This window comes from Drosophila innubila (assembly GCF_004354385.1).
Source record: "Drosophila innubila isolate TH190305 chromosome 3R unlocalized genomic scaffold, UK_Dinn_1.0 2_E_3R, whole genome shotgun sequence".
Taxonomy (NCBI): Eukaryota; Metazoa; Arthropoda; class Insecta; order Diptera; family Drosophilidae; genus Drosophila; species Drosophila innubila.
This window is the reverse complement of record NW_022995380.1, coordinates 13,397,445-13,533,044: the sequence shown is the minus strand read 5'-3', so window position 1 is coordinate 13,533,044 and position 135,600 is coordinate 13,397,445. Positions and strand designations below refer to the sequence as shown.

The window sequence follows — 135,600 nt, the reverse complement described above, 5'->3', positions numbered from 1 at the left end:
TAAATTGGAGTTTACAGTTTTTATAATAATTTTCTAGATTTAATCTGCATAAATGTTACGTATACGCACTGTGTGTCTTTCTGGGAAAAATAAATGCAGCTTTCCATCCTTGTGGAATATTCTTTAAATAAACTGACATGAGGTGCTCTTATGTACAAGTAATTCAATTAAATTTACATGAATGTAAAAATAAGTTATGCCAAGATGCATGCATTCTATTAAATCATTTTGAAAGGGACAGATAATATGTGTGGAGTCCACAGACCATTTTTTTTTCATATGCTAATTATATAAGTTATCAAGTTATCAAGTTTCTCTGGCTTTGACGCTGTGTCTGAATGGGAACAGAAAACTTAATGCATACATAATGAATGAAGGCGTATCTCAGATGCCACTGATGCCGACGGGACTCAGCTCAGCTCAGCTCAGCTAATTAAATGTGATGTTTTATCCGGTCAGCTCTAAGTGAAACTGATATGCAGCAAAAAAGTGTGCCAACCAACTAATGGTTGGTTTATCTCAAGTACACTCGATGAGCTGGCCAAAAGAGAATTATACTGTGCTCAACCTAGCACAACTAAATTCGCCTCGAGTCGAGACTGGACTACACTCGAATTTCGTTAATTCAACAAGTTGAAATCTGTTCAAAGCACATCAGCAATGAACATAAAACCAAATTAGAAGTGAAAAGTATAAAATAAGCTCATAAAATTACACACACGTAACATGTGGGCGAAGGGAGAGAAGAGAGTCAAGGCGCTTCTAAAGCGAATGCCAGCTGAGAAACAAAGTCGCATCTCTTACCCATTTGCAGCAGGTGCAGCAATACTTCCAGCTATAAGATATATCCCCCTTAACCAGCCCCTAAAGTAAGCATACATACAGACCAAGGACTGGCAGACAGATAGTGGATAAACTGGGGGTTTGTTTCGGAACTGAGAGAGAGAGACTGCAGCACTGGGCACAGAAAAGTGCGGAACTTTAATTAAGTTTTGGTTCTCCCAGTTGACTGACATCTTGAATTACAAATGAAAAACTTGTGTGCAGCTACAGTAAAAGTTAAAAAGAAACCCCAAAAGTAGGAAAAACGAGAAACTGGAACCATAATAACACACAGAGCTGTAAAGGTGGGACAAGCATGCGAATGACTTGCATTTGGACTGACAAACAGACAAAAGGACAGACAGAGAACTGGACAGTTAGATAGACAGACAGACCGAGCACAAGAATCACTGAGCCGAGCACAAACCTAAGTACGCCAAAATACATAGTAGCCGGAGCTAGTTAGCTATTATAAAAGCAGCTGAAAGGAACTCAAAGACATCCAAGTACACTGTGACAAAATCTCAGTAGGTACTAGCTACCCATTCAAACAAATTGTTAAAGCAAGCCATGAATTGAACAACGGGCAACAAAAGGCAGCCAACTAAATAGATAATTTGGTATTCATGCCATTCTAAGGAAGTTATAAAGTCGACTGAGATAATACACTGAGATGTTCTCTATAAGGAAGAGCGGTACAATTTTAAGAAATGAATAAAACCAAATTTATGATCTATATCAATAATAACTTGTCTTTTGTTTTTGCATAAACTTTTTGTTATTTAGAAATTGTAATTGAAAACTTAATTCTCATTCATGGCTTAAATTATTGTGTAGCTAAGTTTTTTATGCTTTCAGATATTAAGATTATTTATAGATGTAAGCAATATAATTAAGTGCAATATTAACTCACAGTTTAAGGGTGTATTGCTGGGCGTTGAAGAGACCGCGTTGCAAGCTCACCTGTCGTTGCATTTGGTTCCCGTTCCTCAAAGCTGAATATCGGAGGAGCTGCAGCTGTGGCAGGGGCACTGGAAGGGTGTTACCGTTGCAGGAAGGCAACCAGGAAACAGATGTTTGCAAATATCTTGAGAAAACTTTTGGCTAAGGTATTTAAATAAAGGTTCGCTTCAACAACTTTTTCGTCAGCCGCAAAATAAAAAAGAGAAACACAAATGGAAGAAAATCGAAAAAGAAGAATAGAATGACTAAAAAATGAAAAAATGAAAATAGAGTTACCACTGAAAGAGTATAGGAAAAGGAAACCGTAACCAAAGCTATTCAATTGCATCATTGGATTGGCAGATTATTTCAAGGGAAGCTTGTCTGTAATGGAAATTCAAACGATATGCCATGGCTTCTTTGTGTCTGGTTAAAAATACGGCACAGTTGCATTCACAAATTTAGTTCTTAACTAGATAAGTAATGAAAAAAGGTAATCGAAATCTGTAGATATATAGTAAGTAATATAAGCGATAAAGTATATATAATATTAAGTAACTAGTCGTAACTAATTGAAAAAGGTAAATAAAATGTTTCAGAATTAAACTCTTCTGTTCTTCAAATTTATGGTAACGTTTATGCATTATTCTCGGCGTAGCATAAATAATTTGTATAATTTGTATTCGGGCCAAACAATTGTGACGCGACTTTTGATTAACGACCCACATTCCTTTTGGATATATAAAAATGTGTGTATATATAGTATGTAGAATGACATAAATCATATTGTATTATTTGTATGTGTTTATTTATGGCTAAACACTTTCAAGTTCATATGTGCACAGATACAATTCGTCTCCTGGTAAACAGAAATTGGCATTTTGCGTCAATAAACCAAAGAAGTGCTGAAATGGGGAAAGCGCCACATTCGAGTATCTTTCGAGTGGGAAGGACTCTCTAGAGAGTGTGAACGATGGGGATAAAAACATTTTATTTAGTCATAAAAAACGTACGCGTTTAATTCAACAACTGGTAGGAATTCTGACACATGTTAAGGTGGCTCCATTTTTAGTAGGGGTTGGAAATCACATTAAATCACGGGGCGTCACAAAAGGCGCTTCTCACGAAATTAAAGGTAAATAAAATGTTTATGAGTGGAACGCAATCGTTCATATGATTTCACATTTGATTGAATAACATTTACACACGCAATCGCAGCAGCCGAGTGCCCTCTGAATCCATATCTGATTCGAGAGGAGGAGCAAGAGTGTATCCCGTTTTGGGCATCCCAATGCCAAGCCAATGACGGCAGCAATAAATTCAAACATGTGCACATAAATTTTTATTTCGATTTGCTGAGCCGTCGCCTCTTTCGATCCACCGTCTCCCGCCCAGTGGCTAAATTTTATGAACTGTGAATATGAACGATACGGAAGGACCTTTGTATGGAACAGGAGGATGTGGCTCTGTATCTCTGTATCTGTGTGTGTGCGTGTGTGTGTGTGTATAGCATACAGCAGATGCTTGTCTGCCTTGGGGCAGTGCTTGGTTATTGAGCGGTGCAGTGGAGCAGCCAAGCCAATGTCACTGGAATTCGGCATCACAAATTATTGCATCCACTCAATGCTTTGCCCAAAGCGCATTTCCAACTGCTTTTACGACAGCAAATTGTTGCTCTCTATGTCAATTGACTTGTCGTGTCTAACCAAAGGCATTCGCCCCCCTTCTCTTAAGTACTGAATTCCCAAAACTCCACTTAAAGTCAAGCATTACTTGCTGGCTTATTAAAATGAAGTGACTTTGCCAAGTGATCTTGTTAATAGAATTATTGCATTTCAACAAAAAATATATTAAATTTGCCTCTTGAGAGGATTGAACTCAAGACCTCATATTTACAAGACCACTGAGCTAAAAAGGCTGACATTTAATTAAAAATATTTGCAGTAAAAAGTGTCGACTATTAACTAACTATGTTTTGAAAAAATATAAAAGTATGCAATAGATAAGAAATTATCTGTCAACCCGTGAGCAGAAGAGGAGTCTGCTAATTTCTTTAGTTGTCAGTGGGCACGTTTACAAGATTGCTGTGTACTTATTGAAGAATTTTATAGATATTTTTATCACAATTTCTGAGCAGGCTACATCAAAATTGAATGCCTTTGAGTTTTATAATGTAGATATGATAATGTGATTATGTATCGAAAACGATCAACATAGCCTCTACATTATATTCTATTGAAGAACACCTGAATTGCAGAAGAAAAGTTTGAAAATGTTTTGTATTTATGTATGAGTCTACCTTAATAAATTACAAATTACTTATCTCTTCAATTACATTTCAATTGAAAACTTGTCTCTGTTCTTGAGTTAATTTTACACTTGCGGTAATTAATGTGACTACTATTCTTGTCTATGTTTTGGTATAGTTAAAATACATTATTAATTCTATTGTTGCCAAGATGCAACATGTCTGTTTGTCTTTCAGTCACTCCATCTTGGGATTATTCTTGTATTGCCCATCTCAACTATTGCGTAATTGCGTGAAGTAGTCTGGCTAATGTTTGTTTGGTAAATTGGCAAATCAATTGGTTGTAGGGAATATCCTGCTAATGTTGGCACCTGATGCACACAGAACCACGAGCAAAAACCAACATTTTGCCTGTTGCATGGGAATATCTTTGGAAGGAAGAGAAGGAGAGGAGGGATCCAGGGAATGCACATACAAATTGACAAATGTGCTGATGATTTCGCCTCGTTACTGCGAAAGTAATTGAGAAGTGAGTTCAATTAATGTAATGAAATTGTGTGATATTGGTAAATACAAATGCGGTGACGACAGCCCAGGATGCATTTCTAAGCACCACTTAAGTACTCTTAGTTCGAACTCTTACCTCTCTCTCTCGTATCATACCTTAAAATGCAATTGCAGAAGTTGACATTCAATAAGGCAAATTCTGTGCGGTAAATTGAAAATTGTTGTACTCCGCTAGTGAAATAAATTGCAGTTGATTTTGATTGAAAAGTACTTAATTTAATTATTGCTATAGATGCTGAAATTAATGTCGAGCTGAATGCCATTTCGAAGTTGATAAACAATTTAAAGCCAACATGACGTACATTAATATTTATATGTATTTATTTTACTCATTGTATACAGGTAAATTCATCCAGTTTTCTATATTTAATGCTTCAGCTAACGTTCCTGATAATCGTTGTGCGTGCACGTTTTGTTCTTAAACAGTTTGCAGAAATGTCTATTAATCCCCTGATCAAAATTAAGTTAAGAGACTTTTCGAACATAAAAATCAATTTGAAGAAGTTACGCAGTGTTTAGCTTGGACATTAAGTAATTGCTGTGTATTAAGCTAATGAAATACATAAAAAATTTACTTTGCACAGTAAACTATTGAAGTTGAGTGCCAATTTGAAGTTAAAAACAATTTGGGGGCAATGAAAAGAATGGCAACATCACGTATACGCAGCGTTAAGCGCTGGCAAAGCGACGATTTCTCTGGACACCTTTCTGGAGTTGCTCAACTGTGGCGGATAATCAGGAGCAGCAGTGGAGGAGCATTGCCAGCAGCCAGAACTTAACAAGTATTTATCGAGTTTTTCAATATTTTTAATGTCAGTTTAAATACTTGATGCGATTATTTTCCAGCGATTTTGTTTTGCATACCTCGAGTTTTTTCCCCGCGCTCAGCGAAACGGAACTCGCGGGCGCTCCAAACTTTTCAAGTGCCAAACACACGCAAAGTTTTTCGAACATGCAACGGGAGACATAAAACTTTTATGCAAGTTATTAAAAGTGCAATGTTCGTGGGCAACGAAGGCGGGGTAGCGATAGGGGCGGGAGGGGCGGGTGGAGCGGCAGCTCAGCTACTGCGCATCATGTTTCAACACTGTTAAAGAGTTGGCCAGAGAGTACAGAAAAAAGAAGGGGAGGATATAAAAATGATTCATCTGGCATTCAATAAATCTTAACGGTTTTTACTGGCAGATGGCCGCCAGTGGCAATGGGTTCCTGTAGACTTTAAGTTCTGTTTCGGACGCCTCCTAAATAATGACCCCGCGACAGCTCCAGTTTGTACATTGTTATCTGCTAAGGATTGAGCTCCGGAATGCTGTGTTCTCGACAAGGTGCACACGCCGGGCGGCTGCATTCATTATTCAAACGCATTAACTAAAGTTGAAGTTGTCCGGCAACTGTACGACAATCTTGTGATATCCTTGACTTGGCATAACTTTTGCACAAGTCGTAGCCAAAGGCGTGGCAAGCCCTTCCCGTCTCCCATCGACCCGCCCTCCCCCTCTAAGTGGTGGCAAAGTTTCCGTGCTGCACACGAACAATAACAGAGCCAAGTATTTAAATGCAAATTAGCCCCAAATGATGCAATCATAATGCAAGCTTCTCCAGGCTGTTGGCTACAGGACTGCGGGGTTGTTCGACTGCAGAACTCCACAACTCTACAACTCTACAGCTCCACAACTCTAGGACTCTAGGACTCTAGGACTCCCATTGTAGATGCCGCGCCGTTTAGGTGCATGTCTTTGTGCCCATTTCGTTTTTAATTTTCAACTGGCGCTCGTTGCGCTCATTTAGCACAATTTGGCAGGTTTTCCTAGTCATAATTCCTGACCCACTCCACTTAAGAATTAATTTCCACCTTTTTTTTGCTTTGCAGTTGTGCAGTTGTTAAGCGAAGTTTCAGTATTTTGCTGTCCAGCGGGAAGTCGTTATGAGAGTCCGGAAGATAAATGCATTTCAACACATGTTGTTGAAAGTTAATTTCCAAAACGCAGCTCATTTCTGCTAAATGCGCATTTGCTTTTCTTTGCTCATTCCCATTCCACTTCACTCTTCCTCTAACCATGCCAAACCATTTTCTTTACCATCATCCACAATTTACGTAATGTGCGCAAATGTATTTTTGATACCTACAACTGGAACTCAGTCTCAGTCTCAGTCTGCCATCGGGGTCTGCCGACTCATTGGATTGTGGACTCGACATCTTGATGGAGTTTAAATGGGCTACCGCTTGAGTGCGAATTATATTATAACCTGTAGTAAGGATATATTAAATCTGTGTAAAGTTATGTAAGAAACGAAAGAAGGACGCTATAAAAAAAGTTAGACAAAAATTGTGTTTACAAATTCCTAAATATGATACAAGTATTCCATTTTGAACGTACTATATAAAAAGAGTAATTAATACTATTTTTAAATACCAATATAGGGTATCATACTGTCCTGTGATCTCGAACTCAGTCTTTTTAAATTGCAGTTTTCAAGTGTTCTCAGCCGAGGGATTCTTAAAGCCGAGCTAAAGTATGAAAGAGTTCGGTTAAGTCCCCGAATAATGCTAAGATTATTATTTTGATTACATTTCATCATGCTCTTCATTGGGCTTTCTTTATTCATGTTCCAGTTCCAAACTCTGTTAATTTCTTTCATTCATCTGAATCTTAAAGGTCAGTTTCGAGTAGAACAGAATTTTCCGCCGGCAGAAAGTTTTCTATGAAATAGTTGTAAAATTCTTCTTCCTCTCTTTACGTCACCGAAATTTTTATATGGAATCCCTGAGGACGGCAGTCCGCGCTAGTAAAAAGCAATTATTATGTACTAGGAATGCTCACCCTTTTTGTGCACAGTGCAGACTTTAAATTTTCGTGTTTTTTTTTTTTAATTTATATATTTTTATTTAATTTTTATATTAAACTTAATTTTGTTCGTCACACAATTGAATATCAGAAATTTTGGGGCTAGAATATGTTTTCGTCACTAGACTTTTACCTCGTATACGAGTTTTTTTTTCGCGTTTTAGAGCTGCCAGAACGTTTAAATACTCATTGTAATTAACTGAACGCCGCTTTAAGATATAAAATTTAGATGTTGAAGTAATTAATTAATCAAATTTGTGTGTGATTAAATTCAACTCTGTTTCTCAAATAGTGAGCTATGCTTGAATTTAAATAGTCTTGTAATTTGCGCCTTGATTGGGGGAATAAGCTGACTTCCTGACGCAAAGAAACTTTAGTGCTATAATCGGCACGAGCTAAATATTGTAGCTGGTATTCCTCATTATCACACACATACAAAAATACACAAAGTCACACATGGAGGACTAATTTGGTAAATTAGAAAAAGAATGCGCAAGTTGACCATGTTCAAGAAGAGATTGCTTGGACAGTTTATTATCTGTCTGTTGTCTGTTGAGATAATCATTTCGTAGATTTGTTTTGTTGCTTCGCCTTCTGTTCAGATTTTATATGACTGTCCGCGGAGTTTGCCAGCTGACTGCAAAACGGGGCGTATGTGTAATATGTGACAACAATACATTGAGCACTTTAAACTCACAAAACTGTCGCAACAACAAAGCGCTTGAGAACACACTTTAAAGTCCATTAGCGTCAAGTGGCTCGATAACAACAAGGAAGCAATTGAAAGCAACGAGCAATCCTTGTAAGAGTGAAACAAGAGGCGAATGCGCAATCTGCAATCTTGCAATGTGAAATCTACATCAAACAGTTGAACCGAGTTTTAGTCATGTCCAATTTTGTGTTTGTGTCTCAAATTTGCTGCAGCTTTGCCAATACTTTTAGTATATAGTTATTTGTATATTTAGCACATTTTATTCCTTATCGAAAGGACATTTCAAGTCATTGACATTTTCTTGGAGGGCATTGAAGCGTTTTTTCTTAAGAAAAAGATTTTATTTTGTATTTTATGCTTTGTGTCAATCTCCTTTCCATTTTGGATGGCCCTCTTTTCCATTTTCGTTCCTGACATCCAAATATAAACAAAATAAAGTTGCAAAAACTTGTCAAAAATCGCACTTACCGTAGCGTAACATTTTCTTATTTTTATTGCTGCAAGTTTTTCCCCGCTTTTTATTGGAGTTGACAAGAAGAAAATGCAAAGATATCCGAGTAAATGTATTATATTTCTTCAAATTATCGCACTACATTGCTTGTAGAAAACTTTTTCTTTGACGAAACTTCATACGAATAAAGTACTTAAATGCGATGAGAGAACTAAAAAATGCTATGCCGGAATTTTATTTTAAACTATCTTAAAGAACGCTTTAGTTCATATTTATATCAAACAGATATAGAAATTTAGAAACATATTTTAAATAAATAATTTAATTTTTGCTTTCAATCGCAAATTTATTGATATTTAAATCAATATAAAAATAGTTCTTAACCAGTCAAAAATATATAAATTAAATTGATTTGTTATTGTTTGTGAATAAAGTTGTATAGCTGTTTTTTTTTAAATACATTTCGACATAATTCTTATGTGATTAACGATAATTTCAGTTTGAAATTTTAAACTCCTACACAAATGAGTTAATTAAGATTATCTAATCAGATTATTGAATTTCCGTTTGGCTTATGTCTAATGCACAATTGTATCAATGTAATAAGATTAGCAATCAAATTTTCTTTAATTCACTTACATAAATTTATTCATCACTTTTCAGCACAGCAAATAAATTATCTGAAGTCAATTTTATAGTGTCTGTTGTCGTCGTCTGATATATTTACGAATCCTCGGTGTCATCAGTGTCGAGTCACTAACAAATTTCAGGCAATGAAAAAACAATGGAAACACGATTTGCCATTATGCCGGAAATCTTCGATAATTTCAAATAATCCCCACACACAAAAACTGACACATACATGGAGACAGCCTGAATCGATGTGCTGATTCAATGTTAGCCCCTGGCAATGTCCCAGACAATCAGCACTTAAGACAAACAACAACAATAACAACATGCTGAGACATAAGCGGAAACCAAGGAAAAGCAGCGTCTGTGGGTTTGCGGCTGCCTGAACCGCCAGAGCAGCCAGGACCATCAGGACAGCAAGGAGGACTTGAGTGAATAAGCGACTGTATAAGCGACTGACTGGCTGGCTGTCTGGCTGTCTGCCTGGCTGCCTGGCTGCATTGGGTTAATGGCAGTCGACATCAGACGCCAAATGAGGCAATGGGGCACAAGGAGTTGTCTCAGCATTGGCATTGCCTGCCAGAGCTGCTTACAAAGTAAGTATAAAAGTTTTGCCATTTCCAGCAGAAACACACTCACCCACAAAAGCAGTCGCACATACGCTTACAACTTTTAACATTTACTTTTGACTGTTGTTATTGTTGTTGTGGTTGTTAGTGGAACAAAGTTACAAGCAGCATTCGAAACTTGTCGTTCTCAAAGTCAAAGTCGCTGACGGGCTACAGTGCGTATGAGTAATTTTTATGAGCAGTTTCTGTGCAACTGTCTGACTTGGGTTTCCTTTCCTCTGATTGCCACGTGCTCCACTCATGTTACCATTGACCGAAAGCCCGATGCCTGTTTCACTTGGCCTCAACTTCAATTTTTTACATCCACTTTGCCTTTCAATTTTCTTTGTTCTCTTGTGCTTATTATTGGCAATCGGACAAAGTACACGTTAATTTGCCTGTTGCCAGTACGTTTGACTTTGCCTTCGGCCTGCTGTTGCTTATCAGGTCTTTTTGTCGAAGAACTTAATCGAATTAGCCCACTTAATGGCAAAAATTAAACCAAAGGACATTTTTCCTGGCCTGGAATAAGTCTAACTTCAAGAATTTTTTTCATTAATTGCATTCAAGTGGTTCACTTCAAGCGGAAATACCAGATATCCGGAGCTGCTGGAGAATCTTAAAATATGCCTTAGGCTATTTGGCGTTCCTGCGAAATCACACACAGACTCTGGCTTAAAATTATTTTAATAAAGAATTTAAGAAAAATAACAAATTTTGTAAGCCAAATTTACTTACAGAAAATTCTTGGAAAATTGTAAAATAAAGGTAGAATTAGATACGAATCTATAATCAATTGTATTTGTATTTAAAAGTATTGTAATAAATATAATAATGTTTTGGAACAACAAACAATTAAAAGCAGCTGTTATATATCACTTAGTATATTTATAATTATAAGTATTAAAAGAATTTATTTTGCATAACTTTGTGGCGAAGCTAAGCGAAAACACAAATCGTTAATAGCTCAAATAAATAATCACTGACGCCTTCAATTTGTGCCTGCAATAACTGAATACGGCTTTTTGGATTTCCACTATTAATAACATAAGATGCGAAGATATGCACAAGACAAATCTGAAAACTTTGTTGAAATAAAAATTTTATTTAAATTTGTTTTCACCAAAACTTTTAGTGCAATGTGCAGAGGTTTGTGTGTGTATGTGTGTGTGTATGAGTGCGAATGGAGAAACTTTAAAGCCAAACGCGTTAAGGTGCTGAGAGTTTTTCGAGGAGCCAAATATGAACTATGACTTTCCGCTGCATTGTTTGATTGTGGCTTAGTCATTTCTTTGTGCGTCTGCTCATTTTTCCGGCTAATTGTGTGTCCTGTTGCCAAGCTGAAGGATGTGGCAAGTATGCAGTAAGAAATGCTAAGCCATTGAGTATACAACGCTGGGAGTGGCAGAGCGCGCATGATGCCATAAATCTCAATGGATGTATGCATAAATTATAGCCGGGAGCTCTCTGATGCCTGACTGCAGGCTACAAAGTGGAAAAACCAAGTCAAACATGAGAGAATGGGAAAGAGAGAGAGAGAGAGAGAGGAGAGAAAAGATGGTGTATAAACAGGCTGGCAAATGTTAAAAAACAAAAGGCACGATAAACGAAGCGACGTTTAAGGATTTAACGAAAAAAAATCGCTGTCACGAGGACGCAGGACGCATCGTTTTAATCAGTGGGCGACAGCCACAAGAGCAGCTTCAACTCTGTCTCTCTCTCTATCTCTCTCTGTGTCTTCCCTCTCTATCTTGACTCTGAAAATGGCTGCAATATTTTGTCCTGACCAAAGTCAACAGCCTGCACTTCTTGGCTGAAAAAAGACAAAGTCCGTCGCTAAGGAGTATGGGTGGATATTTACTTTGGCGCTGCAAAGTATGCAATGCATATTTTTACTTCACTTCTGTTTGTTCCTCTCTGTTCAGCTCAGTGGACCAAACATGCCCACATCCCGCGTCCACTGCAACTCGGTATCCGCTTTCACTTCGCTTTGCATTTACACTTGTTACGCAACGCAACGCAATTGCAAAGCTGCCACTGAGAAAAGGAAGCCGGAAAATCAAAGGACTCAGCGGCTCTCATTTTTATTGTTGAAACTAAATGATATTATGTTTAGCACTAAGTTTGATTATTCGGAAAGTAACAAAGCTGAGCCATGATGTAAATATATATTTCAAAGTGAGCAGAGCTGGGAACTTCGAGAAGATGAAAAGATGTTTTTATGACAGATATAAGTTATCTTTTCAGTTATTTACATATGCTTTGATACCAAATATAGAAAGCGTGAATATATAATATTTGTATGTCCCATTAAATAATTACCCGTCTGTGTTAGAAACGGAAATCCTCGTTTGTCGCTCGTATTGCCCATTTAAATTTGTTCCGCAGCGTCGAATTAAAGACCTTCTCAATGGGAACATTATTCCGCTTGCACCAGGCGACCGTGATGCGAGGATCTAGATAGTTGACCTTCGATGTGGTTAGGGCTACATTGCTTCGCACCGAGTCTTTTTCCAGCTTCGCCTTCAGAGTGGATAGTTCGCTTTGAAGCTTGCATAGTTTTTTCTTATTATTGCTAGCTGAATGAAAATGACGTTTGATTCTGCAGCGTTTCTTGAAGTGTACAATCTGAGATTGCTTGACTTTGATGAGTTTCTGCCAGTTGAGCAGCTTAAGGGAGTTGGCCTTTGTCATCGCACGTCGATGATTGCAGAATTGGGCTGCCATGGCGTTGGCCTTGGTATAGACATGGAGTTTCTCATTGAGAGCCAGACAGGGATGCGTGAGATCATCGAGGCGTTTTTGCAGCAGCTTGCTGGCATTGTAGGTGCGAAAAACCTTGGCTGTAAGTCCCTCCATAAGCATTTTCAGATGTCTGTTTAGATACTTTGCCAAAAGCAAATCGAACACCAAATCTACGCTCTGTTTGCCCTTCAGAAAACAACGCAAATTCGCAAAGACTGTCGAGTTGACGGCAACTTTGCGATAGAACTTAATTGAATCCTTGCCGAGAAAGTTAAACACGACCACATGAGGGACTCCTTGCAATCGATTGCATAGCTTCAAGTGCTCAACTCGCAGTGTGCAACAGCCTTCAGTGTCCGCTGTATTCTCCTGCTTCTCGTTGCCCACTCGGAGCATCAGCCTGTCAATCAGATAGAGGGCCACGCCTCGTTGTCGTAGCCTCAAATCCTCCGAGTGCCAATCATTCCGATATGACAGACGTATCATGCGAATATGAAGCGACAAACGTCGTGCCGTCTCAAACTTGTTGAGATCCCGAATGCCTTCCAGCCGTGATGCTGAGCTCAGCCAGATATACCTTTGCTTACCCAGCATCGAGTCCCTCCAGCGTGCCAGCCAGCTGACCTTATTGTTGTGTAACGTCTTCTTCCAACTGTGCCCCTCGGGTGCTGCTGGCGTCCAGCCGTCACTGCAATTGATGGTAATGTCTTCGGGTTGGACTCGTGGCTTAAGCAGCCCGATCAGGGGATGATTGCCACGACCCCGGAATATGCCTGGAGGCTCGATGCGATAGTTGGCGATCTTTTCCAGCTGACCATCGATCTCACAGTAGCCAAACCGATCCATCTCCTCCTGACGCTGTTGCTTCAACTGATCCTTGCTGCAACGGGACTTCAGCTCTGCCGCACGCTGACAATGCTCATGGATCTGCTTAAAGTTGCATAGCGATAACTTTTTGATAAACTCACGTTGATGCGGATGAAGTAATCGAACAAAGCACTTGAAAAAGTTTGATTGCAATATTGGATTTTTTGCTATGTCCGTCTTAAGAATCTTTGCGTAGAGAGTGGCTGCCTCTTCGGCTGCTTCCGATAATTCGACAGGTCTAGACTTGTAGTAGAACTTTACATGCGGAGGCAATCGAATATAAGGTGGTGCAAAGACGGGTCCATTGTGTTTCAGAGTGCGCCATTTGATTGTCTGCTGCTGTCCGGAAACGCCAAGTTCCTGATGCCAGCTGGATTCCGACGATGCTTGTTCCACTGACATTGCTAAGGGAATTTCATCATCTCCATATGGCAAATCAGCAATTACAATGCTATCTTCAGGGGGTACATCTAAGTCTACACTTGAAAGACGACGGCGATTTCTCGATACAAACTTATAGGGATGTGAACTCCTTGCGCGTTTGTTTCTCGTATTTCGGTTGGATTTAACCATTCTCATGAGTACTACTTGTGTTCGATGTGAGTGTGATAATTAACATTACTGGAATAAGTTTAAGCTTGGCAATAAACTGACAAGTGATGCTCGGCTAAAGAGATGACAAGTCTTATAATCAGGAATGGCAAATGTTGGTCTACGTTGTAACGATTCGACTTTCCCTTATAATTAATCAGATAAAAAGTCAGTGGTATTATACTTATAATATTAAGAATGAAAACTTTTCTAATTTGAATTTGATTTAAATTTTATTTCCATCGTCTATTCAAATGCAACATTCTTTGAACCTAGGCAGCTTATTGATTTGCACACCGACAATGCGCAGTACCTGCTGGGAGGCAAAGATTCCCGTTCGGATGCAGTAGTCGAGGGGCATATGCTGTACTAATTGGGAGAGAAAGCCACCGACAAAAGCATCCCCACAGCCATTGGTGTCCACGATGACACTCTTATCGATCTTGGGCACCGGATACTCCAGTATCTTATCGTTGTCTTGAAAACATAGCACCGGACAGACAGCGTCCGTGATCATGACAATGCGAGGACGTACATTATCCTTGGGCAGGGCTTGAAGTCGTTTACCGATCTCAAATATATCGGTGGTATTCCAATCATGAGTGTCGGCAAATGCCAAGGCCTCTTGTTTATTACCAATTATCATATCTGTGTAGGGCAAAATCTCGTCCAGTTGTGGTTTGTGCGTTTGCAGTACAAAAACGGCGCTGAAATTGAGCACAAATGTTTGGTTATTCTCAGAGGACATTTTTGCCACACTCAGAACGGTCGAAGCGTTCACTGCTATAAAAAATCCCGTTGCATATATATATTGTGCACGCTCCACAAGGCACAGATTTGCATCGTCGAAGAGCCAATCGTCTGAGAAATAAGCTGCTGCACCCAAGTTGGCTACCAGCGAACGATGTTTACCTCTCAATATGATGGCACAAGTGCCCGTCGGAGCTTCTTCTCTTTGCTGGTAGAGAGTTTGAACCCCATCGGCCATTGCTCTTTTGCCAATGGTCTCTCCAAACTTATCCTTGCCAACGGCCCCAACGAAATACGCACAATATGGCTTTTCCACAATCCACTGAAAAATTCGCATGGAGTTTTGACAAGCACCACCAGCTGAGTATGTCACATTCTCCATGTTGGTCAGCTCCTCGAAGAGCTGAAGGTGCCTCTCCTCCGCAATAATCGCTGCATTTTCGGGCAAATCGTACTTCTCCAGTAAAACAGTTTCCTCAATGGTCGTGGTTATATCCAGCAATGGATTGCCAAAGCCAATAAGTACACCCTCCGGAATATCCATGACTTGTGTTTGAAATTGACCTGATCTTAGTTAAACTCTCACCCAATTCGAGGTTTGCTATAAAGGTCTAACGAGAGATTTCTTTGGACTGCGTATCATATCAATTGGTGCAAGCCAATCGCAGTGTTTTTTTTAGATTTTAATAAACCATTTTATGTAGACTTTGGAAATATTAATTTTGAACTTGACAACACACAATTTACAGATGGAATGAATAGAAACGCTCTGTACACTTTGTATCTTTGAACCAAAAACATTTTTAACATACAAAATATTTGAAAAAAAAATTTATTTATTAAATAGTACAAAGTTTATTCAAGAAGTATGTAAGTTCCATTTTATTTAATAAAAATAAATAGAATCAGTGTGGACTAAAAATATTTTAGAATAAAAAAAATAAAATTAAGAAAATAGTTAATATGCGAGTCACATTAAAAAACCATTTTATTAGACAAAAATTAATTAAAATTAAATATAATAAAATTGTGTTTTGTATATTGATAACATATATATATGTACAGCTATGACTTTTTATTGTTACAAAATTTTGATTAATAAATTAAAATTTAGAAGCAAATCTCTTTGAATTTAGGAAGTTTATCGATTTGAACACCCACAATTCGTAGTACCTGCTGGGAGGCAAAGATTCCCGTTCGGATGCAGTAATCGAGGGGCATATCCTGTACTAATTGGGAGAGAAAGCCACCGACAAAAGCATCTCCACAGCCATTGGTGTCCACGATGACGCTCTTATCAACCTTAGGCACAGGATACGCCAGTATCTCTCCGTTCTTCTGGAAGCATAACACGGGACATTCAGAGTCAGTGATCATAACAATGCGGGGTCGCTTATTATCCTTGGGCAGACACTGTAGTCTTTTACCGATCTCAAATGTGTCAGAGGTTTTCCAATCGTGAGTATCGGCAAATGCTAGGACTTCCTCTTTATTTCCAATAATGATGTCTGTGTAGGGCAAAATCTCGTCCAGCTGCGCTTTTTGCGTGGTCAGCACAAAAACGGCACTAAAATTAAGTACAAAAGTGCGATAGCTGCTAGAAGATATCTTGGCAACCTTGAGGACAGTTCCAGAGCTGACTGCCACAAAGAAACCCGTCGTGTAAAAATACTTGGCGCGATTCACGACGCACATAAGATACTTGTCGTTCAACCAGGTCTCTGAGAAAAAGGCTGATGCACCCAAGTTGGCCACCAGAGAGCGGTTCAAGCCATTGACGATGACCGCACAGGTGCCGGTCGGAGCTTTGTCATTTGTTTGATAAATGGCTTGAACCCCATCGGAGATGGCTCTCTTTGCCATGGTCTCTCCGAACTTATCCTTGCCAACGGCCCCAATGAAATACGCACAAAACGGTTTGGTCACGATCCACTGAAAGACCCGAATAGAATTCTGACAAGACCCGCCCGCCGAGTATGTTACATCCTTCATTTTGGACAACTCGTCAAAGAGCGGAATGTGTCTTTCCTGGGCAATAATTGCGGCATTTTCGGCCAAACCATATTTCTGCAATATGACATTATCCCGCACGGTCGTGGTTATATCCAGCAGAGGATTGCCGAAGCCTATAAGCACACCTTCCGGAATATCCGAGTCTTTCCTTGAATTTGCTCTACAAGATTTTGGACGTTGACATATTCGTGGTATTCTTAGGATGTGCTTCATGGTGGTTCGCTAAAAATAAACATAGAAATTTTAATTGGACATTGTAATCATAAATTGATAAATTTTGTTGTTGCTATTTTCTATAGTACATATTATGTTCAGAATAAATGATGTTTCATGAAATTAAATGCTATGTATCATTTTCTATCAGGTGGGTTTGCCTATTCATTTATAATGATGTCTAGCGCTACAAAACAAAGCTCTTTAATACATATAATTTATTGCTTAAAATCATATTAGTATTCTTTAAGTAACTATAGAATGAACTAAATTAAGTTTAACATTGTTATAATAAATAATTTAGTATGAGTCTTATTTTTAATTCTTATTATTTTTATTTTCTGTGTATATCTTTAATATTTTTTTGTATTTTTGAGGAGAGAAAGTGTGTTATTTAACCCATTCTTTTTTTTTTTTGTCAATATTTGACCAATTTGGTGTTTTCTGTTCCTTCGGACATTACTGCAAACAGTATAATTGGAGTTTTTATATATATTGTATACGTATATACGTTCTACAGTTGCGTAGGGGGCATGTGGCAGTCGTGCAGTCGTAGCCTATAATTTGAGCTTTAATTACCCGCATAAATCAATCATGAAATATTAATGTTCGGTCCATTTAATATGCTATTAATTGCGATTGCATCTTGTTGTGAATTTTTATGTTTACGAACTGCAATTACTACATACATAATGGTATGATGTTGTGGAAATGAGGTAGTGCCTTGGTTTGGGTTGGCTTGCGTATAAATGACAGACTTTTACTCATTGCCAGTATGCAGTAGATGGGAGAACACTTTTATTTTCAATGGATTTCACGTTCTGGGAAAGGGAATTGAATATTTTTCGCAATAATAAAACATCTTGTCAGCTTGCATCGCGTTGCGCTTGACGAGCAGAGGATGCAATTCCGGCCACCCTGAACGTCCTTGTAATGACAGCAGCAGCGGCAGGCGTAGGACCTGGAGAAGAAGATGCAGCATGGCTGGGAGGTGGGAGGTGGGAAGTGGAGAATGAGCTGGCTGTTCGCTGGTGGATGGAAACAATGGCATGCACAGCTTTGCACAAGTTTTCTTGCATAAATATTAATTTTTATACAACAAAAGCAGCCGCAGCGGCAACAGAAACAGCCGTTGCACAGCCACCGAATGTGGCAACAATACCAGCAACAACAACACTAGGAATAACAATAGCAACATGCGTCGCTTATCGCCTGCATGCGCCGCAAAGTATGCAAGCGGTTTTTCACTCAGTTTCTGTTCCTGTTATGAATACTCTGTGCAAGGCGAAGCCGGGTATACTCGTGTTCGATAATAACTAAATTAAATAAAGCTTGTTTATATTTTTATTATTTTATAATATTTTTTATAACCCAGATGAATGAATACAATGCAATCATAAGTTTTTAACTAAACTATGTATGTTATTATATATAAAATTTAAAAAAACTTCAGTTAAAATCACATCGGTTTTTATATCTGCTACTCATAAAGCAAGGTTTTATTTTGATACTATTGATAAGCATCAACAGCCATTCGATTAAGTCATATTGATATATATAGCCAATCTGTCCGTCTATATAAACACCTAAATCTTAGAGACTATAAGAATAAGATTAACCGAATTGAACCATGTCGTCAACCTGTTTTTATTTGCAGGATATTTGATAGATTGCGATTGCTTTTCTTATATGATACGCGCATATCTCTGGCTAAGTACTTAGTTATGTGTGAACATTATTCTTCGTCGTGTTGCTTGAGTAAACCGCAACAGAGATGAGGAGCCAGAATATAGTTTTTGCTTGAAGTGTGCGGAATGGAGATGTAGCTGGATGCTCGACCGCAGCGGCAGCGTGGCAATGCAGCTGCATAATGTGGCATGTGGTTAGCATTAAAAATGATATGCAACAAGAGCTGAGCTGCATCTGTGTGCAGCGCAAAGCGGGAAGCATGCATTTTGAGGTGCAGGCAGGCAGGCACTGACAGCCGCATGGCAATTATAATCCACACACGACCAGACGCGTACGAGTAGCCACCCAATCAGCACCAGCACCACCCAGCGCACCACTCACCCACCAAAACTTTCACACGCACGCCCAACCGAGCGTATGTGGCTTAAGTGTGTTAACTGTAGCTTGAGGATGCCACGGCGATTGGTGGTTGGGGTTGAGTGCGAGTGACGCTCCTGGTGGTGGTGGTTGGAGTGGTTGGGGTGGTTGGAGTGGTTGGGATGGTTGGGGTGGTTGGGGTGGTTGGGATGGTTGGGGTGTCAAGCAGCAGCTGCCACTGACACACAATGAACACATCAACATGACACTGTCGGCCTGACAAAAGCTTAGCAGCAACAACAGCTAGCTGAGTGGCAACCACAGACACAACCCACAGACGCCCCTCTCCCCCCACCCCCAATGTCCATTCGTTCCACAATCCAAGGATAGACATTCACACGCTCAACGCTTTTTTTGATATCCGCTTCCACTTCCGCTTTCATTGTCGGCACTCTCACATTGTTAGGTAACAAGCTTTTTATGTGATTACCTTTACCTTCTGTTAGTTTTACTATAATTTGGCCTTTACTTTTAACGAGACTGTTGTCAGATTTTTCAGCTTGAGAGCAGCCAACATCCATGAAACTGAAACGTGGCCCCAGTCGAGCATAAAATGCAGGATGCTTCAACATTCATGAGTACTACGTACTACGCATTAGCGTATGCGAGTATGTGTGACTATGAGTACGAGTGTGAGTTCAAAGGTGAGTCTATTGTACTGCATTTTGTTGCTCATTTCCTGATGTTTCCCCAAAACATCCATTTTATTTTAATAATCAGGTATTGAGTTTAATGTTTCCGTTGACAAAACGATAAATAATTATTGGATTTATTCACAACATGGACAACAATTTCAGAAACAAAGTCAGAAACAACTAAATAGAAGTAATTCGGTGCAAATCAAGGACAAAGTTATTTAAATGGCATTCAATCTTCAATTTTACAATTTAATTTTACATTTGTCACCTTTCAAAGATACGAATATATAGATTAATATATTTGAATCGAAAGTATTTACTTACCATAGTTTTATATCTATGATGCGTAATATAATGAACATTGTGGATAGCAAAAAAATGATTGTATTAATAAACCAGCGATATATAGTTATATTATCCATTATAATATTCCACATGCAACGAAGTTCTATTTGATTTTTATCTTTTTTAAAACGTTGCTGACCTGAACGGATATAAACCTTTTGTTATTAAGCTTAGCCAGCAGAGAAATAAAGATCCAAAAATAAAAACAACATTTCTCTTTACATTTGAGAACATTTACAAAATTTTCAAATCACATTGCCAATTCTCTTTAATCAGATGTAACATTTCTGTACTTTAGCTATTTACAATTTAAGCACTTTCTGAAAAATCAACATTTGTAGTATAGAGTTCGAAATCGAGTAATTTTAAGTGAGGAAGAATCAGAAGACATAATGTCGCAGTACGCGCCCTTTATAAAGCCCTACATTGAGTACAATCAGGATGGCTGGGGACCGTGTGAGGTACCCGAGCTGGAGGTGCCCTATCAGCCGTTCTGCAAAAGCGATCGTCTGGGCAAGATCAGTGACTGGATGGTGCCGGTTCAGGAAAAGAAATACGCTAACAAATATGCCTCGACCTTTGGTAGCAATAATAGCCACTATGCGTATTTTCATGACGACGATGATGCCACCTTTCATCTGGTGGATGGCTCCAATTTGCGTGACCTAAAGCCCTATCAACGCAATCGTTATCGTCCCAATCAGCGCAACAATTTGCGTGCACATGGGCGTAATGCACGTGGCAATGCTGCAGCTGGAGGCAGTGCTGGTGGGATTGGCGGTGCCGGACTTGGGGCCAGCAACAAGTATGGAAAGGGACGGGACCTGCGACGGGGTCACATGGCACGTCGTTTTATGCGCAATGCCCCGGTGCGTCTCCGGGAGAGCTCGGTGCTTGTCCGCTCCGATTGGGTGTCTGTCGAGGAGATCGATTTTCCACGTCTGCTCAAGCTGTCGCTGCCACATGTCAAGGAGGGCTTGGATGTGGTGACCTGTGGCACACTGGAGTACTACGACAAGCAATGCGATCGCATCAACGTGAAGAAGGAGCGAACGCTGCAGAAGATCGATCGCATCATCAATGTGCCCAGCACCATCGATGATCCCATCATTCGTCGTCTGTCCAAGACAATGGGCAATGTGTTTGCCACTGATGATATTATTGCCACACTCATGTGCTGCACTCGCTCCGTGTACTCCTGGGACATTGTCATTGAGAAACTGGGCACCAAGATATTTCTGGACAAACGCGACAATGCGCAGTTCGATCTGCTGACTGTGAATGAGACGTCGCTGGAGCCGCCACAGGATGAAGATGGATTCATTAATTCGCCGCAGAGTCTGTCCCTGGAGGCCACATTAATCAATCATAACTTCAGCCAACAGGTGCTCAAAATTGGCGATCAGGAGCCGAAGCACAAGTTCGAAGAGCCAAATCCCTTCGAGACTCCTGGCGTCGAGTTGGCCTCAGTCGCGTATCGCTATAAGCAATGGCAGCTGGGCGAAGATGTGGTGCTCATTGTTCGCTGCAAGCACAACGGAGTCATTAAGACACCAAATGGTGAGCTGCAGTTCCTGTCCATCAAGGCGCTCAACGAGTGGGACTCGAAGGTGGCCAACAGCGTCGAGTGGCGCCAGAAGCTTGACAGCCAGCGTGGTGCAGTACTTGCCTCGGAGCTACGGAACAATGCCTGCAAGCTGGCCAAGTGGACCGTGGAGGCGGTACTCGCCGGCTCCGATCAGCTCAAGCTGGGCTATGTCTCACGAGTCAATCGTAATTATTCATTAACTTTAATCCACAGCTCACTTTACGGTTTCTTTTGTCACAGGCAAAGATCATTTGCGTCATGTGATTTTGGGCATGCAACAGTTTAAGCCACAGGAGTTTGCCACACAAATCAATCTCAATATGGACAATGCCTGGGGCGTACTACGTTGCCTCATCGATATTGTAATGAAGCAGCCGGATGGCAAGTATCTGATCATGAAGGATCCCAACAAGCCGATGATCCGTCTCTATGAAATACCTGAGAATGCCTTCGATTCCGATGGCAACGATGACGAGGAGACCAGCGATGACAAGCCATTTGCCAAGTAAATGTTTAATTAAATGTACATTTTTCTTACACTTGTTTCTTTAAGGTTATATAGAACATATATAATTTATTGTATTTAAATAAAACATTTGTTGCGCAAGAGCTTTGAGTGAACTTGAAAAAATATGAAGTTTGCATATTGTTATTGCCTTGTTGAAGAAGAAAGTTACAAAACGGACTCGATTGGAATTGAAAAGTTGTCAAAAATAAAGACATTAAAGTGCTTTTCTTATCGCTTGTCTTAGTACGCTACTCAAGTAGAGAGAGAGAAAAGAACAAAAAATCGATTTGTATGTTTCAGAATATTAGTATACAATGTCGAATGAATTCTCAGTGTCACTTGACTAATAGTTACCCTCGAGCTGTGAATCCAGATAAATGAGCTTCTGACAGGTCAGACAGGGGAGACAGCTGCGCTTGACTGGCGCTAAACAATGGAAATAAATACAATTTAAATTGAGTTTTTGACCAAGCAGCATACAGATACGTTACATATATGTACGCATGCATGTGTGTGAACGCATATTCCCTCCAACTAAACATTTCCCCTCGCCGGACTCCCTCGAGAGAGTCACAGTTATTTGATGACAACATGTCCGCATCAATCATTGCGGTTCTGCATACAAAGAAATACAAAATAAAACCAAGTTAAATAAATGTTCATTGTCTGCGTGTGTAGTACAAGATGACATTTGACATTTCCACTCACAACAGACACACATGAACAGAGAGTGAGGGAGAGAGTGAGGGAGAGAGTAATTGAACTCTGGACCATCGCCTGTTGTTTAGCTGGAGATGCCTCAGGTTCAATAAATCACAAACTGTAATCAATCAATGCAAATTTCGAGGCAATTTCATCGACAGTGCCACAAAAATATTGTGTAACAGTAACAGAGCCAGAAAGACAAAGCGAGTAAAAGAGAGAGAAAATTCAATTAAATTGTTAAATTGTTGCGGCTGCCATACGATTTAAGTTCAATACAAATTCAATCACAATCTAATTACGTGCCTAATTGCTTGCCTGCCAGCTACTAAGCCCTTGGGATTCAAATCACAAACAAAACTAAACTACAAAAATATTTATATGTATTTATTAACACAAATATGCAAAAGCAAAACCCTTTAATTGTGGCTGCTAAATTAAGTTTTGTTTATGAATAAAAACAATTTAATAGACCATTTAACTCAAATATTTTAATTGCTTCAAATACTCAACTTGTTGCTCATTTGCATATTTCAAACAAAATATTTACACCTGGGACATATTGCACTTTTATTTTGACATTTTCCATAAACACACTAACATGTTTATTTTACATACCATGTGAATTTCTAAACTTTAATACCTTGAGTTCATATCACATAACATTTTAGATACATCAAGTGCAGAGTTTATAATTTAGATAATATTCAATATAGAAATTATAATTATTTGTGCATTAAAATAAAATAATAAAACCAATAATTTGTTGATCAAAATAAAAAAGTATGAGTAATGAATTTGATTAAAATTTTCATTTTAAAATCAAAAAATAACTTTTTTTTTACATTTTTATAATCATAATTGAATTAAAAAATACCAAAAATACTGGAAAAAATGTATTCATATTTGATTTATTTAAAAATAAAACTTAAATATGCGATCCTTGATTAAAGCTTTACATAAATTTGTGTATATGCTCGACAATAGCAAGTAGAGATTTATTGAAATGAGTCTAATAGCAAGTACCCTGTTGTCAAATATTAAATACTAACCAGCTCAGTTCTCAATTTTAAAAGAATATAGTTAGGCCACCTTTATTAAAAAAAAAACATTTTTACTGAATATTTTTTTAATATACTATTGTAAGGTATTATGTTAATTTTAATCTCATACAATTTATTCTTTTCATAGAACTTATTTGAAATAATTGTTATTGTAATTAATATTTTATCAAACCAACTTTTAATATATACTAGAGAGCTAGGGCTTCGCTAACAGGGCATAAACACTTAAGGATTATTCAATTAAAACATTTTGTTTGCTAAATCAACATATCCGTTGAAACTACAAGATGACTTTTGATGATGGTTTAAAGCGGTTGCCACAGCAAAGTTATTGCGCCTGGTTAGCTGCCTCAGTGACTGTTGGCCCTCGACCTCTGCATGTAACACATGTATGGACCGACTGGGCTGCCCTGTGCATTGGGCATTTCAAGGTCTGCGCTTGGCTAACCACGCCGTTGAAAGGCGTTTAACAAACTGCGCAGCAGCAACTTCAAAACCAACTCAAGTGACGCCTCAATGCAAAACTTTTGTGCATTTCATTCTGCATATGCAGGAGTAGAGTTGTGGTGGATTTTAAGGGCTACGAAGCCGTTGGCACTCAGCCGAAGGCATTTGCATATATGCAACCGCAACCGCTGCAGCCTCGTGCCGCTCTCCCTCTTCCTCTCCCTCTCCAGGCAACTGAAACCGAATGAAAAATGAAAAGTTAAGCGTTGAATGAGGGCGACAAATTGCAAATTAAACTCTTTTGCATTTTACACACATGAAAATAGTTGTAAATAAAAATGCAACTTATTTCCACAACTGTAAATTGAATTTAGTTTCAGTTTAGTGCAAATACTCAACTCTCCCCTTCCACGACTCCAAATGCTGTAAGTCACTACAGCATCGTTTATATCTTATATTCCTTAGAAATTTTAATATGGTAGCTAGCGGCCTTTTAACCGTTTAAGCAACAAATCTGCCAAATGCCAAGCTTAACCTCCTGCTAGCCACTTGTCCTTAACCGTCCCCCTTCCACACAGATTTGTAAAAGGACGTCAAGGATAAAAGTCCCCGTAGCGTTTTCATTTTACTGCGAAATTTGAAAAAGAGTTAAGAATTGACTTGAAGTATAAACTTTTTGGATTTCTCGAATTTGCGTTGCCTTTTGGCATATTTAATTTGGCGACTTCTGTCAGTTGCGTTGGCCCAAATGACATCGGCCATGTCCATTTTTTTTGACTGTTTGCAAAAGTACTGTTAACTTTTTAAATGCAGCTCATTTTAATATCATTTGTCAAACCAACTTTTTTCCTAACAATCCAGCAATAAAATTGCGACTTCACCTTTATGAAAATGTACAAAAGTGATTGTGGGGATATGTTTATAATGTTCATTGATTTTACATGATAGAGAGGGCTCACTTTACACATTATACTGAAATGTATGACAATATATTTGCTAGAAACCTCGATTTTCTTGTTCTTTATTGTAAATATTTTAAATTAAACCAAAATGTATTTTGATTTTATATTATACATATAAACTATAATAAAATATTTGGCGCAAAAAACAAAAGTTATTACTAAACTGCCTCCTGTGAGGATTGAACTCACGACCCCTGGTTTACAAGACCAGTGCTCTGCCACTGAGCTAAAGAGGCTACTTGAATCATGCCAAGAAATGTACTCAGAAATGAAACAGATACGTCGGTGATCGAGAACTTTTAATAATAACCTACGATATCAGTGATAACAGCTGAAAAAACAACTGTTTGCTCAGCAGTGCGCAAAGAGCAGTTGACAATCGCAATACAAGCATTTGTCGTTAAGTAAATTAAAAGAATAGAATCGGTATTCGGGCCAATCAATAGATCTGCCGTCTTCGATTTCAGAACTCCTGAACTTGAAATAGAACACAAAAGAATATGCTTACTTTGAAGATTCAAAGATTTCACACTCACAATTCCGTTAGGGGGTTAAAAGACAAAATAAACTTTAGTTTTGTAAATCACCAAGGGGAAACTGCAAGCCGCAGACCGAAAAACAAAAAAGTCAAGAAGAAACGCAAAATTTCACCGTCAATTTGCAAATCTGTAACAATAGTGATAATTTTTCTTAACCGCTGAACAAAACCATAAAACTTTTCCAAACATTTTGACAAAGTTTTTGGGCATCCAATTTGATGTTCCTTGCCCTGTTCGGAACGAAGCGCAGCGCAAAAGTTTTGAAAAATGTTGAAAAATATTATTTATGCACAGCTGAAGAAAAAAGAGCCAGAGTAAAAAAATGTGAATATAATTCGACGGGCTTATGTAAACCCTAGGCCAAGAGCATAGGCGGTGGCAAGGGGAACATAGCTGCAGTCTGCCGCTTCGGTATGTTTAAATCATTCATATTCAGTCAGAGCCACAGTTTGAGGGTTTTGCTTTGGGTTAAGAAAGGAAAAGGGAGAGGAGAATGGAAGAAAATCATTGCATTGACACTCTGCACAATGACTGTAAAAAGTTTTCGAACAGCCGTCCGTCCGCCTGCATTTCATGATGGGTAAAGAATTATCGCCCTCCAGGCCGGAAATCATTCCTGCTTTCCGGCTGCAACTCACACAGATTTCAGCTCCCTGTTGCCAGCTTCTTACAGCCACAGAACATTTTTCATAGCTCCAGCTGGGACTTCCAGCTGGCAATTGAGTAACTTCTGTTCTACACATTTCTAATTCGTATCCTCGCCATAGACATTCGCATACCCCCATATCCCGGAGCCCTCTTCCTTTCAAATCCTGCGAAGGCAGTGGGCGCATTTGGGAAACTCGATGCCAGTGCCATTGGCATTCATCCGGCTGCCGTTGTCTGCATCTGTCCATTGACTGAGCTGATCTGTGGATAGCGGGTCGAAAGGTTAGGTTCAGCCCCATTTGGGCATGCCTAGCGGGCAGGGGGGAGGGTCAAATGGAGCGAGCTGTGGGGCTGTGTCAGAGTGTTAGCCAGCTGGTTGACTCAAATTAAATTCATTGAATAGTTGTCAAAATATTCGAACGGTCGTAATTGGATTTTTGCTCGTGTCACATGTGCACATTGCACTTTTGAATAATTTTATGTAAGTTTAGGACACTTTTGTTATCAATTGAAAAATCTTCTCTTCTCAGAGGTGACAAATTGTATCCGAAAGCTTTACAAATTGATTGAAGTTTGACAATATTATGTAGGTGTCTGATTCATTTCGATATGCATATACGATACATACTGGTCTGATCAAAAGAGAGCATCAATTTATTTGTGTTGGCTGAAATTTATTGTTTATAGATGAAAATTCAAACGTATTGATTTTATCTTGTTTATATTATTTACATAATACTTTATGATTGTGCTTCTTAGTATGCTCGCTTTTTTTTTATTATTTTTCTGAGTAATATTCTTTTTGAGTGAAAGATATCAAAAGCAAGACTCTCATTCCACATGATCTGATATTTGTGATTATTCTAATCAGGTTTTTTTTGTGGAAAACTCTGACTACAGAGCACGAAGATACGGGAGTCACAGGAGAGGTAGTGTTACAAAGTGTGGAAAAAGTAAATCAACAAGTTGCTGAAGCTCAACGCACACCGTCAGAATATTTTAAGCTCGACGAGCTCTTAACTGCTTAAAGTTTTCAACATAAATATTAAGTATACGCATGGCGATACACGCACAGCAATATGCACAAAGCATAAGAATAAGGCAGACGAACAAAAACCAAACCAAATTCAAGAGAGGTAAAAGAGGAAAACAGGTGAACAACAAAGTTGATTTACGTTTTTGTTTCTTTCGTTTTCAGTTTCTTTTGTGCATTTTGCCAAAAGCATGAAAATCGATTACCTGTGCGAAATGGAATACATCCAAGTATACAAATTTGTTTGTATGTGTGAATGGGGGAGTTTCGCAAGAAATGTGTGGCTTATTGGGGAAAGAAAGCTGATTGTTTTCAGTAAGCAGACTTTGCATAAACGAATGTGAATACATTTGAACAAAATAACATTCAAATTACGAATAATACGAGTATTCCCTAAGGTGTCTGAATCAAATGCAAATGCGAGACAATACAGCTTAAATGTTTTTTGATTTCTTTTAATTTCACATTTTCTACAATCGACAGGACACTAAGATATATTGGCACTCCAAGCCAGTCAGACAGCCAACCAAGCAGACAACAATCCGTCAGATACAACTCGTTGATTTCGATTTGGATTTAAGTGCAACTATCTAAAGTTTTGCAGAGGATGAGGGACAATTTGCAATGATTTTGTTCAATTGGTTGCCATCGTCTTGGCACTTTGTCTTGGCAGCTCTAGGACTTATATTGTACTGCATACTCTAACAAAGAGTATTACGCCCAGCATCAATGGGAACATGACGAAACTAGATATTTCTTATACCAAAGGAATGTGATTAATTTCCAAGCCAGTCTCAAAAAGTATATGATTAAATTATGTTTAGTTTGCGACGTAATTTTAATTGATAACATTAGACAAGAGTATGCAAACTGCGGCATAGACAGACTATCTTATCTTTTACATTTTTTATTTTATTTAGAACAAATTAGGTTTTATCTATCTATGTCCTTGGAGTGTGCAGGCCGTGCCCAGCAGCTGATGCGTTGACAAAGCTCCGGATGATGCTGTTCTTGGCCAGTCGTCGTATCGGTCACAATGTTAGCACAACACAGCACACAGATACATTTGCAGCTAGAGCTGCAGGCACTCCTTGTACTATATGTGTACACTGCTGTGTGTTTGCACAGAGTTTCGCACAAAATTAAATTCCAGTCCACCCAGTGTTCAATCTTTACCTCACTACAATCTGCGGTGAGTTGCAAGTATGTTGGCTCTGCAAAATTTCCAGCATTGCAACAAAAATGTAAAAAGAAAACTTGCAGCACATTTCCACTTCAGCAAAATTGACCCAGAGTCGGTTAAAAGGGTCGCTGGCAACCAACGTGTGTGCATACGCTCTATTCTCAGGCTCATGTCCAGACACTCAATCTCGTTGTCATTCGCCAGTGGAAGTGTCCAGTGGAAGTGTCAAGAAAAAGATCAAGTGCAACACTTGTTGGCGTCACAAAAATGCATCTCAAGTTGATTTTGATAAAGTTACGCGAACTATGTGAACAGCTCTTGGCATCTGCACAGATTTCTAATATTTTCCCCTTTTTTGGCTCTTATTTGAATTGGAAAAGCATGACATGCAGAAGGTTCGGGTAGAAAATGCTCAACAAATACTTAGCACATTTTTGTGTGAAATATGAATACAAAATTTCGTATATTTGACCAGAGATTGTTTAGTCAGCCTCGCAAAATAGATTGAGCTACTTGTATCTTAATTTCTTATTTGTTTTTATCCAATTTCTCAGTGATACCTCTAGAAAAAATAAAGAAAAACTGTAGATGGAAGATAAGAACACTCTATTATGTTTTATATTCTAAGGCATCGTTAAAAGCATATTATCATATATTTATAATCTCAATGTAAGCTTTGCATAAAACATTTCCTTTAAGATTTGTTTAAATAAATATTCATTTGATTTATTTATTCAAATATTTTAATCAGAAATAATTCACATGAACATAAATCAACCGGAAACGTAATCAAATGCATAACAGCAGTGTTGTCTGAAATATGTATTTTCCTATCAAAATCAGCACTCCATTAAAGTTTCGAGTATTTTAGTATTTAATAAAACTTATCTTGCTCATGGCGTAATTTTGATAGCATTTTGCAACGTTTATATTCTGTTAAATAATATTATTATAGTAAGTCATGATTGTAATTAGTCAATGTAATTTTTTTATGTCGAGTAAATTTAAATTCCATGCAGAACATGTTCTTGGTGCTTGCCTCCATGCTGTCATATATTTTGGCCACCCCAGCCATATAACTTATCTCGTGTCCTGGCTGCCGTCTTGCTAATACATATATCATATTTAATGTGTCTGAAATTCTTGTTGTCGTTCGTCCTGTCTCTCTTTTTTCACCATTTTTAGTTTTTTTCTCTCTATTTTCCTCTCCCTTATTGCCCTTTTTGCACTTACTTCCGCGCTTTAATGTCCACCATAAACTCTGTTTAACGGTTGTCTTTGCCAAAACAAAATTCAAGTGATACCTCATCCTCTACCTCCTGTTCCCTTTGCCGCTCATTTATGTCTCAGTCGACGCATGAATGAGTGTGTCAAGTGCCAGGCGTTTAATGAGCTGATTTGAATTAAATTTTATGTGCACAAGCGCATTAAAAGCGAAACTGGTTCCAAGTTCTCCAACGTACATATGTATTCGCATCTAGGAGACACATATACGTACATACATACGTGTCCCAGCAAGAGTTTTGGGTCACAACTTGACTGACTAATTAGTTTGCCATTAACTTTAATATGCTTAAATAAACTCTTTCTGACACTTTCCATGCGATGAATTAAGTTAACTCATTGCACTCTTTAATAAATCTAGGAACGAAGCAATAATTTATTTGGCATTTTTAATGAGAATTTACATTTTCTATATTTATGAGACTTAACGGTTCAGGTAATCAGAAAGAAGCAATTATTTAGCATATCGTACATATTTTGTTATTTATTTGTAAATTTACATAAACGATGAATTTAATATTCACACTGCTTGTGTCGCAAAATCTACAAACAGTGAGTCTCATTAAATAATTTACGCTAATCAGCAAAAATGAAACCTACACTTACACACCTACATACATTTCAGCTGGTTGTTCTAGAGGGGAATGAAGGAAGCTGGTGGTGGCGACGCCTGTCAACTGAATTTAACATGACATTTGCTTAATTTGAATTTAAATACCTTCTTCTTGTGCCCAGAAATTCTAGCGGCAAAAACAACAGCAGCAAGAGCGCAAAGTAGATAAATCTGACACACAAAAATGTGGCAATGAGAAAGGTAAGCAGGAGTAGGGGGGCGAGGGGCGTGGTAAGGGAAATGTTGCTGACAAAAAAAAAAAAGGAAAATCTAGCAAAAATAAGCGAAAAACATGTTGGACGAGTTCTGAATTGACGTAGCGCAAAGGAAACACCAGTGTTGTGAGTGTGTGTGTGAGTGCTGGTCACATCACCTGGTTGCTCTCTGGCCGCTTACTAAATAAGAAATTATTATGAGCATGCAGAGCAATGTTGCCGTGCCACAGAAACCAGCAGGGCCATGTTGAGCATCCGCTGACACACACAGACACAAGCACAGACAGGAAATGCCACACATACAAAGGCACAAAAGCACACACATGTGTGGGTGTGTTAGGGTGTGTGTGTGTGCTGACCAACTTTCATAAACGACAAAACAGACAGACAAACAACAACATTTTCCAAAAAAAAAAAAAAACAACACTGGCGTGCCAAAACAAGCGCATAGACACGAAAAGGGAAGTTGACCGCTCGCCGCCTCCATTTGTCTGCATGAGTATTGGAGTGTGTGTGTGTGTGTGTGTGTGTGTGTGTGTGTGTGTGAGTATCTGTGTGTTATTTAATGTATCCTGGATTTATTGCGCTGTTTCCTTGTTGTCGCTGGCCGCTACAGCGCATTAAATGTATACAAACATCTTCTCTTTCTTTCATGCCAGTTTCTCTTTTACTTATTTTGGCTTTGTGTGCGTGTGTTCATGTTGCATGCCGCTTGTCAGTGTTTCGCTAGCTTCCGCTTGGTCTTGAAACCTGCAAAAAAAAGCACACATGTCCTTATGCAGATGTCTGTCCGTGTGTGTGTGTGTTTTCCTGCCCCTGGCTGCATTTTTGCAATTTTCAGCATGGAAAAGACGTCGCCTGTCTGACATTATTATGCTGCAACGGCGACTTGCGCCCTAAGGCCCGTCGTGGGTACTTCCGGCCAGGCCCTCTGCGTCTAACAGCCGATACATAGACAATGCAACAACCCAGTATTAAATGTAGCTATTTCGGAAAATATCTTATTATTATTAAATAAGCTCAAGTGTCGAAATGATTAATTAGTTAGCAATCAAATATTATAACAAAGCGATCCAAACTGTGTGTTTAATGAGATTAAATAAATTTTGAGTTAACTTTCTATAAGAGACATCCTTAAAGTCTTCACAGAACTCTGGAGCACCTTTAAATAAGCTATGTAGTGCTTTTGTTATTCTACACTCCAAAGACTTGATATCTGCTGGTTTATATGACTTTTTCTTTTTGTAGTTGTCGCATTGCGAGGCAAAGTGACAGAAAGAGTCTTAAACTTTGTGCTCTGCTTGTGTCGGCCTGCCCCAAAGTGCATCTGGGTCTGATTGTGTTTTGCAATACAAAACTTTTTTTGCCAGCCAAACGCTACCAAAGGCACAATGTAGCAAACAAAGAGAGATAGAGAGAGACAGAGTAAGAGACAAAGAGAGAATGCATGCGACACATAGTTAAACATAAACAAATGACACTGACACTGTCACACGGGGCGTATGATTTCTCTTGTTAGCTCGCCCTTGTCTCGTATTTAGGAAGCCATAAACAAACCAACTGACATGCATGGATGAATTGTGCCAAGGGGTGAGGAGATGGGTGAAAAGTGCAAGTCAAAATATCTAATCTCAGTCAAACCATTGTCTGAAAGGTCTGTGACGGTGCGTTGTCTACATCTGATGATACAAGCTCACCTTTTGCGGTCACTATTTGTTGTGTGTGTTGTGTGCAAGTGTGTCACACAGTTATGTAATTTGACACACTGCTTCTTATTGAAAGTTTGGCAGCACATAAGTTTTCCTTTCATTTGTTTTTGGGTTAAGCTCATTATATGAGTTTTTAAAGACGACTCAATTTTAAATCTTTTTCTTTTCTTAAATTTGTTTAAAAGTTTTAGAGCAACTTTAAAAATTATTTATAATATTACTTAAGAATTATTTACCTTAGAAATTCAATTTCGATATAAAGAATTTATCTGACTTTAACTATTTAAATGCAAGAGAAGACTTTTAACGTGTAAATTAAAGCTAAAAGCTAAACTTAGCTTAGATATATGCAAGTGTTTAGCTGATATAAACTTTTCAGTAAAGCCAAAAGTTCTTCACAAATTCGAATGAAATCAGAAAATTCGATGGAAGACACTAAATGCAGAAATCAGGGCACTCAGTGAACGCGTTTAATTTCAAATGCCATTTAATGTGTGAGCAACTCATTCTCTTTCCCACTCCCACTGTGCGTGTGTGTGTGTGTGAACGTATGTGCAAGAAAAGTGGAAAGGAGTGAGGGGGGTGTCTGTGAAAGCATTTTATCCCATAAGCGACCGCATTACACGCTGCATTGAGGAAAAGCTAAATGACCGCAAGTAACACACCTACCAGAGCCGCAACCCGGTAGTTCCCGTACCCCGTACCCCTGCCCCCGGCCCCTGTCTGTCTACACACAACTACTTGACGGCCGCTATACTCATGCTCCCAACAGACCCCTGCTCCAATGACATGCATGCCTGCCAACATTCTGTGGCATGAAGACCAAAGCAGCAAAGCAAAGTTTACTTTCGCTTTAAGTAGTCAGTCATCAGGCAGCTAGGCACAGCGGGTGTGGCACGTCGTCAGCAGCATTCTATGGCATCCGTATAAAGGCAACCAAACACATACACACGCACACATACCCACACACATGCATAGCTCATGGCAGTGAAGCGACCAAGTGCAAGTGCATCCTACCCCCCGCCAGTCAGCCGGAAATAGCTTGCTCGGCACTCGAACTGTTTGCATTATGATGCTCCCCACTCCCACTCCTACTCCTATTGCTACAACTACGCCTCATTCGAACTGAACTGTGTTTTCTTTGGTGAAACAGCTATGGAGTAGCTCGATCAGCAGCTGCCCATTGGTAAATTGACATCCCTTCGGACCACTTCCACCACAACAGTCGATACTGGCAATGAGCAAAATGGAATTTGTCTTGCCTGCCACTGACTTCGTCTGACGTACAGCAATTTGCTGCACACAGCACGCAGTCAGGTCTTGGCCTACTCAGACCAACTCCCAACCCTTTGAGCGGTAATAATTTCAAATGAGATACTGAGATACTGAGAAGCCCAAAAAGCCATCTTCAACTGGGCTAATGAGTTGATGCAACAGCCTCTGATATTTGAATTTTCAGCTTGATGTGTTCTTTAATCTGTCAGTTATTTCTTTTGATCGTCATTTTTTAAGGGTTTACCTTGCCGACAGGTATTTTAATCATACCAAGCATAATTATACTAAGCTAATTTGATAGTTCCTTTATTTTTCAACACACATTTCTGTGTGCTTCTAGTGGCATATTTGTGGTTGGCTTTTTAAATTTATGCAACCTTTGAATAAAATTATGTTAAATTTTGCAAGAGTATGTGTGGAGTGTTTGCGAGTGTTGCGGTTGTAACCTTTACAGGTAATTATGCTTATAGACTTATTTAAAACATACTTTTTTTTGTCAGAGTTTAACCAAAATTTTCAACTGCTAAATATTACTTGTAAATATGTAAAGCAATGTGTTCATCAGATCAACTTAAATCAATCCGATATCGAGGTTAAGAGTATTCTTAAAATAAGGGAAAATTCAAATCCATTCATATTTAAGATCTGTAAAAAAAAATACATTTACCCGATCTCACTGAGATTTAATAGCATAATTTTATTCTAACAGGTTCAATATTCTATTTATTTTAAAAACATTTTTTAAGCCTTTGACTTTTTATGCCTTAAAAGGAATTAAAAAAAAAAGGACTTTCCAAAGCAAAAATCGTTCGTAATAAATGATGTCAATTAGCACTATATTGAAATTAAAACAGCAAAAATAAAAACTATAACGGTTTAATTTTCTTTTTTTATTAACGATATAAAAATGCGTTTATTTTTAATTGTTACACTCAATATATATTCTTTGTATAAATGCCTTCCTGTTTCTATCAAATATTTTCGATCAAATTTAAATATTCAATTAGGTATTTCCCACATTTCTAGTGACGTTTTTCCTGCGAATACATATTTTGCACTGCCAAGAATGTTGAATGAATGAATCGAATGAAATGATAACATGCTTCAAAGTATGTTTATATTTTCATATAAAAAATGTTCAATTCACAAAATTTCAAATTGTGTGAAATACTTTCTGGTACATTTTTGTATTTTTTTGATAAATGCAGTTTGATGACGAAATATTGAATATGCAATTTGATGCGACAAATGGTTCCAAAATGTCCAATGCTCGAAAATATTTTATTTCTATTTGCCGTATTTGCTCCCTGTTCCCCTCAGTGCGAAGGCACTTGACATTGATGCGAACATAGTATCAGAGAAATGAAAATGTAAACAAAAAGCGGCAAACGCAACTTTTCATCAATTCATTTGCATTTATTACAGTTTGTTACCATCGCCGAAACTGTTACGAAATGCGGCCAAGAGCGAAATCGTATGCTGAATTATTCATATTTCTACCAATGTCCAGCGACCTTAGATACGAATAAAAAAATTTGCAAATCAGCTTAGCACATGAAAAATCGGATGTGAAGCACATCAATAAGTTAAGCCGAAGGGCAGAACTGTTGCTGAGAGAAATAGAGCTTGAACCTAAAAAAAAGTTGCACTCATTTGTAACAATTTATTTGATTTCTACAAATTCTTGGCCGACTCTTCTCCATTTCTGAGTTGGCTCTTACCGTTTTTGCCTATTTGACTTCTACTTCTTCTTCAGCTCTTTCTACTTCATCTTATTTTTACGTTCTATGCAAAAACGCTTTTTATTCAATTTTCTGCTCACGTAATATTGACAAATTATTAGCGGGGATTTTTGATAGCATTTGGGGCATGTTTCCTTTTTACACACAGACAAACTTACAAACACAGAACGGAAAACTCAGTTGGCGCTTCAAATTTGTACATATACCAAGTACAAATACTACAAAGAGCATAATATACTTTTACAGTACATTGTAACGAAATGAAATAGTACCACATTTTTTATTGTTATAAATCATCAATATTTTTGGTGCTATTTGTGCTCTAGTTGTTACAGTTACATTTAAATTTGCTATATAATTATATCAATCATATTTCTCTATAGAAATTTTATTGTCTACAGGGTATGTTCACGTTGAGCATTACCCAGTTGCGCTTATTGTAAATGTTGTTGTACATTTATAATAGTCTAGCCATAGGTGCACCTGACTTGAAATTGGCGTTTGTGGGCTTTGTTTTAAATGTTGTATTGGCGCGTGTGGCACTCTACCTTTTCAGGCTACATTTTGGTGTTTGAGAAACATATTTAAATTGATTATTGCCCCGCCCTAGCAGCAGCTTGGCTAGCATGCGCCCCAAGTAAACAAATTTTTGTGCAAATATTTGCTATTAATTTCTATAGGCAACATTTTTGTGTGCGACGCTTAGGCAGAAATTAATAAAATACTCGAACAGACGCAAATACTTCTCAGCTCTCTCTCTGTCTTCTGTCTCCCCATTGGCTGTACAAAGCCAAGGACAATAAAATTTTAATGTATCAATTAATTGACATAAATTAGCCGTGCGTTTATTACCATTGCCAGGCAATTTCACAATTTGCCACCTTTTTATCTGCTTCATTCAAATGTTCGAACACCTTGTTATATTGCCATTCAGACAGACAGTCCGCTGTCAAGCATTTAACAGTCCATTAACAGCGACCATGAGAGTGCCTCCATTGCGCCTGCGTTCGCCTTGCTGTTAAAACGATGTTAATGTTGTTGCTGCGTCAAATCGCAGAGAGCTCAAAACTTCGGCACTTAAGCAACACGAATGAGTATGGCATCTCTTATTGGCCCGTTGACACATATTTTCTAATTGGAATTTCCGTTGCAATGCACACGCAGCATACCACAACTCCAACAATTTTGTCATTAGAGTTAGAAACGGAAATCCGTTTGAAGATATTCTCATAATTTGTGATTGTATTTACCACCAAATAATCAAATAGCTTCATCAGCACAGCATGACTTTACTATAACGAACATCCTTATCGTTATAACATATATTTGTATTTTATTAAGATCTTTTTGTATTGAAAGTAGGACTCGTTGAGCCATTTTCAAATTAAATGCAACTCGCATTTCTATTTAACAAGTATCTGTGTTATTCTCAAGAAATTAATAAATCTCTCAATTATTTAAATTTGCTTATATTTCCAAATGATTTCATCAACTACCAAACGTAACATATTTTTTGCTTAAAAGCCAACCTTTAAGTCGTTCAAGCATGAAAATCAACCCACAAAAATGTTTAATTGAATTTGAAATCTTTTGAATGCCACAAAACTAAAGGAAATGAGCAAAATTAGCAGGCAACTTGAGACATGCCTCGTGGCAAGTTTTGTTATGCTAAATAGCACACACAACACACAACACACACACATACACACAATCATACCGCGCTCAGAAGTATGCAAACCATTTCAGCTACGATTCAATGCACACAGACAGTAGCCAGCATATGTCGGCCTAATGCACTCACACACACATGTATAAACACATACATACATATGTATGTCTACACACACAAAGTAAGTGGGTATATAGCTGTGCTCTCATAAATCTTCATGCATTACAACAAAAGGGACGAATCCGCTGGAAAGGTTAACGCCAATATTCTAATTAACTCATGCATAAACGAATAATAACAAACAAAGGTACTATAAATTTCCACTTGACTTGATTGATAGCCTCTTAATTTTATATATATTTATACAATGTATATGTATACATACCATATATATGTACATATATATGCTTGATCTTCAGCAAAACCATTTGACATCTTGGCCAATTGGCTTTGCAGTTTGACCCATTCGCATTTGTAACCGGATTTACTTTTATATTTATGTTCAATTTAACTATTCTTCACAAATTTAAGTTTCTTATTGTAATTGGTACTTTGTAGAGCAACTGAAGCATTCAACTGTGGCACACAAATTATACGACACAATTTTAAGTTAACTTGTTTACGTACTTTGGTCAACACATCTAAATGGCGCGTTGTGCGTTCTGTTTGTGACCTCATTCCATAATCAATACGTTGCCTAGCCTCAATTACCGGGTATGAAATTGTTGTTGAAACGCTGTAAGCAACTCAATACACAAAGGAACCCTTTCGCTGCCAGGCGAAAGGACAAATTGTATTAAGTTGATACCATTTTGGCCAACAGCTTTGTTGAATTTGCAAAGTGATGAAGACCTTTCAATAGCTCTTGTTATGATAAGGATCAGCTATCATGGCTATAGCAAGACTATAAATATATTAACATTATTATTAATTTTATGATATAGAAGCTGCTGCTTTTTTTTTAATAGAGATTGCTGAAAAATCAGCTTCAACTCTGCAACATGTTTAAGATAAACTTCAGTTTGAACCGCACAATCCAGTTCCAAGAAATGTTAAATCGCTTTCCCTTTAAGAAAACCTTTAAGCGTAACTCAGCTCAAGTAGGACTATAATCTCATCATCTACTTGACTTGTCTAAGTTCAGCGGTTTGCGGCCTTAAGATTTATTTACTCCCGCTGAGCTTGTATTGCCTCATTTTGTTGATATTTAAAATTCCTTATATTTATTTTCAGCTTTCCTACTTAATCTTTAGAGATTAAGAGTTGAGAACAATTGTTTGCCGAATTTGAAGACCACTTATGTATGTTTGTTTCTCGCTCACAAATATGTGAACAAATTCAAAAGCTCTTTGCTTGATATTTGACCAAAAGATGCCAATTGTTTGTTTATTTTTATTTTTGTGTGGAATTTGTTCCTTGGAAACGTGTCGTGGTTATACGAGTATAATATTTTCACACATTTTCATTGTGTTTTGTTTGTTGTGAGTTGTTGTTTTTGTTGCTGAAGCTGTGTTTGCTTTGCATTAACTTTATGGACCTTAACACGTCGCAAAAAACGCCCTGTTGTGTGTGTGTGTGTGTGTGTGTATCTGTGTGAATAGATCCTTTAGGTTGTTGTATTATGTCCTCGTCTCGTCGACACTCTCGCCTTGGTCGTTTGTGATTGTCCTACATTTGATCAAATAATCGTAAATAAAATGTCATGGTGATAATTTTTTGATGTCACTCTAATGAGCTGTACGTGAGAACAACGTAAATTGTGATTTAGTGCCTGTGAATAGAATTCCTCATCCATATCCTGGCACTCACCTGTGCAAAACTGCTATTCTCTCAAGCGCTTTACTTATCTTCTTTAAGTTTATATAATCTTTAAGGCTTATTCTTATTAGAAAATATAAATTTCGATTCTTATTTTTGAGCTATAAGGAAGTACTTGCTCTACTTAAAGCCATTATTGTTCAACTTGAAGGTGTGATTGCTGGAAAGACTTAACCTTATAAAATTGTCAACTCTATGGATACAATTGAAACTAAAAATAAAACTAATATTGAACAGAATAAGCTAGACAAATTATCTAAATTAAAGACTCTACCGAAAAAGGATAATGGACTCAAATCTAGCTATTGAACGCGTTTTTCTGAAAAGAATTTAATTTGTGGTTAAAATGCTCTATTTGCCTTAATAATATTTATTAACTTATGTGCTTTATTGACATTAAAACCAAAATGAAATGGAATGTACAATCGTTTGAGCATTTGGTTTGTTTATTTAAATGCATAAAGCGACCGCAATTTGTGTCATCTTCGAGCATCAATCGATGTGGTCGACACTTGTGGCTGAAAGTGTCGAACATACATAATTTGCTGGTAGTCTGAGCTTCAACCAGTTAAGCAAACACATTTTAATTAAAATTACAATTGCCAGAGGGAGGCTAACACAGATACAGACAGTCAGACATTCACTCAGTCAGCATCGGTATCATAAGTTGGCCAAGCTAGACAACCCGGTCTGGAGTTAAATGTATTTGTTTTAGAGCAGTTTCTCGGACAGGGGCAACGACAACGGCAATGAGAAGGACGCAAATACGAGTAATAGCCAAATAGTTTTGGTTTCTATGCCATACGTTGCAGACAGGTTAACTGAAGCGCACAGGACACAGCTGGTCATACAGGACACTGGCAACTGAGTATGTATGTATGAGTGTGTGTGCTTTTGCAGGAAACAAGCCAGTTATGTGTAAACGAACAGGCTTTAAGCCGAGTCCTCTGAAAACAGATGTACAGCGACTGCGGCTAATGAATGATGACAGTCATTTAGCGTCAGTACAGCTCCCACTCTTCCGCCTACCTACATATCTCTACCTGTCTGTGCCTGTGTGTTTTTCTGTATCTATGCTATACTCCATCATTAACAATATCGCAACACAAACAGTAGCAGCTCTACCTTCATCAGCAAAATCAAATTAAAGCCAAAAATTGTAAAACAAATTGTCAATAGTATTGAAGAGACTATCCAATATGTATATCGACTCTTTCGCTCTCGTCGGCAATGATGATACCAAATTGAAGCACAGGCAAAATGAAGGGCCAAAAATGTTAGCCCGCTTTTGGCCACAGCACATTAAAAATTAACTTTTTCTGCATATATATTTCCGGCAACATTGGTTCCTGTTCATGTTGCTGGTTATGCTCCTAGTGCTGCAATAATTTCCCTTGTCCCCCTCAAAAGCGTATGCGAATCTTCTATACTACGTATAAGCCCTGCGTTGGCTATACACGTATAATTACTCTTGACTGGGCTGTTGGATGGTCGCAATAGGCGGGTATTGGATTTTCCACAGCAAATTAATGATGCTAAAAAGCGTCAGTGCTTGTATGAGTATGTGGTTGTGTGTGTACTACCACAGTTGACTGCATTACTCATACGCACTGTAGCGCATTTAATTCAGTTATCTAAAAATGCAAAAATTCAGCAAAAACAAGTAAGAACGCGACAGCCGATGTGCTCGACTGTTAAGGGCCCAGTACCCGAATTTTTGCAGACATTCGATTCTATCATCTTAAATGAAATACAATTCAAAAGAATTCAAAAATAAGTACGAATAAGAAAAACGGTCTGTGCCTGTAAACAACGAATAAACATGTAAGACTTTCACACATAAAATTCAAACAAAAACACACGACAAAAATCTAAATGTTTCCCAATATTCTTTTCTATTTTCTATACAAAAGAAAATGCTACGCCAAAAAAACTAACGCGCACAATCACAATGCACATATACTAAATTATAATTTATTTTTCACTGAAACTATTTAGCATTATCATTATGCATTCGCAATGAAAATGATGTTTTAAAATTATTTAAACAGTAGATAACGCCTCAGAAAATTAAAAAAAATAAAAATTATTTACCAGTTTGTTCTCTCGAAACGTTCACAACGAATTGATAAATAAAATCAAATGAATGCGTAAGAAAATTGACTAATCAGCAATAATCAGCAAGCGAATATTTGTCTTTATCACCATTTGAAATACCCCTAATGTGCATTAGTCCATTAATATGAAAAACTTGAGCCTCGTTTCCTCTAAAGCATTACAGATTGGTGATAGTTTTTATGTTTACCCTTTCGAATATGAAATATATGAGTATAAATAAGTATCGCATGGACAGACATTGTCATAAACCCAATAGCCAGTGTACCCTTTGGATGCTGGGCTAATCATGCTTGAAATATTGCATCCATTATTGAAAAATGCGAGTTGCTTCAAAATGTGTATATTTTGAGGGATTTGTTGCAGAGGCAATAACCAATTTTATGCAACGCCATATCGTATGTATTTTCAACAACAATTTTGCATATTTAAGTAGCATATACTGTAGTTTATTTAGTTCTGCTAGTTACTGTAACTGTGCACACTTGTGGTCACTTACAAAACTGAATGCCTTTTTAGACCCCGTACATAAAAAAAGTGCATGGGTCTATTAAGTTTGTTTTAAAGAAGGAGGCGTGGCAGACCCTATAAAGTATATATATTCCTAATCAGCATATAGTAATGTCCGACAGTCGATTATTAATACTGTGCTCACTAGGAATCCTTATTAGTTGACATCCCTTAAAACTATAAACAATTCATATCACTCTTTAACTAAGCCGCACTGACATTTAACAAGGTTGAGACTGAAACGGTGCCAACTATTCTGACACTTGACATATTTACAATTCCGTTTGAGCGTAAATGTGCAATTTTTAATTAAATTCATGTCTACAATTTCGATGTGAAATTGTTTGCCCTCATTACAGGCCCTTTACCACATTTAATTATGCATTTGGTTGGCGGTTGGGCTAGGAGCAGGGTGGGGGTATCCGATTATGCTATTGCTATCGCTGCCTTTTGGTCATTTCTGTTTTCAGTGCAAACATGATGCAACAACAACTAAAATACATAAAAATTTAATTTTAATATTTTATAATTTGCCGTTTAAATGAATTTGCAATTGTTTTTTTGCTGACATTGGCGCCATTTACATCTCGAAAGCTTCAGCTTAATGCACACGGTCATGACCCAGAAAGTGGCAAAAGAAAACAAAATAGTCCAAAAAAAGACTATATACCTGATTGCGAATATTAAATACCCTTTTGTTAATTAAAATCACATTCTATATTCTTACGGTTTTGAATAATTGCTGACAACAACAATTACCCTTTGGAAGAGTATAGAAAGGTGGTAGAATCTCGACGCTGAACTGCTCTCGAAGTTTGATGTGTGAAAAGGCTGCTCAATGCGTTTGCTTGGCCTTAGCTTTTGGCTTAAATGTTGGTCGAGGCTAAAAGCAGAGCAGTTAAAGCCAAATGCAAACAGTGCTTAAACTCACAAAACCAATGCCAAACCAAACAAAATTTTCTGTGCTTTACAATTTTCGGTTTTCGTTATGGACACTGCCGTGCAGGAAGTCGGTGGTGGAGGCTGGCAAAATGGGTTTGAGTGAGAACCAAATATAATTGGTAACTGTTTGTGGCAAATTGTTGGCCATTTTCATATTATAGCTCTTGTTCTTTGTTTCAAATTGGTTTTATTGTTGTCATTTTGCAGTTATAGTGCTGCCACATGCCAAGTTGCATATTTAGTAATTTCCAGACCAAAATGAATATGCGGGTGCTTACCAAATTTGTTGCGTATACGCAACGTTCGCCACGCTATAACGAATTATGCTCGAATATTTCATATACGCATAAAATTTTTAACATATGCAAATACTAGGGATGTTAAACATCGATGAATCGAAGAAGTTTTTAAAATTCAATGTATTGATCATACACATTTTATACTTATAATGCGTACCGATGTTTTTATTTTTAGGTACTCGCAGCACATTCGTAGAATAAATAAAGAAATTAAAGATACTGTTTTTTATCTTGGTTTAATTAAAAGATTAGTAAGACCTACTGGGTAGCTGCGTGATCTAACAACTATTACAATTGTTTAAATTATTATTATAATTATTATAAATATTAATTTATTATTATAATTATAATTTTAAGATTATGTTAAAGTTCAATCAGTTGCATAATTTAACTAAACAAAAATATATAAAATCTAAATAATATTATATTCTTGAATTGCAGAGCTAGAATTGGGTATGCCCTTACTTACTGTAGGGAATACCTTACCATGCCGTTGTAAATTTTGGTACTTTTCGTCATTGATTCGTTACGCTGTTTCTATGGTATCGAATTGATTTTTTGGCTTTAAGATTAAGGGACAGACGACGTCGACAACGAGCTGGAAACGCGAAATATATGCTATAAAAATGGGAAAGCCGTAACTCTGCGATTTTTCTTTATGGCACACTTCGCTGATTTTCACAGCGCATTCGATTTTTCGCGGCTTATTGACTTTATTGTGGGAAATCATTGAACAGTTTGCCGATTTAAGGGTATGTTGAATGTAAAATGTATACCGGAAGTATCCATAAGTATATACATTTTTAAAGCTGTATTTAAAATATAAATGATTGGTCAGCAACAATAAATGTTGTGGACAAGATATTGGATATTGCAGATGCAGTTTTATTGCAAAATCGCCAGAGATTATAATAAAGCTCTTGTTTGCAGCTTGATAGCTTCTTCAACTATTACATTATGATGTACTCTTAAGTCTACCACCTTATTATACGAGTATCGACATAAACCCCAAGCCCAATGCCATCCATTTAAGGCAATCTAGGCAATCTGTTCAGGTAACTTCTTATAGGCTATGCTGATTCAATAAATTTTTAAGAGCTGCCCACTAAAATTGGATTGAATGGGCATAGGAAAAGCTATTGCATCGCGTAAATCAATCAGATCAATATTTTTTCTCATTTTGATTGATAAAATCGTAAAATCACGCCATGCATGAAGTGCACACACACAGACACACACACATACATCTCTGTATGCAATTTGTTTGGCAGTGTACGCTTAGACGTGATTGTAGGTTTTCCCTTTTAATATTTTTTTTTTTTATGTAACCAGCCAAACATTGCCAAACAACTGTACATGCAAGGCCAGAGAATGGCAACTATGAGGTATGGAGAAATTTCGAGAGAAGAGAGACATAGATATGAGAGTGTGAGAGCAAGTGGTAGTGAACCTTAGCACTTACATTGGCCAAAAGTTTCACGTAACACTTTCAAATGAAATATGCACCACTGCAGCGATTTCCGACATTTGCCATAAAAATCATAAATAACAAATATTTTGACATTAAATACGAATACTTTACCGTTTTTGATTCCTAGCACTTCACTGGAAAATCGGGCTGCCAAATGGTTATTTAAAAGCCAAATGCTTTTAATACAAAAGTTTGAAATGTTTAAAAATAAATTTCATAGAACTATGAAATACCTGTACCATGAGCAAATTTTTTTTAAATTCGATCCCTTGACAAGTCAAAATTTTGTTCCAGTTCGTCAGGAATTTGGCATATACTTATTAGCAGATATGTTCAAATGTATGCAAAGTTTTTAAATACATATAAAGTAAAATTATATTCAAAAAGAAAATAAACAATAATTGTTGGAAAAATTCAGCGATACCGTACCTGTACAAAAGTTTCAGATATCGGTTCTAAAAAATATTTTATTTTTAAACTATTAAAAAAAATAAATCAAAAGTATGTTGCTTAAGCTTAAACATTAAAAAACAAATCTGAACTTATATTTTATTTGTATCTCATTCACATTAAAAGATAAATTTATTTAAAATTTGTATTATGTAAGAGTTGTAAGTCAAATACGTGTAAGTTAAGAGCCACTGTATATTTGCTATGTGTAAGGTATTTATATATATCTATATATTGCCAGTTTGCTTCACGTTATCCATAGCTTACCAATTAAATTATTTTAATTAATTGTAATTTACTGTCGATCAGTTTTTCCCAACCAATTTCCCTATCAATTCCGTGTGGATTTTTCTACCTAACGCTCTATTTTTTTCATTTTAGGCTTTTTTGTTTCAAAATGTATCTTTCAATTGGACTTTAAAGTAGGTTTTTGCTGCCTATTTCAACTACCGTGGATGCAAATCAGGAGATTTATAGTTGTAATACGGAAACAAAGCAACCAACTTGTAACCATAGAGACCACAGTGTCCCTTGCAATTGGGCCAGGTTGAAAATGCATATGATGGCTGACGCGAACCTCGAAAAGCCGTGGAGATGGAGAAGGGAGAGGGGAAACACTAAATATGCAAATCTAGCCAAGCTCCAACGGATTGTAGGAGTGACGGGACGTTGACGGCTAACTGCAATAGTTAGCATGCTGGCAAGGGAAGTATCAAGAGGTGGGGAGGCCAAAACCTCGCAAAGCGGCATAATCAGCGTAGCCAATGCAAAATTGCTCACAAAATGAAAACTAATCGATGGCAACGTGGGCAAAAACCTCTGCGCGAATCACGCAAATGATGGCGGACGTACCTTGTAGGTTATGGACGCAAGACGCAAGGAAGGGCAGACAGGCAAAAAGACGAGCAAAGAAATACAAAGAGATATACATAGGCAGGAAGGCAGGGAGCTGGTCCACGATGGCACGACGGCACGCTGGCATTTTAGCTGTTTTACACACTGGACGTGCATAAAATGTGTGCTTTGCGTTGCGTACGTGGTGGAGCGATGCGGGCACGGAGATTCTGCGGGGAATTGTTGGCAGTGTTTCGGATTGGATGGTGGGTGGCTGATGGGCGTGGCGGGGCAGTCGACTTTTGCTAGTTGCGTGGCTTTTTTGCATTCAGATCACGTATCAAAATTTAAATTAACACTTTTTTGTTAACGTGCCGTGGTTTTCCGGGGGAGGCGAAATCATTTTTCAGTTGTTTGACTCAGTCGACAAGGGTCTGAAGTGGCAATAGCTTGGGTTATACCCCGATGCCTCATTAGCCAGCATTAGATATACATATGTTTATACAGTAGAACAGTTTTGAGTACAACATTTTGTTTTAATTAGCCATCGTTTCAATATGGACAACATTTATTCATACAAATTCCGACTAGTATTCATGCACTCACTATGCCATTTATCGAACATGGACATGCCTAATTTAAATTTTTTTGTATTGAGATCAAATTGTTTTTGATTGTCTTGTTATTGTTTTGTTTATACTCCTATTGTTGTCCATTTTATATTGTCAACTAAACTTTTGTCATTCAGTTCACTGAATGCGGCAAAACTAAAACGATTAGCTGAGTTTTCTGAATTAGCATATATTTTAATTGTTTTTAACTATTTACTGACTTTCCATTTAGTTTGGAAGTTGAAATATGAATTTATAAACAACATCAAATCCATATATAATACATTGTCCTCATTCCTGACTGGTGACTGGGAATCAACGTACAGCATAAACGGTAGCAGCGAAATGTCTGAAATTTATTTCAAATTTAATTTAATTAAATTTTAATTACATATTGACTTTTATAAAAAAATTGTAGAATAAACTTTTTTTTTTTGATAAAAAAAAGTTATGAAATAATAACTAAATATCAATTCTTATTTTAAGATCATGGTATAACTATTATTTTTAACTTTTATTTGTAATTTGTGTTATGAACATGTAAAAAATTCAAATTTATATATAACCTCATAATTTTTTTAAAATTTATAAGAGACTATAAGAGCTAGACACACCACACTTGCTGTATATCTTCAACAGATTTCATCAATAGAAATGCCTTTTGACACACATTTTAGGTATCCCACTTATCATGTGGTCCGCGAATTTAATCACTATCCATTAAAAAACTCGGAAATATGAGTGTTTTATAGTAAAAAGTACAGGGTCTCCCACAGTTCATTTCATTCAACTAGATTTTAAATAAAAACGAGCAAAAGTCACAAATCTAATAAAATTTTTTATTTGTTTGTCTAGCACATAACGAAAGACGTTCAAAGAGATTTCCATGATGATTGCATTTCTCCCAGTCAATCTCACTCCTTCCCTGCCTTTGTTCTCTATGGCTTACACAGACTAAAGGGAAATATGTTTTTCATTATGATGTGCAAGTGCATTTTATAGTGTTTCGTCGAGTGTTCTTGTCTGTCTCAAGCGCACTTCATTTTCTCCCCCTTTTAGTCAATTGCATAGTAGTGGCTTTCCCCCTCCATCGTCGACACGACAGTTTTCATAACGCCATGACAAGGCGCCGAGATGCTCTTCACAAATGAAGCGCAATTAAAATGTAATTTTTATGCAAATTTCGTGCATAAGTGAACTTTTAATTAATTCAGCTCGAAAATAAATGAGAACCTCGCCCGTAATTATGCATTTTTCTACCAAGAAAACCTTCAACTTGTACCTTTTTGCTTAACCATCGTGTTCCTTATCTGCTGCAATGCAAACAATTGTGTAACTAGTTTGTCGTGCTATGTTTTAGTTCCTTGTCATTTTCTTTAGTTTCGTTTGCATAAAAAGACAAGCAGGAAAGGCTATAGTCAAGACCTTGACTATACGAATACCCCTTACATACTTTTAAGAGTTTGTATTGCTTTAAAAATTAAACAGCTCTCTTTGTCTCTCACTTATATGTTCGTCTCTGAGACCCAGCTGCTGATACGTTCCCTGTTACATACATTTCAACCAAAACAATATACCCGTTCACTCATTTTTTGTAAGTAACAGGAAATTGAAATAAAATCTCATTGTAAAATGTAATTTTGCAGACTTAGTCTGCAAATGGTTGACAGACATTTGACACAGTATTTTACTTGGAAGCTCTGTTAAACTATATTTCTTCAGATCATACATACCAATATTCATAAGTAGACTTTTTGAGTTATGACTTTAAATAGACTGAATCGAAAGTGCATGATTGTTAAGTATACATTTAATTAAGACACAAAGTAGAACAGAAATTACCTGGCCAAAGTGTTAATAGAAAGCAGAGCGCTCAAATTGATTTAAGTTATTTTTTAGCGATATCAGTTTAGTTACCGATTAAGATCTTAGTATGCTTTATGATTTTACATGACAGGTGAATAACATTAAACATTAACAATCCGAGTGGCGTAAACATGAACCACAAAGCTGCCAACTTGTTTGAGGCCAGGCTAAAGTGTGCATAGATGCTCTCTTGAGAATAGTGTGCGAAATCTAAACGAAGGCTCATTCATGGTAAATTCTATGGCAGTTTTTCCATTTCATTCAATTCGATTCAAAGCCATCTGCGAACTGTGAAATGAGAGAGCGAATGGCCCTTTGAGGGCTAACTCAATGGCAATGGGAATGGAGGAAATAAACGAAAGAAAAGGTAAGTGCTGAAAAGGGGAAGTAAAAGGGGAGTAACAGCCGCCATAATAAGCTCTATTTCCGCACACGAACACTAAATTGCCCACACTTACACACCTTGGTTGGCAGACAGAGCCGCAGGTGCGAATAAAATGCTGAATTTGTGTGCATTTTGTAGGACGCGTTTAGCTTGGTGAATTTCCTCGAAAGAAATTGAAAAACATTTACCACAAACATACGTGAGAGTCGAACGGGAATTGGCCAAAAAAAAATGAAGCGAAAATGGCAAGCGGATGAAAAACTAACCCTGGGAAAGCAACAGCCCAACCAAAGGTGGAAAAAGCATACGGCTGCTGGCTAAGCACCTAAGTGCCAAGCATATGTCTTCTCCCAACAAAAAATCAGAGAAAAAAAAAACAAAAAAAAAACAGAATAGACACAAGAAGCTATTTGGACGCACTGCACCCCCACCACTCGCCTCTAGCACCCTCTGGTCACACAATAGCGCTTTAAACTTTTTTCGCCATGCAATAGGCATATAGAGCCGCTTCTTGCAGTCCCTGCCATATATAATGCTCTGCAGAGGTGTATCCATTGTCCGCAGGACTCCACCCAGGTACAGTTCACATCATTTTATTTGCTGAGAACGTTTCGGGAATTTATCTTTTTGGCTAAAATTTAAGAAATGTCTACAGATGGAACAATATGGACACAACAAGATTTTCGTCTCCTACCAAAAACTGGACGAGAATTTTTAACGTTGAAATTTTTGTTATGCATGAGGGAATGTTTGTAAAATGGTGTTTGGATAGTCATGACAACAACTGAGAATGTGGCTTGTAAAAACTGTTACAGATGAATTCTTTAATTCCACTAAGGACTGTAATTGGTTTATAATAACGACGAGCTAAACTTTCGATAGAGTGGCATTTTATTATAAAATCTTTGGCTTACATGTAAAATTAATGTATTAAAAAGTCAAAAAGATATTTTGAAGATAACATGACAACAGTAAATTCTTTAGAAAAGTAAAAATCTTATCAAGAAATAAAAATGTAATAAAAATGGGCATAGAGTTATCCAATAGAATTAAAGTGTAGTTTTCCCTATAAATACATTAAGCTAAGGATAGTTTTTTACTAAGTTATGCAATATATAATAACTTTATTACAACAATTTTCTGTAGAGTGTCATCATTGCCACCGAAGCCATTTACTTGGCATACGATCTATGGACTACTCAGATAACGACCTTAAGCATCATTTGTGGCTGTGGCGACTATGGCCATTTATTACCTCCGAAGACTAAGTAAGCCATCATCCTTGTGTTTACAGTTGTTTTTGCACCGTGCTATTTTTTATCACGTGCTGCTTGTGAGCTGCACGTGCCACCGAGCTACCATCCCACCAGTCCATGTTGAAAACAGACTGAAGGAACGGCGAAAAAAGATTGAAAATAAGCTCAGGTCCGTTGGGTCTTGAAAGCGCAGATTCCTGTCGGATTCTTTCAGCATCCGTGCAGACAACATAAACAGTGTGACGTGGGCAGGTTAAAAAAACAACAACAGAAAAAGAAAATACAAGCCAACGAGTTTTCTCTGAGCTGAAATGTTCACCAAAAGTAACATTCGAGAATACCAAAGTTTTAAAGTTAATTGTTTTAAAAGCCCAGCACGTGCAAGCTTAACTCAAAAGTGAAACAATTGCATGAAGCAATTAATCGGACTCAGTAAAATTTATTCAGTCAACGATTGGTTGACTTTAATAAAACACAACTTATTAAAGTATCTGAATATCAGCTCATATTAAGTATACGACCCCCATACGAGAGACAATCACATAAACTAGCATTTGCCGCTGAGGGGCACAAATTAAATTACACCAAAGCTGCTTTTATGTTTTGGACAGTCAAACAGTAAGTCAGCCAGTGTGCTTCTGGCTCCTGATGTCGTCCAGGACATCGAAATAAATTGTAATTCAAATAAAGCAAAGTAATTTGTACACCGAAACATCGCCACAGCACGATGCCTCTTCATATATGTACACGTAAGTGTCGAATATGTCCGATAACAATACAAAATCCGAAAATGATGCCGTGCTCGAAAGTAAATACACAAATACACGTAAACACATACATGTACGTACTGTATTTGTTCACTTGGTCTTCGTAGATTTTGTTTGTTCTTTCTATTGAAATTTGATTGAAATATAATAGAAATTTTTTAAGTGCATCTCAATTTTTAAAAAAATTAAACAAATGTCAAGTAATAAATTAAATAAATTCAAACGACTTTTGTAGTTATTGTTTAAAATCAACAGAGATTAAAGAATTCGAATGATATAGTGATATTTAAATATACCCGCCGAAGTATTATCCAAATTATTATAAATTACAAGATGAAAATTAGCTTGATAAAATTGGATTAACTTCTACTTATAACTCTTTAGAAATTGTTATTATCGAAATAGAAATTAAATTATATTTTAATTGGTTATGATGATTAAATGATGTGCATTCATTTCATGAAAGTGGGGGGATTAGTGTAATCAGATAATCAAAATGAGTGAACGAGAAACCATAATAATAACAAGGCGAATACACTGACTGAATATAACTTATCGTATTATACGTTATACATGCATATGGCTTTGGTCGGAAAGTAGTTGCCTGCAACTCGTGGATACAAGTACTTATATAGTCGGTAATTTTAGGAACACGCCCACACAGACAGACAGAATCACATATGGAATTTATGGTAAAACAGATGTACTTGGCTTTATTTATTTGGGCTGTGGTCCCACCCTCTCGCATTCGTTGTGCGTTTGGCTCACATAATCTCAGTGGAGCTCACACACGGCGACCAGCAACAACAATATAGCGGCAAAGGAAGGCAGATACAGATACTGAGATACTTTAGCACACAGAGGGACAAAAGCCGAAATCATATCAGACAAAACATAAACACACAAATACGCGCTGAACACAACAAAACACAACACAGCCATGAAAACAAATCCCTTTGCACATTTTCTGAAAATGAGAAAATGCAAAAGTTTTGCTTTCGCAAACGATGAAAGACAATGGATGGCAACTCCATAGAAAAGCGGCAAATTAAAACAAACCTCAGGTTGCCCGTATTTGGAAATAAGCAAAAGACGTACTAGGACCAGCAGTCACAACAACTCCAACAACAACACTCATGAAGGCGCGGGGGAGTTTCTCCTCTTTTTTTTCTCTACTCTCTTGTTTTGTGCTTGAACCAAGTTGATGAAATACTTTGAGTTGGGGCAAAAGGTCCATGTTTGGGGGAATTTTGTCGGAACGTCGCCGCGGGGGTGCCCCTATTTCCATGTATGTTAGAGAGTGTGTGTGTGTGTGTGTGTGTGTGTGTGTGTGTGGTGCGGGCAAGAGCGTTAATGTGCGTTCATGTTTACGCACGAGAATTAACTTATTTGTCAGGTACTTGTTAACCTAATAGGGGCTCATTTAATACGATGAAGTGAAAATTAATGTAACAGAACATTTCTTTTCCGACAATCAAATTTTTTTAAATCCATTTTCTTCGTTAAGTCAATCGAATTATAGAGTAATGGCTTAGACAACAATAAGACCATGATAATCCATTAGTGCCTAATTTTAGTAAACTCCATATAAGCTTAAAATTCTATTAGTTCCGTTGATTTTTTAATAACAATTTGGAGAAATGGTTAAATCATACTTTTAAAAGCATTTAATGATGTAATAAATGTAAATGTTCAAATGTGATTTAATAACAGATCGGTTAATCTATAAATAAAGACAAATTTCAACATATTTTTGAGCACTTTATTCTTAACCATAACAGAGACAAGTTTTACATACAAGTTTTTGTATATAACGTTTGTTGTTAATATCCATTGAAATTTTGTTAATAAAACAGCTCTAAGGCTGCCAGTAAAGTAAACTTAGTACTTTAATCATTTCTTATGCATATTTACCCTTGAAATCAATTTCTTCTTGCGACATTCGCTCCAAGTGCATTCGAAATGTAAGCAAGAACTTTGTATGGAAAACTAATAATAATTGATTTAAACGCTTGAGTTATATCGAATGGACTGACTGGCAAGGAGCGTTAGCGTTAACCTGCAATGCAACTTAACATTCAGTTGAATAGGTTTTCAATAGTCGACATAGTCGAATACCAGATACTCTGTGTGCATTTGCAATGCAAAACATGCAGCTTCAATTTCATTTTTCGTTTTCAAATGAATATACCCTTATTAAGCTAGAGTAAAAAGTATAAACTGTGAGAGTAGAGAACAAAATAAAAAGAAATGGTAAATAAATTGTGAACGCATCGGTGCATTCAATAAAATAAATTGCGACTGCTAAACGGAATTGAAGCAGCTGCCAAAGTGGGTTGAATGCAAGAAAGAAGAGCAAGCAAATATCAAGCTCCAATTGAATCTAACTGAAATGCTCACATAGGTAAGAAGCTAAAAAGCTGCTGGTATGCATTTAACATACATGACGAAGCGAATGCCTCATTGTTGCGTGGCAGGACTTCAGGTAATTTTTAAATATGTTTTTTACTTATGATTATTGAGTAGATTCTCAATTCCTTAGATTTTTTGAGAATTAATTAAATTTATATTTTGTTTTAAGCACTGAAAATGGTCGTCAACTGTTTGGGCACAGCTGGCAATGTAGTGTGTAAATTTGTTCAGCAGAAAATCAGTTTGACACTTGGAAAAGTGCCACAAATCACAGTTAACATTTGTTGCACGATTCTAAACGCCAGACAGAATGTGCCGAGAAAATCAAAATCGAATCAGCAGCGCATGTGTGTGTCACACACCAACGGAAATGTTAGTATATTTGAGAGAACTTCTTTATCTTGAGGATTTTAAGGCATTCCATAAACGATTATTCAGAACATAGAAATTTGTTTATTATAATGTTGCTAAGAAAGTTATTTAAATTTACAAAAATGCAATAAACAACTTAAACTCACACAACATAGTCTCAAGATCATAAAGAACAATTGTTGATTGAGTTCAAAAGTTTATTCGTTTGTTTGACTCAAAAAAATATAATAGCATTATTTTCTAATTTTTAACCTCCAAACTCTGTATGCCGAACTTTTGTCGCCAAAGTAACTAGTAACAAGAACGTGAATAATTCTTAGACCAAATTCGAATGGAAACAAATATGAAACGTACAATCAACAAATGGTGGTTTGAATGGGTCGAATGGACAATATGTGTATGTGTCCATCGTTTCTTCGGGCTCAGTGTGTTGCATTGGAGATGACATCAAATGGTATTTGAAATTTTTGCCACATTGACAAATGTAACTGACGTTTCTTAGGGCATTTACAGCCCATCCCAACCAAATCCAACACGTTGTCTCAACTTAAAACCAAAGACAAAACTTTTCGATATGTTTGTGCATGAGGATGTGTTTGAGTGTGTGCGTATGTGTGTGTGAACATGAGCTCTAGCAATATTGTAACACGCTGTAGAGTAAAAATACGTCTTTGGCTTTGTGCAAGTGTGTGCTTGAATGTACGTGTCGGCTCAAAATGTGGTGGTGCTTAATGACAAGTATCGTCGTACAAACACCATTGATAGCTGATATTCAGTTTGGTAAATATACGTTTGGGACATGCAAGGAAATGAAGACATCTGGGTAATCATCATGTCATTGTATACAGATATAACAAATTCTCAGCTTAAAAGCAACTAAAGTAGAAAAATAATTTCATCTTCTTGCTACCTTTAGCATGAAAGTTTAAATCGCGAATTTCATGGTCAAATCTGGTATTTGATCAAAGCATAGCCAAGAAATTCAAATTATATTAATTGATCTTGAATCGTTTAAAAATACGAGCGGTTTTCCTAATGTTTTTTTTTTTTTTGTATAGAAAAACATTTTTACGACAGCAATTCATAAAAAGAGAGGAAGAAAAATTAAATCGAAAAAGTTTTAGGCTTCGTATTAAAAACTTGGCAACTTGTTACATTTATAGAATGAGGGATAATTTTCAGAGTTTGTTGAATAGCAGAAGAAGCGATCCCAAAACTAAATTAAATTCAAACTCTACACAAAATGCAATAAAATAAATTGCAACAATATCCGCTGTGGAGCAACAGAAAAAAATATGTAATAGTGTTTTTACCTTCCAAAGCAGCAACTTAACAACAACAGAAGCAAAGAATCAAAACAAAAAAAGTTCAAGTAAACGATGGAGCTAACCTTTTTTCTTGTTTATTTTTTGATTGTTTGGCCTGTTATTATTTCTATTTTCGTCTCTGACTCTGACAAAAAAAGAGCATCAAATAAATATTCAGTTTATACGGTTTTTGGGATTGAACTTGCCCAAACGAGAGGAGCGGAGGACCGACTCACTGCACTTGATGCCGGTCACAGTATGTTAAAGGTGACAGCAGCCGCAGCCCAGAAATATGGCTGCAACAACGGCAAAACTAACGCGAAATTGGAGGAAAAATGTGGCGAAACAATAGTGCTGGAAAATAAGTTGAAAGCGAGTGAAGAGCTTAAGTGCCCGTTAAATTTCCCAGCGGACTAATGATAAAAGTTACGCGAATTGCCCCGTTCCAAGGGAGGGGAGAGCCGACGGGACTCCATAGGCGGCAGGACATTGCGGCCCCGTCTTGGTAGTATATGTATGTACATACGTGTGTATGTAGACAAAGAAGCTCGTTTTCAGCAAAAATGTTTAACCCTTTTTTTTTGTGTTTTCTTCGGCTTGACTAGCGTTAAATACATTGCGGCATTCAAGTTAATTTACCACAAACAGCTGCCCGAAAGGAAATAAAGTAAGAAAGTAAGAAAAACCGAAGAGTAGGGGAAAAGAATACATTTCCCTCTAAGTAGAATTTTAAATTAACTAGTTTATTAACATTTAACTTTCGCCATTAGTTGCAATTACCTTATAAATACTCTTAAATTATAACGCAATCATTTTTTATTTTCACTATAAAGAAATTTTATTTTTGCCACGATTTGCCTGCTATAGAAGCAAATAAAGAAATATGTTGTTTGAAATAAAATTATAAAATTTACAATTCTAATTAATTTCAATGATTAATAAATGTTGTTTTCTCTATAATTGTTATTTGTTTTGGTAAACTCATCTGCTGTTTTGAATAAAACTAGTCGGAAAGGCTATAGTCGAGATCCCGACCATAGAATACCCGCTACTTATTTCAATATATATAAAAGAACTTTAAAGAAATTATTTGTATTGATTTTGAAAACATTAATTCGCCATTACTGCCGTTCTACTTGTCAGATCTTGCTGCGATTAACTGGGATAATAGATACTAATAATAGATAACTTTAATTACCACAAGAAACGTATTATCTTAAGAACTGTGGTGTGGTGGTTTTTTGCGATTTGCGGGGGCGGAACAGGGCGTGGTGGAAATTTGAAATAAACTTTACCTGCTCCAACGCAATTGGAGTCTGTGTGCCAAATTTGGTTGCTCTATCTGTTATCTGAGATCTAGGCGCTCACACAGACGGACGGACGAACGGACAGACAGACGGACGGACGGACGGACGGACGGACGGACAGACGGACAGACGGACAGACAGACAGACACACAAGGCTAAATCGACCCGGCTGTTGATGCCGATGAAGAATATATATACTTTATAGGGACGGAGGTGCCTCCTTCTTCCTGTTAGATACATTCCAACGAACACAATATACCCTTTAATTTATTTTTTAAGAAACGGGTATAATTATTTAGAAACATTTTTATGAATATTCCCCTTGCTTTAAATTTGCAACAAATTCTATAATTGATTTTATTCATGTTGTTGGTTGTTTGTTGTTTAAGTGTGCTTGTATTTATTTGTATTTGTGATATGCATAATTTATCACTGACTTTGGAAAAACAATCATGTTGCCAAGTGTCAAAACTATGAATGCGAGTACCCTCAGTTGCCGCCCTTTGGCAGCTTCGCACTCGCCCTTTGCCCCCTTTCCCCAGCCGCTTTCCCGGTTGAAATGTGAATGCAAATAAAAATGCGTGAAATATGCAGTAAATATACCTGTTCATGTATACAGCATGTGGTAAGTGGTAAAAGGTGTGGTAGTGTGTGTGCTTGTGTATATATATTTATATTTGTCAAAATGATTCCTTTTTTCAGCAGTGTGTAAAGTTCATATTTTCTCATGTGTTTTTTGCTGGTCGAATGGTCCTGACCGCAAACTGTTGGCTGGCAGTGTCCATTAGCATGCACACCCGAACCAGAACTGACCCACAATACTGACAGCCAGACTGATGAGTGTTAATTTGAATAATTTATTAAAGCCCGTGATGAGAGCGACCTTTCAACCGCTGCTTCCCCGACTTATAATTTGCCTTTGCTCCCACCGTACCGACCATTGACTGCAATTAAGTGGGGGTGTGGGGTTAAAAAAATTAAACCAATGAGACCAAATAAAAATGCAGCACAGTTTCGGAACGCCACTATGAAGCGTTGCCATATGGAATAAAATTGCAGAAACAGCACAGATAAATTGGCGGCACATCAAGGTTTTTCAGTCATTTTCAATGGTTTTCGTTAAATATACCCTGTACACATAGCAAGGGTAAGGCAGGATATTTTTTTTGTATTATATTTAATTAACACGCACAATAAACAATAAATAATAAAGCTTAAGAATCTGAAACACAAAAATATAGACTAGAAATATTAAAAAAAAAAAAAAAAACAATTTTCAATTAATTTTTCCTTTAGATCCAATTCATTTTTGCTTATGCTTATTTAAAAATACTAAAAATAAATAACAAACATTTTTAAAAACATTCATTTACGAAGCGTCTCTTGGTCTAGCAATCTAGCATAATTTTTTTTTGAATTGTGCCCGCTGGGCAAAATTGTTTGCGTTCCGCGCTGCTGATGCATGCGAATTGGAAAATATTTGCAATTTAGCAAAATGCGCCCGGAAGCGTTCAATGGCAATGGCTCACAGATAGATAGATTCCCGCTGGCAAAGGAATCTGCAGATACGGATATGGTTTCCGATTTGTATTTGTGTTTACAATCAGCACCCGCAGTGCATGCAGAATGACACCAATTAGGTTAAAATGTTCTGCCTGCTTTTGTTTTCCCCTTAAATTTCATTGTTTAAGTTTATTTGAATTAATATTATATTTAAGAAAATGTAGTGATTCCAAACACACACACTTGTTACGAATCAAAATATATAGTTCCTTTGGATCGTATTTGTTTATTTAGCTGTTTTTAATACCCTCTTCTTCTGCTCTGTTCGCACTTCACTTGATTGATTTATAGTATGATATAATAGGCAGCCAATAACTGCAATTGTCTGAACGAAAGCTGGGTTCCAGTTTATATGCAATGCTCCTTCTTAATGTCAATAATACGTGAAATTGAACTGCCAACTCTATATCCAGCAGCTCCTTTGGCTGAGTTGGTGTTTGTGTATGTGGTCTCAGCTCTGAAAGTCTGAGAGTATGAGAATGATTTCCATATACGCATTCTGCATTTCACATTTGTGCGGATGAATTCCATACTGCTTTATTTATACGTTATTTCCTTTTATTTTTTATTTTTTTTGTACACTTTATCGCGATTCCATTCTCGTTTATATTGAAAAACTATTTGCAAGAGTCTCAATTCTCAAGTGTGCTGGGATTTAAACGACGGCTGCAAATTGTACGCAGATCACATTACGTTTCCAACGGCTCCAGCGGCTCCATCTTCCATGTCATGTGCGACTCGAATCCATTGACTGCATTTGCCGACTGAGTGTGGGTGTGTCCGGAATGTTTGCAACTGAAAATTGCTTCACATTTGGTTGAATTTATTCTTTTATTCATTCGAAAAATTGAAAGATTTATTTCTTAGTTATCTGCGACTACATCTTTCCAGCTAATGTGTTCCGATGGAGCGCCTTCATTCTGGTATTTTGTCAAGCTGCCAACTCATGAAAGCCTAAAGTGACTTAACAAGAGGGGATCTGCCCAATTCCAAAAAAGTAATCAACATTGTTAAAATATCCAGGTAAATAATAATAATCTTGAAATGTAATGTTATTCTTGACATATCCAACGTATTTATTATTAGCTGTTGATTGGTCATTCCAAACACATCTTATAGAGTACCTAATACTATTCTTGTATGCATTGTATAGAACTAGTTTTGTTTTGTATTTATCAATGGACATTTGTTGGGCTTCTCGGCGACGGAAAACTACCGAAAAGAGGTATGGAAAATTAGAAAATTGTGCAAATTGGTCAGTTAAATGTGCTTTCTCATACTGTGCGGGTCTCAGACAAATATTTTTGGCTTCAGTTCATAATTCTCAAGTTCAGATATAATATATCTGCAAATCAAATAATTTGATTCAGCAACCAAGTCATTGGTAATTCTGTAAAAAAAAAATTGTGTAAAGTACTCAATTTTTAACATTCATCAATTAAAAAATAACTCAATGAATACGTACAAATCGGAATTAGTCAAAATTTTCCTACGACTTTTTTTTGGTTAAAAATAAGCAACTTTCACTTTCACGAACGTTCATGTTAATTAACAAATATTTTGCTTCATTTCGTAATTTTTCTTGCGCGTTGAAGCTTTTTTTCACGACAACTGCCAAAGTGGCGCCAATGACAAAATAAATCAATTTAATATATCGATTGAGAAACACAAAGAAAGAAAATGCGAAAATGGCGACAAGCTCGTTAAAATTTCACGTGCGCTTGATAATTTTACTGTTTTATTATTTCCTACCTTGAATTTAATGCTGAAAGTTATGTAAGTTACTTTCAGCATTTATTCAGAACAATGACAATTTCAAAGGACAAGGCTAGGCACCAAATCACATTTTCAGTTTTACTTATTAAAATATAATTTTGATAAGTACTAAGGAAAGAAATTAACATTTAACTGGTCGGAAAATATTTCACCTTAAAATATCATATTCAATTTATTTGCAATGAGAATCAAAAAACTCGGTAGATACACTATGTAGTACTCTACAATAAATTTTTATCTAACGTTCGTTCAAGGAAGAAGACATTTGCGAAACAATTTGAGGTATGGCAACTTCATCTGTAAAATTAGACTCGTCTGCACCGTCAACAGTTGCAGCTGTAGCCATCGTTAGTACTCCGAAAACTCTTGTTGCTGTCAATGATCCCATAAACGAGGAAGTCGTCGCCACTCCTGTAGTCGAACTGAGTTCTCCAATGGATATACCCGAACCTGCCGCATTACCTGATCCAGTCACACCTCTACCACCTGCAGCGGAGACTCCAGTGACGGTTACAGAAGCTGCCGTGAAGGTGGAAATATCAAAAACTGTCGTGAAGCCTACAGTAGAGTCACCAGAAGTGAAAAACTCTACTCTAACTGCCGATCTACCGGCATGTGTTGAGAAAGTCGCAATTTTAGTTGATGCTGTCGATACTCAAGCAGCCCAACTTCCAGATAAAACACCCGAACCTGCCGTTGAACAGGTTTCAGAAGCTTCGGTTCCAGACAAAGTAGTCTCAGTTCCAGCAGCAGAAGCTTACGTGGAGACTTCAATTGCCGAACCAAAACTGGAAGCACCATTATCTGTCGTCGTACCGACTCCAGTTGACGTCGTAGCACCACATATCGTGGAGACTTTACCGGAAATACCTCCAGCTCATAAAGTTGCACCACCAAATCTTGTCGAGCCTCCAGCCGTACCACCACTAGTGGAAACACCCGACCCAGCCGCCGTGAAGACTCCTGTAGCACAACCTTCAGTGGAAACAGTGGTACCGGCTGTTGCATCGGTTCCTGTTCAGATAGTCGCACCTCCAGTAGCTGCTGCCGAGACTCCAGCAGTACCACCACCAGTGGAAACACCCGTACCATCCGCCGCAGAGGTTACACTAGTTGTCGTGGAGACTCCAGTGGCACAACTTCCAGTGGCACAACTTCCAGAAACTGTGGTATATGCTAACGCATCACCTCCAGTTGAGAAAGTAGTAGTTCCAATAGCTGCTGTTCCAGCTGTACCACCACCAGTAAACACACTCTTACCTGCCGACACAGAGGCTCCCGTAGCTCTCGTGGAGACTCCTGTAGCACAACCTTCAGTGGAAACAGTTATACCGGCTGTTTCATCGGTTAATGTTCAAATAGTCGCACCTCCAGTAGCTGCTTCCGAGACTCCAGGTGTACCACCACTAGTGGAAACACCCGTAAAAGCCGCTGCAGTGGTTACAGAAGTTGCCGTGGAGACTCCAGTGGCACAACTTCCAGTAGAAACTGTGGTATCTACCGACTCATCGATTCTAGATGAGAAAGTAGTAGTTTCAGTCGCTGCTGCCGAGATTACAGCTGTACCACCATCAGTGGAAGCAGCCTTACCTGCCGCTGCAGAGACTCCATTAGCTCTCGTGGAGACTCCTGTGCCGCAACCTTCAGTGGAAACAGTGGTACCGGATGTTGCTTCAGATCCTGTTCAGATCGTCGCACCTCCAGTAGCTGCTGCCGAGACTACAGATGTACCACCACCAGTAAACACACTCTTACCTGCCGACGCAAAGGTTTCAGTAGCACAACCTTCAGTGGAAACAGTGGTACCGGTTGTCGCATCGGTTCCTGTGCAGATAGTCGTACCTCCAGTAGCTGCTGCCGAACTTCCAGCCGTACCACCATCGGTGGAAGCAGCCCTACCTGCTGCTATCGAGACTCCAGCAGTACCACCACCAGTGGAAACACCCGTACCAGCCGCCGAAGAGGTTGCAGTAGATTCCGTGGGGACTTCTGTGGCACAACTTCCAGTGGAAACAGTGGTACCTGCTGTCCCATCGGTTCCAGATGAGAAAGTAGTAGTTGTAGTCGCTGCTGCCGAGACTCCAGCTGTACCACCATCAGTGGAAGCAGCCCTACCTGCCGCTGCAGAGAATCCAGTAGGTCTCGTGGAGCTTCCTTTGACGCAACCATTAGTGGAAACAGTTGTACCGGATGTTGCTTCGGATCCTGTTCAGATCGTCGCACCTCCACTAGTTGCTGCCGAACCTTCAGCAGCATCACAGCCAGTGGAAACACCTGTAACAGCTGCCGCAGAAGTTACAGCAGTTGCCGTGGAGACTCCAGTGGAAACAGTGGTATCTGCTGACGCATCGGTTCCAGTTGAGACAGTCGCACCTCCATTAGCTGATACCGAGACTCCAGCAGTACCACCACCAGTGGAAACACCCGTAAAAGCCGCCGCAGAGGTTACAGTAGATTCCGTGGGGACTCCTGTGGCACAACTTCCAGTGGAAACAGTGGTACCTGCTGTCCCATCGGTTCCAGATGAGAAAGGAGTAGCTCCAAACGATGTTATCGACACTCCAGCTGTATTACCAACAGTGGAAGCTGCCGTACCCGCCGCTGCAGAGACTCCAGTAGCTCTCGTGGAGACTCCTGTGCCGCAACCTCCAGTGGAAACAGTGGCACCGGCTGTTGCCTTGGTTCCTGTTCAGATAGTCGCACCTCCAGTAGCTGCTGTCGAACTTCCAGCCGTACCACCACCAGTGGAAGCACCCGTACCAGCCGCCGCAGAAGTTTCTGTAGTTGCCGTGGAGACTCCAGTAGAATCAGAGGTATCTGCTGCTGCATCTATTCGTGTTCAGTTAGTCGAGCCTCCAGTAGCTGCTGTCGAGATTCCAGCTGAACCACCACTAGTGGAAACACCCGTACCAGACGCGGCAGAGCTTACAGTACAATCCGTGGAGACTCCAGTGGCACAACCTTCAGTGGAAACAGTGGTTCCAGCTGTTGCATCGGTTCCTGATCAGATAGTTGCACCTCCACTAGCTGCTGCCGAACTTCCAACCGTACCACCCCCAGTGGAAGCAGCCGTACCTGAGGCTGCAGAGACTCCAGTAGGTGTCGTTGAGACTCTTGTGCCGCAACCTTCCGTGGAAACAGTGGTACCGGCTGTCGACTCGGTTCCTGTTCAGATAGTCGCACCTCCAGTAGCTGCTGCCGAACCTTCAGCCGCATCACAGCCAGTGGAAACACCTGTAACAGCTGCCGCAGAAGTTACAGCAGTTGCCGTGGAGACTCCAGTGGAAACAGTGGTACCTGCTGCCGCATCGGTTTCAGCCAAACCACCACCGGTGGAAGCACACACACCTGCCGCCGCAGAGGTTCCAGTAGGTGTTGGGGAGTCTCCAGTGGCACAACCTATAGTGCCAACTGTAGAGGACCCAATATCTCCCCCGGAGACTCAAGGAGCACCAGCAACAGAAGAAAACCCAGCTCTAGTAGCTGCCGTGAAGACTTCAGTAGCGGCACCAGCAGTGGAGATTCCCGTAACTAAAAATACTCCTGTTTCTGTTGAGACTGCTGTCGTGGAGGTTCCAGTAGCATCACCAGTGGGGGACACAATCGTAAATTCTGTCCAATCTTCAGGAACTGATTTGGATATTGTCGTACCGTTTGAGAGTCCAAAAAGCGCTATTGATCAGATTTCAGGTAAAGCAGTGACAAATCTAATAATTGTTCACAGTTAAGATCTATTTGTCTGTGCTCGTACGTACAACAAAATTCGTTTTAAATATCAAACTCATCTCGACCTAAAATTGTTTAAATTTATTTTAGGTTCCAATGCAGAAGCAGTACCAGTAGCAAAGATATATTCAACCCGTAGGGATCTGAATACAACTGATGTGTCACTATTGGCGATTGCGGCAACTTTGGATGCAATTGCAGATAAGCTTAAGGATCAAAGAGCTAGGAATCAAGAAGTCATTGATCGGATTTGCGAAATAGAGAAGATTTTGGGTATGCCAAAGCAATAACAGTTTTAATAATCGAATACAATACTTAAAACTATCCTATCGTTTAATTATGAGAAACTTAATAAATAAAGAACTATTTAATTTAAACTTTAAACAGTTATTATTTTATATATTATATTAGCAAACATTGTATATTACTTGGAGTTTGAACCATTTTACATATTGCTAGTAGGGACACATATCTTCTCAAAACAATTTGCCAACAACACATAATTTTCGAGTTCGCGTTTATCAATGTTAACTGAATAAATTTATACAAATGCGGTGGCATTTTCTTTGCAAGCAATAAGCTCGTAAACACTTTCTCTCCCTGCGAAATTCACACGAGTCTTGACAAAAAACTTGGTAAAATTTGGAAACTAATTATAATTTCCGCCATCTTTGTGAACTCCCTTTTGTCGCACATTTTTTCAACCCCCAATTGACACACACAACTAATTAGCAATTACCAAAAATTTGCTGAGATATTGAATTTGGGCACACTTTTTTTTTGCTGTTTAGCCAATTATTAATTACTTTTAGATAATTGTATTTGGTTAAAAGTATTCCGCCTTAAATGTTGTATATGTAATATGTACATTAGAGTGGGTCAATTTGTATGGAGTCAAAAAAAAACACAAGGCGGTTATGAAATTCGTAATCTACGGCTAGAAGCACCAAATGAATACGTTTATATTCACTGTATTTTAAGCCCAAAGCGACCCTTCAGACAAAAGCGCCGGCAATAAAATTCATTTTGAACCGAATAGAGCCTTAAGCCAAACCCAATTGAGAGCAATAAAATTTTTAAAGACTAACAAACTAAAAAAAAAACACCAAACTGACAATTGAAGGGTTGTTGCGAGTTCTGAATGTGCAGTTCTTATGGGTATTATGGGTGTTATTGAGTAAGATGAGCAAGACAAACACCTACGGCGATTATTCTAATCATTTGAATTGGGTCAACATATCGACTGTACTGCTTCCTCATCCTCTTCCCTACATACATGATACTCGTAAGCCTGCAATCTCTGGGCCTGTGTCTAAGTTTTGGGTTTTTATTCCGGTTCAATCCCCAATAACATGTTTGACAGCTCAATCTAAATCTATAGGCAAATCGAAGCGCTAACAAATAGAGAGAGTAATACAGAGAAATAGAGAGAGAGAGAGAGAGAGAGAGAGAGATAAACAAATGCTAAAAACCAATTCCCATTTGACCATTTTGACTGGAAACAACAAAATGACCTTCCATAAAAACACATACATATACACTCATAGCACACACCATAAATGTTTTAAATGGAGCAACAGAGTGAAGTTGTCATGCGTTCTTGTTCTCTTGTTGTTGTTCTTCTTCTTGTTGCTATTATTTTTTTTTTTACTGTGGCAAATTCTCTTCTTGTCATTTGCATTTCACTTTTTGGCGGTATGTGGACTACCTAAAAACGATAAAAAGCAAAATTAAAATAAAAATGAAAAATTAAAGCAGAAATGTATGTCAGACTTTTTACACTTTTAACATGACTGCTTTTCATGTCCCCCAAAAGGGCCAGACATATAGAAAGAAGTACGCTTTAGTTAATAGTGCTGCACGAAAAGATTAGCTGTATATCCCTAAGATTTAATTAATCACAGATTCCTGTCTTTCTTTTCTGTGAATCGCCAAAAAATTGCAAACAGAAATTGTATACAGTTAGTCGCATAATTGCTTTAATGATTGTAAAATTATGTATTAATTTGCATTTACATCAATATTTTTTTAAATTTTTAGGAAATATGCTACAGGGCAATAGACTAATGAAAATTATGAATATATTTCAAGAACTCATGCTTGGGTCTTCTACAGAGTTTGCATGGATAATTTTCGACTCTTGACTTTATGCAGTTTAACGTCAAGTCGGAAGACCTCTTAGCTGACAAATCAATCAGTCAGTATGCATAGATGACAGCTGGAGATGACGACAATCTGTTGGGTCTCATAGTTTCAGAGTGAATGGCTTTCCGGTAATATTGCTGTCACCCGACTCGTTATTGCTGTCACATTGCACTCGAAGCTAATGCAGTCTGTTGCAGTCATTGAAGCAATGTCTAATGCGCAACAGCACATGCAACATATACATACAAATGTTAAGGACAAAAAGGGACAACAGAAACCTATAATGTATGTCCAGCTGTAGCTGAGTCTACTTGTTTCCTAGTTGGTATCGAATAAATTTGGAATTAATTGGGCTTATCTCACAGCTAAAATTCTTGACAGTTTTACCACATATCCTGACCCTTACCCTGACCAGTTTCACAAAATTTATTTACAGCATTTACAATCTCTTGCACTTCTGCCTGTCTGTCTTCCTCCTCGGCTATAGCCGATGTCACAACAAATGGACGAATTGGGAGTCCAGACCTGCCTTTGGCAGTTATTAGCCCATGTTGTCCAGAAAATTGTTGCACACTGTTCTCAGTTCTCAGTTTTCAATTTCTTGCTTAGCGAGCTGCCTGCCGCCTGTCTGCGACCATTTGTTTGCCCCCGTAATCGTAATCTATGTTATGTAGTTGTCGTCATGTCGCTCACCGCTGTGGCTGTGGTTGAGGTCGAGGTTGAGTTTTGTTTCACCATCTGAACTAGCTACAATTAATTGACATGAACTGTTTGCGTTGGTCCGAAACCAAAATGCAGCTTTTACTCGTACATAAAACTAATATCGTAGTGCTATTGCTCCTGAAGCTGACTTTGTTCGATAAGCCGAAACTTAATTAAAGTGCAGAGTATGTCCAATGCTCTTTTTTCAGCTTTTTGTTTAATTGCTGGTTTATTTTTCTCCTTTTTCGTCGAGTTTTTTTCTGCTGGCCTTTGGATATTGCAAAGTCTGTTTTCGAACTTCATTTGATTATCACTGTAATCACAAAAGCGTTTGACCAATTTAATTGCATTAACTCAGCTGACCCATTCGAGCGGACATTCTTTTATCTTTCACGTGTCTTTACGCGTTTTTAATTCCATTTTTTTTTTCGTTCCACCTTGATTTCTGTGATTAATGACCTGTAAAAGTGAAAGGTGTGCAAAAGTTCTTACGGCAAATTAAGGAGGAAAAAAATACAGTTTCCCAAATGCCTCACACTTAAGTGCTCTTTAATTGTGTGCTATTGAATAAATGCCAGATTGCAATCGATTTCTGCAATTTGATTGGTAGAGGGCGCGAATGGCATTATATAAATGTATTTTCTTAAATTTGTTGATTCATTTATAACTTTACAACATTGCTTTAACTTTATATTATAATATTTAGCTTAGACCTTCAGCCTTTGATATACACGCTTTTTAGGGCAGTAAAAAACCAGTTAAAACTTTAAATGAAAAAAAACCCTGTACTCTTATTATCTTTAAGTTGGAGCTACGAAATGGCTCATTCAGTTTTGGCAAGGGAAAACGTTAAATAGTCTCGATGATTATTAACAAAGAAACAAACAATGTGTGAAATTGTTCTTAACTGGCGTGCTTGTATATTTGTGTGTGTGTGTGTGTTTTGGTGTGTAAAAGTGTTGCTTAATAACTGCGTGTGTCTTATGCAGCCATTGTCTTACAAGCCTTCATTCTGGCAACAGCAGCGAACGAACCAGAACCAGTTCCAGGATGCTGTCAGTGACAGAACCTCTCGTAAGTAATTTCGCGCATATGTTACTACAATAACAACAGCAATAGCGACTGCAACAACAACATCAATTGCAATATAACGTAGAGTCAGAGAGGGACAGTTCAAGTGCCAGAGAGAGAGGGGAGGAGCAGTCAAAGTGAGAGACAGCGAAATGTGGCTGCAGTTTCAGCTGGAGCTTAAGCTCGGTTGTTCGGCATATTCATGGCTGCTGCACACGACAAATTGAATTTTATGGAAAGGCTTCGCACTCTATTCCCCCTTCGCCTTCTAATGCATTGCACTCTCTCTCTCTCTCCCTTTCACTCTGTTGTGTTTAACAGCGACATCTATGGCCTGAATAATAATTTGGTCTTTTGTTTTCTTTTAAGTTGACTTTTTGTTCTTATGTACATATGTATTGGTGTGTGTGTGTGCGTTGCTCTTTGCGCCGTACCCAGCACTGGAATATTATGTTTATCCTTGTGCTTTGCACTTGCCAGTCGTCCTGCGACTCACAATTTCAATGTTCCTTTTGTTGTGATTGTTGCTGCCTGCGTGTCCCAGTTTCAGTGAATGTGCCCGTCTGTTGTTGCCTTTTGCCCATTTTCATTCTTTTTATTTAGGGATCCCTGGCAGTGCCTCCAACGACTCTATTGTGTGTCGCCCAATTTGCCGGCTTGACGTTAATGAGAAATTATGTTATCGCTCTGTTAAGCGGCTGTAAGTGTTTGTGTGTGCAACAATTCGCGTGTAAATTGCCAAGCAGTCAGCGGGGATTAACTGCGATTATGATTATGATACGGTCATTTGCCGGTTTATAGATATCTCTGTTTTATTAATACTGCTTAAATCTTAATGAGTAATTTCGCTTTTATGCAAAATGCACTTAAAAATAATTTTATCACAAATACATTAAAAAATAATAACTGCAATTGCATTTGCTTAAATAAAGCCCGCTCCACGACGCTTTCTTATTCTCTTACAGACCGCTGTAAATATAAGTTAAGATAACAATGTTAGAGCCTGTAATGTTAAATCTCTTTCGGCCTCGCTCTTATTTGTCGACGCTCTCTTAGCTATCGGCTGTTATTGCCCGTTAACAGAGCAGCATCCCTAGCAGCACTGTGGAAATTTCGCTTCGTTTAGTTTCCTTTTAGCCGGTGTCGCGCGTGCATCGTTCGGCGCAAAACCAAAACCGAAGGTGAAACACAAGTCGAGTGGTAAAATCGGTGGACTCAAAATGTGAATTTCTTATCAAAAGCGATTATACAAATAATAATATTTACATGCATTATTAGTTGCAAATAAATAAATTATGAGATGACATTTTCTTAGTATGTGAACAGTAATAATTAAGTGAAGTAGTTTGATCTCGACTTGAACTAATATTTTAATAAAAACTATGATTGATTAATTAAATAACTTGCTTAAAATATAAATAATAATTATCTGGAATTTGAAACCCAATTCAATTGAAATAATTTTATTATAAATAACTTTAATTAAAAATGGCAGAAATAAATTTTGAAATTCAACACAATCCGCAAATAATTAATTATATAAATTATTAAAAATTTTAGCATATTTAAAAACTAATTAATTATAACCTATCATTATAATTAACCCAAAATTTTTATTTGCATTAATTTCATAAATTTTAGTAACATTAAAATAATTGTATAACTAATTTAAAAATACTACTTTCATCTTTATAAGACTACTTACATTTTCTCACGCAAACTGTGGATTTAATTTTAAAGAGTTGCTGATCGTTCTTTTGATAATCATTATTTATTTATTTGTGTAATAAGTAAAATACATAAATGTCACATATTTGATATCAATAATATTAATAGAAACATAAGGACGAAATAATAAAATAAATAAACAAATAAATTGTATACACAATAAACTGAATTACAAGAAGCAAAAATACTGTTTCCGGTTCGTCGGCGAACAAATTTTGTTTTCCGTTCTGAGTTGTTTGCTTTGCCGCAGTAGCAACAACATCAACATCAATATCAACAACAACAACCGCAGCATCATGAGCAAAAACAACTATACCGCCATAGAAAGCAAAGAACAGAAAACAGAAACCACGTTGAAGGCGTAGAGGAAAGACAGAAACGGCAATTGTGTTAAATCATTTACACTTCCGCTGTTGTTTTGTTTGTGCAATCAATTTAGTATTATTTACGTTATCATCTGCAACAACAACAGGATGTAGCATCGTTGGGAGCTCCTTAATGCATACAATTCATTCGTCCAGAACATTACATTTGTTTAACATTTGCATTAACGCTTCATTGACCCAGCTATCCCGGCATCAACCTACCCGTTTGCCATTACTTATGTATGCCTGGTATTTCTCAAACCGATTTGCCCATTTCTATTACCTTTTCACATTTGGCTACGGCCAAAAACAAAAGGCAAAAACCGAACAGCATTTAAATCATTATTCCCTGCACAACTTAAAAGCAAAACAAAGCCTAACCGTCCTGACTCGTCTTTCGCATATCCAAGACAGACTCCGATGAAAAGAACAAGCATATGCCAGCTATAAGTCAGCTATACCTACATACATATACCTATCCCAACAAAGCACCCAAAATCCTTTCAATTCGTAAGCGCGTGTCGGGAATTTCAAAGTTCTGCACTGACAAAAAATATGTTCTATTATGTTCTTGTTCTTGTATCAAAAACTTTGATTTTTTAGATTAATATTCTTAGTATTAGTAATATGGTCTTAAAATGTTCTTATTTTAAGAACAAAATATTTTAGATGAATGTTTTGGATTTTAGAAGTTGGTTTTTTCTTTCAGTGTGGTCTCACTGTCTCTTTGCGTGTGAGTGTGTATGTGTGTGAGTGTGTGTGTGTGCATGGGCGTGTTGGCTGGCCATATGTACACCTTTTACGCCCGACTAAACACCCGCATAAATAAATTTCGTTAATGCCAAATAGTCTCGAGCGTAAAAGAAAGATGAGGTAACAACAGAAGCAACGGCAGCCGGCCAAATGGAACATACACAAATACACACATACACACAAAAACACACAAACACTCACACACACACAGCTGTTTGCATTCAAACATTTATGTAGTATATTTTATGTGGTTTTAAAATCGTTTTCTTTTCACTTTAGCCAATGTTATGCAGTTTACTTTGCAGGAGATTATATTAGAACTTAAATATTGCAGTATTATTTTTTTTAAAGATAATGAGATTCATTTTTCAGTTCTTAATCAAGCCTAAGCATTATCTTATTTGGTCAGGAAACTACTTTCTCTCAATTTTGTTTTAAAACTTACACCCCAAACTGATTTCTGATTTCTGTTTTATTACTCTACTGATAATTTAGCTTCAAAATTCTGTAGCTACTTTATTTCTATTTATTTTTTAACTGCTTATCAGATACATATCTACCATTACAAAACATTAGCTGTACTTCGTTAGGCAATAACATTTAGTGCCCTTTTTATTATACTCCTACTGATAAACAGGGAAAATCACTTATTTTTTCGTTACCTTAAAATTAAAATATTTAATTATATGCAAAGTGAATATTTTGTCAGCATCGAGAACATTAAGTATCTCACATAATTCACTCATAATACAGATCAGCTATACCTTACACCAACTATTACAACTGCTTACAGTATTTCAGTAAAACTAAAATGTTTGTGTTAGGCAGGAGATTTGGATTTGTGGAATGCAGTTGTAACTAATGCTACTGCCCACATAACTTAACCTAAACTCACACACACATATCAAAATAGGATTTGCGCATAACGTAGCCATAAAATAACTCGGCTGCTTGCAAAGGCCAAAAGAAAGAAGCTTTGGCTCTGGCGCATTGTGGGAATATTTTAAAACTGGCCAAATGTTGGTCTTGTTCTTTTGCATGTTGTTGTTGTTGTTGTTGTTGTTGATTTGGCATCTGGAAAGTGCAACATACTGAAATACATATCATAAGCTTTGCTAAGAAACCAATTACACAGCAAGATAAATCCAACATAGAGGAGCACAGTTCTTTTCGTCTCTCATATTAGCATAAGCAATCACTGGCGAGTCATAGAGCTTATGGCCTACAACCAAAAACCATATTCGGTGTTATCAATATAATCTTTAAGTTGAGGCAACATTGCGCATTGCCGACAGCTGCATGCGGAAGAGTCAAGCTTCTGGCACTCGCTAAATTCTGGCCACATACATAGCACATGTGACCCAGTTAAACGGATTTGCTGGACGACAAAGGACGACGCTCACGAAGCGCAAAGCAAGGATTATTAATTTGCCTGGCATTTTTAATAGAGCCTTGGCAACATGTGCCCTCAGCCAGGATTGATCAGTCTTCTGCTCATCTCGCTTCTTTTTGGTTTGCCGGGTAAGTTTCTCGTCTTGCAACATTTTTATTTGCATAATATTAAATCTGATTTTGGCTAAATTTTATACATTGTTCCCATTTTGTAAATTAAATTTTTTGAAATAAAAATAATTTGATATGCGGATATATGTTGGCGCATGGGCTTCAAATAATGTTATGATCTAAACAGTTTGTGTAGAAGGTAATTTTTGCATATTTTAGCAGAAATATTTGGCTGAGCGCATACATTATTTAGCTATTTTTACAATTTTCTTTTTTATTTACTATTTTTCATCATCTCTTGAATTTTCTATCTACCTGTGCAAAATATTACAGAAAGTGCACAAATTATCTGTTTTTAAATTACAAGTATATATGCGCAGGAATTATTTCCAAATTTAAATTATCCTGAGAATACTTTAAATCTAAAGGGCTAACAAATAAATACTAAATTCTAACAGAATTAGGATAGATTGAATGGATATTATTTTTGTCTGTTTTATATAGAAAGTAATTCGGTTCATGTTAAGCTATGGGAAAGATTGAGTCAAAAATATGTGTTCCTAACAGGTAACATTTAAATGGAGGAATCGAGAAATTATGATTCAAGTTATTTTATAAATTCTTAACTATTATTTGTCATCCCTCACTGATAACATTATAGTTATGAGAGCATGTGTTACTTGTAAGGTAGTATGATCTGTGTTCAGGCATCCAATTAAAATAAAAACATGCATAAAGCTATAATCTTAGTAAAAAACTTTGTCCTAAGCCTGGCATGTTTTCAACAGTGTGCAGTCTTGGCAACAGGTCAAAGAAATCAAGCTAAGAGTATTGAAAAGCTACATGTTCTCAAATGAATCAAATGAAATGCAGTACTCTAATTGTAGTTTGCATTGTTTTTATGAAATGTTCAAGTAAATGGGGTGAAAGTTCAATTTCCATTTGAAAAGCTTCTAGCAAATGGCATCCGAAAGTTGTACATTGCAATTAAATCAAGTTTGAACAAAGCTCGAAAAAGTATAGAATACTCCAAATGTATAGTCAAAAAAAAAAAATGAATGGAGAGAGGGGAAAATGCAAAGGGTGGTAATTACAATTAAAATGGAAATATGAAAGAGGACAAATTGAAAAACTATGTACCAAATAGTGACTCTCCAAAATTCGACAACAATGAGGAAAATTTGATCAAAGGAACGGGCCCTTTTCATCGGAACCAAAAAAAGTTGATGCATTGAAAAACTGCTGTAATATGTTTTCAATTCGAGGGCTGTCCAGGGTCAATGTGTGTGGGCGTGATGACTAGGAGACTTGCTGGTAAACTGTGTTAAAAGCTGGAAAATTGACTTTTGGCCAAGCCAAATGTGTATTGCCCTCGGTCTTTCTTTCTATTATTGTATTTTATTTTATATTTCGATCGTTGGCCATGAAAGTGGTGGACGAAGCGCTTCAGAAGCTACAGTTCCAACTACAAATGAACAACAAGAACTTCTAAAAAAAATAATAATGCTACCAAGTCGAACAATCAAAACAATAAAATACAACAGCATAAAGTGGCTGCTGCTCGGCGCTCAAGTTGAAAACTTTTACTTTTGTTTAATCAAATTCTGCAGCAAGTCGAGCACCATTGAATTCTTGTAACAAACTGACTTATGCCAACCGCTCCTCTGGGTAAGCTGGGGGGTGAAGGGCCACAACTTTTAGTCCCAGGGCTGAAGCGACGACCCAGGCATTTTCCCAATAACTAACTCATTCACTTTCCCACGGCCACAGGCATTTGGCCGCCATTTCTCATTGTTGTATTGTTTGGCTTTTTGATCGCCTTGCCCTCTCTACTCGTGTCCCTGCCCCTTCCGGCCTGTCAGGTCTTGCTTCAGCTTCAGTTCCCACGAGATACCACTGGTTAGCCACCCAACTGGCATGCTCGACTTAAACGCTTAGGCACAATTATTACACAAATTACGGTCTGGTGCTGGTTCAACAGACGGCAGGCCGGAACGGGAGCTGGTCGCGTCGTCATTATTAGCACCATCACGACAGCCATTTGATGAGAGTGTCCGGCTCTGTGGTGTTCAGTTGAGATTACATGACCATCGACCATGCTCTCGACAAGACCGTTGGGCTGGGCCTGGTAGCGTTAGCCAATTTTCATCATCATCTCAACAACATGCCCATCATAATTAGGAAAAGTGTCGAATTGTTGTCAGCGGGACAGACATAACGATAACGAGACAACATCATACCGTCTCCATGGGGGAGTTACAGATAAAGAAAACAATGTGCAGTCAATGAATTCAAGTGGAAATTGAGTTGAAAAAAGGAAAAGAATAAAAACTGAAAAGTTTTAGTTGTTCAGGCTAGCTCTCAATTTTTAAGGTACTTAGAGCCACTGAAGTTAAAATCTACGATAAATAAATACTGCTCAAAAAGGATTGAAGGCAAAAAAAGGGATTATTTCTACTCGAGTCATTTGCATTCAATATTTACTTTTAATAAATTCATCCAATAAATGATAATAAATCACACATTAATTTTCAAATATTAAAAGTAAATTGTAAAGTTAATTTTGTAAGCAATTTTCATAGATTAATTCTCATTTTGATCAACTCCATCGACTACGAAATTGAGAACACCACATTTTAATAAGTTTTGTTAAACTACAAAATATATTGTTGTATTTATCAAAAGTTTTCCATACACCAGCCTATATTTTAAATTAACTTTTCTTGACTTTGACAGTTCCCCTATGGAAATTTTCCCGCCAATCTAAAGTTTTGCCCTTCTGGCGTAACTGATAAACTTTTTGCCAAGTGTAAGCTAATGAAATATGTATGTATGTACTTGAGTTTTTGTACTACTTATGAGTCTGTCTGTTAGACGGTTTTTGTGGTATACTTGCTACTAAAATGCCCACAGGGTTTAGCTGGTTAATTTTAGTGTTCACTTTAATGCTTGAATGGATGGGCGGGAGAGTTGACTCCGCGTGTGTGTCTGTGTAGCATTTATAAAATGCTTTCTGTAGTAAACTCGATGAAATGCTGCATGATGAGACTAAAACTCATTTTATGCCCCAATCCCAGTCTCAATTCCAAGTCCCCGCCGCAGTCAGCCAAGGAGTCATCGAGTCGCCTTTGCCACTTGGTCGAGCCTCATTACGTAAGTTTGCGCCAAGTGCTGACTCCAAGGAGGAGAGTGCAAAAGACAGGGATAGAGACAGATAAAAAGAGGGAGTGAGAGAGATAAGCGGTTCCTTCAGCATTCAGCAACTGGGGCCGTCATTTTATCTTTTTATATTTTACTTTGTGCACAATTTGCGTGTGCTTCGGGTGTATGGGTGTATTGGTGTATGTGTGTCTGTATGAGTCTGTGCTTTTTTTTTTACAACTTTTTAGTTTGTTACTTGCTTCTGTTTTGGTGCGCAGAGATTAAGCAAATTTTCGTAGCATACTTTAAGGCTGCGGCTGCTGTCGCCGTCTAAACTGAAATATTTCTTAATATTCCGCTTCTTTATTATGCTGTTTTCTTTTTGCGCTTTGTGCGTTGCGCGTCTCTTTCAAGTAATTTGCTTGTTTTATTGCACTTTTCGTTTTACGCTGTTTTGATTTGTTCTGTCCTCTTTTCGCTTTCCGCTTTCCGCTTTTCCTTCCATGCCTAGCGCATTTTCATGTTTCGCTTTTATATGCACTGAACTCAGAGTCAAAGTCGGCAGCTGTTTGGTCCTTCACTTGTTTGCGGTTAATGAGTTGAAGCATCTATCGCACAATGGGACAAAGTCGCAATCAAATCAACTTACATTCAATAGAATATCGAAATTCTTTGTACACTAATTAGCAAAAATGCTTTTTCCATTTATTTAAATTTCATCATTTTTAAAGATGCTAAGCAAATTTAATAAAATAGAAAATTGAGTGATTTATGTTAATCGAAAAATTGAAATAAACGAAATGCTTTCATTTATTATATTGACACTTCAATAAAATAAAATTGTTTTAAGTACAAGCTTAACTTAAAATAATAAAAAATATTTAAGTTCGTTTACTTTATCAGGACTGTTCCGGTTTTCACTATCGTCAAGATTTATTGGAAGTTAAAATCTTTAAGCTATTCTAATTTTATTCCGGGTATACTTTGCATTTTGAATTTAATTTGTGTTGGTGAATTAATGTCTGATAAAGTGAAAAAATTTATTTTTTAAATACTTAGCCTAAATGCCAAGTCTAAAAATAGGAAGTGAAAACCGGAACAGGCCTGTAAATTTCAGTAAAATTCAGTTGTTTAATTTGAAAATGCTAATAATATATTTATTGAAAATTGAGCAAGTTTTGCCAATTGTATGAGATGTGGCTGTGGTAACTTAATTATAATTATGATCAAGTTGTTGCAGTGCATCATTAGTGCAAGCAATTAAAAAGTTTTTATATGGAATCGCTTTATCTTTATTGCACGTACAGGAAACATAAACATAAAACATGATAACATGTCTCACACACACACACACACACATACACACAGACAGGCATACCCAATGGGAGTGTCGTAAAAAGCCGGCGTCGAGTTTTGCATTTACTAGAAGTGCTTCGTACTTGGTGCTTGAATTTCAAGTCCGCCGTTTGTTGGACTGCTTGATTAGACAGTTGGGTTGAGAGTTCAATTATTGGCAATCTGCTTAGCGTTAGTGTAGCTGTGTAGCATTACTTAATTAACGTAAACTTGTGCATGCTTTGAGGCTTAAATATTGCTCATACGCAGCGTGATATAAGGCAAAAGTTGATGTGAGCATTGCCAACTTTTGGCGTCTGTGTAATTTGGCTTGAATGTTGCACTTTACTTGCAAAACTTTATGCGAACTTTGCGGCAAATTAAAAATTGCACTCAATATTAATTAAATTGAAGAAACGGCAAGTGGCAAATTGAGAAAATCGCAGCACATGCATGTGGCATGCGGCACTTGTTCTTTTATCTGTGGCGTGGCACAGTTTCTCTTTTTTCGCTCTTGGTCTGTTTTTTTTTGTAGTGATTTTCTTTCATACTCTCTTTCTCTGCCCCTCTGAAAAGTTTCAGTATTAAATTTATGGCCATAATTTGGCAAATTTACGCGCAACTGCAGCGCCAGCCAAGACCTCGATATAGATTGCTAACAAGTGTCATAGGTGCATAAATTATGACCAATTTTTTACAGTTTAATACAATTCTTTATACTTAATGCAAGGTTCGAGCGGGTGCTTGTGGACTGATAATTGAAGAAGGGAATAGAGAAAAAACTCTATGTGACATATACACATTTGGATATACATAAGTTACATATGTATATCCAAATGTGTATATGTCACATAGAGTTTTTTCTCTATTCCCTTTTTATTTAATTTTCTTTTACCCACTCAGTCAGTCTGTCTGTCATTACAAAGTCGTCGTTGCCTCAGATTATTAGAAAAATATACAAAGAAAAGTAAAAAATTGAGCGCTCCATATATTTGATTTGGAATACATCTATATCTATGTCTATGTCTCCTTATTTTCTTCCAACTAAAGCTTGTAAAGTATGAATGCTTTCTGGCACTTTCTATAAATCCTTCAGTTTAGTTGTCTAACAATTTAATAACAACATTCCATAGATAGTAATATAATTATAATTGAGGCAATTCGTTCAGTAAACAAATTTAATTGGCTTCGATACAATAGACGCTTAATATTTAGTTGGAAAATATACATTTCTAAAGAAGCTTAGAAAGAAAAGCTCTTAGTTTATATTATTATATTGTCTATTCTTTGGTTTACCCGGCAACCATCCATTTAATTTCACAAGTTACAATATTAGCAACGCCCTCAAAAAAAGACTTAAATTTAGACCCACATCAATTGAAATGCTCACACTTAAATTATGCAAAACAATACAAAGTCCACTTATTGGTCGTCCTTGAATGTAATTAGCTAATTAATTACGAAATTGTTATAATACGCGGACATAAGAAAAGGTGGAGGAGATGAGACGGAGGCGGAGGCGGAGGCAGGTGGTATCTTATCAAAGGCGAATGCAGATTAATTTATTGAACTGTAATTCGAAAAATTCGCATAGATGGCGATTTAAATAGAGAGAGCCGTAAATCGTTTTAATTGTTGTTGGCATATTAGATAAATGGGATCAGAGCAGTTGAAATATGTAAGCCGCTTAAGGGACAAACAACGAGCTGAAGCTGAAAACAAAACACAAAGTCATTAATTTGCACTCGCATCTTTCGGTTTTCTTTCTTTCTCTCCTTTAGGTTCCCGACTTACAGCAAGAACACAAAGGCTGGAGCTGAAAATGGATGTGGATACGACAAGGCAGCTGCAGACAGAGCCGGAGGCTGTGGCGATATCCAAATCATTGTCAATATTAAAGAGCGACACAATAAATGACAACACATTTCATAGAAGTCAATCAAAGAGAGCGGCGACATTGGCAAAGTTGCAGCCATTAATTTCAGCGACAACGCAAATTACAAAACCAAATGACGAGCTAACAACAACAACAACGTCAATGACAGCAATGAGCACAAATAGTAGACTGTTGAATGCAGTTGCAGTTGCAGCTCCTTGGGCAAGCGTCAGCAGCATTAATAACATTAGCAACAATAGCGATCAACAACGTTGGACAACTGTGTCCACAATGCCACCATCCGTGTTGGGAGTGACGGCGGCACTGCAAGCAAATCTTATTATGAGCAATAGAAACGTGGAGGAGCAAAAATTGGACGAACACGAGTACAAAATTACACAGAATAGCAACGCATTGTTCGTCCCCAGCAGCAACATTTACAGTAACAGCAACAATTCGACAGCAACAACATTCGGCTTGGCTGGTGCAAGTCAAGCAGAAGAGTCAACAACAACTACAACAACAGCCACAACGACAACGACAACAACAACAACAACTCGTCGACCAGCGCCAAGGACAACACTGAAGCCACCGCCAACAATAGATGATTACCAAACAATAATTAGCCAAGCGGGAACCCACGCCTATCTGCCCTGTAATGTAAGTGAGGCAACCAAATCCAAAACCCAAATTTCCTTTAATTAACAGTTCATAATGTGTGCCAAATGAGACTCTTATCCGAGAGTCAATGGGATGAAAGATGGCTAAATATGCGGTGGAGGAGGAGCAAGGGCGACATGTGTTTGTGTATAAGATTACTTTGGCAGTGGCACAAAGGCCAGGCCGTGACACAAAAGATGTCATTACTTGCCAATGGATTTACGAGCACTCGTGATATGTGGCTTTTCAAAAGATCCAAAATACCTTTATTGATTCAGAAAGAAGGCGTCAATGTACACATTACTGAAAGACGACATGCATAGCATATTCAGAGAATTACAATTTTCATATACTTATGTTCATTTGATTAATAAATGGTCTTTTTCATAGCTTTAAAGCTTAAACAGTAGTTCGGAATTCTTTAAAATTCCAGTTATTTTAAATTGTCTTTAAGTCAATAAAATGTACACTTTTTAAAAATTTAAAAATTTACATAAATTAATGTTCATTTGATTAATAAATGGTCTTTTTCATAGCTTTTAAGCTTAAACAGTAGTTTGGAATTCTTTAAAATTCCAGTTATTTGGAATTGTCTTAAAGTCAATAAAATTTACCCTTTTCAAAATTTCAAAATTTTCATATATTTATGTTCATTTGATTAATAAATGGTATTTTTCATAGCTTTAAAGCTTAAACAGTAGTTCGGGATTCTTTAAAATTCCAGTTATTTTAAATGGTCTTAAAGTCAATAAAATTTACACTTTTTTCAACACTTTACAATGTTCAACAAAGCCTTTCATAGAAGTTTCTCGATCGTATTGAAACTTTTAAGATAAATACTGAAATCACATGGATTTTAGTTGATCGTAAAAATATTAATAGTTTAAATATGGCAACTATGTCATATTTTATTAGTTTATTTATTTAAAACAAGTAACTCGTCTAGCGATACTTAAAATGTGTTATTTCAAATTCTAATTTCGGGAAAATTTTACAAACATGTTCGGCGCCAATATCTTAAAGACCATCAATTTGCTATGTATCGTTAATCTCGTCACTTCTCACAATCTAAAAAGAATTATAGGAATACTTTTTATGCGTTTAAGTCTATCACTTTCAAGCGCAAAGAAAAGTTGTATAGATTGTATTGAATAACATTTCAAGCTTTATGATAATTTTGTTTCCTTTACATAAAACTCGACACCTGGTTAGCACTCATACAACTGGTTAGTACATACTTGTATAAAAGGAACTCAAAGTGAAAAGATTATACAAAATATAATTTTCATTTTGCTATTGTTTATTTATCTTTTTCTTTTTTTTTTCTTTGCTGACTTGCAGAAACCAGTACTTTATGCTTGAATAGAATATTAAATTGTTGACCAAACTGAAGAAGGTAAAATGAAAAGTTGATTGATTTTGCTGGAATCCAATCAACTGGGGATCCACTTGTTCGTGTTTACTTTATACGTAAAATGCTAAGGTTACTTTTCACTTCCTTTTCTTTATGCGATCTTTTTTTATTGTAAGCATAAAAATAACAAATCTATTGACAAAGCATTTTCGCATTTTTAATAACCACTGATAATTTATAATAAGCAGCTGATTATGCAGACTGCTTTGCTCAATCAGAACGCTTCGAAAGAGGAGGAGGGCAAGAAGAAGTTAAGGGTGGAAACGATTGAATAGCAGGAGGTTCTCGCGGAAGTGGCAGCCAACGCTTTGGGGCACACAAATTTGCAGCGCTTTGAACTAATTTACGTTTGGCCCTGTCGGAACTGAAAGAAAACAAACCGGATATTGCCGCTGCCACGTTTTAAAATCCCCGACGTTCCTCTACCAGCTCTCGGTCCATGGCCATCGGCGAAGCTTCTCAAATGCTGACCCAAATACTACGACTCAGACCTACACACAGACACACAACTGCCACGCCCAAAACTGTGCATGAGTGCGAGTGTGCAACTGTGTGTGAGTGTTGAGGACTAGCTATGGCCACTGAAGTCCATCCGCTAATAACTTAGTTATTTCTGCTTCGCTGCCTTGGCCAAATGCCTTCCATGCAACTCGACAGCGTCATCGTAATGATCATTATTATATTTATAATTACGCGCATAAGCATAATAATCATTATTGTCATTATAATTGGCGCACTAGCTAGCACTGTTTTCACAGGAAATTACTAAAAAACTTTCCCCTTTCGTTCAGCGAAAAAAAACTAAGGGTGTACCAATATTTTAATTGTTGCAGCTGTTTGAAAAGCAAGCAAAGACTTTTCTGTTTACTCGAATGAACTCGAATGTAAAAATAACAACAACCAGAAATACTTTTGGCTTCCAGGAAACCCAAGAACACCTGTGAAATATTTAGTTACTGAAAGATGTCAGCATTGAAAGAGATTTCTTTACATTTTCTCAATTCAATAGAATTTTAATGTACTTATTATTATATACAGTTAAAAAAAAAGTTGGGAAATGAAATTTGCTGTAGGGAAAAGTTAAATACATAAAGTTTAATCAAATTGGTTTTTCCTTTAGAAAGTAGTTAAGTTTATAAGATAGTTAATTCGTAGTGTAGTAAAATTGTAGACCCTTATAAATGATGAAATATTTCAATATAATTAAATTTAAAATTGAATGTAGAATTAGCAGCAGAGCTGATATCCCCTCATGCATATTACGAGGCTTTTATCAAAAAAAATATAACAAAATATCTGTTGAATTTAGAAGGAAGAATAAACGCAATACAGGCAGGTTTACAGCCCGTGAGATGTCATAACTTTGCTCAATCTTGAAATCTTCTTAAACCTAATCAATTAATAATAAATTTCAGTTCGTAGGCGTAACATAGACCGAATATCCACATAAAGGAATCCACAAAAATATACTTTTGCCTGCAAGCAATTGATATCTTTCCATCTTTCGCTCTTTCTTAGAAGCGACTTTGGTTTTTGTGCCCGCCCTCCTTCATTTTGGGTTATTTTGCAAAGTCTGCGAAAACTTTTTTTCAGATATGAAAATAAAAAAAAAAAAGAAACAGGAAAAATGTTACCCGTGGACGTGCCGCAGAGGGGTATGTGAAGTGGATGGCTCTTTGAGGTGTACTGTTGTGTGAAAAAATTGGCAAAATAAAAGAAATTATTTACAAACAAGTTTAGACAGAATTCGCAAATGTTATGGATAAACTTTGTTGTCTGCGAGCTGCGCTGCTGTCGTCAGCAAACCAAAGCCAAATAAAATATTTAAGGAACGAAAAGCTCAAAAAACCTGACGGCTAACTATGATATGGGTGGCACAATAGAACGAAGGCTTTTCTCGACAGCCAAGCTCTCGAACTATAAGTGCCACTTGGCTGAGACTTTGAGGGCTTTTTATTGCCCATTTGAAGTCGCCCGACTTTAATGCAATGATAACATTTGCTTAAGGCTCGGAGCACACAAAAAGCAGCCAACTAATTAACAATATTTAAATTGCAAAACAGTGAAAACATCCTGATAAATTCGATGCCAAAATATGACCATTAATTTTTGGCAAATTAAACGCAATCTACATAAGCTGTACCCCTCCCCCAGAGCAGTCTAATACACCTAACCACAAGCCTGGAATTTAAATTAGATAATAGCAAGTGAAGTTCAGGTCGTCTCTCAAGCCACATGAATATTTTTTAGTCCAGTGAAGCCAGTAGGACACGTACTTCCAAAGGCCGCTATAGAAGTTCCTTTCGAGCACCAATTTCTGCCTCTCAGCCTGGTCCTCTATGAGTCTCTGCGTGTCTAGTTGACAGACTGGCTTGCTGGTTCCCTGGCTGGTTGCCCAACTGTCTGTCTTCTAGTCCGCCTGCCTGCCTGACGGCTCGTAGAAGTGGATAAGCATCTTCACTTAATACTGAGTATAATGTCGATGCTCAGCCTGATAATAATGTCCTCTGCTTCCCGTACGACACTCACAATTTGAACGTTTCCCGCAACATTTTATAAGCTCTCCTCTCTGACACTGAGGATTAAAACAACCAAGTAGTCTACAGTTTTGAGTGAATGAGAAGAATAATTTATTATGCATTTCTTTAAAATCTGTGGTTACCTTTTCTTTCTAATGGACAAAACATTAAATGCACTAAAGTCGAGTGTAATATTTAGTACATTAATTAAATATAAAATTTTATTTACTTATTGATTCAACTACAGCCAAAATATCTTTTTAAAGGCATATATACTTCATTGCAATATTATGATTATCTTATCTTTTTTGTATTAAAAGTAGTTTGGTGGGTTATAAAAATGTTAAACACCCTATTAAAAGCTTAAGAAAAAACAACTTAAAATATTGTAAAAACCTTTATTGTTATTATGAACAGTAAATCGCATAGTCGAATTAGTAATTTACGCTTTTCCCTCTCTCGTGTTGTTTACTAAACAAACTTCATGGCGTTTACATTGTAGGGAGTAGATAGTGACTAGGGGATAGGGGATGGGCGGCAGAGGAAGGGTGGGTGTACTCATTTATGGACGGCATATTCATATAGTTTTGACATCACGTACATCAACAACAGCTCGAGGAGAGGCCCTAAAGGAAATGCCAGCAATTATGGCAAACGCAGACAGACAGTCGGCTGGCTTCGAAGATGGGCAGAGTCACAATGGAGTGAGGATGTGGGTGAGGTCCTTTCCCGGCCTTTAGAAGGCGCCTTTGTGTGCGTGCCTCCGACACTTTTAGCTCGGCGGGCAACCACAATGAAAAACAACAAGAACATAAAACACAAATGATTATAGTATCTAATCATGACGTCGTTCAACAATACACCTCCTCCCAACTACATCTCTCCCCACAAGGACTACGTTCTTGTCGCCGTTTCCATAGATGTGGCCAACACTGACTACGCAGTTGATGACAGCAGTTCAAAGACTGTCATTTGCCATTGCCACCGCCGAGTCGGCTCTCCCTGACTTGGCAATCGCCATTTTAGACAGCTGCCTATCGTTGCGCATGTGTGTGTGTGTGTGTCAGTAGCTACTAGCTACTCACACTGTGCGCAAAGTGTGATTGGAATTTAAAGTGGTGCAGACTGGATTAGATCATATTTTAGCACTAGCCATATTTATACAATAAGTAGATTAAATATTCATTCATAAATAAAATTTGTAATATACAAGTATGATAATTTAAAAATTGACACTATATAGCCAGAAAATTTAAAAGTTTGAATTGGACTTTCTATATATATTGTTCATGAATCCCGAAATACTTTCAAACTGTTTCATCTAAAAGCAATCACCCGTTTTTAATTCGTATTTGTACTCATCTTTTTAGATCTGTTATTCTTGTTGTTTGAACATTTTTTACTTCTACGAGCTGACTTCATTTGTGTTTATTCGCAGTTTGTTTTTACGGTTTTTACTCGGAGCAAAGAATGGCCAAAAAGGTTAAAAGTTTATTGAAGAAAATGTGCCTTAAATATTTCATATTCAATCAGAATAAATATCCTTGAATTCACATTCATTATATTTTGAATTTTTAACAATTATTATTTAATTTTGGCCCAGTAAAAAACCATCTTTTCAAATACTAAGCCCAAATATAACGTGCAAATGTATATTTAAAAAATTGGTTAAAAAAGAAGTTAAGAGTGGAATCGGCATATGTATATTTATACCAAATGTTGAAAAAAAACAAAGAAGGTCTCATAAAGTCAAAAAAAATATTCGGAAGAGAAAAAGTGAACCACAAATTGTGCCAAGTGTAATTACAAGTGGTCCAGAGAGCACATATCCGCACATACACATACACGAACACACTGACATGCACACAGTCCTGCAAAGTCTAGCAAGGACTAAACGACTTGAGTTCAATATTTTCTCTGAGAGAGGGAGAGAGTGGAAGGCTGTCCTGTAAAATTGCTTCTAAATTATTATTGTCATTATTGACAGAAATGAATCGTCATTTTATTGCCGTTATTGTTTACCTATTCGTGATTCAGTTGTTCTATTGTTGTGTCATTCAGTCTCCTTGGCTCTTGTAGACGCTAAAGTTTTGTGGCAGGACTTGACTAGGACAGTAAAAGTTTTGCTGACATCATTCAGTTAGTTAGCTGGCGATTTACTTTGCCAGCTTGTAGAACATAATTGATTTGATTTTAAAATGAGTCTATAACACAATATTGACAGATTGTTTTCGATTATTATCTATTGTCATCCTCCCCCTTAGGTGAAACAATTGGTAAAGAAGCCCATTTCATGGCTACGGATGAGAGATGGTCACATTCTCACCGTGGATCAGACCACTTTTATAGCGGATCAGCGTTTCCAGTCTGTCTTCTCGCCCAATCCCGAACGCTGGTCACTGCAGATCAAATATGTGCAGCTAAAGGACGAAGGAACCTACGAATGCCAGGTGTCCACGGAGCCCAAGGCCAGCGCAATCGTACATCTTCGTATAGTGGGTGAGTAGTCATGAGTAGACTAATAAGATACTCAAAAATTAATAAATACTTGTATATAAATATTAGCTTGAAATATAACTAGAATCCAGATAACTACACATATAGCTTCTGTTTTCAATTGCAATCATTGACCCATTGGCCTTTTCCTGTTAACATTCCGCACGATAGACAATCGATGAAACTCCGACCTAAATGCAACTACACCCCCGAAATTCTACACCCCACAGACCGGCAATAAATCACAGGGAATGCCAATAAATCAGTGGCGGCTGCAGAGATTTTCCCCCGATTTGAAAGGGCGTACTAAACGTGATTGTGTGTGTTTCTATCTCTGTTGCAGAACCTAAAACCGAATTAATCGGTGAGTCGACGCGGCACGTGAAGGCCGGAAGTCAAGTGAAACTGCGCTGCATAATTAGCCAGGCACTGGAGCCGCCACTTTTCATTAATTGGTTTTACAATCAGAAGCAAATCTATTTGCATAATCGTCGTGGCTGGCGTACGGAAATTGAGCGCATCGATCTGCCAACGGAAGTGCCAACAACGTCAACAGCACCGACAACTTCAACATCAACGTCAACGTCCGCGACAATGGCAGCGATATCAACAGCAACAGCAAAAACGTCTGCGCCGACAGCGACAGCGACTGCGACGGCAGCAGAGACGATAAATGATATAGCGGCCATAACACGTTCATATATTCTTGATGCCATTGCTGTGGGTTATGGCACATCCATGGCCGGATATGGCTACGTGTTGCCAACGACAGCCACGCCTATGCACACAACAGCCACAATGTCAACGGCAACAGCAACAGCAACAGCTGCTGCTGCTGCTGCTGATGCAGGTGCAGTTGAAATTGCAGCAGGCGTTGCTACAGCGGCAGCAGCAGTTGCTGCTGACACGCCGGCAATATTGACGTGGCCAGCAACAGCAACAACTGCTGCTACAACATCAGAAGCAGCAACTACAAGGACAACAGCAGCAACAGCAACGACAACAACAACCACGACATCAGAGCCAAGCACAACGACAACAACAATGCTGCCAAGCAGCAGTTTCATTAAACAGATAACGGTAAGTGGCTTACCGCACGTGTGGGCGTGTCTCTCATCATTATCATCCCCAACCGCCACAATCTTCTGCTCTCTCCTCTCTATGCTCTTCACTGCCGTTCAGCATTTTCATTAAACGCGTTTTCATTTCGCAAATTGCCGTAAGTGCGAGCGACAAAGTGAGATAAAGAGAGCGAGCGAGCGAGAGAGGGAGAGAGCGGGAGAGAGCGGGACCAAGGACATTTTTATTCAATTTTCGCAACTCTGACGAAAATTGTCAGCGTCGTCAAATTATAATTTTAATATTATACGAGTATGCGCATATTTTGTATTTTAATTTTTCTGCCACGCAACATGGCACTTGAGAGCTTCTACCGTACACTACTTTCTTGATATTCCACATACGCCCTGTGTGTCCCTCCTTCCTCCTACCACCACCTGACGTCTGACAACTGTCTCGCCATCTCAAGTGTCGCTATTCTCTATATTTTTTACGTATTACTCTTGTATCATTGCAGACGGCTTCGCTCATCATACCCGCCGTAGTTAAGCTGGATTCCGGCAACTATACGTGCAGCCCCTCGAACAGTGCCCCCCGCACCATCGTGTTGCACGTGCTAAACGGTAAGACTGCATGGAAATGCTCACGGACTTGAGGGGTGAGCGAGGGGATTAACCGGGTCGGGTCTTGGCTGCTGGCTCCTGGCTGTTGGCTCTTGGCTGTTGACTGTTGACTGTGCCAACTGTTTTTCTATAGCATGCCAATTGAATTAAGTTTTCATTTAGCCTAATTGAATTTTATTTCGTTGGCATTCAGCATTTCTGACTTTTGATTCGTGAGCTTTGGCACAGTGGAACAAAGCTTGAACTTATAGGAGTATATATATAATCGTTACGGTTATAATTTTATAAATAAAATTGACATGTTTATTTTTTTTATAAAGAAATAAACTTTAATTTTTAATTAAAAATAACAATATTACTCTTGTGTTCCATTTTAATTGTTAAAATCAAAATATTTTTATTTTAAAAAAATGAGTTTGATTAAAAAGAGATTTTAATTTTATGATGTGTACGTTAATTAAATGTCATGTATCATATGGAAGGATTTGAACCTCACATCGTGAATGTTTTTAGATTTGGAATTTTTGAATAATTCCATTCCATACCATTCCATAGTTCGATATTTGGTTTTTATTTTATTTACACATCTTTTACAATGCTGATGGACACTCAGCCAGAAGCTGTTACAGTAACAGTAACAACAGAAATAACAGCAACATTAACAACAACAACAACAACAGCAACAACAAAAATAACAACAACAAGGAAAAGAACAATAGCAACGGGTGCACTTTTATTGTTATCTGGAAATGTCCACAATTGCGTTATTTGCTCAATGTCCACGACGACGACAGCAACAACGACGAGTGAGAATGACGTTGACGATGACAATGATGATGATAATGACAATGACGACCTTAAAACAGACAGACGTACTCGTAGTCATTCGATATATCTGTTGCTGTTTGTCAAGCAATGCACAAAGATACAATCGTATCTATGTATCTGCAGCTCGCATGTATGCGCATCTGTGTGATTCTTGTGCTTGTGGTCCTGTATTCGTATGCAATTTGTGTTTGAATTTAAATCGTTTGGCTTTCGGTACTAGTATTTACCAATTGCTGTTGTTCTCGTTCTCGTTGCTGTTGTCAATGTTTGAGCTGTGCGTGTGTGTCAACTTTGACATACTCGTATATTCCCTTCTGTCGTTTGCAATTGAAAGCATTCAAATTTAATGCGAACTCTCCAACCCGTTACCTATGTGACGATGACACCTGATGTGACAGTCGTGGCAGTCCAAAAACATTTAGATTGCCGACAACTGTCACATGTTTAGTGGGGCCAAGTGCTGCTAAAAATAAAGGGCATTAAAGTGGCATTAGCATTGGCCGATTCCCGCAAAAGATCCTTGGTCATGCCATAGCACAGAGTACAAGTTAAGCACGTCCAATCCGTTTGTCAGGTGTTTCTCTTGTCTGTCTGTCCCTCAGTCCAAACATTGATTTAAACCCATCCGTGTCAGCATTGTGAACCCTTTCCCAACCCGTACCTATATTGTTGGTTTGACTGTACAATGGTTTAGTGTCATTTGAATCCCAAACAGAGTACCCTTCAATGACCTATGACAAAGACATTGATGGCGTAACAATCGTAATTTTATTATTTAGAAAAATATTAACAATAAAAGTAAGAACGCTTATCTAGAGGAATCCTATTATACAAGATATATAAGCTGAATAACTAGGAATAAATTGCAAAAACAAGAGAAAAAATTCCATGTAGTAATTACCTTTTTCCACTTCATTTTTACCTTTGCTGTATGTGCTTGCTGAATTTTTTTTATATTTAAATATGCTTCTAATTAACTATATTAATATTGATGGAATATGGTAAAAACTATAAAATAAATGTAGTCTTCTTTTCACGTTTTCACTCCAATCTACCGACAAAAAAATGATTCATTTGTTATGCAAGGAAATAAAAAAGTATGACAAATAATGCATACAATTTATGCATATTTAATTTGAGACTAATTGGTTCAGATAAAATGCGGCTCGTAGCACTTTTAAAACACAACAAATGAGAAAAACATGTTAAAGTCGGATCATGAAAATCACAGAGCTCGTAGTATGTGTGTAGTACTGCGTAATACTCGTGTACTGTATATAAAGGAGGTGAATGGATGTGTGAATATTTGTTTTTGTATAAAAAATATATACACATTTTATGGAGTTTTTTAAAACGAAAAGAAGTGCTGATAAACTAACAGATATCATGTACAAGCATACTGTAACTTATATTTGTTTTAAAGCTGTATTCTTATGGACTCTTGATAAATAAACTTAACTTATACAAATTTTGGCATTTTAAAGAATCACAGGAGTAGAATACTTAAATAAGTCTGATGATGCTGTATTTTATTAAAACGCAATATTTCTATTTTCATATTCATTTATCTATTCGAATTAAAATTGCATATATTAAGTGCTAATTATTAAGGATTTTAATGAGTTTATATCACGAACTTTTTGTTCAATCATTTGAACAAAACCAACAATATACTCCATATCGCCACATTAATGGGCATCAAAAGAGAAAAGCTGTGAGCTGCGGCGACTTTTGTTTTAAATTTAATGTTTTTACATGGATTTTTACATAAATGCCAGAGGGTTAATATACTTAATGCCATTCTGTGGCACTATTGTTATGGCCATTACAATGCTGAAGCCATTGCCGCAAAGCTATTGATTATGTTGTTGTTATTACAACTTTTTGTTGGTATTGGCAGCTGCAAAATGGCAGCACAAGCAACACACTACCATGGTTAATGACAATTATGACAAATGATTATTAATAACTTTATGATTTTATCATTGATTAATGTGCATGCATTTTTATTTTTACACTTTTAAACTTGATTCCGTTCATACCATGTAACAGACAGAAGAAGGCGTGGCTGACTCTGAAAAGCTTGTATGTATATATTTGATCATCATTAACGGTCTAGTCCATATGGCTTTTTTGTCTGGCGGCTTGTCTGTCTATCCACTGCTAAAATCTACTATCCCGGCTCCTTTTACATTATTTGTTTTATTTATCACAAAGTGTGAAGAGCAGCATTCAATTTATCGCGTTGTTAACTTTTCTGTGTACTAATTTCCATTCTCATATATATTTATTATTGATGTATATTTTTGAATATGTCCATCACAGTTATTTTAGAAATTAATTTGATTTATAATCATGTACATCTATTTACCTAATCAGCGGTTTTTGTCGAGTAAATGTATTTATAATTATTTGCATAATTTATAAAATTTTTGACAATTTTAGCAATTTGAAAAATTAAAAGCACAATATGCTGCGGATTGTGTATATACTAACATTACAAATTAGAGGCTATACGTCAAATACTAATGCTCGATTTTTGCCAGGTGGGCTGTGCTAATTATCAAGTCAATCATTTACACTCGAATTGACCAAGCTGACATCAATATTTACAGTCAAGTGGAAAATGGACTTGCTTGTCAACTAGTGTACATCAAGCAATATTTCCCAATAATTATAGACTTTAATGTTTTTTTTTTTTAATTGGTTTATAATAATAAAAGACTTATTTTCTGTAATTAATATACGTTGACATCAATGCAAATGACGAGTTAAAACCTTCAAAATATTTTAATGGCTAAGAAAACCAGGTAATGTGCACAGTGTACACAACATATGTTAATATATAATTAACACCTTCTGCCCCGTCCCGTTCTACCTAATTAATATCCTGTCATGACATGGGAGATTCCCTAACTACAATGTCTTATAATTAATTTAGAGGTTTACTGGCGTTTTAGGCCCGACAATGTGTTTGCTGCTCAATTTTGCAATAAAAATATTTAATTACAATATACCAGTATTTATTCAATCGGTTAACTAAACACACGCAATATTGATAGCTGGTAAATTGCTTTACACCAAATGTGAACCCAAATTGAATTTTGGGTAACAATAGACATAGATTTAAATAGGAGCTATTGATTGGGACACAATAATGGATAATTGTGGATCTACGTTATAAATTTATACCGTTGCCAATTAGAATGTAACGATAAGCAGAGTACTCGATACTATATATATATTTTTCCTTTGTGCCCTAGGTGAATACTCTGCGTCGGCCATTAAATCAGCCAGTGTCAGCTGGAATACGCTAATTGGATGTCCTGGCTATTTACGTTGGCCAAATGTTTCCACGATTTTGACACTTTTGTGGATTATTAAATTTGTGCTCGGTAGGAATGTGACAGCTTGCTGCAATCGTGGTCGAAACAAAGTCAACAATCGACCAGCACTGCAGGAGCCAGCGACAACAACGGCAATAACAAAAGCAACAACAGGGATAACCTGCAGGACAACAGCAAGCAAAAGCGTCAGCGTCAGCGTCAACCGCAGGCTCAGCACGCAATCCGAGAGCCAGACGACAACCCGCAGGCAACGGAGCTTCGGACTTGACTGCGGTTGCGGCTGCTGCTGCTGCTGTGGCGGTGACTGTGGCCACGTCAGCAGCTCAATTAGTGGCACCAAAGTGGCCGAAGACAAAACTTGAGTAACAGCAACACCAACACCAACACCAATGGCAGATCAGCAGACTATCAGGCATGCAGCAGAACAACAACAACAAGGATTCTCAATTGAAATGTGAGCGATTCAGTTTAGACTTTGCTTCGACTCTTAAGCCCGTTCCAATACATATTCGCATCTACGAATATATCCAAATGCACGAATACATTTATGATATTCCCCTATATTATGAATACTGATAATAAATATAATGATTGTGTATATTAAAGTCTTAATTATCTTCACTTTTCATTCAAAAAACTGCGATTTCTTGATTTTCTGTTGAAAGTTGTGTAAATAAAGAAAAAAATTGAAACTTTTCTAAATTTGTAACTGTACATTGTTTTCAAGTTTTTCAAATAAATTTAAGATAATCTGGTAATTCAAGCACCTAAGTTAATGGTTGTATCATGATAATACTAAGTCCAAGTAATCTGTATGACAAATGACTTAAATAATTCACGAAAATAAAACCAATATATTTAATAAAGCCATTTGACATTAAGAGTTCCCATATACAAATAAATCCATTACAAAAGTTAATAATTTAACCGATGAATTTGAAGTCAAAAAATCGTCATCTATTAGTACAGTGGAAATAATCTGTACAATAAATGTTTTATTTATGTAAAAGTTTTTGAAACTTTAATGCAGTGGTCACTCGAAAATAATAACCGATTCGTTAATCATCATAAAATGTTGTATTTGTTTTAAAATTTCCTCAAACATTTTTTCTCATTTCTTTAAAAAAAAAAAAAAAAATATGCAATGTTTGACATTTGCGAATGATCACTGTATAACTAAAGAGTTTAGATTGTGCGTAACAAGTTATATGATAAAAGTATCTGTAAAACATTTGAATATTAAAAGTACTCAATATTTCCAGAGATACTCGAATCTGACAAGTGTGAACTAACAGACTCTTCTCTTGAATTGAGCATAAATTGTAAATATTGATAAACTTGTGCGTTTTTTCATAACCCCTAGCATATAAATATATAAAGTAGAACTTTGCATATGTGTAAACAATAAACAAATGGAATTATATATTAATGGATGTATAATTTATACTTCAAGAAAAATGTGTAAATATGTGTATTGAATATCTAGGCAGCTGCGTTCCTTAACAATACAAAATCAAATACACAAAAGTATCCATAAATTAAAACCACAACTTATTCTTAGTTCGTAATAAAGACTTTCTGATATTTTAAGCGCAACTCTTACCAATTGTAGTACGAGATAGGTTAAGTTTTTAATTTGTGTTTCACAAATAAAATACATAAATAAACCATAAACTAAACTAAATCAAATCAAATAATATTTGCAATAAGTCCTAAGATATTATCAAAAGTGATAATAATAAAGAAAATAAATTTTATTCAATAAAATAATTAGCTTAAATTATTTTTTTAGATGGTAAGGAGTCAATATCAGGGGTACTTTCTTAAGTAAGTACATTGGGATAGATATCGAAACTGTGATATTAGCATATTTAACAAAAATTAAAGTATAATTGTGTCTGATATAAATATATAGAAAATGGACAACCCTAAAAATCTACGTAACACAATTTTCAGAAAATTTATTCCAGCACACTTTAGCATTGGACTGTGTGTGGACTCGTCGTGTCAACTAAAATATTCAAACAGTGCTCATGAATTGTGCACAAGTTTGTTAAATATTCATTCATTTGTCGACCACAAGTGTTGAAGGAGTGGTTCTCACAACTGATGCTTAACTTACAACACATTTGTGTGGATATCAAATGCGGTTTTTGGTATAACCATTTTTTATGCTACAAACTATTTGTGCTACTAATATTTCGGATTTTGAGTGTTTTGTTTGCAACAAGTCATACCAAATAGTTTGGCAAAAAATTTGGACATTTATGTCAGAGTTAGAAATGAAAAATTATATAGAATTTTATGAATGGAATCGTTGAATGTATATTATTTCCGTAGCTTACCTAAAACATTACTGCTATATCTGGTTAAACTCATTTCTGACATTGGAATTAGCTGGTCACACTGCTCGTCTAAAAATCCCTTATCCAACTCTACGTTTTATATCTCTTGACATGCAATATGCAATATTACACAATCGTCTGTTTTTATTATTAGAATATTAAGTTTTTAAGTCAGACTCGGCTGGACTGTTGGAACAATTTGCTAATGACTTTCTCGGATCTAACATGTTGCTTCCGACACATGCGTGTATGTAACGTGTTGAACTCAAGTGGCTGAACAGTTCTTGTGTAATTGTGGCTCATGATAAGAACAGAGCAATGGACTATAAAAGCGCTGCAACTTTTGCAGTTAATTGTACAGTAGAGAAGTTAATACATACTCCAAACGGTGAAAACTAAGTAAAGGACTATTTATAACCATGAGAGTTTGTAAGTTTTGTGACCAAGCCAAATGTGTTGGCCAATTCTAATGACACCTGTTGCCTTTTGCCATTTAAAGATAACTTGCTGCTGCTCACATTCGTAATTGCGCTGTCCTCACTGGCTGCAACCAGTCAGGCCCATCAGCCCGATTGCTCGGACCACATCAATGGTCTTTCTTTTGCGGATCCCATCAGCTGCTCCAGCTACTATGTTTGCCTACGCGGACGTGCGCTGAGAAGAGAGTGCGGACATGGCCTGTTCTTTGATCCCAGGACACAGATCTGTAATTTGCCCAGCTTAGTTGAGTGCCACAATGGCGATCGTAGTGGCGCCATTGTATCCATCCATAATCATGAGGGACCCCACGGAAAGGCTCCATGCGTAACCACTCCAAAGCCGCCGTGTAATAAGCCACTGGCAACAACTCCTCCTCCAAAGCCAGTTCCAGAAACAACTCCTTGCCAGACAACAACTGAATCCACACCATGCACAACAACTACAACAACAACTACGACAACTACAACAACAACGACAACTACAACGACAACTACAACGACAACCACAACACCTAAAACAACGACCACAAAAACTACAACAACAAAGACCACAACAACAAAGACCACAACAACAAAGACCACAACAACAAAGACCACGACAACAAAGACCACGACAACAAAAACAACAACGACACCAAAAACAACGACCACAAAGACCACGACAACAAAAACAACAACAACAAAAACTACAACAACTAAAACCACAACAACAAAAACCACAACAACAACACCCTGCACTACAGCGCCTTCCGAAACAACCAAAACAACAACAACAAAAACCACAACAACGAAAACAACAACAACGAAAACCACAACAACACCAAAAACAACGACCACAAAAACAACAACAACAAAGACCACAACAACAAAAACAACGACCACAAAAACAACAACAACAAAGACCACAACAACAAAGACCACGACAACAAAAACAACAACAACAAAAACCACAACAACGAAAACTACAACAACAAAAACCACAACAACGAAAACCACAACAACGACACCCTGCACTACAGCGCCTTCCGAAACAACCAAAACAACAACAACAAAAACCACAACAACGAAAACTACAACAACGAAAACCACAACAACAAAGACCACAACAACGAAAACCACAACAACGAAAACCACAACAACAAAAACCACAACAACGAAAACCACAACAACAAAAGCTTTAAAAACGACACCCTGCTCGACAACAACAACACCCTGCACTACAGAGCCTACCAAAACCACCAAAACCACTACAACAAAGACCACGACAACAAAAACAACAACGACAAAAACAACAACGACAAAAACAACAACGACAAAAACAACAACGACAAAAACAACAACAACAAAAACAACAACGACAAAAACAACGACAACAAAGACGACCACAACGAAAACAACTACATCAAAAACGAATCCTTGCACTACAACAAAGGCACCCTGTACCACAACCAAAGAACCTTGCACTACAACAAAGGCACCCTGTACCACAACCAAGGAACCTTGCACCACAACAAAGGCACCCTGTACCACAACTAAGCCACCCTGTACCACAACCATCTGTGCAACAACCTTAGCACCCGTGGCCATCAAGATGAAGTCAGCAGTGGCATTGGCCTCCCTACGCGATTGCCAGGGTATCGAGGATGGCACATACTTCACAAACGACAGACACTGTCGCCGTTTCTACGTTTGTCGCAACAACCGCGCCAGACACCAGATTTGCCCCAACGGTCAATGGTTCGACCGCGAGCTGAAGATCTGTCGTAGCAACCGTTTGGTGACCAACTGCTTGGCTGGTCGCAACTAAGTGCTTAGGTCAGCGAAGAATTCGAATTCCATGAAGAGACCAAACCCCGCTATTTACCCGGACTAATGCGATTTGATGTAACAGAAAAAATTCCTTTCTACTCTATATACGCCACTTTCTAGAACTATTAAATAATTTATCTATACCAAAACAGCATTTGACTGTAATAAAGCAGCATTTAAAAAATCGAAATAAGCTAAATATCTGATTAATGATCTATCATTTAGAATCTATGCACAGAATACGAACGATTGAAGATGTCAAAGTAAAATCTAAAAAGATAAGAAAATATAGTAGTAATAAAAAGATCTAATCAGTCGCTAAATTTTCAATAAAGATGTGTTCGAAATGTTGCGTTATCAGCTGGTGAATAGGAGTAAAAAGAAAATATCTAAATAAAAAAGTAAGTGTAAGTAAATATCTTTTTACCAGGTAAATCTAAGGTCTAATCTAAGGGTCTAAGCGATAAAAGTGGCTTTAAAGCTCACAACTGTTCAATTTAGGTAGACTTCTGCCCAACAAAGGGATGTTTATGGTTCAGCTCCCAGACTGTATTTAAAAATGAGTTGTGCTTCATTTTCAAGAGCTTTTCACTGGCAATGAGGGTTACTGCAAGTTACCGACATTTTACCAGGCGACACATGGAAATAGCAAGTGCAACAATGCTGTATATGTGCAATGTTAGAGTGATATGCGGGCAAATGTGGTATAAATCATAGAGCACTTTGTAGGCAATGGCTTATGAGTGCGTCCTCCTCTCTTCCCTAACCCCTCTTCCGATTTCCGCCCTGATGACAAGGACAGCGACAACGACAACGACGACAACCTCTCATCACTCTCCGCACATGTATCTCTCGACAGCCAATCATAGTTTTCACACTCTAGTTAACATCATTGTCACCGAGTTTCAGTCAATGTAGACTTTAAAAAAAATTGGTTGACGTTTGCAGTTTGCCTTTTTTTTTGTGTGTAGGTCTCATTTATCTCTTATTCACTCCATCTCTTTCCCTCTCTCTCTCTATCTCTCTATCTTTTTTTTTACCAATTTTGTTGCTAGCTTTTGGATTCCCCCAATTTTTGATATTTTGTTGGCTCTGAATTCTGCGTTTGTCAACGAAAATTTTCCAACGTTGACATTTAAGTTAATTTGCATAGAACCGCAAAAATTTACAAGGTTACCAAAATGAGGAGGACTGAGCCAAGAGTACACCATAAAAAGTAGGAGAGAAGGTAGGAACTGTTTCTTTTTTCTGTGTCCGTCATTCTTTCTAGTCCCACCTGCTATTATTTAACTCTATATTTTCTGCAATTACTAAATATTAGCATAGGCACTCGTATGCAACTATGTGTGGGAACACTTACAGGTACACACACATGAATACATATATGTATCACTGTAAATAAACAAGTACTATATATGGATGGTTTTGATTAAATTCGTAGGTGGGTTATGACTGGTTATGACTGGTTTCTGAAATGGAAACTGGAAACCTCTAATCTATTTCAATTGACATTTATTCTTGATATATCTGACAGATATGAAGACTAAAGAAATCCTAAATTGCTTAATACTTATGATAATTAAATGATCCAGCTGCTAATTGACACATATTGCTCAAGTGCCTCTAAATTTACTGAATGCTGCATTTACCGTTGGAAGGGGTTGCAATTTTTATCGTCACTTGTTCTATGGCTCGTAATTCGCCAAGTAGCTTCAACCCTGGGGGGGGGGCAAAGCTTTAGCTTCTTAGGGCTTCTGAACAGTGAGCATAGCATATTAATGAAGACTCAAGCAGATCTGCGCTGGTTAAGAGCTGTAATTCCATACAGAAATGCACAATGCCATCAAATATGCGCACATAAACCAAAAGGAGCCCGCACCCTGCACCTCAGTACCCCTGTATCCACATCCACACTCTCAAGGGATCACACTTGTCTATTCGCGTTTAGCACAGCAACCTGCAACCTGACGAGCTGCTACCACCTGCTTGCAGCACCCAATTTCCGGTGCTTACGTAAATACATTATGCAGCTTACAACTACTTAGCGGGCTGCAAATGTACTCCACAATGGCACAAATCGAAACATAAATATTGAAAAATATTTCAAATTATATATAATTGCAAGCAATGTCTTAGATGAACATAAGATGATAAATTGACATGGTCCGAAATATACTCTCAATATAATTAATAGGCTATTTCCACGACCACTCACATTTGCCACATTTGCTCACATTGGCGTCGAACGGCGTCGAATGAGCCAAATGTGCGGTCGTGGAAATAGGCTATAAAACTGATGCAAAACTGTCATAAGAAATAGTCAAAAAAATAGCACTTTGCTCCACAGTGCATTGACAGTGGTTACAAAAGACTTGCCTGGATGCGGATTCCGTCTCTGCTACGTGGCATAAAGTGGCAAATTCAAAAGCGCAAGTTTCGTCGATACAAGCGGCAAGTGCTCGAGCGCCTGTAAGCATGCAATAAAAGTGCATGGCAAAATTGTGAGAAAGGTGAAGATTACGCACTGAATACGAATGTCAGTTTTGGCCCAGACGTTTCATCCCCAGGACCGCTCCTCATCTGGCTTTTTTGTGTTGCAAACTTGGTGAGAGAATTCGCACATTTGTGTCAGCTCAAGCTCGCCCACTGAGACACTCGGAGACAGAAACACACAGACACTGCACACTGCACTCCATTCATATGACAAACATGTGTGATACGCCGCTTGCACCTGCAGTCTATCTGCTGTTGCCAGCCGCACTCCCGCACTCCCGCACTCCCTGACTTCCCCTCTGTCCCTGCCCACTCCTTGATGCTGCTCATAAAAGTTAAGGACCTGCATAACTTCTGGCATTTATGAGCGCTTTTCACTTGCTCTCAGCAGCAGCTTCGCCCCTCTCCCTCGCGCTTACTCCATGCTTCATTACGCAAATGCCGTGTTTTCAAATTATTTTACATGCACATGCACACCCCCCCCACCCCCTCCCCACACCATTACCGACCCATGCAGCCACTTTGCAGTTTGCTCCCCTTGTCACCCATCGAAGTCGTGCTTGTTAGTAACATTTCTGTATGTTTGTTGCATATTTTATGGCGCTGTGACAAACTCTACTTCGACGGTTTAGTACAGCGGAGAAGGGGAATGTGTAATAATGGTATAGTGGGAAAGGAGACTACTGATTAGCGTCACATTTGTGTCAGAGTTGCATTTTATAAGCTGTCCTCAGCGTCATATAAACTACTTTAGCTGCCTGCCAAATTGTTGAGCTGTCAGTTTTTCGCATTCTGTTGGCAATACTTAAGAATGTGCAGATGTATCTACATCTAAATAGAAAAAATCCATAACCACAGATCGAAGAAGATTGAAGATAGGATTGTGTGTCATAACATTATGCCATGCAAAGCTTTTCTCTGAGCTCTTGAAATTATTTGAATAAATAAATACAAATTTGCATTCAGCTATAAAACTTAATGAAGACGCATTTAAATTAGTTTATGGCTTCAATTAGCCATGCAAACATCTGGTGTAAAAATATTAAATAGAGTTAATTATATAATGTGACTTTTGTAAAGATTTGCTTTAAATCGAAACTCGTTTTTTACATTAATAATTCATTTGAGTTGAGTACTCGAATACATGTGAGCAACAAATCATGTCTCAAAAATAAAACTCTAATTTGATGGCAAAAAATTTATATAGAAATCGTTGTACTGATTTGAAATGTATCTTAATCAAACATAAATTTCATAGGACTATAAACAGATTTTTAAAAGATTTGACTGAAAGAATATGTTAACATTTTGAGTTGTGTCACTCTTGTGTAAATGATGATTTACGTACTTCAATAGGTAAATTACTTTGATATCCACTTAATGATGCTTTAGTTAAATACATAATTAATACACGGTGTTCACCGTCAACATCACAAAGTTAATGAATCCAAAAACCACGGCATTGGCCAAAAATGTGCAAGTTGGCTTTACATAATTATTTCATTTAGTGCGTGCTCAACGCCCTCGACTTCTGTCGCAAAACACCCGACACCCAACACCTGACACTCGGCATCCTGCAACCGGCTTCTGTTACTGTGAGAAGAGGGGCAGGAGGAGCAGTGGTGGCACCCAGTTGGACTTTCTCACTTTTGCACTTACTAATTCTTGCATTTAGCGAGCCAGACGCAGAAGTAATACGGCTTGAGGCTTGAGCCTTGACCTCAGGCAATGTTCGGCAGTAATAACTCAAATACGCTTACAGACTAACGACTGCTGTGTATGTGTGCGTAAGAGAGAGAGGGGAATTGCGATTGGACGTGGAAAAGAGAGAGAGAGGGATTTGGGGCAGAGCTCATTAACAAACATTAGTTACAAATGTTGTGAATTACTTAAGGAATTAATATTCTATGCTCCACACACCGAACGACATTTGCAGTAGCAGAGCCCTAATCTCCCAAGGCTTTGTACACATACTCCACAGACACACACAGACACGCCCTGAACTGACCCACAAAAGGCAGCAAATGAGCAGCAGTCACAAGTCCCAGCATATTTCTTAAATCATGCTTGCTTAGCCTTAGAGCACACTCCGGCGTATACTTAATGTGAACTAATTCATTTATATATACTCGCATAGTCCATCCACTAGCATGTGCTCTTCAGTTATCCTCATCAACCTAATAGTCTTCTTCATTGTTCTCCTCCTCTGAGGTTAGTTGTTCCTCACAAATCGAACTAATGAATATTTTGTCATCAAATAGCTATTGCTTAAATAAAATTTACACTCAGAATCTTCCACTTTAAATTAAGAGGGGCTTTACAAGCTTTTCTTTTGATCTCTTGTACTATATCTCATCAAAAACTGACCCCAAAAACAAGAAAATATTTGCATTTGAGCTAAAGCTTCGACTATTTTGCATTTTAAGCCCCAGAATGATGAAACGAATGCGATTCTTTTCAGACTCACAGACTCAAAGTATGCAATTTTGTTAATAAAATGACTGAAGATGTCGGCCCTAAGATTAGTATAGATTGACAACCAGTTGGGTGCAAGTCATGTTTTCTTTCAAAATTCTAATAATTTTGGTGTGTTTATGGTCGGCAGATGCGTTACTTGAAAATCCGAGTCAACCTTTAGTAAGGCTGCCAAATGGTTATGTTCGAGGACTCTATAAAGGGCACTATATGTCCTTTGAATCTATACCCTATGCGGGGACGAACTGGAATAAATTTCAGATACCCATTCCATACAGTCTTCAATGGAGCGAACCCTTCAATGCAACTCAGCCACCAAAGGCGTGCTTACAGTGGAACCCGTTCATCGAAGGAGAGGATAAAGTGACGGGGACCGAGGACTGCCTGACCCTTAGCATATACAGACCTTTGCGTAACTATCACCGCAAACTTCCTGTTGTGGTAGACATTCATGGCGGATTCTTCATGTTCGGAGGTGCAGACAATCATTTAGTTGAAAGACTTATGAACAGAGGGAATGTTGTTTTTGTGAAGATTATCTATCGAGTTGGACCATTGGGTTTTCTGTCCACCGGCGATTCAGTTATTCCAGGAAACCTTGGACTCAAAGATCAACGCCTTGCATTGGAATGGATCAAGGCAAACATAGCGAAATTTGGAGGAAATCCGCGCAAAATTCTTGTTCTAGGTCACGACGCTGGAGGTGCTTCGGTTCATTTACATCTTTTGAAATCGGACTTTAACAAGATTGCAAGGACTGCTATTTCTGTAAGTGGAAACGCTCTCAATCTTTGGGTTATGCAAAGAGGTGCACGCCAGCGCGCTTTTGAATTGGGCCGCATTATGGGTTGTGGTCTACTTGATGACTCTGCGACTCTTGTTTCGTGTTTGTCCACAAAGAGTGGAGCGGAAATAGTTAGAGCTGCCCAACAATTGCAAATTCTAGATAACATATCCATTTCTGTGTTTGGGCCTGTGGTGGAGTCCACCGATTCTCCAAGTCCTTTCCTCACCCAGGATCCAATCGACCTCATCAAAAATGGACATGCTTCACCAGTTCCTTGGATTGTCTCCTATGCTGCCCAGGATGGTGGCTTTAACGCCGCTCCGTTCCTGCGAAGACAAAACGATGGACGTGAGCTACTTGATCAACTTAATCATCGTTGGTATGATCTAGCGCCCATTTTATTTTATTACCGTGACTCGATAAATGACCTCGAGCAATTGGATGATTACTCACGAGACCTTAGACAATTCTATATGCAGGATGAGAGCTTTAGTACCGAAAGCTACTTCCAGATGCAGCGCATGTTTACTGATATATTGTACAAAAATGGATCTGAGTTGTCTATAAAATTACATCGGCAGTATGGAAATGCACCCGTGTTTGCCTATGTGTATGATAATGCAGCTAGGTTTGGCACTAGTAATCTTGGAAAATGGTTGTCTCAGCGGGACGATATACAATTGGGTAAGAATCAGGATAAATATTTATCGTATTTATATTATGTGCAACTAATCATTAATTAATCCATTTATAGGTGCAGTACACGATGATGACTTATCGCAAATATTCACAGATGCCCAAGGTGTTATTTCAGAAAACTTCTTAAATATGCTGGAAGATTTTGCAAAAGAGAAACGAGCTCACTTTGGCAAGTGCGAGCTTCGAAACAATACTAAGGAGTCAAAATTGAAGTTTCTTCACATTCATGACAATATTTGCGACAATTTGGAATTGGATTAATATCTATAAGGGTTAATCGAGAAAAGAATACATTATTGTACTCAACTTTAATAATAAAAAGCTGTATCTAATAATATATGAAAATAAAGTTGTTTTTAATTGCATCGGAAGTTGATTTTTGATATTAATTAACTAAGTTGTTATAAAAAAAGGGTCGGATACATACGACAGCATTTTAAGTCGAACATTTTGTATATTCTTGACATATGATTGCCTAAGATTCCAATTAGTAGACTTTGTGTAGCTTAACAACTTAGATATCGCAAAATAGGTCGCCTTGCGACTTAAACCAGCTCAATACCAAAGAGTTTTATTATTTCTTGCATTAATTACTTTTTTCTGAAGTCTATAGATCCATTAAAGATCCCGTCGTATATGGTCTGATCAAAGGTATACTAAATTTCCAGTATTAGCAGAATGAGTTTATTTTCTGATTCTTAATAGCTGTCAGATGTCTTGCCCCTAATTAGACCAATGTCATATTAAAAATTTATGTGCAACGCCTTTTAGATCTATTTGATCGATGGAACTAATCCCATTCTTTTTAGACTCTCTTAAACAACTTTTGAAAGCTCACAACTATGTCAATAAAAAGACTGATGATTGTCGCCGCTTAGAATAGTATATTTTGAGAATCGGTTGAGTTGAAGTCATGAATTCCATATTGGTTTTTTCCCTATTGGTTAGCCTATTGGTAACAGGTACCTTCGCACAATTGGTGGTAGAGACAGCAAATGGCAGACTACGGGGACGCGATCAGGGAGCGTATTATTCCTACGAGTCCATTCCGTACGCGGAGCCACCACTGGGAGAGCTGCGGCTTGAACCACCGCAACCATTCAACCGTAAATGGGATGGAATCCTCGATGCCACAAAGCCGTCAGAGAATTGCGCGCAGTGGAGTCAGTTCATTGCGCAACCTGATAAACTGACGGGCAACGAGGACTGTTTGACTGTCAATGTCTATAAGCCGAAGAATGAGTCACGCCATACTTTTCCGGTCATTGCAAACATATTTGGCGGTGCCTTCTCGTTCGGTGGTACAATGGAAGATGAGCCTCAGCCCCTAATGAGCAGCGGAAATGTCATTTTGGTGAAGATCAACCACAGAGTAGGACCTCTGGGATTTTTAAGCACTGGAGATGCCGAGTTGCCAGGGAATATGGGTCTGAAGGATCAGAGAATGGCATTGCGCTGGATTAAAAAGAATATAGGCTACTTTGGAGGAGAGTCTGATAATATACTTTTTCTTGGATTCTCCTCAGGAGCTGCATCAGTCCATTTGCAACTCATGAATAAGGATCTTGAGAAGTTGGTAAAGGTAGCCGTTTCCCTTAGTGCAAATGCCCTGGATCCCTGGGTGGTGCAGGGCAATGGACGTCGACATGCTTTTGAATTGGGTCGCATTGTCGGCTGTGGTCTATTAAACAACTCCAGCGAGCTCAAGAAGTGCCTGAAATCAAAGGATGCTATGGCTATAGCCGCTGCTGCTAGCAAGTTTTTGGTATTCGACTATATGCCATTTGTGGCATTTGGTCCTGTAGTCGAGCCGAAGGACTCGGCTGATCCATTCATGACCCAGCATCCGACAGACATTATTAAGAGCGGAAAGTTTGCTCAAATTCCCTGGCTGGTCACCTACACTCCAGAGGATGGCATTTACAACGCGGCTCTTGTGCTAAAGAGACAATCCAATGGCAAGGAAGCAATCAATGAGCTAAATAATCGATGGTTTGAGCTAGCACCACATTTCTTTTCCTACCGCTACCAAACAAAGACTGTAGAAGAGCTGGACAACCACTCGAGAGAACTTCGACATCACTATCTTGGTAATAAAAGCTTTAGCATGGACACCTACTTTGAATTTCAGCGCATGGTCACGGATGTGATGTTGAAGAATGCAACGGAAAAGTCATTAGATCTTCATCGCAGGTACGGAAAGAGTCCTTTGTATTCGTATGTCTACGATAATCCAGCTGATAGGTCGTTTACACAAACTTTGTCTGGCCGCCAGGATATTTTTCTGGGTATGCAACGCATATGCTCTATATGAATAATATTAATCTATTCAATTACAGGCACGGGACATGGCGACGACTACTTCATGATAATGAGCAGTCCAATTCGAGGCCATCTGCGCGCTGACGAGAAGGTCATTTCATGGAAATTAATTAAGATGTTGGAGCAATTTGCTGAAACCGGAACCTTAGCTTATGACAATTGCAAGTTTCGTGATAATGTTGGGCAAAATCAATATCAATTGGTTATCATTCAGCGAATCGGATGCCATTTGAGGCAAGTGGACGAGTTGCCGGCGACGGTGTCTAACAACCTTCCAATAGGACCAGTTGTACTGTACTAAGCCAAAGTTAAAATTGTCTGCGTTATTTATAAATAATTGTTTTATAACAAAATATATTTTCGAAGCTGAAATCTGGTGTCTATATATGCCTCTGCAAAGTAACCAGACATTGGACTATATGACCAACTTTGAAATAATATAAATTTGGCTTTACATCTTTTCAAGTAAATTTAAATTTGTCAAATTTTGATAAAAATAAATAACTATAAAATTAACAATTTACATAAGGAATGATAACATTTTAAAGACCATAATTACCATATTAATAATAATTATTTTTAATCACCTACTGTGATTCACATAACCATAATTTATTTGATGGGAGGCTGCCTGTTAGATCTTATCGGTCAGGTGTAACAGACCGACTCTTTAGTCACGTTATCAGTAACTGATAAGGCAAATCTTGAATGCTCGTATGAAGGTTTGAATCTATTATCGGTATTTACGTAAGCCAGCAGAACAAGAGAAAGCAATCTTGGAGTAATTATTAAGGTGAAATCATGACAGAGAGATTTAAGTTTGTTGACATCTTGATCTTTGACTTTGTTTTTTTTTTTTTTGCTTTTACAGTTAAATTTGAACAAAAACATTTTGGCCTATGCCAGATATGACACCTATGGAACAATGTCTAGGTAGCGACAACTCATAGAGTGCTCTCAATTATCGCCCTCATTCTTACTCACTCTAACTCGCATGACTACATTTTTATAATCACTTCAAGATGCCAATTAATTTGGATTCTCTCTTTTTCTCTCTCTGTCTGTCTATCTCAAAATTGAATATATTGAGTGCTATAAAAACGATCACTGCCTTCGCATAGAACAGTACACATTGAGAATCGATCGCGTACAAATCATGAATTTCGTTATATTTACGACCGGTTTATTTTGCCTCTGGACAGCAAGTGTGTATGCTGATCCACTGATTGTTGATCTGCCAAATGGAAAACTACGTGGACGCGATAACGGAGGGTATTACAGCTACGAATCGATACCCTATGCAGAACCGCCGCTGGGTGACCTGCGATTTGAGGCACCTAAGCCCTACAACCGCATATGGAAAGATACCTTCAATGCTTCCAATCCTCCAGTGTTGTGCATACAGTGGGACCAGTTCATTGATCCGCCGGATAGGCTCGCAGGCAGCGAGGACTGTCTTACCGTGAGTGTGTATAAGCCGAAGAATTCCAGTCGTCAGAGTTTTCCCGTGATTGCACATATACATGGCGGTGCATTCATGTTCGGTGGAGCGGTTCAACATGGACACCAGACACTCATGGCCACTGGCAAAGTCATTGTTGTGAAGATCAGCTATCGACTGGGACCTATTGGATTTTTGAGCACCGTCGATTCAGAGATAACTGGAAACTTTGGGCTTAAGGATCAGCGACTCGCTTTACAATGGATCAAGCAGAACATAGCTCGTTTTGGTGGAGAGCCGGAGAATATACTTGTAATTGGTCATTCAGCTGGAGGTGCCTCAGTTCATTTACAGCTTCTTCAAGAGAACTTTAAGCAGCTGGCAAAGGTGGCTGTTTCCCTCAGTGGAAACGCTCTGGACCCATGGGTTGTGCAGAAAGGATCATCTCGTCGCGCCTTTGAGCTGGGACGCATTTTGGGTTGTGGATTGCTAAGTAGTTCCAAGGAACTCAAGAAGTGTTTGAAGACAAAAGATGCTTCGAGTATAGTCAGAGCTGTTCCCTACTTTCTGGTCTTTGACTATGTTCCGTTTGCTCCATTTGGTCCAGTGGTCGAGGCTGTCAATGCGCCCGACTCGTTTCTTACTGAGCATCCCATTAACATCATCAAAAGCGGAAACTTCTCCCAAGTTCCTTGGTTGACATCCTACACAAAGGAAGATGGCGGCTATAATGCCGCTCTTCTGCTATCGAAACAGTCTAATGGCAAAGAGGCGATTGAGGAGTTAAACTATCGTTGGAATGATCTGGCACCTTACTTTTTGTTTTATCGCGATTCTTTTAAGACTATTGCGGAAATGGACGATTATACCCGAGACCTCAGACAAAAATATCTGGGTAATCGGAATTTCAGTATGGAGAGCTACTTGGATGTGCAGCGCATGTTTACGGATGTGCTCTTCAAGAATAAAACTCAACTAGCGATAGATCTGCATCGTCAACATGGAAAGAGCCCTGTGTACGGGTTTGTCTATGAGATAGCCGCAGAAATGGCAATTGGACAATGGATAGCTAATCGCAATGATATTTTCCTAGGTGAGTCTCGAAAATTATTTTTGAACGAATGCATTTATAGACTGATTTTATATCCGATTTTCTACTTGCAGGTTCTGTTCACGGGGATGATTACTTCTTAATATTTGAAGCTGCAATTCGTCTACCGATTCGTTCCGATGAGGTACGTGTGTCAAGGAACTTTATAAAAATGTTACTGGACTTTGTACAAACTGGTACACTGACCTATGACAATTGCGTGTTTCGAGACAATGTGGATCAAAAACTGTTCCAATTGGTGTCGATTAAAAGCGATAAATGTGTCAATTTGCAATTGAACGAGTTCCCTTAGGTAATTTGCTCCAAGCTAAATAACTGGTTATAAGCGTTTTAATTGTAGTTGCGAGTGTCAAATAAAATAATTGCCTCAGTTATTTCATTTTTGCTTTAATTTAACAGCATGTCAGTGAACTAAACCAGGTAAGAGTTAGAGAAAGCAAACGAGTACAAGAGAGTTGTGAGGAATTAAGCAAAAGTGATCAAAAATCATAACATTTGAGTATTGGGTGAAAATGGAGTCTGCCTAATAAATATATATAGGTCGCATGTATATGTTTATTACTTTAAGCACGTTCAACTTTATTAAAAAGGTTAAAATTTTAAATGAGAAATAACCGGATCTTACACAGCAGCTCATAAAGTAAATACTGGATGCAAAAAGTTATAATAAAGCGACTGATGGTATTTTCTCCGAGTATAGTCTACATTTAGAATCGGCCGGATGCGTATCATGAAGTGTAACTTATTTCCGACGGCTTTGATTTGCTTGTGGGCAGCAACTGTTTCTGCGGATTCACTAATTGTTGAACTGCCAAATGGAAAACTACGTGGACGCGATAACGGAAAGTATTACAGCTACGAGTCGATACCCTATGCAGAACCGCCGCTGGGTGACTTGAGATTTGAGGCACCTAAGCCCTACAACCGCATATGGAAAGATACCTTCAATGCCACCAATCCTCCAGTGCTGTGCACACAGTGGAGTCAGTTCATCGATCAGCCAGAAAAACTGGCGGGCACCGAGGACTGTCTTATCGTGAATGTGTATAAGCCAAAGAATTCCAGTCGTCAGAGTTTTCCTGTTCTTGTACATATACATGGCGGTGCATTTATGTTTGGTGGAGCACCTGGATACGGGCATGATCTATTAATGGCCAGCGGGAATTCAATTGTTGTGAAGATCAATTATCGAGTAGGACCAATGGGTTTCTTGAGCACTAATGATGTGGACTTACCCGGAAACATAGGACTGAAAGATCAGCGACTCGCGTTGCAATGGATCAAGCAGAACATAGCTCGTTTTGGAGGAGAGCCGGAGAATATACTTGTCATGGGTCATTCAGCTGGAGGTGCCTCAGTTCATTTACACCTGCTCAAGCCGGACTTTAATACGTTGGCAAGGGCAGCCGTTTCTATCAGTGGCAATGCCCTCAATCCTTGGGTTGTGCAGAAGGGTGCACGTCGCCGTGCATTCGAATTGGGCCGCATTGTGGGTTGTGGTCTACTAAATAGCTCAAAGGAACTCAAGAGCTGCCTTAAAGCAAAGGAGGCTTCGGAAATAGTCAGAGCTGTGCAGAATTTCTTTGTCCTAGACTATGCGCCATTTACTCCTTTTGGGCCAGTAGTTGAGCCTGCTGAAACGGTAGATGCTTTCCTCACTCAACATCCCATTGACATTATCAGGAGTGGTAAATTCTCTCAAGTTCCGTGGTTAACATCCTACACACAGGAAGATGGCGGCTATAATGCCGCTATTCTGTTGGCGAAGGAGTCAACAGGAATAGAGGTAATTGAAAAGTTAAACAGTTGCTGGAAGGATGTGGCACCCCATTTGCTATTCTATCGTGACTTATTTAATACACTGATAAAAAAAATGTTCTAAAATCAAGATTTTGGTCTCAGAACTAAGATTTTTGGTCTAAAAAATGCGTCGAGAACATAAAATTCTTGAATTAAGAGAACACATCTTGATTTTAAGAAAATTTTAAATAAGACCAAGTTCTTATTTTAAGAATAAATGTTCTTAAAATCAAAATCAAAAAATAAAATAAATGAAAATTATTTTTTATATTTATTTTTTTTATTTTTAATTTATTTATATTTTATTCTGTTTTAGTAATTTTATAAATGTTATTTTAATTTGTTACGAGGGGGATTCGAACCGCCGCCTACTGCTTCACAACTGAAGCGGCCTCTCTAACCAGAGCGCCACGGTGCCATCATTTGTTTGATACGAAATAGTACCTATTTATACTTTCCTAACAACTTAAGATTTTTATTCTTATATTAAGATTTTAAGATTTTTTAGATTAATAATCTTAGTTTTAGTAATTTGGTCTTAAAATAATCTTATTTTAAGAACAAAATATTTAAGATGAATGTTCTTGATTTTAGATCTTGGTCTTTTTTTTCAGTGTACACTTGAGGAAATGGACGATCACTCCCAGTATCTGAGGCAGAAATATCTGGGTAATCGGAGTTTCAGTGTGGAGAGCTACTTGGATGTGCAGCGTCTGTTTACGGATGTGCTCTTCAAGAATGATACTCAGCTCGCAATAGATCTGCATCGTCAACATGGCAAGAGCCCTGTTTACGGTTTTGTCTATGATAATCCAGCAGAAAAAGGAGTTGGACAATGGCTATCAAAACGAAATGATGTATTTTTTGGTAAGTAACGACTCTTTGTGCTGAATGAATATTATAATAACACAATAATATTGCTACAGGCTCAGTTCACGGAGACGATTACTTTCTGATATTTGAAAATTCAGTTCGTCAGATTAATCGCCCTGACGAGAAAGTTATATCAAAAAATCTCATAAAGATGCTTGAAGACTTTGCCCAAGGCGATACCGTTAGATATGACAACTGTGTGCTCCGAGACAATTTAGACCAAAAGGAATTTCAATTACTATCCATTAATATCCATGGTTGTGTTAATATGCAAGTGAATGAGTTTCCTTAGGCAAAGCTGCTCTTATAATGGTAACTAAAATATTCTTTAAAGTGTTTCATTTGTTTTCGTTCCCTTAATATCTCGAGAAATGCAAACTTTCAACATTGTCAAAAATAACATGTCAAATGTCAAATAATAAAGAGTCGCTAAATTCCTGAAACATCGTTTTATTCTCGATAATGTATCTTTTAAATATATAATACAAATATTACTTATAAATAACTCAAAACCTGTCTCTCAAACCATTTGTACATATAAACTCGATTAAAATTTTATTAGGATAAGGTATTTATTAAGCGAGGTCGGTCATTTCATAAACAATCATTTTGAGTCTTATCAAAGTCAAAGTTCATGTTGGACTTTCAAGATTTTAAAATTTTAAAACTTTCGTTTTGCAACATTTGTAGCTATCATATTTAATGCTTCTTCTATTCAAAATAATCCTCTGGGCGTTATTGTTGTCCGCTTCCTTTCAAAGTTTACTTCCCAAACGGGGCGTTCACCTTCTACCTTCCACACATGCAATTCGTTTTAAGCCGCTTTCGAATTTCTCGTTTGTGGTTTCAGCTTTCTTGTTTAGCAGCTCCCCTGCCGTTGATTTGTTCTACTCTGCGAAAATAGAAGGGGAATACAGATTTTGAGCACACAAAGCACACACCACAAATTAAAAGAAGAAATGATAGTTTTGTAGAAGGTGCACGACTAGGAGATACTCTAAATTAACGTACAGGTGTTTAAAAATGTTCTTCTTTCTAAATATGCTTACACATCATCTAACGAATTCGTCTACCCAAAGGATATAATAAAAAGTCTTATATGTGAATGTGGAAAACAAGAACTAAACAAAAAGTTTTTGGAGCCATTTGGAGTAGAAAACAAATGGCAATTTTTTGAACACAGCACGAGCAGGACTTTGAACCAGGAACCTGGAACCAGGAACCAGATACTACCAGACAGCATGAAACATGGAAAATGGAATTCGAAACGCGTGCTTTGCATATTCTATGATAGTTAATTATGTTGTTTCCCTCACGCTTGTTGTTCCCTTTGCATTGTCTACGGTTGTGCTGTACGAGTATTTTACAATTTTTAGATTTATTTGGGGAAATTAGCCAAAAACGCAGCAAGGTTTTTTCTGGGGGATGGAACTGGAGCTTTTACAATGCATCGACAGACGGGAATGGCAATGGGGGAATGGCAACCAGCTGGGGGAAATATGAAAAATAACTTACGCCTTTTATGTGCGAAATATTGAAATATTAGGCAGGCAGACAAAGCAGTTAGAGAGCCGAGAGCCGAGAGGAAGACCGAACCGGACCCAAAGGATTCATCAGCGGCAACAGCTGTTGACGAAGCACTCGGCACTCGACGCTCGGCGATACCAAAAATTTTAGCATTTGCGATGATGTATCGTCGGCATCATTATAACAGCTGCCGTTACGGAACCTACAGTCAGTACCCAGCTCCTTTATATACACATCACACTCTCATGTCCCCCGTCTCCATATCAATCCCCCTTTCTGTACACACTCCGAAACCTATCCCTGTCGCCAGTAAATGCCGGAATGAATTTGGATGCGTTTTGCCTGGTTGATGGGCAACGGCTTGTGCGTGCCTTGGGTACTTGTTGTTATATTTATCACAGAATTGTACTTTATCTTGCCGGTACTCTGGCCCGTCGAGCCCGTCGAGCATTGGTCGCAGCCGACCCAGCGATGGCATCAGTCAACAGCTGCGCTCCTCGGCGTCAGCCTCAAATCGCCAGGCGAACAATTTTACATTTTCCAACCCAAAACATATATCAAAGTATACACACATAACATAACTTAACTTACATATATATTTAAAAACAAAAAATATTGTTTCATAATTTATTGAGCCCTTTTTGCGTGTCGAGTAGAAATTAAACTTGCATTATGGTCTGAGGCCAACTTTCGCAACATTTGTATCATCAGTATGATTTTTTTTTTGTCGAGAACTTTTACAAAATTTCATAATACGCCCTGAAAGGAATGTAATAAAAGCATAGCAGATGTTTTGACCCCTTAGATTTGATGTTTATTTGCCCAACGAATGGTTTCGGCTTGCATTTTTAATGATTTCTCCTTTTGATAAATTGTAATAAAAATGCTTCAACATATGTAGCAAATATAATCCTTCAGCCATCATCTAATAGCAAAATATTGATGGCTTTAATTGAATTATTATATAAAGTCTATGATATTAAATTGTTCGCTGATATAGCAGCTATAGATCGTAGTATAAAATATAGTATCTTAGTTGTCAAAACAGAGACTCTGAGATACTTATTTTTATTTCTTCTTCATTTTCAAAATATACCCTTCCTAGAATTCTTCAATATCTCTACGATTTTAGAGCTTTCGGGAAGAGATAATTAAAATCGTCAGTCTCGCTTTACCTGATGAGCAAACCCTTCGTAATATCCCCTTCATATATAATTCGATTGCATGCGAAGTTCCTAAATCAAGAAAACGAATCAAGTACTTTCTTAATTTTTTTATTGAACTTTCAATTAGAGTCAATTCCTTTCCCTTCATCTAATTTTATTAGTTAAAAAAGTATTTTTAAATTAAACCTTTAGGTGCAAGTTCAAAATAGCTTTAATAAAGTGGTTTTTTCAGAGGTGTTCCAGAAATGAAAACCACTCTTATCTAATGGCTTGTATTTCTGGAACATCACTGCATAACTTATTTTGTTCCATCACATGTGATAAAGATTATGGACTTCTCTGCTTTAATATCAGTTTAAGTCATCATCCTAAAAGTATGCTACTTATAGCTCTGCTCAAAAGTGAATAATCAAGTGTGTTCTACAAATCTATACAAGCGCTAAAACAACCCAAAAGCAAATGTTGACAATTTTAATTAAATAAAAATGCAATAAAAGTATATTTCAAAATATAAAACCTCTAACATTTCAGGAACACCAACATTTTGAATGGTTGCTTTCAAAAACATTTCACTTCAATATCTCTAGAGATTTCTGGAACACACCTGAATTTTAATGAAATCCAGTGCTCGTGTCTATTGTCAAGTGCTTGCACAAAATAGATAATTTGCAGCAGCAGGAATCCTTTTGGAAGTCCTTATGCCTTTCCCGGACCGATGAATGACAACGATTTGCATGCTTGATTCAGTGCAACACCAACATAATTAAACCCACCTCTCACGTACACACTGTCAAGTACTCTTGCATTATTCAAGACCATGAAATGTAGTTTTGGTCCTATTTATGAGTATTGATTGAAATGCAACTATACGAGCTACAAATTTGAATGAGTTCGTGTTGATGGGCGTGTCTTGACTCAACACTCCATCAATATCATTAATTTAGGCTAGGTAACCAAAATTCAAGTAAATGCCTATAATTTGCTGAAATATGTGGCAGTAGAACTTGGTAAGACGCGTACTGAGCGGATACAGATAATTGCATACCCTTGGCAGTAAACCAGAATTTCATTCGTAGGTTTCAATATGGACAAATTTTAAAGCAATAATTATTTGACTTGAGCATTTTAATAGACATTAAGTTATACGTTATTGTTTTAAATGGGAAGAAGGCAAAATGGTTAATAAAGTTTTTTATTACATCTATCATTTACATTTTAAATAAAAGAATTAAATACATTTGTAACTAAAATTGAACTAAAAAAAAGTTCTAAAATTTATTTCACTTCTATTTATTTGTAAAAAAAAACGTTTACTTAAATTTCCCGGTTTTATCCAACATAAGATGTACAGTCAACTGATGCTCAAATTTATTTACAATTCATTTCTTCCGCATGGATTTCTTAAGCCGCTTAATACTGATTGTAGAGTGCAGCAATAAATGAAATATTTCAAGCAAAGATGCAGCAACAATTTAATATAGAAAACAGGGCATTGTGTATATTCATTACCTTGTCCCCTGTCTGTGTTTGTGCCGCAACTCAGACAACCTTTCACTAGTTACTTGTGCTGCCAGCAGACATCATTATTCTCGAGTGACTGTGCGTTGATAAACTCACAAAAGCATAACAGTTTCCAACTCTATACAGTCTCTATACAGTTCTCTAGCCATCTAGCCAGCCCGGTCGATGGCGTCTTCATCTTTCGCTGTCGTCATCCTTTATGCAAAATCAAATAAAGAAAATAAAAACATTGCAATAGAAATAGGGAAACAAGAGGGATGCAACAACGAGGCTTGACTTTGTGTCTTCATCTTCTGGTCTGCGACGATGCGCAACTTGGTGGCAATAAAAGAATGCTTACGATTTATTGATTTCATATTAGCACACACACACGCATACACACCCATCACACAACATAGATCAGGGCTGGTGCATAAATTGTATGCCTGAAAGTATGCAACAATCTATGGATTTCTTAATGTGCGAGCGAGTGTGTGCTTGTGTCCATTTGTGTGTGTGACGTCGAGGTTAATGTCATGATTTCTTGCAGTACCAAACGAAATGTAGGTCACTTTTTCGGTTTCACCCAGACGCTATTCGAGCAGAGGGACGGATCGGAGATGAACAAAATTCTCGTGCTAATCTGTATAGTAAACATATGCAAAGAGAATTTGGGAATGCCTGCTAATTGATAGACAATAAAACACCTTAATAGTCCAATTTCATTTTCTATGCAGCTGTAAAGAGTTTTAAAATTAGAAACTTACCGTGATTTTTAATTTAATTTAATTGTATTACTATTTTATATTTAGGTTGCATATTGAAAGGTATTAAAATGAAAGAAAAAGAAAGAAAAAAGAACAGAGTATGCAAAGCTAATATAGCTCACAAATAATTAATTTTTTAAACTGTTTTAAGTGGGTTAACACTATTACTCTTCTACACACATCACAAAAAAAAAACATATTAACTTTTTCTGTTTTTACATAAGTTTGTATCTTATCTTATAACATAAATACTCGCATTAAACTATTTGGGTGTTGAATTAAAAATGAAATGCGAAACAAATTGAAAAATAAGCTGTCGATAGTTGTGCATATGTTTTCAGTATTTTAATATTATCTAAAACCATAAAGTGTACTCAGTTAAAGCAGAAACTCATTCATCAGTGAAACACTGTAGAACATATTTCGGGTAATGGACATGGCCAGAATAGTGTATTGTATGATAAGCTGCTAATTTATAGGCAATGCTTATACAGTTGTTGGCAATAGTTTTAGCATAGAAATAATCACGCTAATGTGCACAGCAAATGTCAATATGTAGACAAAAGACAAACAATAAACATTACAATGTGTATATATCCCATACAACAAATTATACTACAGTTACAGTTGCAGTTTGGTCGATAACAAATGTTGAACAATTATAGCGAGATTAGGCGCATAGCAAATGGTCAGGTTGGACAGTGTAAATATGTCAGCTTGTCCAAGCGGAGTGGAGGATATAGTTAGGATTTGCATAAATCCAACCACATTTATTCAATAAGAAGAGCCACAAAGGGAAACACATTTGGCCAATCGGCTTTAAGACCACTTAATAACTGGAATGTAAGCGCCTACTCAGCGAAGGAGTTGTGGTGCGAGCGGGTTATGCTGATTGCCAATACGGTTGGCATTAATTTGGGTGGGAGCTCGGGCAACCTCTGCTTAAATCTGCTATGCAAATCGAATACAACTAAAATGTAAACACATACAAATGCAGCTGACGACTGTCTGAGCAGTTTGTTGCCTCACACAGTATTCCCCCTCCATCCCTCTCTCTATCTTTCGCTTGATCCACATTTCAGATTTGATTTCGAAAGGATTCTAATACCTCGGCTCTCGGTCTGTCTATTTCGCCTTCTATCCGTCCGTCTGTATACTTGAAAAACTTTTGCTTGGACGACTTAACTTTTTTGCACGTGTGCAGCTGGCCAACAGAATAAGTCGAAGAAAGGATAAGATGCTGCCTGCCACATGCCACATGCCACATTTGTATGCAAGCACTGATGCCCTGGGTAAACACACCCACACACACACACACTCACACACCCATAAATCCACACACATCTGCATTAGTTCGTTGCGTTTCATTTCTTCTCTTCTATTTTTCCCCTTTGTCAGCATTGGCTAAATTCTTTGATTGTTCGTAAAATCCTTTAAAATGCTTTCCCATTTCGTTTAGTTAAGGACATGAATTGTTTTTCGCATTCATTGATTTTTTTTTTTGCATTTCGAATGCTCTTTTTTTTCCTTCTTTTATTTGTTTGTAAGACCATTCAGAAATGTTTATTTGCTTTCGGTTTTTGTGCGATTTCTAAATGTTAATTGGGATTTTTAAACAGGAGCAAGAATATTCTGGAAATCTAAACTCCCGTTTTTAGAGCATTTTTATTTTAAACACGAGGGATATCGGTGTTTAGCAAAGTCGAAATTAAAAGAAGGAGTCCTTTTGAGTTTATGATATATTTTTTTGGAGCATTGAAGATACAAACTAGCCAGGAGAGCTAACCACTTGATGGCCATAAAACTAGAAAGACACTTTTTATGCATTCTTTCAGTCGGACATCTTTGTAAGTTATTGATTGTTAATTAGTCACCCATGTATATCGTTTTATTAAGCAATGATTTTTGTTTTTGTTTTTAATAATATTAATCGCATCTCTTTAAACTAATTTTGATATTAAAAACTTTCTCTGAATTGTCTTTATTGTCTTATTAATTTCTGGTACTTTCCAGCAGCTCTGTTGAGCCCGTGAGTCAGTTGTGGACGTGAACAGTCAACGGTAAAAATGTTATCCTAGTCAAGGTTAACCACAGTCTACTGTCATCAGAGGTAGATGAGTAATTTGTATGAATCGTTCAGATGAACAAAGAGGCTAATGAGACTGGCAATCCGGAAAGGTAAATGATCAGTGATCACAAGACATTTAAATAAAAACGAACCTTGGCAAACCTTAACAAAAGATTAGCAGGTACTTAACGGTAGATCACGCATGAAACCCACCGCTACAACAACAATCGGTAGTAAACGTAATAACAACAACGACACCTGAGCAGAAATAAATGGTAGAATCATAACCGAGAATGTAATTACATGCTCAGCCCTCTGCAGACGTCGCGACGTCGCGTCGCAGCTGCTTCATGTTCGACAGCGCTTCGAACATGTTGCATGACGAACCGAAGTGGAAGACGAGTCGCGCAGTCGCAGCTGGTTCGCTGCATTTCTTCGTACCGACAAAATTGGGTCAGCCTATATAAAGACAAGTTCAAGGCGATCGCCGTTTCAGACGCCGACAGCAGTAACAGCAACATAGGCAAAAGCGGCAGCAGCAACACGCGAATTGAAAATCCGACGAATTTTGAAACGAACGAAAGTTTTGATATCTGAACTCCCGAAAAGAAATATACAGATTGTTGGATACATCTATTGTGAACCGTTTTACACTGCAGTGCAACAGGTGATTTGTGTTTGACAGTCGCGTGCATCATTCAAATTCTGTGCAAGTAAACAATACACTGCATCTGCGGGACTTTTGTGCTTAGTAATTATAATACATATTAATCAAAAATTCAGCAAAAGCAGCTCCTACTAAGTACTGAAGGTAAGCTAAAATCAAATGAAAAAGTGTTTTCAGTAATTTAAATTTAAGTTAAACTATTAATGAAAATTTTATTTTTGTATACAATGACGGCAAACATTTTATTCAATTAGTTAACGAAGAAATAAGCCTTTTTAATACTCTAAATCTGAATTATTTTTAAGTAATTGAATACATTTTCTGTTTTGTCTAAAATTTTGAAATCTAGATTTAATTTGAAGCCACTATAAAATTAAAATAATAGTAATTTCATATTATTGTTCAATAATAAGTATATTGTAGATATTTAATTAATTTACAATATATTTATTTAATAAACAAACTCATACAAAGTTGTATATTACAGTTAGAAGATAGAAACATTTTTCAAACATAAATTAATGCGCAGACAAAATCAGTCATTGTATCATATGATTTAACTAAGAGCATTTTAATCTTCTATATGACAAACTATACATTGAATTTTCCAGCACTATGTAACAAAGTAAATCCTAACAGATCGTGGCATTAAAAATAATTGACTTAGCAACAAAATTGTTTTAAGTCGTTTTAAACATCACAAAGTTAATGATTAAGACTAGAAGGTACTCAACATTTTGTACATGAATGCACCAAATTCTGTAATTGATTAAAATTTCAGACATCAATAATCAGCTTTGGTATTGGAAAGTTATTTACAAACTATATTAGAGAGAGAGATGGGTAAAGTCCAACAATAACAATTGAGGTCAGGCCAAGACATAACAGAACTTGTAGGCCAACAAAGAATTTCAGTTAAACGAGTTAACAACTTTGCATGAAAAAGCAAAGCAAACAAAACCAAATCCACACACATACGAACACACACGCAACGATTAATGGACGAACAAAACACGTCAATACAGACGGCTATAAGAGCTGGCACTGGTTTGGTGTTGTGTGGCATGCATCGAGTGCCACATTGTGCGTTGAACCATGCCTCTAGTTGACAGGCTTTAACTGGTGGAATGGCAATTTGATGGCGACTTTGGGCCCACCCATTGACCCAATTTGAGTGTCAGCTGCGTGGCCAAAAGAATTTTATTTTTGTTAACCGTTCCATCACACTTTACATGTTGTGGTTTCTGTGGCCTTGATTCTTCTCAAAGAGAGAGAAAAGGAAAGAGAGAGGCTCTCTTAGATGTCGCCAATTAATTCCGTTTCTTTGAGTGCGCATTCACTCGATTTTCATGCGGAATTCAATGTTCAGTTTATTCATTATTAATTGGCCACAAAAAGGCAAAAGTTTTCGTCATTTGTTTATTTATTTTACTTGTCTATCTATGTGTCTGTCTGTTCTTTAACCCATTTTTAAGCCGCATTGCTTTGCTTAATTTGTCTTACAAATTTCATGACTTTGACTTCAATTGCGTGCCTCTCCCTCCTCACCATAAAGCAAGTCTTTTAGTAGCTTTCATTCATGTCGCATTTGTTGCTGTTGCTTTATTTGTTGTTGTTGTTGTTGTTGTTGGCATTTTGCGGCTTCTACGTTGTCAACATGTCGGTGTTATTGTTGCTGCCTGTCGTGTTGGAGGTGAAAGTTTTTCTTGGATCTTTTGAAGCGTGTTCAATAAGTTTCGTTAGCGCTAAATTGTTTTTCAGTGCATTTTAAGCAAAGCTTCAAATACAGTATAAGATATATATTGAAAATATTTTCGTATAAATAATATAGACAATTTATCCAAACTACTAAACCGTAGATGAAAGATTGCATTAAATTTTAAAAATCATAAATATGTGAGTAGTTTTGAGTGGATCACAAATTTGCATCGTTTAAAGCAATGTAAATGCCATCAACTAGTTAAACTGACACTCAAACTGTGACAAGTGTAATTTAGCCATCAGGTAGAACATATACGAGTATGTTTTTTATATAAAAATAAGTGGATTAAAATTGAGATTGGTTCTGCATATGTGCAGATGATAAATGTAATGCACATTGAGGTCGGCTAAAAGTAAAACTATTGCTAGCAGTCGTAAAGCATCTATTGCATGACAAATGCAACTTTCCTTTGATCTTTAATCAAGTCGAATAAATGAATACTGTTTATATTTGTATGTAAATTTGATTGACATTTGCTATTGATTATGCTCGAATCACATTGCGTCATTTGGCGTTGCGATGCGTTTGTAATTGTTGAAAAGAAACGCGTTGGCACATGTTACATGTATCAAATAGCTCGTTGATGTGTCGCATTTTCCCAAACGCATTGAAATGCAGCACAGTGTACCGTTGGACTACATACCATATAGCGAAACGAAAGACTTAAGACGCGAACCAGCTGGATAGTTCGGCGACCCTATCAACTGGTTATCAATGCGAAATCCATGCACTCTCTAAGGGTCCACTCTTAACCTGGCTTACTTCTGGGCTAACCATTTAACGAGTGGTCAATAAACCCAAAAGGTAGTCGAATTCTTGGCAAAAAGAAAGTGAAATGCCACAAGACACGCGAGCTGAGAGTTTCTCTTACGCCAAACCAGTCGATGACTGGCCACAGTTAATGTTGCCGTTGTAGTTGTTGTTGTTGTGTTTGTTGTTGTTGCCCCTAACCGAAATTGAACAACAACATTGAAAGCAAATCCCAAATAATCTAGCAAAGAGAGCTCGGCAGAGAATGATTCATATTTCCACTCATCCGTTGGCCATATGAAGTGGCATAGTCTCAGCCAACCGCTTTCTCATCTTTGACTTTGACCAGACCAGACGCAATGGGGCGTGGCAAGGTGCCGACTGAGATGAAAACGAAATGGGTAAATGCACCTCGAAAAAAACGCGAACACAATGAAAATAAATTGCGGTGATATTTTATTTATACATTATTTGCTAAAGAACTGCACATTTACAAGACTGACACCCCTTTACAATCGTGCTTTCGCTTTGTGCGGTTATTATTTTATTGTATTTGCTTTTATTTCATCTACACTTTCTAATTTTTCGTATTTGAAACTGCAATTGCGGTTAGTCGTCGCATCTGAGTATATAATAATTATATTTATTATAGGACACTCTTGTTGTTGGTTTATTAAATCAAGTCCATTTGTTCGTTTAACGTGTAATGTTCATTATTTAATTGCCGGCATTTAATGCAATTTCGCTGTTGTTCGTGAAAGTAAAAGTTGCGTGCTTCATGCCACGAAAGAGACCGCTAAACTCTAAAGCTACTTAGTTACCTCCCTCTTTTCAATCTGAATCGTATATCAATTAATTTCACATATCATGCAAAAAGTGATGAAGTGCTCAAACAGCCAGCAACAAGTGTTATAAGAATGTTATATCATATTCCTTATACACTCTTTCTTAAACACTTTCATTGCTAAGAATATTACATTTGTAATAGGCATGAAATATATTTATGTTATTCTTTTTCACTTTGAAGTTTTAAACATGTTTTAATTTATTGCTTAACACTATTTACAAAAAGTACTTGCTTGCTTAAATATTATTGTCATATTAAAAATTACTGTATTATAATATCTAGCATTGTTTTTGTAGCTTAACATTTACCAAATTTTTATTCGAGTTTTTCAAGTTGTATCATGTGCTCACGTCGAACTCGAATTGAGCGTAGTAAAAAAGATATATAATGATAGAGAGAGGTGATTTAGATTCCCATGGAACGTTACGTTCAACTTAAAGTGATGTTGCACGTTCCTAACAGCTTTCTAAATTTACATAGTTGCAATAATTTGAAAAGCGTTCTTCACTCATTTCAAACTGTGTCGCAAGAGATGAATCGTTGTTGATTAATGATCGCTTGAATGTGTGCAAAATAATTTACATTTGTATGATAAAACCCGATACGCATACCGTTGGCCTGTTTTCGTACCGCTATCATTAGCCGTTGGCAACAACAACAACAAGAACAACAACTACAACTCGTCGGCCAATTAAATGAAAATCAATGCAATCGCATTTCCCATGGTCTTCGATTGGCATTCTTAAGTTGTTCTATACCAGCTGGTTTTTCCATTATTATTTTAACGGTAATATGTTGCATGACATGTGAAAAAGAACCGCTAGGCAAGGCATCAACACTGAACTGGTTTGGTTCTACCACAGAATGATTGAAGTCTTCGCATTCAGAACAGTTCTTTCATTTGGCGAGCTAATGTCTAATTTCCATTTGAATATCGACTTATAGCTGATAAGTAAGACTTCAGGAAATCATAAACTCTAATTGCACTTGCCACCTCACAGGTCATTATTCGTAGCGGCTTTCCAAGTTCCAGGTACGAGTACTCATTGTAATCGCATGTGGTTTTTCTTTTGAATGGGTGTCTTGGGTGTCTTAGTTATCCGTTGTAGCCTTCCCCCGGTCTTGACCAATTTCGTTGCTTCTGCCGCTTTCTTGCTGCTCTCTAATATGGGACCCCGCACTGGGAACAGGTTCATTTTGACCGACACTTTAATTGTGAGCAGTTAGACTAGTTTCTGTACAAGCAAGCATTTCGGAAGTGGTTTGCATTTCTTAATTAACCCCACCAACAACTTTCATATTTTCTTTCCATTGAAATGGCCATTTCTTTTTCTTAGCCGTGTGAAAAAGTTGCAGTTTATAGGCTCAAGTAATTTCATGGGTTCTCATTATACAATCTACAGGAAAACAGACAGTCAGCAAAAAGTTCAGGGCTGATCAATTTTGGTGGAAATGGCTTGGCTCTTACATATTTTTTTAATCTTTCAAAACTGGTATATTCACTTAAATCTTTTTGTAAAATTGTTTTTAATAAAGTCAGTCGCCAAAAGATAAATATATATTTATATACTTGAAAAAAAATTGTAAATAAAATTTCCAATACTGAAAAACATGAAATTTTCAAATAATGATATAACAATTGACAAGGCTGCTTGAGAAATGAGCACACGCATGAACTATGGCGACAATTGGGCCAAAACTCATGTAACTGCACAAGGCGTTTGTGTTGTTGTTGCTGTTATGTTTTAGCTCATTTGAATTCCCGTTACGTGCTCAGGTTCAAACAACATTGCCTGCACGCTGGCAATGTGAAAGTGTTAGGGCGCTCTAGCAGATTAAAAAAAACGAAAGACTTAAGACACAAACTTGACTTCTCTTTTTTTCTTATTTGCAGTTAGTTCGCTATGTTGGATCAAAGCAAATTAAGCGCCTACCTGTTGCTCGCCATTGTGGCCAGCAACTGCCTGCTGCTGACCTATGCCTTTCCCCAGCAGGAAGTCTACCAGCGTCAACATCAGTTGACCCAGTCACCGGTGTACCGCGCCGAAAGCAATGCCCGCAAATTTGCCGTGAAACCGAATGCCTCCAAGAAGGTGGCATTGGATGACATTGAAGATGATATTGAAGGCAATCAGATTCAGGAGAGCGTGGGCGGACCCGGTGGCTTTACTTGGTCGAACATGCTGTCCACCGTTATGACCATGTTTTTCAATGGCGCCGCCAATGCCCCCACCAAGTCCGACGATGTGGATAGCTCCATCGGACTGGGCGGCAGCCCCTGGGCTAATGTTATCTCGATGGGTAAGTGACACGATTCTCAGAAACACAGACAAATTGCTCATTTTATGTGATTTGCAGGTCTTCGCATTATAAACACACTCCTGGGCGGTGGTGCACCCAGCGATGGCATCGACAAGGTCGACAATGGTGGCTCTCCCATGCAGGTAATTAGCTGAATATAATTTTTAATAGTCGTAGACGCTTTTGTGCCATTTGTTTTTTGAATTGTGTTATGGCCGCTTTCCGTTATTTTCAGTTAACCTATACATATTATAATACTTACATACATATTTGGTGTGTGGACTTATATCTCTATCTCTTTGTTGTTTTTTTTTTTTTGTTGTTTTAATTTCCTGCTATTCCTCTACCTCTGAAAAACAATTTGCACAGGGCATCTTGGCGGCTGTGTTGTCGTCCGTGTTGGGCACCAGAGATCCAGATCAAGTCAACTCGATGGCCAAGCAAGCTGGCGAGGTAAAACCATTACTGCATAGTACAGATCGTATTCACAAAGCGTGCACTATGCAACAATATTGAGCAATATAGTCAGCAGTTGGGTGTCTTTTGATTTGATTGTAGCCCAAGCTAATCTATAGTTGTCATTTGTCATATATAATAATTTCTATACAGAAAGTAAGTTTCTTTTTTGCGCTTCTTAAATACTTCAAATGAATGATGCATTGTGATAATCTTTTCTTATCTTAAAGACTATTTATAATAATACTTTCGTTATTTACTGCTTTTTAGCATAGGTGCCCAATTCTTGTTGCATAGTGTAACCTCATGTAAATTATCACACACAACTCACACACACACACACACACACATACACAAACACACGCATACACTATTCTTATACATAATATACATATATAGCTTTAGTATTGGCACAAACAATGCAAACTAATTGACTAATGCTTCCCATGCCCATGCCACGCCCATCACTCTACCAACTATTCGACGCTCCCATTCACAGTTCATACAGATCGTGATGAATCTACTGGACGCCCTGAAGACCTCCTTCTCGCACCGCTCGCTGACAGCCCGCTCCCTGGGTAAACGTGACTCGGTCAGCGATGCGGCGGTCGCTGGCATTGCCCTCCTCAAGGGCTACGTGCGCACCTATCGCAACTCGGAGGACAAGTGCATGCAGCGTTACATGTGCGACGCCAACACAGACTGTGTGCGTGAAATCGGTGGCAGCAGCATCTTCTGCCAACTTGGATCGTAAGTGGACTGCACTCGATTGCCTTATTTTCATATGATCTCAATTGGTATTGCTTTGTTTCAGATATGCCACCAGCTATATGCTCGGACGCAGCAGCAACACCAGCTTCGAACACCTTTATGATGCTGGACGCCGGGGGCGTTCCGGTTTCGATTGTCGCCAGTTGTATTTGGAGTGTAATGAGGTCTAGGGTGTGTCTAGTGTGAATTACTTGCTTATTAGTGCTAATGACTGGACTCCTTACAGTAAATTAAATTAATTTATGTATGTGCTTATTTGAAACTAGGTTTTAGATATTTATATTATTTATCTAAACTCTGTATTTATTTACGAATTGCGTTTCTCAAAACGCGCCATTTACTACAACGTGTATGAACAACAACAAAAAACATTAAAATTTTACATCAAATGAAAAATTAAAAGAGTTTCTATAATTTTTTAACATACGCTCCAAAGAGCGTGCTATTATTTTGTAATTAGTTAAAGTATGCTATAGTTAGGATAAATAATTAATTTTTATAAAGCTTATTTTCATAGGTTTTTTTACAATTCGAATTTGAAAAGTAACGAGCTGCCAAGCTAACGCACTGCTTTTTAAGCGCACATAAAGCTAATTACTATGAAACTCGACATAAGTAAGCTTTTGTTGGGCTTTCGAAAGTAGTGCAGAAAGCAGTTAGCCTTGTGCGCAGCACTGGAGCAAGCAGTGCATGAGCAAGCAGTATACCGTTTGCATTTAAATTGTGTCATAAATGCTTTAATAGTTTGCTTAAGAATCTAATTTCTCCAATAGAATCACAATTAATAAGTGAACAAAACATATAAATATATTGATGATAGCTTACATTTTATTGAATATTTAAATCTGTTAATCAACTTCGTTTACGCTCTGCCTGCCTTCATCCTAAACTTCTTCATTCTTTGGCCTGCATTTGTTGTCACTTTCAGTTGTATGAACAACACTCTGGAGTGTACGTAGACAAGTTTTTTGCCTTAGAAAAGTTTGAGTTTGCGTCGGAAACAGGTGAAGGATTGTGGTGATACCACTGCGCAGATGTACGAGTGAATGCCCAAAAGTTTAAAACATTTTGATAAATTTTGAAGAACTAACTGAAATTTATTAGACTGACAGACGACTCATAAAGCTGTATGCAAAGGGAAACGTGCAACATATCTGCACTTCGAGGCATACAAAAATTCTAACACATTTTTAATGGGCATGTAACATTCTGCTGAAGAATTGAAACGGGAAAGGGGTTGCGAGAGTTGGCGGGGTTGGCGACTCGTATTGCATTTCCAATTCGCCGGCAGCTGAATGCAACAGCCGCATCCAAAGTTATGATTAATTTGGGCACCCCAAGTTTTGCCGTTTACCAAAAAGTTGGCCGTCACTTCGGTTGTTGTTCGTGTTGTTCAGTTGTCGCAATGAAGTTACCAACAACTGCATATTTTCCACTATCTGGCTAAGACCAGCTGCAGATGCAGAAGCAGTAATTAAAGGCGCTGCTGCTGAACTGAACATGCTGCATCGCTTAAAATTCCATTTAATTACGTTGAGTGTTGAATATCTTGGAGAGCGCTAATTAGAACTGGAACTGCCGCAAAGTTTTGGACAGCAACTGCAGACATCGCAGCAGTCATACTTTATCCTTCCTCTTTTCAGCTGGAAAAGCAAATGCAACAATCGAATTTAAATAACGATCTAGTTTCTTTTTGGATTCAGCAGTCAACCTAAATTGAGACCAAATTGCATCATTTTGGCAGCTGTCTTAAATATTACCCAGTGTCTATAAATTAAGACTTGTTTACGATTAAGTTATACGGAAGTTTGTAATGTTTGTTTGTAAAAAAATGTTTTTTTTTTATTTTTAATACAATCTTGTTTAAGCTCTACAGTTTTTAAGTTAAAATATATGACGTCTTTGTGATTTGAATCAACATGCAAAAAACTTTATATTTAATTTGAAATTTGTAAAAACACATCGAAAAATGAAGAGCGATATTATTAAACCGACATTGAAATTTTTTAAAAGGTATTTATTAGATCGAAAAGTGCTCAAAGCTGTTTAATTTATACGATGAATATTTTATTGAATGCTGACACAACAACTACGAGAACATAACAACATAAGCACGACAAAATGATTAAATGCCGAGCAAAGTGAGCGACAATTGCAAAGCAAACAAAATCGGAACTTTTCCTTCAACCGAGACGGCTTTTCAGCATTGTTTTCTGACATTTTGTAAAGCTATGAAAACTGCCCACCGCAATAAAAAACACAAAACAATAACATAACAAAATCAGTCGAAGAAAAAAAGCGAATTGTATAAAGTCCTATTAAAAATTTAATGTTTGCATATAACAATATCCTGCCAACAGCAACAACATGGACAACGCGTCGAATGCTGCCGGTGACAACTACAACGAGTTGCAGGCTCAACACAATAACAACAAAAACGACAACAACACGCGCAACACCAAAAACACAAATATTCAAAAAGAACTGAAAGCTGAACCAAATAAGCCACAGTAAAATGCCGGAGGCCGCCGTGCGGGTTGCCGTGCAGGCAGTTAAATCGATACACTATAAAGGACACCAATCCAATAACGTGTGACACTGTGCCAAATTTGCTTTTGGCTTTTTTTTTCAATGCCCTCTGAAAAGTGAGGGGCCATGTCAGACCGGACCGTACGTTTCGCTGTGCTGCAAACCCATTTTGCAAAAGGCTCCTCGGGCAACAAGAACGTTTGCACGTGTATCCCACTATGTGTATATGTGTGTGTGTGTGAGTGTGTGTGTGAGTGTTTGTGTCAGTGTGTGTGTGGGGCATGTCAGTGGTTGTCACCATCAGCGTCAGCATCCTCAGCGAAAAGCGCGACATTATTGGCTTTTGGGTGTCGCAATGGAGAAATCTAAAGGCGCCTCAACGCAGCCACATCAACATCCATCCGCATACAAATTTGTGGAGCCCTTGTCAAGGTTTTGTTCCTTCACGAAGCACGGAGTTTTGCCATTTGTTGTGTCTGGTTATTACATTGTTTTCAACATTATTACAGATTATACTCAAGCCAATCGTACAAAACAAATTCGATCAGTTTCTGATTTACATTTCCACGAATATTCAAAACAAGAGGAAAATACTTTGACTTAACAATATTCTTTTAGGAAGCCCCTTTAAAGAATACTTCTACTTTGTGTTAGTTGACAGCTATAGATCATAATAGTTCTTAATAGACCAACGCCAAATGACTATTCAATTTATATTTTTAAAGTTAGTCAAAGATAAACTCAAACTTCCATATTTATCTGATCAAACTTCACCTTACCATCCGAATTTCACTTGAACATAAATTCCATTCAATAAAACTATTGCATAATCTTATATATATTTGGAATAAATATTTCAAATTTTAATTTTATGCTGCGCTTAAAAGTATGCAGGACTTTTATAATGTACGCAACCAAACCTGACAATTTCGTTAAAGTTTAATCACTTCGCAGACCACTGTAAACCGCGTTGGATTGTCGAAGGAATTTAGTTTTTTTCCTCTTATTTCTGACACTTTTCAGCTGTTAAAAATTTCCCGGAATGTCATTTTTAACATGGTTTGGCATCTTAATTTATTCTGCATTTAAATTTGTATAATCTAAAAAATTTGATATTTTTTCGATACTAAGCCATCTATCATCCAATTTTCCATGCATACCCCTTGACATTTTTTCAAAAACTTATATCTCTCATAACTTCATCAAAAATTAACCGATTTTCAAGCGGAATGTCATTTTGATCATGATTTGGCCTCTTAATTAAGTCTGCATTTAAATTTGTATCATCTAAAAAATTTGATATTTTTTCGATTCTAAGCCATCTATCATCAAATTTTCCATGCATACCCCTTGACATTTTTTCAATAACTTTGATCTCTCATAACTTCATCAAAAATTAACCGATTTTCAAGCGGAATGTCATTTTGATCATGATTTGGCCTCTAAATTAAGTCTGCATTTAAATTTGTATCATCTACAAAATTTGATATTTTTCGATACTAAGCCATCTATCATCCAATTTTAATGCATACCCTTGACATTTTTTCAATAAGTTTGATCTCTCATAACTTCATCAAAATTAACCGATTTTCAAGCGGAATGTCATTTTGATCATGATTTGGCCTCTTAATTAAGTCTGCATTTAAATTTGTATCATCTAAAAATTTGATATTTTTCGATTCTAAGCCATCTATCATCAAATTTTCCATGCATACCCCTTGACATTTTTTCAATAACTTTGATCTCTCATAACTTCATCAAAAATTAACCGATTTTCAAGCGGAATGTCATTTTGATCATGATTTGGCCTCTTAATTAAGTCTGCATTTAAATTTGTATCATCTACAAAATTTGATATTTTTTTGATACTAAGCCATCTATCATCCAATTTTCCATGCATACCCCTTGACATTTTTTCAATAACTTTGATCTCTCATAACTTCATCAAAAATTAACCGATTTTCAAGCGGAATGTCATTTTGATCATGATTTGGCCTCTTAATTAAGTCTGCATTTAAATTTGTATCATCTAAAAAATTTGATATTTTTTCGATTCTAAGCCATCTATCATCAAATTTTCCATGCATACCCCTTGACATTTTTTCAATAACTTTGATCTCTCATAACTTCATCAAAAATTTACCGATTTTCAAGCGGAATGTCATTTTGATCATGATTTGGCCTCTAAATTAAGTCTGCATTTAAATTTGTATCATCTACAAAATTTGATATTTTTTCGATACTAAGCCATCTATCATCCAATTTTTAATGCATACCCCTTGACATTTTTTCAATAAGTTTGATCTCTCATAACTTCATCAAAAATTAACCGATTTTCAAGCGGAATGTCATTTTGATCATGATTTGGCCTCTTAATTAAGTCTGCATTTAAATTTGTATCATCTAAAAAATTTGATATTTTTTCGATTCTAAGCCATCTATCATCAAATTTTCCATGCATACCCTTGACATTTTTCAATAACTTTGATCTCTCATAACTTCATCAAAATTAACTGATTTTCAAGTGGAATGTCATTTTGATCATGATTTGGCCTCTTAATTAAGTCTGCATTTAAATTTGTATCATCTACAAAATTTGATATTTTTTTGATACTAAGCCATCTATCATCCAATTTTCCATGCATACCCCTTGACATTTTTTCAAAAACTTTGATCTCTCATAACTTCATAAAAAATTAACCGATTTTCAAGCGGAATGTCATTTTGATCATGATTTGGCCTCTTAATTAAGTCTGCATTTAAATTTGTATCATCTAAAAAATTTGATATTTTTTCGATACTAAGCCATCTATCATCCAATTTTCCATGCATACCCCTTGACATTTTTTCAATAACTTTGATCTCTCATAACTTCATCAAAAATTAACCGATTTTCAAGCGGAATGTCATTTTGATCATGATTTCGCCTCTAAATTAAGTCTGCATTTAAATTTGTATCATCTAAAAAATTTGATATTTTTTTAATACTAAGCCATCTATCATCCAATTTTCCATGCATACCCCTTGACATTTTTTCAAAAACTTTGATCTCTCATAACTTCATAAAAAATTAACCGATTTTCAAGCGGAATGTCATTTTGATCATGATTTCGCCTCTAAATTAAGTCTGCATTTAAATTTGTATCATCTAAAAAATTTGATATTTTTTTGATACTAAGCCATCTATCATCCAATTTTCCATGCATACCCTTGACATTTTTTTCAAAACTTTGATCTCTCATAACTTCATAAAAAATTAACCGATTTTCAAGCGGAATGTCATTTTGATCATGATTTGGCCTCTAAATTAAGTCTGCATTTAAATTTGTATCATCTAAAAAATTTGATATTTTTTCGATACTAAGCCATCTATCATCGAATTTTCCATGCATACCCCTTGACATTTTTTCAAAAAATTTTAATCTCTCATAACTTCATAAAAAATTAACCGATTTTCAAGCGGAATGTCATTTTGTTCATGATTTGGCCTCCAAATTAAGTCTGCATTTAAATTTGTATCATCTAAAAAATTTGATTTTTTTCGATACTAAGCCATCTATCATCCAATTTTCCATGCATACCCCTTGACATTTTTTCAAAAACTTTGATATCTCATAACTTCATCAAAAATTAACCGATTTTCAAGCGGAATGTCATTTTGATCATGATTTGGCCTCTAAATTAAGTCTGCATTTAAATTTGTATCATCTACAAAATTTGATATTTTTTCGATACTAAGCCATCTATCATCCAATTTTAATGCATACCCTTGACATTTTTCAATAAGTTTGATCTCTCATAACTTCATCAAAAATTAACCGATTTTCAAGCGGAATGTCATTTTGATCATGATTTGGCCTCTTAATTAAGTCTGCATTTAAATTTGTATCATCTAAAAAATTTGATATTTTTTCGATTCTAAGCCATCTATCATCAAATTTTCCATGCATACCCCTTGACATTTTTTCAATAACTTTGATATCTCATAACTTCATCAAAAATTAACCGATTTTCAAGCGGAATGTCATTTTGATCATGATTTGGCCTCTAAATTAAGTCTGCATTTAAATTTGTATCATCTAAAAAATTTGATATTTTTTCGATACTAAGCCATCTATCATCCAATTTTCCATGCATACCCCTTGACATTTTTTCAAAAACTTTGATCTCTCATATGGCCAAGTTGCATTTCTTGAGAGCAGCTCCGAATGTGTGTAAAATTTGTGCAAAGAATTTCCGCAATATGTTTGGAGCACGTAAAGTAATTTATTGAGAATTTTTGTTGCATAAAATGTGCTGATTTTTGTATTGAATTAATAAAATCGGTTTTAGACCCTTGAATATTTAATTGAACTGTATAATAGAAACGGGTCATACAGATATCAGCACGTGTCCAGCATTCACATGGGGTCTTTCCATTGGTTAATCTGCGGTTCCGTTTTGCATTTGACATACAAATTCCACAGTGGGGGGAGTGGGGGACGCACCTACTAAATGTGAAGCCCCAACAAACATGGCCAAAAGCGATTTGGCTTCTAACTACTTTCCGTTTTTAGCCCAAAAAGAGGGATTCGATTGGGGGCGTTTTGAGGCAGGATGGGGTAGAGGGGATTTATCGGTTCGTATAGGCTCGTTCTGCTTCGTTTGCTGGCCTATCGCTATTCCTAACTGTAAAGTTGCCTCACATTTCCGTCTTCATTGCCGTCTGCCGACGATGTTGATGTAAACAAGCTGTCAGAGCGACTAACATCCATTTGATTTGCAATGGACGATTGCTCTACTCTATCGCCCATTGGGTATCTGGCATAACAATCAAAGTAAACGCATAACAACAATAAAGAACAGTATTTATGGACTCAATTAATTTCGTCGACTCATTCGGATAAGTTTAATTACCATTATTTTTTTTTGGTAAAAAAAAAACCATTTCACTTTAGTATTATTTCTGATCAGAATAAGAAAGAACTATTTGAAATAAAAAAATCAGAAGTCTGTAATTAGTTTACCTTATATTTGAAATATCGCTGGGTCTTGTTAACGCTTTTGATGATCCAAATTCGAATTTAATGACCCGATGTAAGCGCGAACTAAGTTACATATTAAATGGACTAGTTGATGGAATTTAACTGCCCGATACTGGTTGTATTTATAGCGCCTGTTTGAGTCAGTTTCATGTCGAACTTATCGACGGCATCTCCAACTGTCCGTGGTAGTATTCGGTCCCTGGGATGTAGTGCGTTTCAGATTTCTTCTTCTTCCTCTTTTTATTTTTGGTTGTGCCTTGTTCCCGACACAAATTGCTTAAATTGGAAAATTGCTGGCGCTGCGTTTGTGTGGCTCTCCCCGAAAGCGACTGCCAACTTTGCTCACGATTCAGCTTGGTTTTTCCGAACGAAAAAAAAAATATATTGCATTTATCTTTTATTGGTCTCTGTGTTCATTTTCTCTGTTGGTCTCCTTCTTTAGTTGTTGCCATCAAATCAATATTCGATTGATGCCAATACTATTATCATTTTATTATGGCCATTTATTTGTCAGAACAAGCAGTTGGGAGCAGAGCACTTGAGTTTACCAGTTAGTGCTCCCGCTGAGCCTTTAGGTTGGCCCAGTCAAAGGCAAAAAAAAGAGAGCAGCAAATTCAATTGTCTGAGTAAATTAGCTAGCCGAGATGATTAATTGTCTTGATTTGATTGGGTCCACAGACCCTCACCACTCATCAGTGATATGTGTGCTAATAGATTTCAATCCAAAGAGCCAAACAAATCGAAATTTAATGTCCCTTTACTTGTCTTAGTACGTACAAAAAAGAGTCCACCAAATGTCGCATTGGACTTAAAGCTATAAATCCGAGCTCAAATCGGAAACCCTTTCAATTTTTTATCTTATCAATAAACAGTGTATTAACCCGTCAATGTTTTATGTCAAAAATTTTTTTTTGACTTCCATCAGCAGTAGCAACAAAATGCAGGTCAGTCATATCATAAACCTGATTCGAAGATTTGTTTAAGAACCTCATAAAATGAATGATTTAGTACGTTTGCGTGACTAGGAGTTATCCTTTGACGGTTTAATGAAATACATAGAAATCTTATCAGAGTATAGCAAACATTAAAACTGTATTGACCTTGATATTGCAAACAAATAAACATAATTTTATGTATTGATTAGACTGGAGTTTCCCTCTGTTTTAGGTTTACAGGGTATTTACAGTTGTACCCCATTTGAAGAACAGTTTTTACCCGAGAAATTGACGGCTTATGCTTAGACATAAATATGGCAGGGCAATAAAAAAGTTGGCCAAGTTCAGGTTCGTTAAGACGCAGCTCACCTTATTGACTTTTTAATTGTACTTTGCAAATGCTTTTTTTAGTAGCCTTTAAATGACGACGACTGCAAATTCTCTTCGCTCTTCCATCGCTCTCAACGCCAAATTAAAACAATTGTCGGTTGTCTGTCGATAAATACAAATTCGGGAATAAACACGATGCCGCAAATGTTGCCGACTTTTATTGGTGTTGTGTTGTCGAAAGTTGCTAATTAAAATTTGTCCGCCAATTGGTTTAATTAGAGCTGCAAAGTCCTGTCAAGCTTATGACCAAATAAAAACAAAGCACAGACCAGTTTAGCCTTAATTTCATTCAGTCAAACAACATAAATTATTCTAAACGGAACTTCAACCGGATAAGTATCAGACCTTAAAATCCATTTTATTTTAAATTAAGTATTTAGGTCCATGCCAAGGTTTATTAATACATACAACAAAAACAGCAAATAAAACAGCGAATAAAATTGTTCGCTTTTTTCTGCACTTTATTTCATTGTCTAGAAAAGTTGTTATCCAGAAGCTAGCGTGAGCATCATCATCATCTTCATAATTTTTTTAGTCTTATCGAACGCCAAAAAGTTAAGAATAATGTAGACTTCAACATTTGCTCATAGTTTCTGAAGGTCGAGCATAACTTTGTGTGCCTCGTTCTTATTTTGTGGATGACCAAGCTTATGGTTTTGACTCGATTTTGTTAGCTTAGACAACAGGGCTTGGTAAATATTGAGCATACGGCACGTGCACCACAGCATAACTTGAGATTGTTTACAATATGCCCAGTGTGTAATGAGTTAGTTATTCATTGAGAGTAGCATTGTACTCATTTCGCCTATTTGCATAGCTTTCAATGCCACAAATTGGATTGCCGGTTGTGCACTCGCATTCGCAGTTAAATGCAAATTTCAAACATGTATTTATAACTAGGATGTAAATTCATAGGCGCTAATAGTCGGCGTAGAACAATGTTAACGTAAAGCGAAAATACCCACCGTCCTCCCACGTAATCCACAAAAGCACCACAGATAGCTCCAATAGGCCATTTGGGCTGCCTGATGCTCTGCGGCAACTGTGAAAGCCGCGCAGTGACGCTCCGATTGTGGTCCTGAATTCCGCCATCCTCCTCCACGGCATTCCCTATGCAAATGCTCTTGATAATGATTTGCATTTGCGTTCAGAAACCGGCGCAGTGAACACACCATTTGCAGCTGGCATGGACAGTTGTGTCTGCCATTCGGTTGGAGTGAAATTGGCAGATTGTTTGAGCCAAAATTTGCCTTGACGGTTACCTTTTAATGTAGAGCGAATTGGATTCTATGGCAGCCTCCAAAAGTCATTAATCTTCTTCAACTTCAACGCTTCAAGTTCATTTCGATAAAGGATCATATTTGGATTTACCAGGTTATCACGCAGTCGTACAACAAAAATGAAACTAAAATGTGTTTTCCAAATAAAAATACTTAATTCTGTTGGATACATGATAAATCAGAATATGTCCATTTAGCTAAAGTTGTTGTTGTACATCCATAGATTATGGTTTTTAAAGACAGAAATAAGAGATGCGACTAAAAAGCAAAAAGAACAAAATTAGTCTTCGATGAGGAGAAACTAAGCAAACGGTAATTTATTTACTTTCGGCATTTACTTTCACTGATTGAAAGTTATTTCTTTTGTTTGGTTATTCAATTACATAAAGCTATTTTTTTTTTTTTGCGGAATTTAAGCCAACAATATTGGCCAAAAGTAAAAGCCACGCTTATTTATTTACTTTGGACATTTAGGACTTTGGCAAGTGCTGGCTTATTTACTGTTTGCCGAAATGCGAAACCGCAAACACAACTAAAACCCCCACAGACCTCAGCAGCTCCCCTCCAGCTTTACAGCTCCAGAGGCCATCCACAAAACATGCAAAACATTCAGCTAGGCAAATGGTCACAACACGATAGAGATGGGCGCCATGAATCTGCCTGCATGCGGAAAAGTTAAACCAAAAATACTTTACTCAACTTAAATGCTTTTTAGAAAACTGCTCCGAGACCAAGACCAAGACCAAGAAGCAAAAGGCAAAATGCGAACAGGCAGGCGTAGAATAGGCGGAAGGCGGAAGGCGTAAGGCGTAAGGCTGTGAAAGGGCCAACTCGGAAGTACGAAATATGTAAAAAGGCAACCGAGGAAAGCAAAAAGCTGAAGAGATTCCTGAAAGCCAAGTGGCCTGGTGTTCCCTCAAACAGCAGACATCAAAAGCATAAAGTAAAATACACTGACAACCACACACACTTAGACGCACACATCGAGAAGTGGGTGGCCGAGAGTTAGCCTCGATCTTAACACAATTAAATGGGCGCGGCAGAGGGAGGCGGATGAGAAAATGGTGCACGATGACCGACAAGTCAGTGCAGGATGTCATTTTGTGCACTTGCCTCTGCTTCCTATGTATTTTTCAGTCATTATTTTTCCTTTCTTCACTTCTTTTTTTGTTGTTGTCTTCTCGCATCGAATGGCTTGTCATTCAGTAGTGTGCTTCGAGCCTTTCTTAACTGAATTTTCAAAAAATGTTCTCAAGACGCGCAACAAACTGCAAACTGGCAAGGTAAAGTAAACAAAATGGAAAGTATATCATTTTTTATGAGATTGCCTTGCAGTCACTTGAATTGTGTTTTAAAGTAACTGCTTTCCCCTGTACATATTTATGTTCTTCCACGAAAATTCATTTTGACTCAAAGAGAATATTTGTCATTCTTTGAGTCAATAAAGAACCTTTTTTGCTTATTTATATTACATAGATAATAAAGATAATTATTATAAAAATTGCAATCTTTATCTATTCTCTCGGATATAGAAGAAATGATAAAGAAATGCAATTTGAGCAAGACTTCAATTTACTTACTTTTCTTGAAACTGAAAAG

At 37.4% G+C, this 135,600-nt stretch overlaps 12 protein-coding genes, 2 long non-coding RNA genes and 1 other non-coding gene across 20 annotated transcripts; 11 read left to right on the top strand and 4 right to left on the bottom strand.

Moving 5' to 3' along the window:
* Window positions 1–11,980: 11,980 nt before the first annotated feature.
* On the bottom strand, window positions 11,981–13,976 carry LOC117790930 (DNA topoisomerase 1-like). Its single transcript, XM_034630546.1, has 2 exons — window positions 13,953–13,976; window positions 11,981–13,893 (listed from the first exon to the last, which is right to left on the bottom strand). The coding sequence occupies exon 2, from the start codon at window positions 13,838–13,840 to the stop codon at window positions 12,158–12,160; it is 1,683 nt and encodes a 560-aa protein (XP_034486437.1). The 5' UTR covers window positions 13,841–13,893; window positions 13,953–13,976; the 3' UTR covers window positions 11,981–12,157.
* Window positions 13,977–14,243: 267 nt separating this feature from the next.
* Window positions 14,244–15,448, bottom strand: LOC117790374 (adenosine kinase 2-like). Its single transcript, XM_034629810.1, has one exon. The coding sequence runs from the start codon at window positions 15,321–15,323 to the stop codon at window positions 14,280–14,282; it is 1,044 nt and encodes a 347-aa protein (XP_034485701.1). The 5' UTR covers window positions 15,324–15,448; the 3' UTR covers window positions 14,244–14,279.
* Window positions 15,449–15,872: 424 nt separating this feature from the next.
* Window positions 15,873–17,020, bottom strand: LOC117790764 (adenosine kinase-like). The gene has a single exon (XM_034630318.1). The coding sequence runs from the start codon at window positions 17,003–17,005 to the stop codon at window positions 15,890–15,892; it is 1,116 nt and encodes a 371-aa protein (XP_034486209.1). The 5' UTR covers window positions 17,006–17,020; the 3' UTR covers window positions 15,873–15,889.
* Window positions 17,021–20,373: 3,353 nt separating this feature from the next.
* Window positions 20,374–22,291, top strand: LOC117790521 (eukaryotic translation initiation factor 3 subunit D-2). The gene is made up of 2 exons (XM_034629993.1): window positions 20,374–21,867; window positions 21,923–22,291. The coding sequence occupies exons 1-2, from the start codon at window positions 20,487–20,489 to the stop codon at window positions 22,189–22,191; spliced, it is 1,650 nt and encodes a 549-aa protein (XP_034485884.1). The 5' UTR covers window positions 20,374–20,486; the 3' UTR covers window positions 22,192–22,291.
* A 3,238-nt stretch (window positions 22,292–25,529) lies between these two features.
* On the bottom strand, window positions 25,530–25,601 carry Trnat-ugu. Its single transcript has one exon. It is a non-coding gene; the product is annotated as a tRNA-Thr (tRNA).
* A 22,828-nt stretch (window positions 25,602–48,429) lies between these two features.
* Window positions 48,430–49,605, top strand: LOC117791531. 2 transcript variants are annotated; one of them, XR_004618065.1, is made up of 3 exons: window positions 48,430–48,558; window positions 48,715–49,152; window positions 49,232–49,605. It is a non-coding gene; the product is annotated as an uncharacterized LOC117791531 (long non-coding RNA). The 2 variants fall into 2 exon arrangements; XR_004618064.1 differs by having other exon boundaries at window positions 48,666–49,152.
* Window positions 49,606–55,085: 5,480 nt separating this feature from the next.
* On the top strand, window positions 55,086–55,361 carry LOC117792392. 2 transcript variants are annotated; one of them, XR_004618170.1, is made up of 2 exons: window positions 55,086–55,204; window positions 55,296–55,361. It is a non-coding gene; the product is annotated as an uncharacterized LOC117792392 (long non-coding RNA). The 2 variants fall into 2 exon arrangements; XR_004618169.1 differs by having other exon boundaries at window positions 55,086–55,216.
* Window positions 55,362–59,594: 4,233 nt separating this feature from the next.
* Window positions 59,595–63,446, top strand: LOC117792354 (calphotin). The gene is made up of 2 exons (XM_034632441.1): window positions 59,595–63,026; window positions 63,153–63,446. The coding sequence occupies exons 1-2, from the start codon at window positions 59,621–59,623 to the stop codon at window positions 63,350–63,352; spliced, it is 3,606 nt and encodes a 1,201-aa protein (XP_034488332.1). The 5' UTR covers window positions 59,595–59,620; the 3' UTR covers window positions 63,353–63,446.
* A 14,175-nt stretch (window positions 63,447–77,621) lies between these two features.
* On the top strand, window positions 77,622–90,989 carry LOC117792654 (mucin-5AC). The gene is made up of 5 exons (XM_034632870.1): window positions 77,622–78,341; window positions 84,539–84,773; window positions 85,114–85,850; window positions 86,347–86,452; window positions 90,544–90,989. The coding sequence occupies exons 1-5, from the start codon at window positions 77,628–77,630 to the stop codon at window positions 90,987–90,989; spliced, it is 2,238 nt and encodes a 745-aa protein (XP_034488761.1). The 5' UTR covers window positions 77,622–77,627.
* Window positions 90,990–93,300: 2,311 nt separating this feature from the next.
* Window positions 93,301–95,447, top strand: LOC117791745 (salivary glue protein Sgs-3-like). Its single transcript, XM_034631616.1, has 3 exons — window positions 93,301–93,401; window positions 93,472–94,076; window positions 94,614–95,447. Exons 1-3 carry the CDS (start codon window positions 93,392–93,394, stop codon window positions 95,256–95,258), a joined length of 1,260 nt encoding a protein of 419 aa, XP_034487507.1. The 5' UTR covers window positions 93,301–93,391; the 3' UTR covers window positions 95,259–95,447.
* Window positions 95,448–100,293: 4,846 nt separating this feature from the next.
* LOC117791743 (esterase-5B-like) lies at window positions 100,294–102,059 on the top strand. Its single transcript, XM_034631613.1, has 2 exons — window positions 100,294–101,699; window positions 101,770–102,059. Exons 1-2 carry the CDS (start codon window positions 100,310–100,312, stop codon window positions 101,973–101,975), a joined length of 1,596 nt encoding a protein of 531 aa, XP_034487504.1. The 5' UTR covers window positions 100,294–100,309; the 3' UTR covers window positions 101,976–102,059.
* Window positions 102,060–102,588: 529 nt separating this feature from the next.
* Window positions 102,589–104,356, top strand: LOC117791747 (esterase-5B-like). The gene is made up of 2 exons (XM_034631621.1): window positions 102,589–104,002; window positions 104,054–104,356. Exons 1-2 carry the CDS (start codon window positions 102,628–102,630, stop codon window positions 104,335–104,337), a joined length of 1,659 nt encoding a protein of 552 aa, XP_034487512.1. The 5' UTR covers window positions 102,589–102,627; the 3' UTR covers window positions 104,338–104,356.
* Window positions 104,357–105,166: 810 nt separating this feature from the next.
* LOC117791742 (esterase-5B-like) lies at window positions 105,167–106,962 on the top strand. Its single transcript, XM_034631612.1, has 2 exons — window positions 105,167–106,570; window positions 106,642–106,962. Exons 1-2 carry the CDS (start codon window positions 105,193–105,195, stop codon window positions 106,878–106,880), a joined length of 1,617 nt encoding a protein of 538 aa, XP_034487503.1. The 5' UTR covers window positions 105,167–105,192; the 3' UTR covers window positions 106,881–106,962.
* A 347-nt stretch (window positions 106,963–107,309) lies between these two features.
* LOC117791744 (esterase-5B-like) lies at window positions 107,310–109,590 on the top strand. 2 transcript variants are annotated; one of them, XM_034631614.1, is made up of 3 exons: window positions 107,310–108,374; window positions 109,003–109,255; window positions 109,315–109,590. In XM_034631614.1, the coding sequence occupies exons 1-3, from the start codon at window positions 107,310–107,312 to the stop codon at window positions 109,551–109,553; spliced, it is 1,557 nt and encodes a 518-aa protein (XP_034487505.1). In that variant the 3' UTR covers window positions 109,554–109,590. The 2 variants fall into 2 exon arrangements, with proteins under 2 accessions (XP_034487505.1, XP_034487506.1); XM_034631615.1 differs by having other exon boundaries at window positions 107,310–108,436; window positions 108,996–109,255.
* A 7,230-nt stretch (window positions 109,591–116,820) lies between these two features.
* On the top strand, window positions 116,821–124,233 carry LOC117791746. 3 transcript variants are annotated; one of them, XM_034631617.1, is made up of 6 exons: window positions 116,821–117,100; window positions 122,210–122,616; window positions 122,674–122,759; window positions 122,986–123,069; window positions 123,572–123,822; window positions 123,887–124,013. In XM_034631617.1, exons 2-6 carry the CDS (start codon window positions 122,220–122,222, stop codon window positions 124,011–124,013), a joined length of 945 nt encoding a protein of 314 aa, XP_034487508.1. In that variant the 5' UTR covers window positions 116,821–117,100; window positions 122,210–122,219. The 3 variants fall into 3 exon arrangements, with proteins under 3 accessions (XP_034487508.1, XP_034487510.1, XP_034487511.1); XM_034631619.1 differs by lacking the exon at window positions 116,821–117,100 and having other exon boundaries at window positions 122,220–122,616; window positions 123,887–124,233; XM_034631620.1 differs by lacking the exons at window positions 116,821–117,100; window positions 122,986–123,069 and having other exon boundaries at window positions 122,220–122,616.
* The last annotated feature ends 11,367 nt before the right edge of the window (window positions 124,234–135,600 follow it).

Excerpts from the sequence above, each read along its gene's own strand:
- LOC117790930 (XM_034630546.1), bottom strand. The coding sequence starts at position 13,840 with ATGTCAGTGGAACAAGCATCGTCGGAATCCAGCTGGCATCAGGAACTT.
- LOC117790374 (XM_034629810.1), bottom strand. The coding sequence starts at position 15,323 with ATGGATATTCCGGAGGGTGTACTTATTGGCTTTGGCAATCCATTGCTG.
- LOC117790764 (XM_034630318.1), bottom strand. The coding sequence starts at position 17,005 with ATGAAGCACATCCTAAGAATACCACGAATATGTCAACGTCCAAAATCT.
- LOC117790521 (XM_034629993.1), top strand. The coding sequence starts at position 20,487 with ATGTCGCAGTACGCGCCCTTTATAAAGCCCTACATTGAGTACAATCAG. Across the intron at positions 21,868-21,922 it reads CTATGTCTCACGAGTCAATC|GCAAAGATCATTTGCGTCAT; the intron begins GTAATTATTCAT and ends CTTTTGTCACAG.
- LOC117792354 (XM_034632441.1), top strand. The coding sequence starts at position 59,621 with ATGGCAACTTCATCTGTAAAATTAGACTCGTCTGCACCGTCAACAGTT. Across the intron at positions 63,027-63,152 it reads CGCTATTGATCAGATTTCAG|GTTCCAATGCAGAAGCAGTA; the intron begins GTAAAGCAGTGA and ends AATTTATTTTAG.
- LOC117792654 (XM_034632870.1), top strand. The coding sequence starts at position 77,628 with ATGGATGTGGATACGACAAGGCAGCTGCAGACAGAGCCGGAGGCTGTG. Across the intron at positions 78,342-84,538 it reads ACGCCTATCTGCCCTGTAAT|GTGAAACAATTGGTAAAGAA; the intron begins GTAAGTGAGGCA and ends CCTCCCCCTTAG. Across the intron at positions 86,453-90,543 it reads CGTGTTGCACGTGCTAAACG|GTGAATACTCTGCGTCGGCC; the intron begins GTAAGACTGCAT and ends TTTGTGCCCTAG.
- LOC117791745 (XM_034631616.1), top strand. Across the intron at positions 94,077-94,613 it reads AGACCACGACAACAAAAACA|ACAACAACAAAAGCTTTAAA; the intron begins ACAACGACACCA and ends ACAACGAAAACC.
- LOC117791743 (XM_034631613.1), top strand. The coding sequence starts at position 100,310 with ATGTTTTCTTTCAAAATTCTAATAATTTTGGTGTGTTTATGGTCGGCA. Across the intron at positions 101,700-101,769 it reads GCGGGACGATATACAATTGG|GTGCAGTACACGATGATGAC; the intron begins GTAAGAATCAGG and ends ATCCATTTATAG.
- LOC117791747 (XM_034631621.1), top strand. The coding sequence starts at position 102,628 with ATGAATTCCATATTGGTTTTTTCCCTATTGGTTAGCCTATTGGTAACA. Across the intron at positions 104,003-104,053 it reads CCGCCAGGATATTTTTCTGG|GCACGGGACATGGCGACGAC; the intron begins GTATGCAACGCA and ends ATTCAATTACAG.
- LOC117791742 (XM_034631612.1), top strand. The coding sequence starts at position 105,193 with ATGAATTTCGTTATATTTACGACCGGTTTATTTTGCCTCTGGACAGCA. Across the intron at positions 106,571-106,641 it reads TCGCAATGATATTTTCCTAG|GTTCTGTTCACGGGGATGAT; the intron begins GTGAGTCTCGAA and ends TTCTACTTGCAG.
- LOC117791744 (XM_034631615.1), top strand. The coding sequence starts at position 107,310 with ATGCGTATCATGAAGTGTAACTTATTTCCGACGGCTTTGATTTGCTTG. Across the intron at positions 108,437-108,995 it reads CATTTGCTATTCTATCGTGA|TTTTCAGTGTACACTTGAGG; the intron begins CTTATTTAATAC and ends TCTTGGTCTTTT. Across the intron at positions 109,256-109,314 it reads ACGAAATGATGTATTTTTTG|GCTCAGTTCACGGAGACGAT; the intron begins GTAAGTAACGAC and ends ATATTGCTACAG.
- LOC117791746 (XM_034631619.1), top strand. The coding sequence starts at position 122,220 with ATGTTGGATCAAAGCAAATTAAGCGCCTACCTGTTGCTCGCCATTGTG. Across the intron at positions 123,070-123,571 it reads TGGCCAAGCAAGCTGGCGAG|TTCATACAGATCGTGATGAA; the intron begins GTAAAACCATTA and ends TCCCATTCACAG. Across the intron at positions 123,823-123,886 it reads ATCTTCTGCCAACTTGGATC|ATATGCCACCAGCTATATGC; the intron begins GTAAGTGGACTG and ends GCTTTGTTTCAG.